At 33.7% G+C, this 132754-nt stretch overlaps 12 protein-coding genes and 5 long non-coding RNA genes across 20 annotated transcripts in view; 10 read left to right on the forward strand and 7 right to left on the reverse strand.

Annotated features, from left to right (window-relative positions):
* Window positions 1-666, forward strand: part of LOC135119900 (uncharacterized) — a 1687-nt gene extending 1021 nt beyond the window's left edge. Inside the window, exons 6-9 of the mRNA XM_064044279.1 lie at window positions 1-123; window positions 175-230; window positions 323-438; window positions 500-666. The exon at window positions 1-123 is cut by the window's left edge and continues 43 nt beyond it. Of these exons, the coding sequence (XP_063900349.1) occupies window positions 1-123; window positions 175-230; window positions 323-420 (277 nt within the window). The 3' untranslated portion in view covers window positions 421-438; window positions 500-666. The remainder of the gene's footprint in view (window positions 124-174; window positions 231-322; window positions 439-499) is intronic.
* On the reverse strand, window positions 487-822 carry LOC135119901 (uncharacterized). Its single transcript, XR_010278422.1, has 3 exons — window positions 777-822; window positions 615-713; window positions 487-542 (listed from the first exon to the last, which is right to left on the reverse strand). It is a non-coding gene; the product is annotated as an uncharacterized LOC135119901 (long non-coding RNA).
* Window positions 823-5962: 5140 nt separating this feature from the next.
* LOC135119903 (SUMO-activating enzyme subunit 1-like) lies at window positions 5963-9095 on the reverse strand. Its single transcript, XM_064044282.1, has 7 exons — window positions 8930-9095; window positions 7126-7250; window positions 6881-7030; window positions 6719-6828; window positions 6502-6644; window positions 6297-6438; window positions 5963-6236 (listed from the first exon to the last, which is right to left on the reverse strand). Exons 1-7 carry the CDS (start codon window positions 9093-9095, stop codon window positions 6059-6061), a joined length of 1014 nt encoding a protein of 337 aa, XP_063900352.1. The 3' UTR covers window positions 5963-6058.
* A 4094-nt stretch (window positions 9096-13189) lies between these two features.
* LOC135119911 (uncharacterized) lies at window positions 13190-15154 on the forward strand. The gene is made up of 9 exons (XM_064044290.1): window positions 13190-13253; window positions 13307-13343; window positions 13453-13539; window positions 13590-13712; window positions 13770-13963; window positions 14027-14189; window positions 14239-14457; window positions 14511-14729; window positions 14791-15154. The coding sequence occupies exons 1-9, from the start codon at window positions 13194-13196 to the stop codon at window positions 15114-15116; spliced, it is 1428 nt and encodes a 475-aa protein (XP_063900360.1). The 5' UTR covers window positions 13190-13193; the 3' UTR covers window positions 15117-15154.
* A 7444-nt stretch (window positions 15155-22598) lies between these two features.
* LOC135119909 (uncharacterized) lies at window positions 22599-29464 on the forward strand. Of its 2 annotated transcripts, XM_064044288.1 has the most exons (44): window positions 22599-22784; window positions 22851-22972; window positions 23039-23226; window positions 23285-23409; window positions 23464-23533; window positions 23596-23643; window positions 23699-23820; window positions 23886-23940; window positions 23992-24104; window positions 24169-24232; window positions 24296-24343; window positions 24400-24521; window positions 24584-24635; window positions 24688-24741; window positions 24806-24927; window positions 24984-25053; window positions 25108-25161; window positions 25215-25336; window positions 25390-25444; window positions 25496-25543; window positions 25597-25718; window positions 25769-25850; window positions 25906-25956; window positions 26023-26144; window positions 26191-26260; window positions 26317-26367; window positions 26423-26541; window positions 26602-26656; window positions 26710-26760; window positions 26816-26937; window positions 26993-27062; window positions 27123-27173; window positions 27232-27347; window positions 27409-27496; window positions 27556-27606; window positions 27661-27785; window positions 27837-27906; window positions 27964-28014; window positions 28067-28188; window positions 28244-28298; window positions 28354-28404; window positions 28459-28580; window positions 28638-28681; window positions 28741-29464. In XM_064044288.1, the coding sequence occupies exons 4-44, from the start codon at window positions 23363-23365 to the stop codon at window positions 29439-29441; spliced, it is 3828 nt and encodes a 1275-aa protein (XP_063900358.1). In that variant the 5' UTR covers window positions 22599-22784; window positions 22851-22972; window positions 23039-23226; window positions 23285-23362; the 3' UTR covers window positions 29442-29464. The 2 variants fall into 2 exon arrangements, with proteins under 2 accessions (XP_063900358.1, XP_063900359.1); XM_064044289.1 differs by lacking the exons at window positions 22599-22784; window positions 22851-22972; window positions 23039-23226; ... (1 more) ...; window positions 23464-23533; window positions 23596-23643 and having other exon boundaries at window positions 23730-23820; window positions 23997-24104.
* Window positions 29465-34974: 5510 nt separating this feature from the next.
* On the forward strand, window positions 34975-35462 carry LOC135119888 (uncharacterized). The gene is made up of 3 exons (XR_010278402.1): window positions 34975-35061; window positions 35127-35330; window positions 35395-35462. It is a non-coding gene; the product is annotated as an uncharacterized LOC135119888 (long non-coding RNA).
* Window positions 35463-43274: 7812 nt separating this feature from the next.
* LOC135119891 (uncharacterized) lies at window positions 43275-43701 on the forward strand. The gene is made up of 3 exons (XR_010278405.1): window positions 43275-43336; window positions 43430-43507; window positions 43592-43701. It is a non-coding gene; the product is annotated as an uncharacterized LOC135119891 (long non-coding RNA).
* A 3877-nt stretch (window positions 43702-47578) lies between these two features.
* Window positions 47579-50942, reverse strand: LOC135119894 (uncharacterized). 3 transcript variants are annotated; one of them, XM_064044269.1, is made up of 24 exons: window positions 50894-50942; window positions 50543-50701; window positions 50387-50479; window positions 50270-50327; window positions 50142-50215; window positions 49999-50086; window positions 49891-49938; window positions 49749-49822; window positions 49632-49694; window positions 49504-49577; window positions 49351-49452; window positions 49234-49297; window positions 49083-49178; window positions 48957-49027; window positions 48838-48898; window positions 48712-48772; window positions 48565-48661; window positions 48421-48509; window positions 48304-48362; window positions 48190-48250; window positions 48061-48132; window positions 47904-48007; window positions 47710-47841; window positions 47579-47651 (listed from the first exon to the last, which is right to left on the reverse strand). In XM_064044269.1, the coding sequence occupies exons 8-24, from the start codon at window positions 49749-49751 to the stop codon at window positions 47589-47591; spliced, it is 1272 nt and encodes a 423-aa protein (XP_063900339.1). In that variant the 5' UTR covers window positions 49752-49822; window positions 49891-49938; window positions 49999-50086; window positions 50142-50215; window positions 50270-50327; window positions 50387-50479; window positions 50543-50701; window positions 50894-50942; the 3' UTR covers window positions 47579-47588. The 3 variants fall into 3 exon arrangements, with proteins under 3 accessions (XP_063900339.1, XP_063900340.1, XP_063900338.1); XM_064044270.1 differs by having other exon boundaries at window positions 48304-48359; window positions 50270-50479; XM_064044268.1 differs by having other exon boundaries at window positions 50270-50479.
* Window positions 50943-51942: 1000 nt separating this feature from the next.
* Window positions 51943-66314, forward strand: LOC135119895 (TNF receptor-associated protein 1 homolog, mitochondrial-like). The gene is made up of 18 exons (XM_064044272.1): window positions 51943-52117; window positions 52176-52257; window positions 52484-52629; window positions 53583-53669; window positions 57707-57798; window positions 60161-60245; window positions 61571-61631; window positions 62482-62586; window positions 64514-64803; window positions 64849-65012; window positions 65061-65166; window positions 65228-65329; window positions 65389-65466; window positions 65521-65613; window positions 65681-65865; window positions 65920-66037; window positions 66094-66183; window positions 66240-66314. Exons 5-18 carry the CDS (start codon window positions 57722-57724, stop codon window positions 66264-66266), a joined length of 1581 nt encoding a protein of 526 aa, XP_063900342.1. The 5' UTR covers window positions 51943-52117; window positions 52176-52257; window positions 52484-52629; window positions 53583-53669; window positions 57707-57721; the 3' UTR covers window positions 66267-66314.
* Window positions 66315-67880: 1566 nt separating this feature from the next.
* LOC135119904 (uncharacterized) lies at window positions 67881-71516 on the reverse strand. Its single transcript, XM_064044283.1, has 20 exons — window positions 71430-71516; window positions 71279-71373; window positions 71109-71208; window positions 70953-70986; window positions 70796-70905; window positions 70604-70739; window positions 70498-70555; window positions 70268-70436; window positions 70084-70214; window positions 69883-70030; window positions 69700-69829; window positions 69527-69632; window positions 69282-69476; window positions 69113-69235; window positions 68884-69053; window positions 68616-68829; window positions 68376-68560; window positions 68186-68314; window positions 68047-68126; window positions 67881-67983 (listed from the first exon to the last, which is right to left on the reverse strand). Exons 6-20 carry the CDS (start codon window positions 70712-70714, stop codon window positions 67881-67883), a joined length of 2052 nt encoding a protein of 683 aa, XP_063900353.1. The 5' UTR covers window positions 70715-70739; window positions 70796-70905; window positions 70953-70986; window positions 71109-71208; window positions 71279-71373; window positions 71430-71516.
* A 1878-nt stretch (window positions 71517-73394) lies between these two features.
* LOC135119890 (uncharacterized) lies at window positions 73395-73660 on the forward strand. The gene is made up of 3 exons (XR_010278404.1): window positions 73395-73434; window positions 73487-73556; window positions 73618-73660. It is a non-coding gene; the product is annotated as an uncharacterized LOC135119890 (long non-coding RNA).
* Window positions 73661-75667: 2007 nt separating this feature from the next.
* Window positions 75668-79775, reverse strand: LOC135119914 (TNF receptor-associated factor 6-like). The gene is made up of 7 exons (XM_064044293.1): window positions 79344-79775; window positions 79074-79194; window positions 78833-79013; window positions 77977-78090; window positions 77704-77763; window positions 76115-76213; window positions 75668-76036 (listed from the first exon to the last, which is right to left on the reverse strand). The coding sequence occupies exons 1-7, from the start codon at window positions 79439-79441 to the stop codon at window positions 75690-75692; spliced, it is 1020 nt and encodes a 339-aa protein (XP_063900363.1). The 5' UTR covers window positions 79442-79775; the 3' UTR covers window positions 75668-75689.
* A 777-nt stretch (window positions 79776-80552) lies between these two features.
* Window positions 80553-82509, forward strand: LOC135119912 (WD repeat-containing protein 18-like). Its single transcript, XM_064044291.1, has 10 exons — window positions 80553-80578; window positions 80633-80738; window positions 80797-80862; window positions 80915-81047; window positions 81102-81235; window positions 81298-81430; window positions 81482-81584; window positions 81632-81770; window positions 81898-82276; window positions 82325-82509. Exons 7-10 carry the CDS (start codon window positions 81482-81484, stop codon window positions 82475-82477), a joined length of 774 nt encoding a protein of 257 aa, XP_063900361.1. The 5' UTR covers window positions 80553-80578; window positions 80633-80738; window positions 80797-80862; window positions 80915-81047; window positions 81102-81235; window positions 81298-81430; the 3' UTR covers window positions 82478-82509.
* Window positions 82510-82547: 38 nt separating this feature from the next.
* Window positions 82548-93445, reverse strand: LOC135119906 (talin-like). The gene is made up of 57 exons (XM_064044285.1): window positions 93337-93445; window positions 93103-93273; window positions 92834-93032; window positions 92650-92784; window positions 92423-92590; window positions 92306-92355; window positions 92054-92248; window positions 91809-91999; window positions 91625-91746; window positions 91426-91557; window positions 91181-91360; window positions 90998-91117; window positions 90793-90932; window positions 90643-90736; window positions 90404-90585; window positions 90219-90347; window positions 90106-90162; window positions 89895-90038; window positions 89749-89839; window positions 89625-89693; window positions 89449-89567; window positions 89095-89387; window positions 88903-89033; window positions 88792-88849; window positions 88649-88741; window positions 88526-88596; window positions 88376-88465; window positions 88231-88313; window positions 88103-88178; window positions 87922-88041; window positions 87738-87868; window positions 87531-87681; window positions 87342-87476; window positions 87146-87283; window positions 86963-87082; window positions 86796-86900; window positions 86598-86735; window positions 86271-86540; window positions 85986-86216; window positions 85778-85923; window positions 85400-85727; window positions 85270-85337; window positions 85123-85216; window positions 84986-85060; window positions 84842-84926; window positions 84703-84781; window positions 84536-84644; window positions 84378-84479; window positions 84242-84322; window positions 84054-84182; window positions 83909-83991; window positions 83649-83849; window positions 83421-83591; window positions 83254-83361; window positions 83023-83197; window positions 82715-82965; window positions 82548-82645 (listed from the first exon to the last, which is right to left on the reverse strand). The coding sequence occupies exons 1-57, from the start codon at window positions 93421-93423 to the stop codon at window positions 82553-82555; spliced, it is 7587 nt and encodes a 2528-aa protein (XP_063900355.1). The 5' UTR covers window positions 93424-93445; the 3' UTR covers window positions 82548-82552.
* Window positions 93446-96625: 3180 nt separating this feature from the next.
* On the forward strand, window positions 96626-98294 carry LOC135119907 (large ribosomal subunit protein uL4-like). Its single transcript, XM_064044286.1, has 10 exons — window positions 96626-96669; window positions 96752-96802; window positions 96881-97037; window positions 97113-97177; window positions 97340-97437; window positions 97508-97599; window positions 97666-97764; window positions 97826-97905; window positions 97965-98073; window positions 98133-98294. The coding sequence occupies exons 2-10, from the start codon at window positions 96755-96757 to the stop codon at window positions 98258-98260; spliced, it is 876 nt and encodes a 291-aa protein (XP_063900356.1). The 5' UTR covers window positions 96626-96669; window positions 96752-96754; the 3' UTR covers window positions 98261-98294.
* Window positions 98291-99405, reverse strand: LOC135119908 (uncharacterized). The gene is made up of 5 exons (XM_064044287.1): window positions 99288-99405; window positions 99095-99227; window positions 98762-98917; window positions 98613-98695; window positions 98291-98550 (listed from the first exon to the last, which is right to left on the reverse strand). The coding sequence occupies exons 1-5, from the start codon at window positions 99336-99338 to the stop codon at window positions 98302-98304; spliced, it is 672 nt and encodes a 223-aa protein (XP_063900357.1). The 5' UTR covers window positions 99339-99405; the 3' UTR covers window positions 98291-98301.
* Window positions 99406-114453: 15048 nt separating this feature from the next.
* On the forward strand, window positions 114454-115127 carry LOC135119913 (uncharacterized). Its single transcript, XR_010278424.1, has 2 exons — window positions 114454-114536; window positions 114652-115127. It is a non-coding gene; the product is annotated as an uncharacterized LOC135119913 (long non-coding RNA).
* Window positions 115128-132754: the final 17627 nt, after the last annotated feature.

The following is a 132754-nucleotide window of genomic DNA, read 5'->3' on the forward strand; positions in this document are numbered from 1 at the left end:
TGAAAACTTAAATCAAACGGATGATCTTAAGATAGTCTGTTTCGATTGGGACGTTTATAAACCGGATAAACGATTTTCAAAGAAAAGGGCAACCTTGCCGGACTTTGTTATAAAAGTTTTTAAGTAAACGTGAGCTTTTATTTTAATCATGCAGCCGAAAAAACTTTTTTCTAGAAGCTCTGACCCCGTTCCTCAATTTTCTGAGTGTTCCTACGAGATGTTTGACACTGGTAACTGCCTCCTGCTAGTTACGAGTGTTTCGAAATATATAAATCAAATACAAATTATATTTACCGTTGCTAACAACACAATACTACTATAGAGCGACCAGAAGAAAAAGTAAAAGTGAAGTATGCCTGCATTGAAGCAGGAGAAGTGGTCTTTTATTCCGTGGCCTATCATACAGAATGTCTGCCATAAGCTTTCTTTTGGAGAGCGGTTTACAACTTTTAAGATAGTTTACTTTGTATATTCCAGATCTTTACTTGTGCCTACAAAGCCTTCCACAAAATAAAATATGCCACGAACAAGGACTGTACCCCCTTGTCGCGATCGTTAATTACCATTGAAGCGCAGTTAGTGTTTACAAAAACATTATTTTTTAAATCTTTTACTTTTCTTCTTTACGACGAACCTCTTCGGGTCTTTCCCGGCATTTTTATTGGTAGAAGTGGTGTCGCGTATTTCCTGGCATCGCATACACAGCCATTTCCCTTGCGAATTTAAGGAGAGAAGGGTATTACAGAAGAGTGCCTTCTGGCTACAAGCTTTTCTACCTTTTGGTTTGCTTTGGAGGCCTACACAAGAAAAATGAAACCATCCGTGGGGCACTATTGAAAAGAGTAAACGAAGGATCCGTCTGAAAAAGCCTATAAACTTGACTACGTACGTCGAAGTTGTCGCAAGCAATCATCTCGCCGTAGCTAACTTGGTGGCATATGCAATAAGTCGGTTCAAAAGGGTCCACGGGCATCTCAAGATCAAACTCAATTCTTGTCTAAAGTAAAGGCGGTGAGTGCTCTTAGATAAGAGTATATATCGTAGTTGTTGTTCCTATTAACAAATACTGTTAGAAGATTTGATTATATACTTTAAGCACAGACACAGTAGTGACGAGTCAAAAATTAATAAACACCCCGTTAATAATGTTTGAAATAACAAGAAAAGACTTAGAATTCCCACAACGTCGAAAAGTAAGCGCCCGCTTAAGAGAGCAGGAAATCCTTAAAAATAAAGGTATCGAGTTCTAACACACTCCCTAACCTTATTAACGACTTTCATGTAAAAATAGTATAGTAGCGTATAAATAAGTTAACGCGAGTAGCTAAAACGAACAGGAGTAGTAGGACTTTTAATTTACTACACTAGAACGTGTACGCCTGCTTTGAGGAGGCAGGAAAACAACTTTAAGTTTGGGAAGCACACGGACTTAGAAATAAAATAGCGTAGGTTTACATAACACTCAAAGATAATATAAAAACTCGTTTCTATTGTTAGAAAATAGTACCGTTGTATTCTCCACTTTTGGTGTTAAATTCAACTCTGATAAAGCAAACTGCTTTCCTATAGAAAAAAAATTACAGTTAAAAGCATTCTGTACAACGAATCAAGATAACCAGGAGAAAGTTTATCCGGGCTACTTTTATTTAATTCGACCTCGAACTTTTTTAAGTCGCTATCAAGGCGCCTAATGTGTTTGTCTATCTGAAAGAATATTTAGTTGTACATTCCCGGGGAAAGTGTTGTTCGTAACCATATCGTATATAGAGCTGGCAATTTCGTACTTCTCTTCACTTAAAGTTAGGCACTTCGTCAAAACTTCCGTATATTCTATAAACATAAAAATTGAAAGTTATAAAAAGTTTGAAGGCTATTGATTCTTTGATGTTTTCTAATAAAAGGGAAAAAACACGAAATGACAGTTTTAAAAATCAAAGCTGCCTTTAGTCTCTTTTTTAAATTCCTCTATGGGAAGAACTTCAAAATGCTTGGTCATGCTATTAAATTCTAATTTAAGGTTGTCCATGGTATCTATATTTATGTAAATAAGCATAATAATTATAAAAAATCTAAATTTAATGCCTTTTATAACTGCGTCTAGTTCCTTTATAAGCGCAAAGTTTCTCTGTAGGTCATTGGGTAGTGTCGAGAGCACTTAAAATATACAATATTATATTAAGAAATATAAATTATGATAATATTACACTCTAAGTAATGTTCTAAGTACGAGGCCGGCATAGCCATATTTCAAATAGATACCAAAGGCTTTTATTTCTTTGAAACTTGGCATTACCCTTACAGGCAACTTAATATTAAGGTAGGGCCCTCCTAGGGGTAAGATGAAGATCCCTGCGTTATTATGTTGCTACAGTTTTAATTTTTCTTGGAACACAAAACGAAATATTCCCGTCTATCTTTTACCTTTTAATTTAGGTATATTATAGAATTACCTAGGTGGACTGATACGCTAACTCTAATGTAGTACATCTAACTTTTTAGGAACTTGTTAATTTCTCGCGAAGTGTATACAATATATGGAATGGTACTAAAATTAACTTAAAACCGTATTATTATAACGTTTGCACATAAGGAAGTGTACCTACTTTATTTTTGCTTATAAATTAAAAAGGTTATAAGGTACCAACAAAATTTTTTGTCTGTTCTGATAAATAATTATTTTTATATGTTATAATAATTTATATTAAGCAGACATAAAAGCTGAGAGTAAATGTTATACCCAACCTTTTAAAGGGAGGTGGGGTAAGTATTACTACGGAAATTCGTTTTTAAATAACCACTTAAAATTAAGAAAAAGCTCTAGCAGTTAAAAAAACTTTTCTCGTTATCATTTTTACTGATTTATTTCTCACAACCTCATAGTGGCTTTTTATTGTTTTTGCAGTTTCATTTACACTTAAAAAGTTGCTGTCATCATTTTTATTAGTAGCCCTCAGCACACGTCACAAATATTTACGTTGGGCGTGTGTGTGTACTTGTTTTAATTGGTAATAAAGCAAAAATTTTGTATTACGCTTGCAGTATGAGTAAGAAACCTTTAGTCAATATCTAGTATCTTTTTCATATAACCTAGCACAAGCCTTGTGTTTTAACAAAAAAGGAAACCAAAACTCACTAATTTAAAAAAATTCGGACACAATCCCATTGGCCGAAAATTTCTTAATGATTCGACTAAGGTTTCTCGAAACTATCCGAACAAATATTAATATTTAGGGCCCGAACCGCTGTTCAAAAAAGCGTAGTTTAAGTTTGCTAAAGATTAGTAAATTTTAACTCGGTTTTCCTGTCATAAATTATATTAACGAGAATTTGAGAGCTGAATTTTCATATATAAATATAGTCCATGCATGCGCTGCTATAACTTTTACTCCTAGAGAGTCTAACATAATCAAATAAATTTCTAGTGCTTTTCTGTTCATTAATTACGTATTTATATTACGTAAAAGCCTACATTTATCTTATTATTATATTATATAACGTATTGTTTCATATTTATTCTCGAGACACCCGGCCAGTAAAAAAATAACATTTTTTATTCTCTTAGTAAAAAAGCTCTAGTAAAATTAAGTAGAGAAGCCTCTGCTATTGTTAATAGACGACGAAAGACAGATAAACGGCTAATTTTTATTTTGAAGGACATTTTAATATTTGATGCAACTGTTTCTCCGCTCAGAATGTACGTACTGAAAAAAATAATTTGAGATTAAAAGGGACGCTAACGCAGTTCCAATTAGTGTTTACGCAAAGTTTTGATTACGCCGTTCGGACCTGTTAACACGTTGGAAATAGACAAATAATCTCACTTATGTTATTATCTTGTTTGGAATGAGATTGACCTTAGGGTCTTTGATAAAGCGGATAATGGAGAAACTTGAATAGGTTATTGGAGCTCACTAACTAAATTAAAATTTATTTCTTGACTATTACGGATTAACCATTTGCCACCAAAAAATTTTGCAAACATATTTAAAAGCTGGCGATAAGCCTACGGCGGTAAAAAGCGGGAGATTAAGTCAGGAGTTCATAGTAGGCGTAACCTTCAGATATGTTTATCTTGGAAATTTGCCAACCTCGAGGGGCTAACTCCATTTCGGGATTCTTTACCTCCTAGAGCGTAATAGAGGTTAGCGATATGAGGTTTCCACTACGACTCTAAAAGGGCATTTGACGTTCTGGTCATAGAAAAAATTGTCGTTCGTCTATTATTTTATATCTAACTTCATAGAAGCGGTAGATGCGTAGATCTTCCCTTTGGCTGATTGAATTACCTTTTGAGAGAGTTTTTCGTTTTAATTCTTAAAGAACGCGCTAAAAGAGCTGAGAATATGGCTCGGTGGTGCAAGTTGTTGGGGTGAGCAAGTATGCACTTCCTAAGTAGCAAGCACATTCGAATGTTGGCAATAGGCACACATAAGTTTCATGGCTGACCCACATTTACACATTTCAAGGTAGAGATATAGAAGGTAGAGTTATAGTAAAAAGCTGACAGAGGGGTCACTACCAATATACAAATAAATAAATTATTCTAGAGTATTCTTAAAGACATTTTTTCAACTGTTTATATATATTATTTGATACAAACTAATTCACTGCATTTAATACACAATTAAATATGTTCTTATATAACAAGAGTTTATTAAATTGCGTCATTTTTCTGTGTCACCTGCTGGATAAAAGTCATTTAGTGATCTTCAAGGGTGTTCGTATTGTAAGCTATTACAACATATTAAACCATAGACCACAAACACGAAAGTATTATCTCTCTTCCTTAGTTCTATAACCGTGTTTACACGAAGGTATTAGAAAAGTTAATATAATAATGGCACAGTATGCAATGGAAGCAAGCATATAAAAGAACAGGTTAAAATTATACAGCTAGCACAATATTATTTTTATAAATATCTGTACAAAAATATAAAAATATTATATATATGTTGCAAGAGGCGTATTATATAAGTATTAATTTTTTTTTAAGATATATTTTCGTTACCAGTTACATTTAATAATCGCCAGTAACCTGAAATAATGCTAAACTTTACCTAAGTAAACAGCGGAAATTCGTTACAATAATGTGTGCCTACAAGAATATAAATAACGCGAAGCAGAGGAAGTAGAGGAGGAGCTAATAAAATGTGTGGAATTAACCTATTGACCAAACTTTTATAAAATTTAAAATAAAATTAGAGTTAATATTTAATGAAATAAGCGGCTTTAGATGCCGCCTCTACGTTTTTAATATTTCTTTTAACAAAAACAGCAACCCCCTAAACTGTCCAGATTTTAACTTTTTAACAATCATAATCTATTCTTATTTATAAAAATTTATTAATAAAAAATTGTTAAACATGTTAAGATTACAACGGGTGAACGTGGGTCAAATTTTTAATGCGATTAGTAAGCAGAGGGCCAGTATATAACCAAACTCCTTGCTAGGAACAAAGACAAGACAAGATGCTAAGCGTCCTGACAGGCTCGTCGTGATTTTATTCGTAACGACGTTTACACCAACACATCCGGCTTGAGGTTCTGAATACCGTTATCAACGCTTGCTATTACTACCTGCGCATTGCTTTTCGCACAATGCACTCCGACCTTTAGCCTACTTAATTAAGTCCTGTTTGAAGCAAGTTTTTTAAAAGAACTAGACGTTTCTTCCGGAACGAGAAGATTATTAAGTTCAATTTTATTTTGTGTTACCTGCAAAGTTTGACAGTCCTAATTTCTATAAAAAACTTATGATGCTTGCTTGAATCTCATAACTTATTTCACGGACTACGTCAAAAAACCTTAATCTAATTTATTTCCTCTTACTATTTTTAAAATACTAAGCTTTAGATAAACTTGCATTAATGTAGTTATTGAAAGGCTAACGAACCTTCAATAAAAAAAATTTGCCGTATATATAAGGTTGTCTATAGTACTTATATTTCTCAAACCATAGTTTTTACTAATAGTACGTCTTATTAACTTAGGTTAATACTCGATCTGTCAATCCTTAGTAAAGAGTTTACTATATTTACGTAATTTCAGAGTTTCTTGATCAAATGATCGCCCCAAACTGCTCCACTGTACCTTCATTTTCAACGCCATCATAAAAAAAAGTATTGTTAAGAGGACAGCCTTGTTGAGTCAGCGACTTAATAATTTCTTGGGCAAGAACGCCCCCTACAATAGAAACTACAGGCCCAAGTTCCAATAGAAAATTGTCCATTATACCGCTATTTAAAAATTGTAATTGATTTGAAAAATTAGAAAAAGAATAAAGTTATAAAAATTACAGCAAAAGAGTATCTGGCACAACAGACGGGTGAAAGCCGTTATTCTTTAAAATGAAGTTTTTTATATCTATAAGAGTCTTTTGGTCAATTTCATCTTGAGGTAAAGGTAACCTTTTATTGATTTCTTCAAAATTAAAGATGGCTAAAGTTAGGTCAAAAATAATAAGTCTCGACTTTAAAATATAAGCATAAGAACAGTAAATACCCCGAAAACATATAAAAAGTCTAAAGCGTTTGTGCTGAGTGAGGGGCGAGGCACTCACAAGCGTGGTGCTTAGCGCCTCCTGTAGCGCCGCATACGCCACTGTCAAAAATTCTGGTTTAAATTCTTTTGGGTCCTGCTGTATCCTTTTAGAGAGTGAGAACATTTTAATAAAAAAAAGATTCAGCCAGGGAAACAGAAAATCAAAAGACACAAAAACCTTGTGTATTTGTGAAGGCCCAAGTCCAAGAAAGCGAAACCATAATAACCTGAAACTCGACCAAAGAAAAATCCTATGTGTAGTTCACGACACAAACTATCGACCTTAATCTACTTAAACGAAGTTGTAAAGTCTGCAAATGGACTGCTATAACAAACTAACGGCCTTCTCTAGACTGCAGGAGGTTACCACAACCAAGTCAAAGCCCCGGAGATTTTCTTTTACAGTTAACCAGTCCACACTTAACTCTTTGTACTGCACTTGAACTCGTGGATTTAATCTTGAAAGTTTGCAATAAGCCGCCTTCCCTTTCTGTGTGCCCAAATACAGAGCATTTAGAAAATTTTTATATAAGGTTAAGCCTTCACGACTTCATGTATATATTTTTTCCTAAATTAAATAATAACATTCAAATCAATGTCTTCGGCAGAAAACAAATAATTTCCGTAGATATCACCAGCGTCAACCAACGTAACATCAAGGAGAGTAAGTTCTCCGATCCCCGCAAGGATTAAGTTCTTACAAACTTCGCCTGCAAGAGCGCTTAAGCCGCTCACGCAAAGTCTTGAATTCTTAATTCTAATAAATAGAAGTTTTACTAGAGAAACAACTATAAAAAAATGCTTACGATTTCTTTGCTACGAAAATTAACAACCAACTGTAGACAATGAGTCTCTACGCGGACTGAAAAGAATTATTTACAGTCTGTAACTGTTTATTCTATGTTCAAAACTTATAGTGCACTAAGTTGAAATTATCGTGGAGCAAAGTTTTTTACTATAAAAACGAACCCGAACGTCAATTAGTATTTTTTTAAACTTTCTTAAATGTCCTAAAAAAAAAAGCCCAAAACACGTCGAATATATTTTTCTTACTCTTCAGAAGCTCATAAACTCATATATCTACTTATACAGTTATCCTTAGACTCACAATTCGCTACTACTTATTTAATTAATTAAAACCGAAAAAAATTCGATTGTAAAGCTAGTTTAAATAAGAAGTTATAAGCATTATAAGAAATAGTATACAACCAATTACCCTTTGTTTATAACTAGTAATACTTTCTTTATTTCTGTGAGAAAACAAGAGCCTCCATTCTACACTTTGAACAAGAATAAAACTTATAGTTAAGTTTAAAAATTATACTATTTTTAGGACAATATTTCTAGTTGCTATAAAAAAGTATTTTTACAATTTAAAAACAAGGAGGTAAAATAAGTTGTTTAACACCCAATTTCAAAAAAAGAGTATAGAGCAAACTTTTTCTGAGCGGGTAAACCCCAAAGACGTAACTGGCGATCATAAACTTCTGCCTCTTCCTTTAAAATAAAGTCTGAATCCATAGCGGTAAACTTAAAAATAAGCTAAAGAAAATGGAAGCCACCATTAATATTCTACCAAGCAGCCCATAAATAAAACCTGCCTAGTCTTGAGTCTTCCACACCATGCTGACAAGAAGAGATCCTTTAATATAATAAATTAAACGAAAAATCAAGCTGCGATACAACAGTAATCTTAACAAACACCCTCCACTTGTTAAGCGCAATTCTTTATGCAACCTACCTAATTTTTTTGTCTTTCTAACAATGCATGTATAGTAGTGATAATTTTGTAATAAACTACAGATATAAAACAAAGGCATCTGTAGTGATACTAAAAGATAGCGAGGTTCTAAAGTCAGAAACGTCTAGTCTACTCAGAGTGAAATAGCTAATATTAATGGTTATAGTAGTAGTAGCATTAACCTAGACTAATAGCTCCCACAACCGCGTCATTTATAATATAACTGTTAGAAACAACAGTAATAGTAAAAATAATATATACAGTAATAAAGATAAAAAATTTAGTAATAATAATAATATTAATAAGTAAAATTTTAATTATAAATATAGTAATAGCTCCAGTACGGGTAACGACAACTTAAAAAGTCATTAGAGCCTCAGAGAAGACCTCAAGAACTTTACAGGACTGGAACATAGGGATTTGCAGCGTCCAACTACTGTCGTAACCCCACTTGTGAACTCGCAAAAAGAGTGTGAAAAACAAAAGTGGCCCCTTTCTGTTCAACTTATGCACACCAATGGCGCAACGATCCCGAGGTCAAGAGATATGTGTCTTGGAACTAAATTATTTCCGGCAACGATGAAGAATACCGCTCTATCACAGTGATAATATGCCATTAAGAATTACAACATATTACCTACTATCTACCTGTAGACAAGTCATTTAAATTTGTTATTCGTGGAATTTCTTGTGAACTCAACATTTCCACCGTCGAGGCGAACATTCGCGCACAAGGCATCACCACTCCGAGTGGTGTGGAATGCACATGGCGGACATTGCTAATGGTGAGTGGAAGAAGAGCGTCCGTTATCATTAGTACTGGTGCATACACCTAGAATCGAACGACGAAAGCTATTAGAACTGAAGACCATTTCCCGTCTTCAAATTAAAGTAGAAGAACCTTAGAAAAGCAAATACGTTGACCAGTGCCACCGCTGCCAGATCTTTGGCAACGCTGCAATCTTTTGTGCTTCCAAACCTCGGGGCATCAAATGTGGAGAAACTCATCGTGGAGTGTACCAATACCCGAGACTCGACTGCTAGAGGTGCGAATTGCGGTGAAGCTCTTATCCCCAACTACCAGGGTGCAGATGTTATAGCGAAGGTCTTTAACAGCCGACCCATCTACCCTATCACGACATCCGATTACCACTCCGGGTGCTCTGGTTCCCTCAGCTATATCTAATGCCTCCCATCTGAGAGCGAGACCGCACCAAGCGCTCCCCGAGTAATCCTACGCGCATCAATAATGCAGATTAATACGAACGGATAATTGGACACGCTCATCTCTCTTTAGCGGAAGAACACACTTACAAGTTGTGGGACGGCGCACCACTCCTAACATGATAGTTGAAAGGTAAGTTGGCGGTTTAAATCGAACTCGAAGGACACATTTAAGATAGAAATTTTACTAGTACTCTAACAGGTTAAGTACGTAAAACCATCATACCGAGACCGAGAGTTGTCGTCGTAGCTCAGCTGTTTACAGCATGGACGCGCATCCAAGGTCGCGGGTTCAATTCCCACAAACGTGGCTCCCTTTACGGTCTTTGAAGGTCTCGTATTCAACGTCGCCCTCATAAATTCTAATAAACGCTGTGGACAATAGCAAACTGTGTGAGAGGTCCTGTATTCGAAGTTCGTAACTCGATCGAGCACCAGGAACGCCAATTATAAATAAATAAGTAAATTAGTTACAATAAGTCCTCACTGACGCCTTTACGATTCGATGGAAGACGGCAATCGTTGTGATGCTGCCATAAAACTTAAACCGGAATCAGCATCTAGTGTGTACCGACCCATCAGCCTACTGTCAGCGGCCGCCAAAGTGGGGGGTGGGGGGCGAAGCCATTTTAGTTCGCCGTCTGAAAGATGGCGTTGACGCTCGGAAACTTTACTGGAAGTTCCAGTTTGAGTTTTCGGCAGTGGCACTCAACGGCCCAGCAGCTCCTCCGCTTAAGTGAATGGGCCACTCGCGCTTTTAGCCATAAGAAAGCAACAGGCACTGTCTTCCTTGACGTTGAGAAGGCAGTTAACCATTTGGCTTGTGAAAGGTCTGCTGCACAAACTGCGCTCGTTATCCGTCCCTCCTGGCCATTATAACGCGCTGAACTCATAGCTGAATGGTCGCGTCTTTAGCGTGCGCGTTGGAGATACCCGGTCGGCGCTTCGAACTCTGACAGCAGGGGCTCCTCAGAGATCACTTCTCTCACTCCTTTTATTTGCAACTTACATGAGCCACGTGCCCTTGCCGTTCGACCCACATACAGGAATTGCCCTCTACGGTAATGGAACAACCGTATATTCCTCTTCGAAGTCTCCCGCCTTGCTGTGGCAAGCATCTACAGTGCTTTCTTGATGCTTTTTGCTGTCTGGTGCCGTGATTGGAAGGTTACTATAAATTGCGATAAAGAGCAAAGCTATATTAATTTCAAAGAAACACGTGCCCTCTGTTGATGCATTTCCCCTTAACCTTTAATGGCGCGAAGATTCCATGGTGTTCTCAAGAGAAATACTTGGGAATATCATCATCGGCAACAGATTTTCCTGGCGGCTTCACGTGGACTATGTAGTGGCGTAGGCCAAGGCACCAACCAAGGCGCTTTATCCTTTACTTTGCGGTAGGGAGTAAGCTTTCTCTGCGAAAGAGACGGCAATTGTATTGGTCTTACATCCAGCCAATAAGGACATACGCATGTACCGCCTGGACCTACAACTCCACGGCGATAGCGTCGGAACTTCAAGTGCGAAAGAACAAATTGCTGCGTGTTCTAACAAAGGCGCCGTAGTTTGTGCGAAATGATGCCATTCACCGGGGCCTTCAGCTGGACCCTTTAAAACATTCTCTTCCAACGCCATGACCTGGTCCTTTACGACAGGCTCACCAGGCACACTACTCGCCTGCTGGTAAGCGAACTTACTTATATGAGCCATGGGAAGGAGCACGTTCTCTCCACCACGTGACGCGCGTAAGCACTAGTTTTTTTATTATTATTTGTTTATGTAAAAAAAATAATATCTAGGACCACTCCTTATTGAAAGCTCGAGTATTTGGAGTAACTCGATCGAGCGCCCGAGCAACTGTCATTAATTAATAAATGAATAAATCTTATTTAGCGCTCACTGCTCTGCTGTAACCTTGCTAACTGATAGCTGGGCGTTATACCACAATTTTTTTCCAAATCAAGGGACATTACAACTAAAATACCAAATCGGCACAAAGACCAACCTAATGTAAAACCCCAAGGGTTCCTGAGGTTCTCTACAGTTATCAAGCACCACAAAAAGCTAATTAAGAGCTCAGAGCTAAGGATAGATATAAATAGAAGAAACAAATAAGTAAAAAATGAGAGCTAAGAACAAGAATGGTGTAGACACAATTGAGTCGGACTATTAACTGGCGACATTAGTTTAACACGGAAGGGCTTAAAAATAGAAATAAACCTTGGAAACCAGAAACAGTAGAAGACAAAGGGAATTTAATTAAGAAACTAAGTACAAGACGATTTATCATAAAGGGGTAACAAATTAAACCTTTAGTTATATCTAATACTTTAAAATCTGTTTGAGAGCTAGCAAAAATATAATTATGGACAACTTACAAGGTAAAAACTTGAAAAAACTTAAAAATTAGATGTATAAAGTTTTAAGCACTAGCTCACTGCGTCGGCCACGCTGTATTTTACTTATTAGAGGGCGTTGTTTTTCTTAGAGAACTTCGCAAGTTAATCTAACTGGCTGTATATAACAACTAGTATGCTTTGCGCTCTTTATTTTTTAAGTCTGTCTTTAGGTGTGAACGGGCCTTGGGCCAAATTATTTAATGAATTGTTAGAGTACCCTTTAGGAGTTAACTATATATTATTTTAGGGATTCATTCTATAATATAGCTTACAAAAAAAAAGGTTAAACTTCAATATTGGAATACAACACTACTAAATTTTATAGTAAAAATATTTGAATTGTATGAAACTTATGGAATCCGTTGACCATAAAAGAACACTAAAAAAAATTAAGTTAAAGTCATCTTTACGTTTGTAAATATACTACTATTTTATTAGTTTATAAATGCTTGTATAACCGCGCCTTCTACCTTATGTTTGTTTCTAAAAACCTCTTCCTGTTTCTTTCCTACTTCCTCATTATTGGCGTAGGCGCTACAGTTATTATAGACTATACTACGCCTAAGAACACCAAAATTTAACACTTGAGGAAATGTTAATTCGATAAAAAAGAATAAATTTATTCATTTGTTTCTGTTTAAAACCAAACTAAACCAGCGCGCACCAGAAAGTTGTAAGGAAAAATTAATGTTAATGTTATTTTAAATTACTCCTGGAGATTGCTGCTTAATTTACTTTCCTTCCATTTACTGAGAGGGGGGTCTACAACCTTCTTTACGAATCACAACGCCAGCAACTAGGACCAACCGCTTTATCATCACGGCTAAATAAATTTTCCCATATATTCTATCTAATAAAGCTGATTTTACCGGGAGTACTTGGTGTGCAACAGTTAATGTTTATTAGAGCAAATAAGCTTTATATACACCAGAAATAAACAATAGATCAAAAGCTAGTTAAGAGCATAAAATGGTTTTAAGCTCTAAGCACATTTTTCATAAATCAAAAAAAAATTTTCGCTAAGGGATCTTTTTTTTCTTGCAAAAGTTTCGTTGCTATTATATTAAAGGTTATATTAGTTTTTAAGTTTTCGGCCTAGGTTCCAGCCAATGACCTATATTGGAACACTTAAACAAAAAGGTAATAAAATTTTACTTTTTTGTTTTATTTTTCTCTTTATGGTATTTACTAAAAGATATTATTAATATCTTATAGCTTTACGGAATCAAAATTCAATACTCACGGGATTGAGTGGGAGTTTTAGCATCTTTTGTGGAGAGATGAAAGTAATGCACTTTCTCAGCCTTTTCGCTCATGCCGTGCTGCTCTCGGTTTGGGCTAGTGCTCAGGTGTAAATAATTACCTGTGGCTTGTACATTACTTTTTATACCTATCTTTTTAGGAAACCGGGGAGGGTACTACTACACCTTCTTTTGAAGGTCAGTGAGAGATTGATGCTCTTGCTTAGTCTGTTTTAGAGAAAAAATCTTATTTTCTAGTGCCGTTATTGCCATATTAACCTATAATAACGTGATTAATTATAAAAAGACCCTTCTAAAAACGACGAATTTGAGAAAAGCATCGATCACATACAACATCCTGTATGTTATTGCGATGACAATGTTTATCTTAATCGTATGTCAAATTTTTTTACCTATTAGCAGTAGGATTAATTTATATAATAGAAAGCTGCTTTGCTGACCTTAAAAGTGCAATAGCTTCCGCGCATCCTGAAAGTGTTATATACTTGAAGGGGACTTTCTACGTTCATGAAAGTTTTAACGTTACCCGCAATCTCAATCTTTATGGTTTCAGCTCGATTTAAATTTTACTTTCAGCAATTTAGCAATCGGTTCCTTCTACAGGCGTCTTTTGCTCTTCGAATTCATCCGTTGTACCAAGGTTTATTAGTTTCTTACGAAGCCAGGAAGATGCCAACAAAACACAGATTACGGAGGAACCTATATTTCGTCTAGCAAGTGACGGCTTTCAGACTGTTCGCTTAAGAAACTTGGAGTTTACAACTGTTGACAACAGTACACTTGGCCCGGCTATCAAGGTAAGTAAGCACAACATTTCCTTATAAATTTCCGGTAGACATGAACTTTTCGGCTCTACACAGGCGGAAAGACTAAACGGAAAAGAGCATTGGACCTCCCTAGATATTCGCAACTGCTCCTTCAGTAATTTTATCAACCGCCTTAATGGGTCCGCGATCTCTTTAGACGTTGCTTATCTCGTGCACATTGATAACCGCACAGTCTTCCAAAACAATAAAGTTGAAGGTTACTTGTATTTATTGCGCATAATTGCTTTTCTTAAGTAAATATGAAGGTTTCTGTGACTGCTACGGCGGAGGCGCCTTGAGTGCCGATTATGTTTCGGACGCGTCTGTGCTTAATATTAGCGCAACATTTATTAATAACGAGGCCAGATTTAAGTACGACTGGGAAAGGAAACTGCTGGGCTCTGAGCATTCCGAAGGCGGTGCAATTTACTTTGCTTACGTTGACGGCCGTGTTAATATCGACGGAAACTTTTATAACAACTCGGGTTACTAACCTTTTCCGTCTTTAGCTGGATCTGTGAAAGTGTGTTATTACTAGGCAACGACGGAGGAGCCATAACCATGACGACAGTCGACCAAGGCTACGTGGTTCTGGAAGGCCACTTTGAAAACAATTCTGCGGTGGATGGGGGAGCTGGTGCTCGCGGAGGAGTAATCCGAATCTTTAATCTTTCTGGAACGCTCGAATTAAAAGGAACTTATATCAATAACACCGCCTTTGGGGCCACTGAAGACGCCGTGAAAACTTCGGCTAGAGGTTCCTTTTTGTGCTATCGATTATTATACTCCCGCAGCTTACTAAAAGTTATACTTTGTAGGCGCCGTTTTCGCTGGAAATTACTTGATGCCCAAGTCCAAGGTGATTGTGAACGGGAATTTTACTGCTAACAAAACGGACAAACTAGGAACGATAGTGAGCATCTTGGGCTCTCGTAAGGATCTGCGCATCAACGGAGAAGTTATAGTTATGGGCTCCTCTCGGTTCAGTAACAATACGGAATTGGATAGCAACGCAAACGCGATCATCTACATTAGGGGAGCCGGAAAAGTAACCGAGCCCGAGTGGAAGGCCAATAAGAAAAAAACAATGAGGTTCAAAAGCTCAGGCTCTACTAAGACGGAAGCAAATATAGCTTATTGCTGATGAGAGCGGCGGGCTTGTGTTGGTCAATAGTTGGTTACTTGTGTCTTTTTGCAGAAGAATTTTAATAAATTTTTTTTTAGTTGCAGTACTCTTTTTCTAGTAAATAGTCGGAGCGACCTGTATTATTAAAACCTTTTAGTGACTCTTTTAGTATATTTCTGTAAACCGTATAGCCCAGCTGTTGTTGCTAGCCTCACTAAAATAAGGGCGCAGTCCTCTTTTTATTCCTTGAGATTCAAAACTTCTTTATATAAAAAAACTTTTATTGAAAAAGAAATCTTTATTTGCTATAATCTGTTAGAGACAGCCCACTAGCGGCATTTTCTCCCTGGCTTTAATAAAATAAATATTTAGCAGAAATAAATTTCATTGTTCACCTTTTTAATTTCAACCTTATAAAGTCCTCAACTCATTAAAACTACCCTAAAAAGATTTTTCATTCAAAATTAAAATATAAGTAGGAGTTCAAAATGACTCAAAGGGCAACATTACTAAATAGCTCTATTGTAATTGCTTAAAAGCAAAAGCCTCTCCTTATTACTAGTATATTTTTATAGTTAGCTTATTTTAAGTAATCCTGTTGAGATACAAAGCTACAGGGTTACTAAGTTAAATTCAGTGTTGTTTAATATTTCGATAATTCAGTGAAGTTAAAGTTTTTTTTATCGTAAACAAGTTTACTTTCATGTTTTTAGTTATAAGTAATTTAATGTTGGTTTTATTTTTAAAATATTATTAGCATGCCATATATTAAGTTGATTAACCAAAACAGTTTTTTTTCATATCCTTTAAACTTGTCATTTTCCACTAAAATTTTATCTTTACTAAAAACCACTTAAAATTGTAGGTCAAGCTATAGAGGGCTAATTAAAGTAATTAGCAGCGGAGAAACCTATGGACGTGAGGCAGTGTTTTTCCCTTACTCCCTCATCTCGCCAGCTCGTTTGTTCACTACCGGTTGGTCCTGCTGTTGTTGCTGGAGTTATAATAATCCCATTAAATTTTATTAGTCAAAATTTACTAGTGTTAACCGTTAGAGCGAGGCTACCATATTAGTCAATATAGAGAAGACCGGCTTTTTGCTGAATCTTAAAAAAAAATTAAACTCTCCTATGTCTAAACTTTAATATATTTACCTTTATGCTTTAAACTGCTCTAAGTAAAATTTAATTTAGAATCTAAGTTTCTTTATTTAAGAATTTTACTTAAAATACAACCTCGAAAGAGATAAAGTACAACCCTATCCCTGTATCTGAATAAATTTATTCCAGCACTTTTTGATTTTGGGCGTAGGCAACTTAGTTTACAGGCCCAGATGTACAGTATTCCCAGTGTTTATTTTGTATAGCAGTTTACATTTTTTAGAAAGCTTTCCGTTTTTGTCCACTATAGTTTTGTATATAGGTAAACTTATTTATACAGAGTTACTATAAACTGTTGTTTTATAGTAAGTTATTAAGTGAATAAAAGTGCTGGAAGCGTACACCATTGTTTTTTGTACTTATAAAACTGTGTGCTGACTATATCGTGCTTAAAAACTATTAGGCTTATATTTAAAAAAATCGTTGGAGAAACCAAAACAAACAAGGGGAATTTTTAGATGTACTGAAGACTTAAAAAAAGCTGTGCTACACTATTTAAATTTTTATTTAATCTAAATTTTTTTAAATTAATAATTTTAATTTCTTTTTACTAAAAAGTTAGATATAAAGTTATCATAGAGGCTGAAAAAATGGTGAATAAACAGTGTCCACAGAGTTTCTTTATTGACTCATGAAAGGTATTGTTTCCATAAGTTTGGGTAATTTCATAATAATAATATTATGTTGGGCCAAAATTAAAGTGATAATAAAAAAGTCAAAACAAAAGTCAAGAGATCAGAATTCAAGTATATAAGAATGATAGAACTACTTTAGGAAGAAACAGAGATAATCTTGGCGGCAGCAGGGCTCCGCTTAAATCAGGCACAGCAATTGTTTAACAAGAGCTCATAGTGTAAGTAACTTGCAAGCGATGCACATAAGAGTTATCTGCCCTATATTTAAAGAAAATAAGCAAACGAAAAGGGAGACAGAGCTCACATAGTTTTTTTTGAGTTCATAAATACTTTTAATTACAAATAAAGTGGGAAGTAGAGCGTCCTTATTATCCAAGTTTTGCCATATTGCCGGTGTGACTACCAGGTTTCCTGGCGTCCTGTTTTAGCTATACAGGTAAATATAGTTTAAATATTAAAAGACCCATAATGTTTTTAAAAGTTTAAAGTTTTTTTAGAAGCCGTGACACTTAGTTGAGAAAACTCATTGCTTTCAATTAAAGAAAATAAGTAATCATAAACATGTTTTATTAACTTTTAGAGGATTTGTCTTGTGTTAAGCCTGAGAAGAAGAATTTAAAAATGTATGTGGATAACGAAGGTCAAAGTAAACAGGATAGTAAACGAAAGGCTAACGACTTTCAATTCTTTTTCAGAATAAAAAGCGATTTGGAATAGAAACCAAAACAAAAGACTTTACGTAGATATGGTTGAAATGTCTGCTTGTATCGGTTGTGTATACTGTTAATTATTTGCGTATTAACAATATGTATTTAATCGAAGAAAATGTTAGTTTCATTGATTAGTTCCTATTTCTAATAGTTAGTCAGGCATATACGCAGTGGCACATAAAAGCCGGGCTATTGTAAAAAAATATATATATTATCAAATCGCAATTTAAAGACTAATACAGATTAAATATATTATGTAAACGCCTCGATTTAAAATATGATTTAAACGTTTGTATGTCCTTTTCTGTTGAGATCATATAAAGTATACTATAAAAAGTTCTAAGCACCTGAAGAGCCATAACGAAGAAAGCAGATACTACTACAGGTTTCCTAGGGGCGGGGGCATTGTGTTAAATTTAAACTTATTATGACATTTTAACTAACAACTTTATTTAAAAACCAAAATTTTTAAAAAACAGGGAACAGTAACCGAAAATACACCCTCCATCTATACATTTAATAGTTAGGTACTTGAATATATTAAATAGTCCATTAGAACTATTTTGGGCGCCAGAGTTTGCATATGTTAGTCTGTGCAAGCCTGTTATTACTTATTTTCTTATAAGTATTGAGTAACAATATTATTGTCTGTTATTATAATAAGTATTATAATTAATGTTATAAACTCTAAAGCGCAGCATTTATGAACTAAAAAATTTATGCAATTTTTACGTTTTGCTCTAATACTTATTAGGTAAATTGCTTTGACAAATAATGCATCGTTTTATTACTAACCCTTAAGATCATTAATTGGGTTCATATTGTTTGTTTGTTTGGTTTTATGGTTCGAGTTTTAATCAATTACTAAGCCCTGAAGACTAATATGAACAACTACAAGGCAGAGAAGCGCAAAATAGGTGAAAAATCCCATAAATCTAACATTAAGGGTACATGTATATATATCTATGGTCCGCTAGTGTAAATCGTACATAATCTAGAACAAATGACAGTTAATTGCCTTTTACAGTCTTTTTAATCCAAAAATTGTATTATAGCAATTTACTATTTTAAGCCTCCAAGATTGGTTACTGAGGGACTTTAAAGATGACGTAAAAAAATTCTACGCCTTTTCTTGCAACCATCTGCGATAAAAAATTTTTAATGCTTAAGAGTAAAAAAGACTTTAAAATTATAAAGGTAGGATTATATAGTTTATAAAACATAGACGATAATCTCTATCAACAGTTAATTTTTTGGAAAAACAACTTTTTAAGTTAAATACGTTAGCTTGAATAGAAGGAAAGATTACGACTACCTAATATAGCAGCTGACAAATTCAGTAAATAGTAAGGTTACGAGTTATTGTTTACTGAAAATAATTCTATTCCTCGTTAGAAAAGTAAAAATGTTTATAAATTTAAAGATAACTTTAAAAATTAATTCAAAAATTGAAGGAAAAAAAATAGCTATCACCAAGCTATTTACGGTATATAAACAATCATAATTGTTTTATTTTAAAGAGTAAATTTTTTTTACATAGTTTGATATAGAAACTATAGTTTATAATGCCGTTAAAATCATCTGCGAAAGTCCAGAGGCTTTGGGGCCTTCTGATGAATATGGGTTGATAATAATTTCAGCTGAAAAAAAGCAAAAGGTTTGGCTTCCAGAAATGAGCACGTTAGAATCTTGCTCTTTGGAAAATAACGTAAACTCTACTAATTAATTTACTATAAAATTTAGATGATATAATTTTAATTATTATTTAATTAATAATTCATATTAAGAGTCATTTACAATTGAAAAAGAAAATCTCTAATATTCGAGTACAAATTTCAGAAAGTTATACCAAGTCTTTTTTAATTGACAAGTCGGCTAGTCTCCTTAACTTTTTGAAGGTGGTGTGCAAGGTAGCGGGGTTTAACGAACCTTCAGAATATGGATTGAAGGCTGAGAGAGTGCAAGAACCTTTTAGTACCGATGGGGAATATAATTATCAGTTAAATGACCAAGGGATTCTGAAGGGGCCAATACCTCAACGAAAAAAAGCTAATACCTGTCTCCGAACGGATACTTTTTGGATAGATTTACACTTGACTTTATCGCAGCAAGGTTTTCTGTAAATGTCATTACTAATTAAACAAGCCAGTTGTTCTGACCCTTTAATGAAAAGATCTTAACTGTAGGACACTGCTATTTTTAAAAAGAAGATATTTCTTTAAATTACACGAGGATTTGCCTGAAGATCCTATAAAGGTTGGAATATACTACTTGCAATGTAGAGATGACATTATAGAGGGGAGACTCGTTTGCACCTTCAATGAAGCTGTACAACTCGCTGGTACGCTTCCTTAAAAGGTTTCCGACTTATATAAAGTGTATTCTTTCCTAAGGCCTGCAGTGTTTCATTGAAGATATACTTTTGAACTGCAAGGAAACTAAAGTAATTTTAATAGGTTACTTAAACTCTATTACCTAGTAGTTTGTTCGTACAAGTAAGTCTGCTTTACTAACTACAAGATAAAATTCGAAAGCACTTTAGTGCCTTACTTCCCATATTGTTAACTAGATTGTGCGAACTTAATAAAATTTAAATCTAGCAAATATGTAATTTATACAGATTAGCACTTAAAACTTTTATATCTTTTATTAAGTCGTTAACTTTAGCGGACTACGCCTAGCTTATTACTTTTAAACAGGTTCATTATAACAATTATTAATATATTACTGAAAGAGTTACTTTAAACAGCCTTTACTAATTTTTGGGCTGTGTTCGTAAGTTTAAATAAAACACTGGAGCACTGTGCTAAATAAGGGTGCTTAATCTGCTTTACCTTAAATCTAACATCTATATTTTACACGATTCACTCAACTACTTTATTTAACATATGTGGCCCTTAAATTTGTTTCCTTCTATATATATTATTTTATACAATAACAATTTCATGGAACGAATGTAATTTTTTTAATTTTTTTACATTTTAATATGAGGGGCCCTCTGATCTAAACACAGTACTTCCTGAGGAGTATCTAAAACAGCGTTTAGTAAAGAAACTAATAATTGAAGAATATGAAAAGTGTTCAGGTTCAATAGAAGAAGCTAAAAAAAGATATGTGCAAATATGTAAATCTCTTAAGCACTACGGAATTACTTTCTTTATGGTTTTGGCAATTTTTGAAGAGGTTATACTTTTATGTTTTGAGTTTCTGTTTATAAGAACGCTATAAATGTTTTAAGGTAAAAAAAAAATTCGTTCCAGCGCTCCTTGGGGTATCGAGAGACCAAGTAACAGTATTGGATAGAAACTCAAAGGATCTATTGTGTTCGTGGAAGTTGACTTCTATTTCCCGTTGGATTGTGGGCCCAAATCGTTTAAGTTTAGATTTTGCAGGGGACGCCCCCCGGTTCAAAGTCTTAAGCGACAAAAGGTATGGCGTAAGCCAGATTAGTTGAGTCGTATAAAGCCTTCAATAAGTTACTGTACACTCTTATAAAACTTACTTGATCCGATTATTTTCTGTGCCTCTATAAGAGTTATAAGGCACATGATAAATTCTGCGTACTAAACTGATCTCCATCTTATTATCAGTTCGGAAATAGCGGATACGCTTTCTGGTTATACCGCACTACACTTAAAGGAAAAGAACTTTGAACAACTAATAAAGGAAAGCCCCGTCAATTTTAACTACGTCTACACAGTAAAAGGTTAACGAAATGGCCCTTCCTTATATAAAGAGTTTGAGTAGCTATCTAAGTTTTTATGTCAATTATATTCAATATTTTGAAGATTCGAAGTGCCAAGAGTTATTGTAAAATTTATGCGTATAAACCATTATAATATCTTCCAGCTTAAGTCTTGCACAACAGACTGTCAGTATAAATAACTATATATTTTTGATTTTTTGTGCAATTTTATTCATATCTTTATATATTATATTTTTACTCGTTTTAGGACTCAAAGCTCAGTTTTTATACAAACGGCCACCTCTTAAATACTTTAGTTCTTTAACCGCGACTTCCATGAGGAGCCAGTCTGGCAGTTTACCGGTTTGTCAAGATATTTCCTCAACTTTTGAATTGTAGCCAATAATGAACTTGTTAGTATTGGGATTCGCTAGATCTTAGCCACTGGTGCGCAAAACAAAACCAGGAGCTGAAAGCTTTTTCTCACTTCGTGGTCGAAAGAAACATTAGAGGAAGCGATATTTTCTATTTAAACGAAGAAGAACTGGTAACTTTACTAAAGTCTCGCGGAGTACCCACAAGCCTCATGTTATAATGCCTACTATACCGTTCCTTAATTTTTTTACACGCTCTCGCACAGAGAAAAAGTCTGCGAACCGCTGACTAGCATAGGACTTGCCCAGCTCCCTTATCAGGTGGCCTAACAAAGCCAAATGTTTATGCATCTCACTAAAAAACGCTTTGCAGTACTGTTCACCTGAGCAGTTTGCCAGGAAATTATTCTTCGTTTTTCCGGAGGTAAATTGAAAATACTATAAAATTTTTCTTTTAACATTTTTTTAGTTTTTAAACTGTTTTAATATCTCCTCTTCTTGGTAAGTTTGAGGAACTGAAGACTGTATTTAAAGAGCCTAAAATAAGTGGCATCCAATTGGTGAACACTACTCACCAAAAGTTTGACGCACTTTTAATTAGCTCTGGATTAAACAGTGAACTCGCGAGGTAGTAACGCATTTGCCTGTAGTTTTACATGCTCTGACGCCCTTTTATAAAGACATAAAATTTGTGAGGAAGTTTTGAAACAGGACCTCACTATTATATATGACAGGAGCACAATTCCTGTAACATATTACTATGATAATATGCATAATCTCGTTAACAATAGAAGATGCTGAATCAGAATTAGCTCATTGGCTGTAGTGTTTACTCCAGTGTTATATATTACAAGAACAAATAAAATTGTCTTTTTTATCTCATTAAAACCGATAGCCAGTGGGAATGTTGTACAAACAGCATTGGGTCTTCCTAGAATAGTTGATAGCCTGCGAAGGAGGAACTACACCCTTACGCCTTCATTAATACTAACTTTTACTACCAATGATCATTTCTAACAAAAATATATAGTAAAATATGCTGAATGATTGTATTAACATCCACGCTAACAGTATTGGTCTCCCAACCTTTTTGCTCAATGGTGCTCAGAACAAAGCGAAGAGGTGTTTACATAGTCAGTAAAAAATCTTTTACGTCACTTTTACCATGAATTAATATTTAAAAAACAGATTAAAAAACTTTCTATGTTTTTTATGGAAGAGCAAATTCACGGCCATCAGTTGTACTTATTAAACAACGAAGAAATGGACAATTTCTTTCAAGACCGGGGTATAGTGGCGCATTCCGTTCGGTGCCCATATTTTTTCTCGCCGTTGGTGATAATCATATGAAGCCGTATTAAAAAAAACGGCTTCAGGACGGAACTCTGTGGGAGACTGCGAGACGTTCTGAGAACTTTTTTCCGTAGTCAGTCGCCAAAGCGCTGCATTCCGATTCGAGTTTATAAACCACCCTTGAGACTTCATAACCAAACGTTTAATTCGTTTGCGTTAGTACTGGACTACACAGCAACTGTTGGTGTGGGCTCAGTCACAAGATGAGAGAGTTTATTTTATTCTTCTTTAAGACCAACTGTCTCTTTATTGCCTGCTTTCTTTGTTAGATAAAAAGTGTTTTTTCGACGGCGATAGTGCAACACAGTATCAATGGTTCCCATTTGCATTCGTTGGACAAACAAGAAATGGTTGAGTTGTTTCAGGCGGTTGGAATTCCTGCGGGCCCTGAAAGGTATCCGTTCTTGGTTAGTTTGCTATAATACTTCATACCTTCGCTGAAAAACAGCGACCACTTGTGCACAGAGCTTCAAAAACTCCAGCTTTCTAGTGGGCAGCAAGAGGGTTATACTCTTCCGGTGATTAGTTGAATAGTTGAGTGCCCTTAATAAGACAAATAAAATTTTATACACCTGCTAAGCACTGGGATCAAGAAACACTTGCTGAATGGTGCCTTCTGGATCCTGAGGTTTGTCGGTGCGCTCGCATTGAAAGTGCTGCTTGCTATAACTTAAATTTTTTAGACGAAAGAGTTTGCACCGCTCGTAACCCAAAAAAAGATATGCGGGAAGCAAATATACTCGTTGAGCCAACATCAGCTAAATGCCTATTTGTTAAAGGCTGGAGTCGAAGACGCTGCAACAAGGTAAAGTTTGCACTTGTTACTGGTATCTCAAGTCTAGTGAGCTAACTACACTGGCTGTGCTACAGAGAGAAAATGGCAGAAAAGTTAATGACCCTTATTACCGTTGATGGACCAGGAAAGGTATATTCCACTTGCTGACTTTTTGGCTGTTAGACTACGCTTCTGCTGTAGTTTAGAGCTGCCCATGAAGTTGTGAAACATGTTGGAAACTCTGTGAATATAATGAACAAAAATGAAGTTTTCAATTATCTACGCTCCGTTGGGATCACGAACGAGGGCTCCAGGTCGGCAAATATCACGTGCTCTTTTTTATACCACTTCAGTGCGGTTAAATATATGCAATGTTAGAGAAAAGCTATATACACAACTGCTGGAAATCAAGACTAACAAAAAACAACCTTTGAGCTTCCCTGTAACACTCCAACACCCACCCCCCCCCTCAATACTTTCCTTCGTTTACTTGCTTGTTATGTAGTATTGGACGGCGACAGACCTTGCAAATTGGTGTTCTCAGAAGGAAACGGTCGCCAAGCGTTCGCTGCTTTACCTTCTTGTCATCTTATGCCGTTCACATTACAGATTTTGCAGCTCTCCAACTTCATTCTTGAGAAAAACATTTGCGGGAAGGATTTGTATGATTTGAAGGACAACGAAGTGAGCAAGTACCTTAAAGAGGCTGGAGTAGACGACGAGAGTTTAAGGTACGCTCTTCGATGTATATTTTCTTCTTTGGAACTCGCCATTTCATTTTTTTATTAAACAGAACCCGCTTCTGTGAACATGTGCAATTGCTTAAACTAGAGGCTGTCCCGCTTCAGGAAACATTTCTTCGCCTTTAAAAAAGAACTTTAGAATAAAGTACATCTACAGAACTGGCAGCCCGAATACGTCGCTCGCTGGTGCAAATATAACGTCTACGGAGTAACGCTCTGTTTACTTTTTATTGATAATATCCTACTGAAAATCATTTGCTTTATGTTTTAAGATCGATGCGCTGGACGTAAGCATCATTAGAAACGCTCTGGACGGGTGGCTTGTGGCGTTTCTAGACGAAAAGGAACTTCAGCAGATCTTAGAAAGCGCTGGCATTGTTGATTCGGCTTTGAGGCATTTTCTGCGTTACCTTTTCATTATTTACACATGCATTATCTTATCTTTTAAAGAGATGAGATCTGCAAGAAGTTAGAGGAATTAAGAAGTACGCGTTCGTATCGAAGCAAAGCGCCACTTCCCGTACTACCAGTTCATACGCACGTGCACTTTTCATTGTGCCCCTCATCGTTGTAGTACTGGTCTTCCGAGGATCTTTCACAGTGGTGCAAAGCCAATGCGGCTGAAAAGGTAGGTTTGCACCTCTTTCTTAAGTACTCTCACATGTATCAATATCTACTTAGTTTGCCCCTATTGCAACACTATTGGTGGAAAAGAACGTGCAAGGCTACCAAGTATGCTTCTTGGAGAAACAGGAGCTGAACGCCTTTTTTAAGAGGCTGGAAATTCTGGAGCCTTCGTTGAGGTCTAAAAACACTCGAAAAGTGGTGTAGATCATCACTAACGCGTGTCGAGCAGAGAGGGCCTCGTGGCTTTGTTTCGAAAACTGCAAATGAGCGAAATGCCGCTGCGAGTACTGGCAACGTTGTGTGTTGTGTACTGAACCAATAACCTCCAATTATAGGCCTGGAGTAATCACCTTTTTCTTGATTGGTTGACTGCTCAGCCTCGAGTAAGCCATTTGCTACTGCATCGCCAGTATAGTTCATCTATTATGAATTAAAGTTGAGTCTTCTGGCTGAATTGCAGTCTTTTGAGAACATCAAGGGGAGCGACCTGTACTGCATGAGCGAATCTGATATGCATTTATACTTTGAAGAAAAAGGAGTTCTTAATAAGGAAATGAGGCACTTCCACTGTGCCTGTGGCGTGTGCCCCTCTTACACTCTTTTCATAGGGACCATCTTGTATGGAAGATTCTAAATCTGAAGTTCATGCACATCAGAGACGACTCGGAGACGAACAACCTTTTTTTCCCGGTACTGGGTAGTATTACTCTTTAATAAAAAAAAAAGCTATTTTTTTGTGGCTTAGTACTGGACTTCGGAACACTTGGCACTCTGGTGCAAAGCGCAGGGAGGCAGCGTAAGGAGAAGACTTGTTTTCCTGGCTTCTTCATACTCTTATGCACATCACATTACTACCGCGTAGATCCAACAGTTTGCTGCCCTCATTGTAAAGGAAAACATCAACGGGCCGCAGCTCTTCGATAAAAATGAGGCAGAACTCCACGTGTTCTTCAAACAAAAGGGAGTCAACGAGTCGAGTGTGCGGTAGTACCATGCTAGTCGAGGAGTTGGCTTTTTCACTTTCTCGTAGGACTCAGTTGGTGGAGTTGTTGGTGGCCACGCTTCTGCGGCATTCGCCTCATGATGCTGTGTTCCTTCCGGTATGTTTTATTAACTATTTTTCACTTTAAGGCGTTGTGATCTCTATACGTAAAAGTACTGGTCGTCGGAGATGCTGATGGATTGGCTGAAGTCCCAACTGCCAATGGTTTCTTTCTATTCTTTCTTTAAGCGTCGTTGGTAGTGTTTATCAAATGTCTTAGATCCCGAACGTAGCACGGCTAGCCGGAGAGGGCATTAGTGGCCGTCACATATTTTGCATGAAAGAAGATGTGCTGGAAAGGCTTATTGAAGAAGTTCCCTTTCTTCCACCGCTGTCTCGGTTAACTTTTTCGTGGTGCAGCGGTAATGGTCCCCTCGAATTTACTGCCGATCCTAACAGAAAGTCTATTTTCAACAAGTTTAAACTTCTAAAGTTGAAGTACACGCCCCTTCAGGTACTTTTCCTCGTTCCTTTACGCATCAACCAATCGTACAGTGACCTAAATAGTTATGGACCTCTGAGAATCTGGGCGACTACGTGGCTGCCCTTCATAACAAGGTGCCCTGTTCAACTTTCCTTCTCCTTTGAACGGTGATTGCTCATCTTTTGCAAGTTTCGCGATTTCCGGGCTTGCTTTGTGAGCAACAATCTCTCTGGCAAGTCCATATGGCAGCTGAACGCTTACCAGCTTTCAGAAACCCTCCAGAGTATCGGCATTACCAGTGCACACGACAGGTTGCGTGCTAGCGTGCGTTATCGAGTTGACAAACTCATGGCGCTGGTGGGGTAGGTCCGTCATCTGCGCCCATCTTCAAGGAAAGCTGATGTTCAACTTGCCTGAGAGAGAATTTCCTATGGCTGTATCACTATCTTACACTTTCCTTGTTTCCAGACAATATGACTTTAATACTCTTAAAAAGTTTTGGAGACCTTCATTCTTAGCGGGTTGGTGCCAGCGCCACGGCTTAGACGTAACTTTATAGAGTACACCTTTACGGGAAAGAGAGTGATTTAGTGGTGTGCTACTAGGAGCTCTCTTCGTTTATGACTAGCAATAGGATCGGAGGTCACAAGCTTTACCTTCTCGACGAGCAAAAAACAAACTTGTTCTTCGAAAAAATGGGGTTGACTGATCGACACCTGAGGTCCTACTTGTAGCTCTTTTTCCTGCCGGAAGTGTTGTATTACTCGTGATGCCCATTGCAGGGCACGACTTTCTCTGGAACTTCAACGCTCAAAGTCCTTCTACTCTGTGGACTATTTTATGGGCCCCTCCGAGGAACTGCCACTTCCTGTCGTCCATTGTTAACAAACGCTATGTATTGTAGGCTAAAAAAACAGTTCTCTTTTTAGTACTGGACCTCGAAACTTCTATCGCAGTGGTGCGGGAGTCAACCAGAAGAGGTAAACAGTCATATTGCAACACAGAGGGCAATCCTTAACGTAGGAGAAGCGTAGGCTTTACGGGCGCTTTTCTTCTTCTTTACAGAAAAGAATATTACGGGAAAGGATCTTTATTTGCTAAGCATAACAGAAATGCACAACTTTTTCAAAAACAAGGGAATTGCTAGGGAAGCCACAAGGTGAGACTTTAAAGAAAGGAATAGGGTTTAAGTTATAAGTATGGTCTTCAGACGACTGCTTTGCGAAAAGTTGCTGAAGTTAAAGGCGAGACACTGTGATGAGGACGTCACTTCGTACCCCGTAAGTCTGTGGCTCGTCCGCGTACTACATGTAGTAAAAAGAATAATCTGCCTGCAGTACTGGACTTGCCACGAGGTGGTTGCTTGGAGTATGAACCACCCCGAACTGGTCCAATATTAGACTATCTGTGTTTATTATTGCTGACGTCGCGAATGTCTAGGCTACTACGAACTGCCCAATAGCCCTGAAGGAACACCATATTGATGGGACAAAGTTGTTCTCGATGAACAAAGAGGAGTGGATGTTGTTGTCCGAAAAAATGGATCTCACCTCAAACGAGAGGTTGGCGAAATCGCCTCTTTGCCCCGTTCTTCACGTGGTTAACTCTTAGTAATAGACAATCTCTGTGTCGAAACATTGAACTCCTAAAAATAGCGTGTCTTCCGTTGGAGGTTTTCTTGTGAAGTTTTCAGGTAAGTGCTTCCCCTTAACCTATTTTTATGGCAGAGCTGGTCCAGCACGACCATGAGCGAGTGGCTTTCTCAGAAAAACCTTCAGGTGCTTTCTTATGCCGTATGATACTGGGCACGTAGTCATAGCGTATTTCTGGAGAGCACTGCTCTTACCGAGGCAATTGCCAAGTTCCATATCACTGGCGCAAAGGTGGCTGCTTTAGAGCCTTCAGAGCTTTACAAATTTTTTAACAACTTTGGAGTGAATGACACGGAAAAGTGGTTAGTACGCCTCTCAATTATACTAAACTTTCTTACTTTTTTTTTAATCGTATGAAGCATTCAGCTAGTTGACGAAGTTAAGAAAGTCAAACTCGCCGATTGTAAGCCTACTATATGTGTGAATAAGTGAGTGTTCTCTTACTATAATTCTCTGTGGCAGCCTGTAGTTTCAGGCAGCTAAAAAAGCTTCGTTGCTCTGCTGAGAAGCAGCGAGTCTCTGCGATTACCACTCATTTTGCAGAATTTCTTGACGAAGCCTCAATAAAACGAATAACGTCTCTTCTGAAAATTAAAAAAAGCTTAGAAACGGAGCTTGAGCTCCTTAAGACTAGAAGGCTGACCCAAAAAGATGCTAACCAACTCTCAGTGGCCGCTCAAGAAAGAAAAAGATTAAATAAAGAAGAAAACCAGCGTAAACTTGACCTGTTGAGAAGGGAAAATGTTGAGCTTCAGAAACTAATCAGGTCGCTTCAGCGGAACGGTAGCTTCGAAAAAAAAGAAGAACAAGAGGAGTTTAACGAGGAAGAGTTCCAGATGCTGAAGAAGCGTTACGAGGTGATAGCGAACGAAAGAAAACGGCGTCAGGAACTTATAGAGAAACTGCGGGTTCGTAATCAAGAACTCCGCCTCCAATTGGAAAGCACGAAACTGCAGAAGCTTTCTGAGAGAAAACTTGCCATTTTTGAGAAGGAAAACGCACAGCTGCTGGAAAAACTGCGCAACCTGGAACTACTTGAAGCAATGCCCGCCTACACTAATAGCTCTTTTTTCAGTTCTGCAAAGGGTAAGATGGAGAAACTTGAGAAGAAACTTTGCTCACAGCGCCTCAAGCTTAAACTTCTAACCGAACAACAAACATAATAATAATAAACATTTGAGCGATACTTTTTCTATTTTGCTTCGTTTTATTAAAAAAAAGTTGTAGCGCCTTTCCTATATAATTTACAAGGATCAGCTAGAGTAAGTCCTCTTAATTTGCTTCGCGTTGCGATCGAGAGGCTTTCACTCTTGCGAACCTGTTTATTATTTATGGCAAAATTCTCAGATGTCAAAAGTGGCAAAGGCTTTTCCGGTTTTTATGTATCTTTTATTATTTAGCTACTTGATACCTGCAAATAATTCTTGAGGTCTAAAAAAATTTCATTTTTACTAACATTAGTAAAAAGGAAAATTTCCGCATTATTTACTACAGTTAGCACACGGGCTAAAGACTTTTTCTTAAAAATAATTATTTGTTTCTTGTTTCATTCGATTGAAACTACCTGCCTTTATAGTATATTGGCTATAATCAATTCTTGCGTAAGTTTTCCTCAAGGTTAGGTTTTCTGTATCATCCATTTGAAGTGTAATACATTTATATCTAAAGTTGCTACCAGTCCAGCCGTTACATTTACTCATTAACATACAAACTTTTTAAAGGCTCACTATTTGACTTTAAAGAAATTTTATATTTTTTCAATATTTGGTATCCTACTATAGCTCGTAAAAGTTTTAAAAAACCCTATCTTTATTAAGCTTGTGCGGGCTCATATAAATGAATTCAACTCTTCAAAATTTATATTGATTGTCTCTTTTGTAAATTTTATTGGTAATCTTAATAAATAATTCGCTTAACAAAACGCATAAACATACAAAAGTTGGTCGCCCTTTTCCATCCTTTGTACTAAGTAAATTTCTTGATTAATTATGAAAGCATGGCTAACATAGAAGGACTTTTACATGATTTTTGTCACCTCCAGTCCATCTAGTTTTGTACAAAGTTAATTAAATATCAACTAGAATTCAGTTATAAATATAGACCCATAAAGTTTAAAGTTGCTTTTTATTAGTACCATTAGAATTATAGCCTTTTTTCTTATCCTTTTACCCAAAGTCCTTATTGGGATATATACATGTTTTTATCAAATGTTACATCTGGAGAAGAATAAGTCTGTGATTTGCTCCGGTCTACGAAAAAATCTGGAGGCAAGGTAATTTTTTTTTGATTTTTGCTGGCGAAGTAGTATAAACCTGCGCCAGAAATAATAAAAAATACAGCAGCCCCACCAAGTAAACCTCCGACTAGAGGTAAAGACTTATTAACTTCATCTTTCTGCTCTTGAGAGTCCAGGATAATTGATTGAGTTTCTATTTGGACTACTGGCGGTGTTTCTTCCTCAAATGACGAGTTTACGCAACTTCGCATACGTTCTCTTTTGTTTGTAAGTTTTTTATTAAAGGATTCGTTTGTCCAATCACTCCATGTTGACCACACCCCACCTTGGCATTCTGAACTTTCCTTGGGACTTTGTTCTTCGATAACACTTCCAATGCAATATTTACAATGATTGCGTGTCTCAAAATAATAGCATTGTCTTTCTCTTATATATTTATAAGTACCATTGAACACATTATATTTTAATAGCCACTCTGACCATATCGAAAAGAAGCATGACTTAAGACTGCTGCTACAATCGACTTGACTTCTAGAAACACAGCTTTCCCCGTTGAAAATAGTTTCACCTTGGCATGTGTACGTGCTCTGACCCATATCAGGGTCGCATGTAAGAAACAGCTTGCAATCATTAGGGTGCGGATTTCTTCTTTCTTTGCATGTAATTTGTGATGAGTTACTCGTAAGAAAGTACGTTGTGCCCGAATAGTCTATGCATTCACACATTCTCTTTGTCGTGTTATAAGTGAACCATTTATCGAGGGGTTTAAGGCCAGCATCTATGTTATGCTCCTTAAAATGTTGAATAAATTCAGGATAAGTTAAAGTCTTCACGAGGTAGGCTTGAGGGCTGATGTCCCTGCTATTTCCATGGCAGAGCGAAAGGGTTTCCGGGCCAAGCCAAACAGCCATTGTTTCGTTATAGCGCAAGTACATGCTTTGACATTTAATCACTAATGGGTCATAAAATCCTTGCCTCACCTTTTCTGGGACGTTTTCTCCCCACATTACAGGGTTTCCCCATACATAATTATAGTTTTCGGGGATAACATCTTCCTTCGAATATATATATAAGTTTACCAGGCATAATAAAAATAATTTTAAATTTTTAATTTTCATTTAATTTTTTTGGCCTAAATTGTACTCTTAATACTAGGGTCTTTAACATAAAAACCGTTAGACGAAAAATTCTAAGGAAAATTAATAAGTTGGCAGGCCCCTAACAATAGAGTTTTGCGTGTACATACTTAACGAAAGCAAATAATAAAAGCAAACTGTTTTATTTAAAGCTCATTGGAATAGAGCTTTTTTCTCGTTTTCTATTTAAGGAATTTAAAGTTTTATAAATTACTTTAAAACTTGTATGTGGTCTGAATTTTATTTTTATTGCCAAACTTTCTATATTTTTTTAAAATTATACCTATCTTTACAACATATATCGTTTAATTATTTTTTCATGTATATTTTTAATTCAAAGGTGTCCCATATTAATGTTGAGTTTTTGCATTACTTTGTTAAGGGAAATCTGACACTATTCACGGGACATCAAGGAATCTTTTAAATTTATATATGTACTTTGGCATGTATATTTTAGTTTTATTTGTAAGTGCACCCAAAATTCCAAAATGTTTGTAATCTTTTGTAAATAGTGCTTAAGCAAGAGACTATAACTTACTATAAAGGCTCCTCTAGCAATTTTTAATATTTTTGTGTGGGTTATAGTATAATATAGCTAGTTTTTTTATGCACATTGAAGTCTACGTTTGAGTATATCCGCTAGCAACTCTTTAAATAAACAAGCTGTTCTCCTGTTTTTAACCTTTGCTATATCAAGTTTGGAACAATAACTTATAGTAATACTACATAAGAAGGACTCCAACTAAACCCTATTCAGTTGACCGCCGGGATTTAGTTTCGGTGAATATCGTACTGTCAACGCCATTTTAAAAGCAGGGGAGAATTGAAAAATACTGTCACTTAACATAATTATAAACAACTGTTAAAATATACAACTTGAAATTAACTCAGGAGCTATAATTGCGTTTACCTACTCCTATGCGTATATAAAAGCACACTTCGATATACTTAAAAATAAAAAGATATTCCAAATTAGTAATAACAGATTAACTAATAGTAACTTTAAAATTATAAAGATAGTTTATATGTTAATTAAGGGCGGTAATAATCGAAAAAATTCCTAAATCAAAAGTTCGCCAACAATTCGTGGCTTTAGAAACTACTAAAATAAGTATTCTACTAGATAAATATTTACAATATCGAAGTCTCTAGCGTGTTTACACATTACAGAATAACATTTCATAAATTCTTTTTTTTAGATTAAAAATAATCCATTGTTATACTTATCGGCTTTCATCTGAGAAAGAGCTTAAAGTAGCCATAGAGGATCGTTTGGTGAAATAAAGGTAAAAATCGTCAAAAAATTCCTAAAAAAAGAAGTTTTTGAGGGTTTTCCTCCACTAAACAATTGTGATATAATAAATTAAAATAAAGCACACCACTCTTAGTTTTAGTAAATTTAGCTAAAAGTAAAATTAACGTCACGTAGTATGAAAACTAGGTCAACTACGTTTCTTTTAACGTAAAGCACGCCGATAAGTTCTGTACTCCTCATTACTCTAACTGCAATAAAAACGGTATTTATTGCAACTAAAAAAACTGCCAAAGATTTTTTTACTGTTCCAAGAATTTTACTCACTAAAACCGGAAAAAATAGTAAAAAATTCTATCAAGGCAATTATATTGTAATTTCTTTTCAACTAAAATCTAGAATTTAAAAAATCATGTCCAATAATTATTTCTTGCTTTAAAATAATATTTATAAGAATAAATCTATAAAATAATAAAAATAGAAAAAGGAAGATTTCATACTATCATATGTTGTTGGAGCAGCAGGCTGGTTTACAAAACATCCCTACTTTTTTGTGAAATTACTTGCAAAAGAGAATGTTTCACATATTCTTCCAAGTTTTTATAACTCTCTGAAGCCAAGTTGAAACTGCTATTTGAACCTCGCTTTACAAACAATGGGATAAAAAGCAAAAAAGGCATGGAACTCTAACACATAATGCACAAGTGTTGGGAAAACACTAAAGTTCCTCTCTACAAATTCAATGTTCAACGCCTCTTGGCTGCATATAAAGCTCATAGTTGCAAGATAAGCTAAAAAGTTTATTTCTTAAACTCTCATGCCGACTATTTTCCCCAAAAACTTGGGAGCCCATACTGAAGAGCAGGGCGAACGATTCCTACAGGCTGTTTTTCGAAAGACGCTACCCAGGAGGATGGAATGCGAGCATGCGAGCTGACTGAAACGGAAAATGGAAACCAAAAGCATTTTCGGAGGGGCATCAACGAGAAGAAGAAAGGGTTTCCAAACAAAAAGAGTGAACGGATAATGATAAATATACCATGAAGGAATTATTTGCGCTTAGTTCAATGCAATAAAATTAGTGTTTTTTTTTCATCGCTGTTATAAAATTTTGTTGTAACCCCCTTTATTTTGCAAAAAATGTACGTGATAGGGGAGAAATGGAGGTCTTTTGGGTTTGTCATCCTAGATAACATAAATATAAACTTTACCAAAAATATTTAATGCAGCTGAAAAAAAATTATATTTGCAGACCTCTGTTATTAATCTAAGTCGTGTCCGCGGAAAAGGGGGAAAGTTAACTAAAATGAACGGCGCCTTATCTTTACAAATGATAGTTCGTGGCAATTCCCTAAATGCTAACTTACTTTCCTCATGTTATTCTATTTATAAATTTCGTAAATGAGTACCTATCGAGTTTCTCTGTTCAGTGGAAAGTAGACCTTTTCCTTCATAAAGTTCATAATAATAGGTTTTTGTTAAATTTAATCAAAAATAAATCATATCTTTATCACCATGTACCCCGGAGTAACAAATGTACGTAAGTTTTAAGAGTTTCAAAATGCATTGTGTATAAGGAACCAATTGACTGTAATATTTGGTGTATACAGTAAAATTATATTTATAGTTTGAAATATACAGAATTTCAGTGTAGGGTTTTAAAATAGCGCCTTAAAACTAGTGAGGGCTGTAATAAGCAAAAGGAAAAGTAGAAAAAACGAAAGAGGGTAGGGGGAAAAGGGAAGCAGCTACACACGTGTCTACTTTATATACTCTTTGTCATACTGTCGGGAAAGATTTTTTGGTTCCCTTTCTTAATAATAATAAACAAAGTAAATACCCACAACCATTTAATTTACTTTGATAGCAACCGTGGCCTAACTTTTAACCATGACCTTTGAATAGCTTGGGCCGCTGTAGTTCCAGTTCGAGTCTAGGACGCTCGCTCAAGACAAGCCGTTTAAGAAGCTAAAAAGATAGAAGGCGCTCCTACATGGGCATGCCTCGACAGAGAAAACAAGTTACCGTTCTCTTTACGTGCTTTTTGCGGTTTAATTATATATAATGTCCCTCTGGAGGGTAAAAATAGTAGCATTACCCAGAGCAAACCCAAAGCAAAAATAGTACTTTTAGCCTTGTGGACGAGGCTCGATAGAAAAGTATCGCTGATTCTTTTAGATCATTGAAAGCAATACTTGTTTTAATGCATTTTTTTGGTGTTTAGGTTATTGCTCCTTTAGCCTTCTTTGAGAATAGAATAACTTTTTTTTTGAAAAATTTATACCTTGCAGTGTATGTACAAATGTTAATTTGTAGTTTACTATGTAAAAATGCCGTTATCTCCACTGCATGGTCGGGAAACTTCGTGATTTGGCTGAAGCTAAGAAAAGTCTTAATACTCGGAAATAGGATGTATTAAAAGTCTACGGTAACTAAGCTGGGTTTTTATTATTTGTCGGTGTTAATATGTAGCTTTAATTATTTTATTCTAGAAAAACTATTTTCAGTTATTATTTCAAAATCATACTCTAGTAGTGAAGTGAGTTTGTTTATAGCCGATGAATATATTTAAATATTTACTCTTGATTGCTTCACTTCTTAATATGTTGTAAGTTTCATGAGTTAAAAAAGCGTTCATAATTATAGGTACTTAAATAGTGTGTTGGTATTACTTTCGGAGGGCCTTTTGATTGCATTGTCCTGTTATTTGTTTGAAAAGCATTCCATATCTTGGTATTTTTTCTTGCTTTCAGGCATTCTATTCCTAATATTTAAAGCAGATATATTCTGCTTTTGTTTCTTTATCTTTTCCAAGATATTAACTTTGTTCGACCTTTTCTTATGAGGTTTTTATTAGGTAATACTACAGGTAAAAGACTTTTTGGTTTGTCATTTAGCGGCTTCGGGTCGTTTTTTTCTGTGCTTAACGAAGGTTAATTTATTTAAACGATGTTTTCTAAGTTGTTCTCAACTTCCTCAAAATTGTTTGCCTTACTATGTGTAAACTTATCTAAGTAAATTCTTGGGTTTTTTATTAATACGGGATTTTTTTGATTCATTAGTTCTAAAAAGATTTACGTGTAGATTAAATTTATGTTATTATTGAAATGTATTAACTCGTCTTAAAAACAACTTAATTTTTTGGTGTGTTGATTCCGAGTCTATCATATTCGTCTGTGCAAGCTGTTGGTTTAGAAAGAAGAACACCTCTGAAGGCACTCTAGCGTTTTTTTTAAAGTTCGGAATATATATGTATAAGACTTTGCAGTCTGATGGTTTTAATGAATCAAGGCCGGAGCTAAAATCAAAAAGTTGGTAAGGCGTGAGTTGTTCGCCCTTCTTTAGGATGACATCTAGAATTGAGGCTTGAGACTGCATAACGGACAGCCTCTCTCCATTGTATTTTGAAAGACTTTGATTGTTTATCTCAGGTCATGTTAGATAAGTTCTGAACCTCTTTACAGTTTTAATCCCCTCCTTTTGAAAAGTCTTAATTGAAACTATAGTTAATAAATTCGCTACCTTTATCGGTTTTTTTTATTTCTCCATAATAGCTGTTGTGGTAATTCATAAATTTTTTTAACGTATTTATTGTGGCGTTGAATCCCTTAATTTAAAAGGTTAAATGTCTTATTTACTTTAGCAATTAGTATTCTATATGTTTAGATTTTGCGTCATTACCAACAACACTAATTCTCGCATTTAAAGCATCTTTATAAAAAAATTGCAAATTTAAAATTGCATTGGACTTAATTAAACTCGTTTATCTTTTTCTTCATTCTTTATATCAAGCATATTTTAGTCTTCCCTTCTAAGATAAGGAATGTTCGGACAAATCTTTTTTAAGTAAGGACTTCCGTGACCAAACCTATAGTTTTTAATAAAACACGGGTTCGCGCTAAAATATTTTTTGATTATTCCATAAAGACAAACTCCTTACAATGAATACAACTATTTAGTTAAGCTTACTTGCTGGAATAAAGTTGTGTTTTCAGTGATAAAGACCCATATAAGCAGATATTCTAGTAAGCTTTGAATGACTGTTTACTATGTAATAACGTTTATGAAAGCCCAATAAAGGGTATTTCCTTGGTAGGAATCGATTTCACTAACTTAAATATGTGCACTATGCTTTTAATTGCTGAGCTATCACGACTACTCCAGATCCCGGGGTTACGGTTTTACGTATTTAACCTGTTAGTATTGGTAGGCGCCCGTGTCCACATTGTTTCATGGTTGAATCTTTATTGGTGTTTGAGCATGTAGGCTGCATTAATGTGCACAATATTTCCATAAGGATTGCATATCTCTAATAAAAGAACCATATTTTGACCACGACAGTCTTACAAGGAAGTTGGTGTTATAATTTGCTCTTGGGGTTTTAATTATTGATATTCTAAAAGAAAAAAAAATTTCTTCAGCTTTTTTGTCTCACTTGAAGCGAAGAGACTATTGCCGATGAGCCGAAGTCCCAGTCATGATCGGTAGGATGCACAACAAGTAAAGCGACGTTTGTCGTGCAGTAAGAGTTTGCTTCGGGCAAAAAGTAAAGGGTAAAGGATTCAAACCGCCACATTGATCTTCGCAATGATATAGTCTAAGGGTGGTTGCCTCAAGAGCTTACCTTAAATTATGACTCCCCTATATCGCCTGAGGACACCAAGGAGTACCTTGCTTCTAAAGGTCAGCGGCGGTAATGGTGTAGTGCGCTTCTATATAATAAAAAGGGCTTTGCTCTTCTCCACAGTAATAATTTTCCAACGACGACAACAGTTGGCAAGCGTCACTAGGTAGTATTGCAGACGTTAGCGCAGGTGACTTCTTTAACAAGGAGTAAATCGCCGTGTCATTCTAGAAAAAAGGCAGTCCGTGTGTGTGAGGAAGGGGGGGTGGGGGGGGGGGGGGGGGGCCTCAGGCTGTAACACGTCTTATACACAAAGTACAAAGAGTAAGGACGATCGGGCATCGCCCACGCCCACACGTATATTAAATCGCTGTTTTAAAGGTAAGATTTAAGCACGTTAAAATGGATAATAGGAAGAGCTATGTCGCGCAATTTGTGAAGCAAGTCCCTATGGCAAAGCCGGTCAAACGCTTTTTCGACGGCAAGAAAGACAGCGCCTGTTGTCTTCTTTTAATTAAAGGCACGGGGCGTCCACTCTGTAAAGCGAAGGAATTCTTGGGGCGTGGAGTGTCCTTGTCGAAATCTAAATTGGATCTCAGGCAGGGCGTGGCTTGCGTCAACAAATTCTTTTAAACGGCATAATAAGGCCGCCTCAGCTATTTTGCCAACAGCTGACAAGAGGCTGATAAACCTGTATTTGCTTGGCGTAGATGCTGGTCGTGGCGTCTTCGGGGTCATCACAACAGTTGCTGTCTTCCAGTGCAATGGGAAGGTGCAGAGAGACTTCGTAGAGTTGATGAGAGCGTAGGCGCTCTACCGCCATCATTGGTAATTGCTTAACAATAGTTGATGATGCCCTCGGGGTCAGGCGACTTTCGTCTTTGTAAAGCGTTAACAATCTCTATGATTTTGACTATGATGATTGGCTCAAGTTGTTCCTCTGCATCAGCAAGGAAGTTTGATTTACAAGCACTTTATCAGCAACTAAATAAGCAAGTGGTACACACAGAGTGGCATCAGTATGTAAAAAGTGTCGCTTTGTCAGCATCATTTCTCGCTACATTATTGCCGTCACCCATGGCAGGTAATGGTTAACGCGCTCCCTATATTTCCTAATAAACTTCCAGAAAGATACGCGACCGTTGGTGTTATCATCCGATATATTAATTAACGTTGTCTCCCACAATCGGTTGTAAAGAGCCAAAAGCTTTTTTCAAATGCGGCATTGTACTCTATTAAGCGCTAATTTATTTTCGGGGTGTTCAGGTACCGTGGTCACTAGAAAAAGGCGTCGCCACTCGCAGATGAGGGCCTTCAATTCATCAGGCAAGCTGTTAGGGCAAAACAACTTCACGTGTTGTCGTGGCGGTGTGGTAAGATTTGGTCAAAGCGCCCTCGAATTTAATAACAGAAACGTTAATAGAGCGGGCGGCCTGAGTATGACGGAAGATGTTGAAAAAAGTTTATAGAGCCTCGGGGAATTGAGCCCAGCTCATAAAAGTTCCGGTTTATGTCCTCAGCAACTCCTTATCGTCACTTAAACCAGGAAGAACTGGCAGATGGATACGTCTGATGCCTTCGCCATTTGCGTGCTTACTGTGGTTCTAAGACTCGCAGTTCACGCTCGTCGGTGTAAGATCGGGGTACAGCCTTTAAAGTAATCGACATGGCTCATGCACGAGGGATGCTTCCACTTACTACATCTAAAGAAATTTCTAAAAATGGCAGAGATCTGTAGTAATAAGTGACCTACTGGGGACTTGTAAGCTGCGATAACCGACATGGGCTCCTGGCTAATTAAGTAAAGGCAAACTCCAACCGTGTCAATGCTTTGCAGAACTAGCAAAGATATCACAATGTGTAGGTCTCGTCTGACCAAAGTAACTGCGCTCTCCACCGCTTTATCAAGGCTTAACGGTACGTCAAAAATTGCAGAGATTGAATGGAACGTTGGGAAGAGTATGAGTCTCACTAATAACAAACAAGTCAATTCTTTCGCGTGGCATCAATTCCTGTAACCCTTGTTTCCTATGTAGAGGGCAATCAGCCTTCCAAAAGAGAAGACGGGATATAATGAAGTGCTTGTTGCCTAAAAACCATTGTAAACAGAAATTAGGCAGTTCACCATCCCACCCATTGTTCACAGGTTGGTCGTCAAACTTGAAAGCAATTTTTGAAGCCACAGTTGCGGTTGTTGGGGGTTGGTCTGAAGAGTTGTCTTTAAGGCCAAGCGAGCGGTATAAGGAAATGACGAGGTCTGTTTTTAAAGTGTTGGTAGAGCAGTTTATTTAAATGGTGTAGGTTTTTGCGGATAATGTTTGCAGTCACCATAATTGGCAATGTGCGTCATACATTTAGAAAAACTGGGAGACTTTCCGCGCTTTCGTGCACTGTGCAGCCAAGTGGCTCTCACCACACTTATTCAACGGGGGCTGCAGGGTAGAAACTTGCGCTGTGTCCAAATGCATTACAGCAGTGGCACCGTCCGACCTGAGTACTCTTTCGGAGTTCTTCCACCCTAACTTGAAGAGAGAAAACCTTCTTGAAATCCAACAGCTTTTGTAGATTACTCCTCGTTATATTCACTAGCATCATTTGTAAAGATCGATTTCTCTGTATCCCATCGATAGTGTCTTCCGCGTGCATCCTTGTCACGTGGGGGGGGGGAAGATGTCTTGCGTGCATGTCTCAATCGACGGTTCGGACGGTCGAGGTGGCAATAGGTTCTGCAATGAGCAGACTTTAAAGGCTTGCCCTCTGAAGTTGGTAGATGAAAAGAGGTAGCGCTGCATAACGCATTGGCATAATGGTGGCTCGATACTCGTCCATTATGGCTGGGAATATTATAATACCTAGACGCGTATTCTTAGACTTCGGAATATTATTGGTGCGTTGATTGGCAGGTTTTTAAAAATGATTCTAATGTTTTTCGCAAGGGTCACAGGCGAGCTCTTATTATATCTCCTGGGAGGTGCAGGAGCGGAAAGCGCCCCGGAGTAGCGGGAGGTATTTCGGGCATAAATTTGTTGTTCATTCTCCAAGTCAAGGGTATCTTCGTAACAATTATAAGAAATATTTTTAGTGATATATCTAATAATTTATCTATCAAGGTTATTTGCAAAAGTATTATTACTAAAATTTATTATTCTTTTTGTTTTTACTGTTATTAATGTGGTTGTTAATAGTATTGTTATAATTTATTTCAATGCCCTTTTTTATAAAATTATTTCCTTCACTTCTCTTTTAAGACTTCTTCTTTTCAAGGCTCGTTAAGTATTTAGAGAGCAGAGTAAGGTTTAGCATTAGTAATTCTAATTGAACAATATTCCATCGGTTCTTTTAGTCTTTTTGTCGCGTTTTTTATAGAAGACGTTTTTTCAGGGTCCTGTAACATCAATTTCGCAGCCGTCAGCTTTACAAAGCTCCTCAATAGTATCTAATAAATTAGCATTCGTGATTCGGCTTCCAGAAGGGAGGAGCCCATTTCATTAATTAACCAACAAACAAACACAAAAAAAAGAGAAACCTGCGGAGCAAGAAGTGACTCAATTCTTTTATTTGCATTGATCATAGATATAAAAATAGATAAATTGCGTATTCACTTCAAATTGGTCTTAAATCTGAAAAGTGCGCTAACAATTTGCTCGCGTTTTGTGCCTTTATAAGTGGCTACCGTAGGAATTTCTTAATAGTTTCGAAAAGTAAATAGGATTTTTTAGAATATTATATATAAATTAAAGAAATGAACAAAAATAATTAATTATCTGATAAATACAAGATCTAGAGTTAAGTAATCTTCTTAAGTCAAAATAAATACGTGATTATAACGTAATAGAAAAAAAGAAAGGAAAAGGGGAGAAGAAGGGGCAGCGTCCACAAAATTTTCATTTGTTTTAAACAATTTTCTCCTAATATAAATAAATCTAAAATCAAATTATCTGAGGAATCTATGATTTTTAACATATGCATGCAACTAGATTTACTTTTTGAATTCAAGGACACTCTTATACTCGCTTTTAATTGATTGTAATTTACACAAACCCCCTTACCAACTACGACTTCGCGCGCACCTTTAATAGATAAAAAACGCTGAATTTCTCCGACAACTCTGTGACTTTCATTGGGTCTTTAAGTTTGCCACGAAGACTCGCGTATACGTTAGACTCCTTGGTCCGTGTTTCAAGACGAGTTAGTTTAAGCTCTTCGTGCTAATAATTAACTACGAAGATAGCTTTAACGTAAATTCTTGAAAGGTCATCCTTTTTTTTAAAAATCTTATACAAACGACGTAAGGCGTTATTATTAAGCATGTAGAAACGCGATAAGTGCATAAAAGAGCAATTATCCCAGATTACACCAGTGCAGCTCCGTTTCGTTATAATAAGCTTTAACTAGCGAACTAGCTAAAAAGCATGGGCCCTTTTGAAATCTCTAATCTATTGTTAAGATTTTTTGTATATTATATTTTAAAGTTAATTGGGTTTTACTCATATTTATATTAATACGACACAAGCCGTATTTGAATTAATGCTGTTAACAATACGGCATGATAACTAAATAACTAATACACTTTGCAAGTGCCAATGTTAGTACGACTCGTGCACCAGGTTCTATGTTCAAGATTTTATAATATTTATATAGATTATAAAATACTGTAATTTTTTATAGGTTTCGATTTACCTATATTAAATTTTTATGCATTCTGCAATGTATTTTTATTTATTTTATATTTATAATACTCAAGTTCACAAAAAATATTTCGTTGAAAGAATTAAGTTAAAATTTTCTTTCATTAGGCAAAATTTTTTGCTTTAAAAAACTTTAAAGTTTGAGGCTTGGCAATACGAAACTATAAAGTTTATTAATTTTATTTCTAATAATTTACGTCCCAACAAGTTTTAAGGTTGGTGGTGTAGCATATATGCGCAATAAGTTAGTTAATAACTTTTTTTATACACATTAACTACTACTAAACGAGATATCAAGTAACGATTATAAACCTACTTTATTGTTTAAAAGGATAAAATAGCATCTAATATTTTAATGGGAAACAAGGTGTATATTGGCTTATTTAAAATTCATCGGTTACTTTAAACGCTATAACTTCCTTTAAGTAACTTGCAAAGAAACGACTACTTTCTTATATGCAAAATAAAAGAAATAAACTCCTTTTAACAAAATCTTCTCCTTCACACCATACTAACTCTAGATGCTTTAAATTTTCAAAGCACTTTCACAAAATTTAAGTAAGGACAATATCTTTTAAAAGGTCTTTTCATACTCAAGTTAACCTTCACAACATCCTCTTAAAAATGTAAATAATTTTTAAAAAAATAATTCTAACATACTAAGTAAAAATCTTTTAAAAGTTTTATCAACTATTATACAATATCCTTACTAGTTATTTTTTTATAAAGCTCATAACAGAAACGTATAATCCAAACATAACAGAGGTAATGTCGTTCACTGCCATGGGTGTGACAAAACTGGTGTGTATACCGTTATCCGCCAAGACAGCATCCTCTATTCTATATACTACTGATGAATTTACAAATTCTTGACCTAATTGAACGCAGACTGCTTAGTTTTATGAATAAATAGTATTGTGCGTAGTTACAATTAAATTTTCGCGGGTTTTCTCATCATAAATTAATATATTTACAAAGAAGAACGTACCGCGAAACAGTAGAAAGCGTGGCTATGTAAGTTGATGAGCTCACTAGCGGTACAAATGTCTGTAGAAACGGCAGCAGTTCCATTTCGAACAAAGTTTTTAAGCCGGACAAACTAGGGCGGCGCCGGTCATTAAGGTTGTAGGCGTTAGTTAGCTTGCTTACAATTAAAAAAAAAGTCACTTGTTGGTTTATGGTTGCTTTTTAATAATATGCTTTTCTCTTTATTAGTATTTACCTTTCCTTATGATTGTTATGGAGAAGGTAGCGTTGGTTAAGGCGACAGTTATTGCTAACGATGAAAACAAGGTATATTTTTTAATAATTTCTACTTGTTACAATATCGTTATAAAACTTTTAGTCTTTTTTATATAACCTATTCTTTTTTTGCAGGAGTTCGAATTTAAGTATAGTCCCTTGGACAAAAATTCCTTAGAAAGTATGTATCTTGCAGTAAAAGATTTAAAAAAGAAACTTAATTTAAACTTAACTAATTTAATGCTTGAAATTAAAGAAATTAAAAAAGAGAAAGAGGGGGGGAGGGGTGGGGAGGGGGATTGATGACTTATTATATAAAGGAGAAGTAACTCTTTTTTTTAATAGTTTATAATATTTTTATTAATATAATCTATTCTAACTTTTGGTTACCTGAACATAATTTATCTAGTGTTTATAACTTATAGTATATGAAGCATCTTATAAATTTTATTGTAGTCACAGTAAAACTTGTGTAGTGAAATTGGGTTTATTAATATTTAAGTAAAGATAAAAATAAAGTTACAGTACTTTTTGTTGCAGCGATTAGACTTTTTATGAGTTCATGATATTAATACGGACCAAATTTCGAGTTTAATATTAATATTAAGTCTGCTTTAAGGTCTTTATTAGTGTGAGCGCCTCATTCTAAGTTTTATAATCAGTTTATTTAAACACACACTTTACATCAAGCGCGCTAAAGTTGGTAATATTCTTAAATGGCACAGTAGTACCAGTTCTTTTCTTTATTGATCGCAACTCTGTAGACTAAAGTGGCTTGCAACAGTGAAATGTTTTTTTTTTAATCTTGAAGGAGAAAAGCTCTTAGGTTTATTAAAGAAAGACTTTAATAATTTGTGATAACTAAAAGTTAAACTTTTAAATTAATTTTAATAGCTAATTTTAAGTCTTTGTTACTTAAAAAATATATATTTTTTTACTTTCGCAAAAGTCTGTCGTTATTAACTATTAAACATGTAATTTCAGTTTCGATTTCTTGCTTACGTAAGATTTTTATTAAACCAAATTTTAAATAAGGACTTTTTTTACAACTAACATTTTTGCTTTGTAAAATGTCGCTCCTGCTATTTGGTTTCACTGAACATTAGGCACAACTATAACTTAGGTCTATTTACCGAAGAACGATCACGGATACGATGGTCTGTTTTAAATGCTTCTGCGTTAGAAAGGTTAAAGTTAAAGCACAATAAAAATTATGTAAAGCAAATCTGATTTGTTAGATTAGCCCAGTAAGAAAATTCTAATAGATTCAGCTTTTAGTGGGTTATGCAGTTAGCAATGATTATTGAAAGGTCAATAAATATATAGAAAAGGGAGATGGGCATACGTCAGCTAAAGGCTTCAGGTCTTTGGTGTTTGATGCAAGCTATTCTAGTAAAATATTTCGTTTTTCCCTATTCGTGACAAGTTAGAGGAACTACATTCCGCTTGTAGAGCACTACGCTTTTAAAAGCTAGAAATAACACTATAAAACTTTATATATATGCCGTTTGATTTTAGCGAGGGCGTAGCCCGGTTTACTCAGTAAGATAAATCGTTTCCTGTGATCTTTACTCAATTTCTTCGCTTTTTATTTTTTAATAAAGTTTGTAAATTTATAATTTTTAACCTCCTTTCATATTGGCGATTTCAAAGAGGGAGCAAACGAAACATTTTAAACCTTTAGGTGAAAAAAAGGTTATATAAAATTCCTTGAGCGTTATTGAATGGCATTGCTTGTTTGTAAGTCGTCTATAATTCAGTATATAATTTTCGAGTGGTCTGGTAGAAGTTTATTAAGAAAAATCAAAGTAAGGCTGTAAATATTATTTTTATTAACGCACAGAAATCTTTATTATACAAAAAAATATCTGATTGAAATTCGTTTAAAATTTTTATGTCAAATGTTGATAAAATGGTAGCATATTAACAAATTTGTTGTAAGTCGTTGGCTATATAAGGGACATACCTCAAATTCCCCCTTTAAGCCTATAAAAGTGAAAAGATTATTTTTCTCTATATTTACAATAGTAAATGTATTAAACTTCTATATTGTGGCTACTACAGTATTTCAGGCAAGCTAAGGCCTCCTTCGCTATATCTTTTATAATAAAATTAAGTCTGGTCTTTTAATAACTGGTGCGCTCGCTGCTAGCTTAGATTTTTAAAAGGAAAGTTTTATCCTTTAGTTGGGTTTTAACTCAGCCTAACTTATCGCATACTTAAAGTCAGGGCTACAAAACGATTTATTAATTTTTTATATGAAACAGACTGTCATGATGCATTGTTTAACCTTTATTAGTTTAAATATGATAACTGCAGCCACACCACAGATCATACATATGTAAGCAACCTTACACATATAAATTTCATTCTGCCAACCTTTAATTGTGCTTCACAGTTTTTTGTTTGGTCACTTGTTTGGTTTTCTTTCTAGCCTAACAGGGTAATTTTAACAAAGAACAAGAAAAACCATGTTTAATGAAGTAGTAATCTAAAAAGTTGCTGGAGCTAGCTAAAATCAGTATTACAAGCCACACGACTTTTGCAAAAGGCAAATCAGTAACACTGCCTTCTCATGTCCCTAATTACTGAACAACCGTTAACTAATATTGCAATACAAATCTATTTTTTAAAACGAAGCTGCGTCTGTATAAATAGTTTATTTGTTAAAGCTTAGGGACACTTCAGTACTTCCCTGGTAGCACTATATTGTATGTAAGTTTTGGGAGCTATGTATAAAATTAACTAAAACACAATGAATGTTCAGCCGGTGTACCTCCTCACTCTGTTGCGTTAGCTCCTTTTTGTGCGATTAAGTTTTACAATAGTATTTTACCTTCTTAAAGTATAGCGCTCTCTTTAGAGTCTTTAAATTGCACGGATTCTTTAATAAAATGAAAAACTAGAAACCTATAATGTTTTGTTATCGATTTCTTTTAATTAAAGCCTGTTCCAATTATTAAACTTGGCCATGACTCTTAAGATATTCACGTGAAAAAAACAATTAAAAAAATTGAAGTGATTGAAGTTCTTTCTTAGACAGCTTAAAGAAACCTTTTCTTTTTATATTTTAATATTTTTAAATTAAATAAGGGTACGTGAAAAAAGGCATGGTCCCACTCTGTAATTTTTGCTAATTGTATTATTTAAAGTAGTCTTTAGAATAAAGTAAAGTAATAAGTAAAACTTTACTCGAACCTCAAGAGTTCGTAATATAATATCTCATTTATGATACTAAGTTGTTAAAAATTCTAATTTTTACATAATATTTTTTGATTGGTTTTGTTCAAATAATTTTATAGTGGTCTTTTATTCACACTTTTGCTTATAAATCATATATTTCATAAGCCTTATCATAAAAAGTTTAAAACAATGGATTTCCTGCCTATAATGAGGCAAAATATCTCAAATTATAAAATGAGTAATATTGTTTTCTTTATTTGATGAATGTGCAGCTTAACGCAGTTTCTACAAATAGAATCTACTTAATAAAAGTTTAACTTTCACTTAAAGTTTTGCATATTAAATATTTTGTTGCATCCGCGATGTTAACCAGTAATTATTCAAAATATCAACTATCAAAAACGAGAGCAGTGCCTTTTATTTATAAACTTAAACGACCAGTTTAAAATTTTGCTTCGTCAAATCTTCGAAGAGTCTTTTTAAAAATAAAAAACTTGTTTTATTAATAGATATTAACAAATAATTGCAATTAACTTATTACTACAATTTCAATATTGTTATACACAAATCAGAAGCTCTACTTAATTCTTTTCTGCGAAAGTTATTAGGTTGGTAAGAAGTTAGAATCTCGGGTCTACTGCTTTGTGTTATGCTTTAACTTTTTTTCTTACAAAAAGTGCTTAGTTTCAGTAGCCGTATTCCAAGTGGAAACTAGCTACCAAGAATGTTCACAGTTCAACAATCTTATTAAAAACTCTTTAGTATTTTAAAAAAAAATGAATTAAGAAGTAGAAAATATAGTTAACTTAGACACTTGCCAGCAAACTAATAAAATTTTCGAATACATCCTACAAAGAGAAATAGCACGTATTATTTTATTAAAATATGGATATGCTGAGCTAAAAATATGTGAACGAGTTTTATTTTAATTATAGTAAAAGAGCGTCCATTAAAATTGCAGTAGTAAACGGAGTTTCGTCCTAACTAGCTGATACTTAATATTTCCGTTAACCTCGAAGCAAAATAATTTAAGCAGTGCAGTGCAAAGGGGCGTATGGCAAGCAGCAAACTTTGTAGGACTGGATGCACAAATCCAAAAAGTACTCTCCACTCAACGCCAACGCCAATATACCAGCCAAACCGTGGACTTTACTTTCATCGTCGTAGAGATTTTCAGGGCATAATCCGTTTAAAAATTCGACCTGCGTCGGCGAGCTTTATTATAAACTAGTGAGGGGAGGACGATAGATAGACAAGAATGCACCGCGTGGTTTTTAGCAACAATGATGTCGATTTCTCCCGTCCCATCGGTGACTTGCAGGACAAAGAAATACTCATAAACAATACGGTCGTTATTCTCACGAAAGCCTATTTAATTAGTAGCATCATCACTAAAGATTTAGCAAAAAGAAGAGCAGTACACTTTAAACAGGCTCCTTGTTGGCGCGATACGACACCGTCCTCGCAGGCAGTACACTTGGCGAAAGTAAATGCTATTAATAGACATAGTCCGCAAGAGCACACAACGGTACGAGCGAAGACACGCGTACCAGTCAGAGTGCGCGGAAAAAACGCAACGACACGTGCTCTGCACCGAAACGTATTGGGCGCCTAAAGAGCGTGACGCCATAGGGAGAATCCTTTCAACAAGCAGCAATAGGAACCTCGTGTTCTTGCAATATCTGGGAAAGCGGGGAAATCTTCCTGTTCGGGTGGCTGACTACTGAAAAAATACGTGACCACGCGCAGCCCATGTGGAAGGAGAGAAGGAGCGATGCTACCGGAGCACAAGGAGGTCACGTCATTGGGAGTAGCCGCCATGTCGATTCTACGCTGGCACACGAATGGCCATCCCTGGCGGCATAATCCGCTCCGATAGCGTAGTGAGGAGAAAAAACCAAAGTGCAAGGAACAAGTAGCGGTACTCCAGGCGTTCTTGAACGTCCTCGTCGTCGTCTGAGAGGAGGCAGAAAGCATGGGGAGACGCCTTCAGACCGACCCTGCACTCGCCGCCTTCACTTTCTGCTGAGGATAACAGGAGCCGAAGAGCAGTAGAGAGCAAAGCGACCCACCCGGTAAGGAAAACAGGCCGGAAAAAAGGACCCATTTGTGAAGCAGAGCAGCTATTTGCTCCTTTTTTAATAAAGTATAACATATAAATAAGAGCTCCGACAGTTATCCGCCTGACAGTATCATGCCTTGGTGGATCCGGGAGCGCGCACAAGGACACGTCCGGGGGCAACTTGGCTCTTCGATATGCTGAACAAAAAAATATATTATAGAAAGGAGGTGTCAAGAAAAATAGAGGAGGAACTACTGAGGAGGAACGGATCCGTCCATGATCTCGAGAACGCACGAGTCCTTTTCCTCGCTAGAAACGTTGCAAAGCTGTATTAAGCTTAAGGAAGTGCATCCACAAGCTTATGTGAACGCAGCGCGCCACCTGCGCAACAACAGTAACACTTGCGAAGGGCGGCAGCAGGTCCTTCAGCTTGACCAGGTAGGGTCGGGGGGAGGTAAGCTCGATTCCGAGCTCCAGCTGTACGGGCCGATCTTTTAAAATGCAGCTCGAAGAAAAAAAGAAAGGATAAAACCTTCTGAGATGCAAACTTCCGCAATTCAGCAAGACGCTTGAAATCGTAGTCCGACACAGCAACCCTTGAGACGAACGGAACCGCCAGACAAAATCCGGATGAACGCTAACTACATACCTTGTGGCTGAGGAGAAGCGAATTTGCTGGCGGCACTTCGGGTGGTGGATCTCCAGTACACCACCCCACGCAAGCTTTCTGAGTATCTCGACGCGAAGTCGTCTATAGAGACTTTAGAACGATCTCGATAGAAAAACAAATTATAAAACTTGCTTTGAATTGAAGGCTAAAAAACGGAAGTCGTCTTTTTTCAGGCTTAATTGCAGTTTTCCCTGATAGAATTTAGTCTGGCACAAAACAAGATGAACCCAACTGTAAAATTTAGGAAAAACACGAGTCACCGTCGCCTTCTGGATTCGTACAACGTCTCCAAGAACTAACCGGGGCAACGCCGCCTCGTCTTTCTAATTTATAATTGCTAAGAAATTATTCCTTTTAACTGTTAAAAAAACAATAACCATAAAGATTGTTATTTGTACACCGTGCTCGGATCCCCAAGACTCATCTCCAATAGAAATTAATACGTAAAACTCTAGGGAAAATCAGTAATTCGCAAACACTACTCTGCATTCCCACGCAAACGGAAGAAAGTTGGTGAACCTTTACTCTTTGAAGTTTCCGGTTTTCCTTTTATAAAGCAAACAACTCCTTTAATAGTATATATGTAATAAAAATAAATATGACTGAGCAAAAAGCGCGTCGTGCAACCATAAACATTGACTTCTGATTTATCCGGTAACGATGTAAGTTCGTTAAGCGGAGTATACGAATAGTCTGGACTGCTCTCAACCTCCAGCTTTGTTAATTTTAAATCAAAACTGAAACTATACAAAAATTCAAAGTAGTAGTACGTTTAACTTTTCCAAACAGGAAATTTTAAATGCACGCTTTATTCCCGGTTTGGTGCAAATTTTTCTTTTTCTCTCTATAAATTTTAAAAATTGAGTAAAGAAGAACTTTTAAAAAACTTATAACCTACGAATAGTGTCTCGGTTTACTATAGAAAAGTACGATCTTTCAGCTCGAGGAGAGTAAGCCTAATTAAAAAGGCCAGCATGCAGCTGATAAAACTTTAAAGGTTATAGAATGCATAAACATATAACGCCGTGCAGTTGATGTTCAAATCTAGAAGAATTTTTAATATTCCCGGATACTCTTCCACTACCTCCCCCTGCACGGCCACTTCGTCCTGGTCAGAGATAAAACGTGATTTTAGAAGAGCTTCGTAAGGCGAAAGTTAATAAAAAGGTACTCCGGCTTTTAGAAAACTGCAAGCCGTCTTCAGAGTTTCCCCACAAACTTCAACTTGTACAGAAACAATGGATTCTTTTATAGATGGAGCTAAATAAAAAATTAAAGAATCCTCTTTTACTTCTACACTTCCTACCACTTTTCCCTAAGATTATATAGTCTTTTTTAAATAAAATAAAAAATGGTAGGGAAACGAGCCTTTAAGCAAGCTTCTTCCAAAAAGAGGCCTTTAACTAATGAGCTTAAAGGAACCTGAGGGAGGTGTTGTATTTTTTGCTCCAGCATAAATGAATAACTTACTCAAATAAGCCAGGTCACAATAATAACAAACGCAATGCATAACAAACTCAACTTGAATACCAGAAGGCTTAAAGAGGCGCCTTAAAACATTGCTTGACCTAAGTACGTGGAGTTGCTTATCAGCACAAAGTTTTTAAGAGGTTGCTGTAAACTTTTATTCCGCACGCATTATTGTTTTAGTCGTCTTAAAAAAATTTTATACAATAATTTTTTTTGTTTATTGAATTATCATCTGCTTCATGTGTTAAACCCAGGTATACTAAATTTTGATCAGTTGAAGACTTGCCAACCTCTAAAAACTTGAAAAATAAAAGGTCAACTTACATATGCAATATGAGAGATATTGTCTTTGGAAAATTAAATTTTTTTTTTGGCTGCCTACTATTTTTCTCAAGTAAATTTATCATACCAGCACAGTTCCTTGAATAAAAGTGTAAATCCTGACTAGTTTATGTTTGGTATTTTTATTATAAAAAAACCAAAGAAAGAAAAAAAAGATAACTGATAACAATTAAAAACTGATAGAAACAAAATAAATTATTATATCTTAAAAAACTTATTCAAACCGATAATTAAAAGTTATAAATTGCGCAGCTTTTCGCGGTTTATATTGCTTTTACGTAAAAGTATAACGCTTGGGTACATAAAACAGTCTCATTACTACCACTTAACCAAAAAACTTTCTTTTACTAAATAGATAATAACACCAGAACAAAAGTTCGTAAAAATACCTTTTTATTAAGATGTAGGAGGAGGTAGGACACCAGCAAGCAAAAAACATAATATATAAACTTTAAAGCCTTCAATGAAACTCCACTTTATAATAACCTTTATTCTTAAGTGCTCTAATCCTATAAAAATCTTGATCATCCTAAACCCATTGCATGGAAAAGAACAGATAAAAGTGAGTAAGCGGTTTATTAGTAAAAAAAGAGATGTGGCATCGTAATTTTAAAATAAAATTACTATTTATTAATCGAAAAACTGTTCTACTTAATAGCACGTGACCTAACACGTGATAAGTCAGCTTAAAGTTTTTCTTTAGTGCTATGATGTTTGTGATTTCAAACGTTTTACTTATTACTTCCTTGCAATGTCTAACTCGTTGCTTCGCGTAAGAAGGGCAGTTCCGTTGTACTTTCGCTTTTGTATTTCACAAAAGTCTTCTTTGAAGTTTATTAGAAATTATGAAAAGTTATCGGTTGCGGCTTTTAATAAAGTTAAGGCTTCGGGTTATCACAGCAGTTCTATTGCAAATTTTCGGGCGGGTATCAAGGTTTGTTATTTTTTTTATCATCCCGTAAAAATTTTATTATGATAACTTATGCATTCAGCTTAACGAAACCATTCCTGAAGCTCAAGTTGTTGAAGAGATAAAGAAAAATGACAGTGCTTCTAAAGAAAAAATTATAAAAGGTAATTTTTTTTAGTCTACCTTAGTATATTCTTGTTTTACATTATTTAGAATTTTCTTTAAGGCTTTATTTTTTAAAAATAAATTATACCTTACATATAAATTAAAATTTTGAACGTTAAGTTTTTAGTAAGATTTACGAATATTTATATAACGTCTAAAATTTCACTTTAGTTATTATCTATTTTTTTCAGCTATTCCTTATATTTATTAATGAAAATTTAAAAGGAAACGCTGAAAATCTCCAGTTTCAAGCAGAAACGCAACAATTACTTCATATTGTTGCGACTTCTCTTTATTCCGATCGAGAAGTATTCATTCGTGAGTTGATTTCAAACGCTTCTGATGCCCTTGAAAAATTACGTTTCTATAAAGTATTAAAATTTTATTTATAATTTTATTAATTTTTTTTACTTTTTTATTGAATTTTGTTTTTTTAATTATTTTATGTGGTAAATTTTATTTGTTATTTTTTTTTTACTTTTAGTTAATCAGATTAAGAAAAAGTTTGATCAACTTTTTTTTAGTGTCTGTTTTTGTTTTGGAATTTTCATATTCAAATTTTACTTTTACTTTATTATTATTATTGATTTGTGAAAACTACTTATGAATTTTTTTACAAATTTTGAAACACTATAAATTGTTAAATTTTACTTTTGACTATATATATAATTTATTATAAAATCTTTTCGCTTCTTTTTTTGAATTTAATTTGACGAAAAGTGTTTATTTTTTCTTTTATATTGCTTCGTTTACTTTTTTATTCAAATTAATTTTTGTTAACTTTTTAGTTATTTTTTAATTTTTGAAATAATATTTTTATTACATTAAATTTAATTTTTTCAGTTTTTTTTTTCAAAATTATTAATTTTTTATATTTTTAAATTATTTTTTGAATTCTCCTAATCAAAATTTGGTTAGCTTTTTTTTAAAATATTTTTTGTTTATTTAATTTATTTTTGTCAGTTTTTTTTTTAGGTTTCGTTATTTTATTAATTAAATTTCTTTTAAATCTATCTTGTTAGTTCCTTCTAACTTGAGTTTACTTATGATTATATCGTAATGAATATTTGTTTCTCTAAATTTTTTATTCTTTTATTTATCACCATTATAAACTTATTATTATTCTAATATTTAATTTAATAATACATTAATCTTTTTTTAAATATAATAAAATCTTTGAATTTATGAATAATAAAAGTATTTTTTCTTTATATTTATGCTATAATTTATGAATATTAATATTTTTTAGATTTATTTTTTTATTATTCTATTTTATTATATATACTTTTTATGTTCTTGGTACTATTTTTATTATATATAAAAGTTGACTGATGAAGCTGCTAAGGATTGCAGCGATTCACTTTCGATCAGCATTCGCGTTGAACCAGAGAAGAAGATTTTTGAAATTCAGGTTTTTATAAATATTACTTGTGTTTATTATTCTTTAGTTTTATTTATGTATAAATTTTAACATTTATTATAAATTTATTTTAAAATCTGTTTTTTTGTGAGTTTATCATGAATTTAAAACGAAATTAATAAATTTTTATATAAATAAATATAATAAAAAGTAATTTTAAATTATTTTTTTTTAATTTTGTTTTCCAGTTTGTGTTTTGTGTATTAAATATTAATTTTTTAAAATTATGTAAAAACTTTATAATTAATTTAAAACGAAATTAATAACTTTTTTATCAAATTTAAAAACTATAATATTATTTTTTTAATTTTATTCTTGAATTTTTATTTGTGTATTGGAAATTGTATTTTTTTTAATTACATAAAAAAATTATAAATACGTAAAATAAATTTATTAAATATTCATATAAGTAGATTTAAAAAATGGAATCTCAAGTAATTATTTTTTTAATCACTAAATTTTTTATTTGTTTATATCCAAAATAATATATACTACTCCAAATGAAACTAATAAATTATTATATTAATAAATATAAAATGTATTTCAGATTACTATTTTAATTTTATTACTCAATTTATATAATTTATTCTAATTCTATTTTTTTTTAAAAATTAATAAATGCTTTATAACGAACTAAATAGATTTTTATAAAATCTACTGAAATAAAAGTAAATTCAAAATATTATTTAAAAATTTATTACTGAAATTTCTAATGTTTATTTTTGTATTTTTAATTTTCTTGAATTCTAAAAATTATTAATAAAATTTCGGAACTATAATTCTTAATAATTTATTAATTATATAAAGTTTTTATAAATAATTAATATGTAATTTTTTATAAAGAAAATTTTATTTCAATGAATTATTATAATATTCTCTTGTAATTTGTGTGTATAAAATATTTATAATAATATTAATTTTACTAACTTGTTACTCGAAATTCATAAATTTATAATTTTATTAACTTTTGGTATGTTTTAAAATTAATTTATTTAAAAAAATCAACAGAATGTTTTTATAAAACGTTATTATTTAATTTTAATAATTCTTCAACGTTTTTTCTAATATTTGTAGACTTTCATAATGAAAAATACTTCTTTGGAATATATAATTTTATAATTTTCTTCTATTTTGCTTTATAATTTTTTCAAAAATAACTTTTTAACAAATTTCTACATTCTTTTTACATAATACATTCTTAATAAAAGTTTTTAATTAATATTTTATATTTTAATCTTTTTTTATAGTGTTATTAAATTTTTGTAGACTTTTATAATAAGTTATACTTCATTAGAAATTATTATTTAAATTTTTTTCAAAATTTCATATAATTAAAATAGTTGAAAAGACTTTATATATAAAACGTAAGAAACCATCTTTATAATTTTTTATAATTATTTTTATTATTTTATTTTTTTTTAAAGTTATTTTTTAATTTTGCGAACTTGTACTATAAAAATTACTTCATTAGAAATATTATTATGAACTCTATTTACTTTTGGTTCTTTCTAAATTACTACAGACTTTTTATTAAAACATAATTTATAATAATTATTTTTAGTTTTTCTAATTTTATGAACTTTATTATAAAAAACACTTTATAAGGACTAATAAATATAATTCTTTATAAAAATTATTCAATTAAAAATTTGATACAGACCTTTTCTTAAATAGTAATGCGACATAATTATGTATAATTTTTACTAATTAATTAGTGTTATATTGAATTTTTAAAGTTTTTTTTTCTAATTTTTGCAGACTTTAATATAAAATTTATTACAGACTTTTATATAAAAACGTAGTGAATAATAATTTTTTTTTTTACTTCGAGTATTTATTATAGTTATTTTGCTTTTTTTGAAGTAATTTTTCTAATTTTTCTGACTTTGTTATGAAAAGTACTTTATTTGAGTTTATATATTATTATTATATTATGGAATAAAGTTGTACAAATTTGTAAATTTAAAAGAAAATTTTATTTTCCATCAGAATTTATTTTATTTTTTTATTTTTCTTAATATTGTAATGATTTTACTTTTCCATGAAGATAATAATTTTTTCAACTTTTAGATTTTATTATGAAAAGTAATTAATATTAACTATTAAATTTACTTTTATTTTATTATTTTAAAGAAATGTTTATTTTGAGATTTGCAAAGTGTACTATAGAAAGAAAATAATTATAAGTTTTCCGATTTATTATTTTATTTTTTCCTTTGTAAGTTAGTATGTAATTATTTAAATAAAAAAGTTATGTATAAAATTTCTCTTATTTTTAAATTTATTTTTTTATAGTAATTATATTTACTTTTATTTAATTAATAATTTTCTTATTATTATTGCGCAAAGATAATTTTTATATTTTTAGTTAATAAGAAATCGCAGTCTTCATGAAAAATAAAGTTATATATTTAAATTAATTAAATTTTTTTAGTTTCCTATTACTTTCTATTACCTTAAATTAATTTTTTGAGGCTTTTTTTTTTTGTAAAAATGCATTTACTTTGTTGTTCATTTTGATCCGAAAACTATTATAGCATATAAATATAAATTAGTAATCTATAAATTTAAATTAAAAAACTAAAAATTATTTTAGCAAATGGATAATTTTTTTATTATCAACTAAAAAAAAATTTGGATTTTTTTTTTTAGTTCTACATTTTGACTATTTTTAGTTCTATATTTTCCTTTTTAGAACTTTTTATATTTTTTTGTAATAATTTTGATTTAAAGAAATTATTCATTATAATTTGAAATATATTTAATGTAGAAAATTTTGGAAAATAATTCTTTCTTTTGTATATAAATAAATACTTTTTTATATGATGTTTACAGAATCTATTTAGATTTATAAAATTACGTACATTTTTAAGTGAATTAAAAATTGTTAGTTACTAATTGTATTAAATATTTTTCCAAATACAATTTTATATAATTATTTTAATTGATTTTTGTTTATAGAAATTACGTTTTAATAATTAAAGTAATTTTCTTGTTTATAAATTTATTACTGATAAAATAATTTTTGAATTTTCTTATAATCAACATTTTTTATAATTTTTTATAGATATATATTATGGAAAGTACGTTTTAATAATTTTTTTATATTATTACTAATGATTTATTAATAAATTTGACTGAATTTATATCACTTTTACGTTTATTTTCATTATTAGTAGCAAACTGTTTTTGTTAATATTGTAGGAAAATAATAATTTTTTTTTGAATTAATTTTTTTATGGGATTAAATGTTATAATTAATTTAATTTTTATTTTAATAATATATAATATTTAATCTTTTACTGAAAAATTTAATTATAAACTTTATTATAAAAATTCCAACTTTAAATAAAATCATCATCTTTATGAAAAAAGGGAAAAATATTTTATTTTATTCAAATTATCAATTAAAAATTTATTTTTTCTTATGACGTATAGTTTTTCCTGTTAAATAAAATATAAAAAGTTTTTATTTTAGTTAAAAAGAAAAAAAATATTTTAATTTTATTTTGTATTATTAATTTTTCTTCACTTTGTTATATTTTTTTTGAAAAAGAGAAGTTTTATAGTAAACCATATTTTTTATTTTCTGAATTATTTTAATTATTTTTACATAAAAAAAATTTCCTTTTTTATTTTATAGAGAAGAAGAATTTTATAATGAAATATTTATTTTGTCTTTTTTACTTTTCTTAATATTTTATAGATTATTTATATTAGTTTGTTTTTTTAAGAACTGAACGCTTTTTATTACTAATATCGATTATAATTTTACTTTACTTTTTTTGCTTTATAATAAAATATAAATGTTTTAGTTTTGCTTTCTTTTTTGAACTTTTATTTATAAATTATTATAATTACTAAAATTTTTTAACTGCTGAACTTTGTTTACTGCATTTTATAAATTTTCATTATTTATATTTATTTTATTAGAAAATTTTAACTTTTAATATTTATTTTTTTACTTTATAAGATTTTATTTATTTTCAAACTATCGAGTATAAATTATATTTATATTTTTTATTCAGGATAACGGTGTTGGGATGACGCGCGAGGAACTTATTCAGAATTTGGGCACTATTGCTCATTCTGGCAGCAAAGCATTCTTGAATAAATTAAAAGGGACCTTTATAAAATTAAATTGACTTTTTGTTGTTAAAATTAATTTTTATACGAAATTATTTATCGGTTTGATAAATTATTTATTATTTTTTTCGAGAAAATGTAAAAAGTTGTGTGGATTATTGACGTGTTTATTAAAAGAAATCAATTTATAGTTTTTTTTTGGGAAACCACTTTTTTATAAGACGTTTTATATTATTTCGGAAGGAATTAAAATATATTAATCTGAATAAAAAGTCAATAGAAATTTTATACGAATCTATTAATTTTAGTATATCTGAGTGACAAAAACTTGATATTTTTTATAAATTTTACTGTTTGATATTAATTTTTATATGAATTTGTAGAAAATTTAAAATTTTTTATTTTATTTTTAAAAAAGTTATATTTTATGCGAGTCATTATTCATTTCCTCTTTTTTTTGAGTATTATTTTTTATGGAATAGTAAATAATATAATATTATAACGAATTAAACAAAATAGTTTATGAGAAAATCTAATTATTATACGTTATGATTAGTGAAATCATAAATATGATAGGAATTCTTATTAAATTTTTGTATATATTTTCTAACTTAAATATAATTTTTTTATGAAATGATAAATTATTTTAAGAATAATGAATAGTTTACTAAATTTTTAAAAAAATAATTAAGTTATTATTTGGAAGAAGTAAAATTTCTTTTAAAAATATAATGAAAATGTATACGATTCTACTAATTTATTAAAAAAATTAATTATTATTTATTTTAAATTTGGTTTATTACAATAATATATGTTTATTTTATTTTTATCTTGAATATCATTATAACGAGCTTTTAAAGTTTTATAAACTTTTTGTCTAGTAATAAATTTTTTTATGATTATATAACTTTTTAAATAGTTATAAATTGCATATTTAATATTTTATTCAACGGAACTTGATATTGAGTTTTACTTTAAAATTTAATTTTATGTAGTTTTGAAATTTATTATGCAGTTTTGTTTACTAAAATGAATGAAGTTTATTTTTTTAATATAATTTTTTTGTAAGCCTATAAACTTTAATATATAAAAATTTGTGTTTAATACTAGAAGATAAAAGTTTTATATCAAATTTTTTCTACTTTATTTAAGGCTTAATTATTAATATTTTTTATTAATATATTTTATTATTATAAATTGATTACATCAAATTTATAAAACACTTTTTTTCTTGTACGTAATAAGTCAATGATTTTTATTTTATTTTTAAATTATATTTTCTTCTATCGAATTTGCTTACAATTTTTATTTCCAGAAAATTTTTTTTTATTGCAATGAAATTTTTATATTTTTTTTTATATTAATGAATTTTTAATTTTTATGCAAATGCATCCTTTTTATAAAATTTTTTTGACAACAATTTTTTATATTTAAAATTTTTGAAGTTTTTTCTTTTATTTGATAATAACAAAAATTTTAAAGTTTTATATATATTCCTAAAGATGTACTATTTTTTATAATTGGCTTGTATAAAAATATTTCTATTTATTTTATTGAATTTGTTAAAACTTTTTTATTAGCAATTTTGTAATTTTTTATTATTCCATAACAATTTTATATCTATTATTTATTTATTTATTTATTAATAAAAATTTATTTTAAATATTTTTTAATTGCATTAATTTTTTTTAGTATATTTTTATAATTATTATTTAAATTATCATTATTATAAATTAATTTTTAGTAACAACTTTATATAATTGTCTTTTTCTATACAATTTTTTTATAGCAATCTATCTCTATTTTAATTTTTTTATTATATAATTGTTTATTAATATCTCTTTATAAATTTTTTTTAATCGAATTATATTAACTATTTTACTGGTAACAATTTTCCAATTTTTTTTTTTTTAATGTTCATGATTTTGAATTTATTATTAAATTATTTATCTTATCATTATATTATTACTGTTTATAATTTTCTTATTAATAACAAGAATATGAATTTTTATTCTATTATTATATATTTTTACTAATTTTTTAATTTTTTATTTAATTCAATTTTATTATACATCCAGATTTAATAGCGCTGCAATAAAATTTTATAATTTTTACTATTAAGTTTATGATAAATTTTTATTTATATTTATTATTAATGTTACTCAATTGTATTGTTTGTAAATACATTTTTAATAGTAATTTTATAAAATTTCTTTATTTTTTAATTTTTTATTATAAATTTAGATTCTTTTTTTTAATATTTTAAAATTTATTATCGAGAATTTTATAGTTTTTTTAATATAAATTTACATAAAAAATTTATTTATAATATTTTTTATGTAATATAATCTTTTTTTTGAGTTTATTGTTGGGCAGTTTCATAATTTTCTTTGAATAGAATCTGGAAAATCCAGCGAGGGCATTATTGGGCAGTTTGGCGTCGGATTCTACTCCACCTTTATGGTGGGAAATTCCGTAACGGTGCGTTTACTAGAATTATTATATAGATTTATACGAATTGTATTATTTCTATATTTTTTCTTATTTTATAAAATCTTTTATATTTTATTATAAATTTATATATATTTTTTAATATTTATTCTAACATAAACTTTATCATAATTATTATTAATAACTTTATAAATCCAATTTATCTATATTCTTTATGTTATTATCAATATAAAACTTTAGATAATTATTTTTATTTTCAACTTTTTATATTTATATATAAAATTTTATTTTGATAATTTATTTTTTAAAAAAAAACTGTAAACTGTTAAATTATTAATATTTTTATTTATAACAATTTTAATTTTTTTTATTTTATATTAAAAATTTTTATTAAAATATTTATTTTTATTAAAATTTCAGTTTTATATTTTTTTTCTTTTTATAATTTATTAAACAATTTTACATTTTTATTATTATTATAGTATAACGGAAATTTTTATATTCAAAATAATTTTAATATATTTTTTTGTTGTTATTGTTATAATGAAGCTTAAGAGGATAATTTTTATTTATAATATAATTTTTTTTAATATAAAATAAATAAAAAATTTTAAAATTATTATCATTTTTAATTTTATTTATTTTTTTTTATATAATTAATTTGTATATCTTCATAAAAATTTACATTTTATTATGAAGTTTTCTTTATTATAAATTTTATTTATGAATTATTATAATATTAAATAATCTATTTTCTTTTAATTTCTAAAGTTGACTTGAAAATTCGACTTATAATTTAATATAAACTTATTATATTATATTTGTTATATATTTATTTTTTATTGTTATATTTTTTTAATTATGATTTTCAATGTAAAGTTTTATATGTTATTGTTATTATTTTATCTTTAAGGATTTTTTTTATATTTTTATGATTTTATTTGAAATATTTTTTTAAGTTTCTTTAGTAAATCATATATTTTATAAAAACGATTTAGTTTTATAACAATTGTATTTTTTATAAGTAAAAATATAATGTGTTTTGTATTATTTATCATTAAAAACATATTTTATAAAAATTTTTTAATTTTTTATTATAAATTCTTAATTTAAACTTTTTTATTATGACTTTTTGGTAACTAGCATTTTTTGTATAATATTATTTTTTTTTAATATATTTTTATGTATTATCAATGTTTTATATATTTCTATTTTCTAAGACCTTCATTTTTTTTATATTATTTTTTCATATAAAATAATGTATAATTATTTAAAATTTCTAATAATTTTATTAATAGAAAAGTTTTATATATCATATTGGATGATCTTTTTATATAAATACTATTTTTTTTAAGGTTTATACAAAATCTTCTTTGCCGAATAGTACAGGATATTGTTGGAAATCAGATGGAACTGGTCTACTTTTATAATAAACTTATATTAATAAAAAAAATATAATTAATGAGTAAATCTAGTCGAAAAGTTTTTATATTTTAATATTATCTTTTGTTTATAATAAAATTTATAAAATTTTTTATAATGAAAAGTTATATAAAAAAATTGGTGTAATTTTTATTTTTTTATGAAACTTTAGAGAAATATTAAAAAATATTATTTAGATGGGATTACTATTATTATAATTATTAGTTTATTAGTACTTTTTATATATTTTTATTAATCTTAAAAGGAAATGTAGAAAATATTATCTGTCGGGATAATAATTTTTTATATATATTTTTTATTTTTCCCATAAACTATATAGGAAATTAAATTAAAGATTATTTTCATGGAAATTATTATTATAATAAGTAGAATTTTATTAGTAATTTTTTTTATAATTATAACAAACTCCAAAGGAGTTTTAAAATATTATTTTATGGGTTTATTATGATAATAATTATATATTTTTTATATTTTATATATATATATATATATATTAAATCTATAAACTTTTTTTTGTATAAATTTTGTAAACTTTTATAAAATACAAAAAATAAAATTTATATTAAGTTATTAATATTACATTTTTTGTTTTTTTTTTAACGTTTTTTTATATATTTTTATTAAAGCTAAAAAAAATTAAATAATATGTTATTTGTATGGAATTATTAATTTTTAATTTTTTTTATTATAATATTTTTTTTATCTATATTGAAAACTTTTAAGGAAATTATAATAATTAGAATAAGTATTATTTATATAAGAATTTTCTTTTATAATTTTTTTTTCATTTTTTATAAAGTTTATATTTACTCTGTCTTGTTAGGAACTTATTCGATTTCCGAAGCTGAAAATGTTGATGAAGGCACCACAATTATAATTCATTTAAGAGACGATTGTCTTGATTTTGCTAAGGAAAGCAAAATTATTGGTAACTACACTAACCTGATATGAATATATATGTATAATTATAATAATATTGATAATAGTGAATAAATAAGTATAGGATAGTATTAAAAGTTTATACTTTGAAGTAAAAAAGCTTTGGTTATGACTATTATATAAAAGGAATAATTATTTTTTATCCGATTTATACCAAATCCGCTGATTTTTTTTATTTACTATTCATATGAATATATTATTTATAAAAATATTTTTGTTACTAATTTTTCTATCAGTGACTATTTTTTTTTTAAAGTTTCTTATTAAAATATAGAACGTATACATAACAATTATAATTATACTTTATGAAAAGATATATATTATTTTTAAACTTTTCATGGTCTTAATTTGTTATTTCAATAGTTATATATTTGTGGATTTTACTTTTTATTACTTTTTATAAATTTAAATATTAATACTGGAATAACCATTTTTATATATTTTTCTTATATGAACAATCTATATTTTTATTCTTATTAATACAACTTTATTAATAATAATATTATGTTTTTTAAAAGAGTTTTGTAATTTGCTTATATTTTTTTTATTGTTGATAAGTAAAAACTTTTTTAATTATTTTAAACACAAATTTTATATATAAAAATAAAGTTTTTTATATAAGACTTTAAATATAATTATATCTCCTTTCAATATTATTTATAATTCCTATAACGTTTTAACTTTTTTTTTTATAAAACAAATTTTATTTATAAAGTAAAAAAATTAAAATAATAATTATACTTTTTATTATTTGAAAATTGCTGATTTTTAAATTTTACTTATAATACTTTAAAGTTTTTATTTTTTCTCTTTAATATTTTTTCTACCTTAAAAATATTTTTTATATTTATTTGATTTTTCTATTGAATTTATTATTCTAATTATTTTCTATTTTCTACTACTAAAAAATTGTTTTTATTATCGTATAATTTATATATTTTTATTGAATATTTTAAATAATTTTTTACTTTTATTTTTTTATTTTTAATTTTTTTTTACTTTAAAGTTTTTTTTATTTGTTTTTCTTTTAAAAATTATTGTTTTCTCTACTATTCAACAAAATTATATTTAATTAATATATTGAATTATGCCTTATTTTTAGTACTTTTTTGGGTTTCTTATATTTTTTTTATTTACATGTAATTTTATTATTATAACACTATAGTTTTTATATATAACTTTAAAGAATGGAAAATATAATAATAATATTTTATATGAATTGGGCAACTGTTGATTTGTTTTTAGTATATTTATAGTAGTTTGAAATTTTTTATAATTTATTGTTAAATAAATTCTGTTATTTATTAAAAAAAAAAAAAAGTTTTAGTTACATCTAATAAAATAATAGTATTTTTTTATAAATATTGGAATACGCTGATCTCTATATTAATATATATAATAATAGTTACGATATTATAGTATGTTGGAGTCTGACACGTGCTTGTACCACGTGGGGGATCTGTCATTATATCACGTTTCCAAACCACGTGAACAATGTCATTAATAATAATATGAATTTGAATTGCCGTTCTTTTTATTAATTTACTTATAAATATATAGTAAACTTTTCTGAATACTATTTTTTATATAAACAAAGTTTCTATGCTTTTTATTATATATTGATATTTTTTAATATTTTGTATAATTTTATAGCAGCTATAATAATTAGTAAAGATCATACTTGTTTTGAAGTGGATTATAAATTTTATTATAAAATTTAGAAATTTAACAAGTTTTTAGATATAAGAAATTTAGGGATTTTCTTGTTAAATCAATAATTTTAATGATACTAAAAGTGGATAGTAAAATTTATTCTAAAATTTATAAAATTTCAAATTTTTAGATGTTAAAAAGTTGAGAATTTATTTCTTAAAGCATTAATTTTAACGATATTCAAATTTTCTTATGAAATTTAGATCTTGTCAAAAACATGAGCAACTTTGTGGGGTTCCCCGTGACTGTGAATGGAGCAAAAGTGAATACAGTCGAGCCGCTTTGGACCCTCGACCCGAAAAAAGTGACGACCGAGCAACACAACGAGTTCTACCGGTTTATCTCTGCCATGTGGGACACCCCTACATACCACGTGTTGTTTCGCACTGACGCACCAATTGACATTAATGCCCTCCTTTATTTCCCCTCGTCCAATTCCGAGCGCTTCGGCATGGGTCAGATGGACTTTGGCGTTTCCCATTACTCTAAGAAGGTTTATTATTATTATTACTTTTTTTCTAATTTTATTATTATGCAGGTTCTCATCCAAAAGAAACCCGAGAAGCTTCTCCCCACGTGGCTGCGGTTTGTGAAAGGCATCGTGGATAGCGCTGACTTGCCGTTAAACTTGAGTCGGGAACTGCTGCAGGACAGTCGCCTGATTGGGCGCATCAAGAGCGTTCTGTCCAATAAGATTATCAGGTTGATTTTATTCTTTGTGTTCTTGTCCTCTTTTTTAATGACCTTTAGATTTCTTGAGGAGCGTCTCAAATCCGACCCAAAGATGTACGACACGTGGTTTGCTGAGTTCGGCAATTTCATTCGTGAGGGCGTCTGCACCGACTCGGAAAATAGCGTTATTATCATTATTTTATTATTTTTATATATTATTCTTATAATTTCACTATTTATTATAGGCGAACATTGCAAAATTGCTACGCTTTGAGTCTTCCACCAGGCAGGAAGGTGAACTTATGTCTCTCCAAGAGTACGTTAATGCCATGCCGGACAGCCAGAAGGTTACTCTGCTCCTCTCATTGCTGCTCTGCCGCCTGAGTTGTTCCTTATCCGCGAATAGGAAATTTATTACATCTCAGCTTCCGATCGGAAAACTGCTGAGTCCTCTCCGTATTTGGAAGCCTTTAAGGACCATACGGTTTCCCTACTGACTGTTTATATTTTTATTATCATATCATCGACCTGTTTGCAGGTCTTGTTTTCGTATGAGCCGTTGGATGAGATCGTCATGACAAACCTTCAAAAGTTTGCTGGAAAACCGCTCAAATCCGTGGAGTCTTCCGATGTTCGTTTTTTGCTTGCTTTGATCATTATTGCTACTACTATTATTATTTACATTACAACTTGTGAAGGGGCTAAGCAGCGAGCAACTTCCGGAAAAGCAGGACCACGTGGATGAGGCGTGCCGCTGGTTTCAGGACGCCTTGGGGCCACAGGTCACAAGTGTGAAGCCCTCGCGCCGGCTCTCGTCCTCTCCTGCGCTGGTGGTCGACCACGAATCACCCGCCATGCGTCGTATTCTCCGCCAGATTGATTCGTTCTGTTTTTACCTTGACTCGGTTTTTATTTGATACTCACGTGCTCCAATCAGGAAGCGGACACGTGCTATAAAAGTGAATTTCGAGATTAATTTGAATCACGATCTTATCAAGAATATATTAGAACTCAGAAATAAAGATGAAGCGCTCGCTCGTCATCTTGCCTTACAAGTCTTTTTATATTCTTTTGTTTTTTTATATAAAGTTTAATATATTATTAATAAAAGGTGTTTAATAACGCGTTGATCTCGGCTGGATTAGTAGATGATCCCCGTTCTTTACTTCCTTCCATCAACTCTTTATTGGAAGCTATCACTGTATTTTTTTTTCTCATTAATATTATAAGGAATAATTGATTTTTTTATAATCCCAGAAATTAACTGAAGTAAAGAAAAACTAATTGGAATTGAAAATTCTTAGATTTTTGAGACATTAAAAAATTTTTCCCACAACCTTTTTATACCTTTCTACTGAAGTTTAGTTGTTTGCCTGAATTTTGTTTATAAACCAAAAATGCGTTTCCTTTATCATAAGTTGTTGTTTTGTAACGAAATGTACATATTTAGGCTGGTAAACATTTGATTTAGTTAGCAAAAAGTATACATGTTTTTTTTATAACTTAGTATTAATAAAAGCCTTCCGCGGAGGACTGGGCGGAGGTTCAAATTCTTTAACTCTTACTTTGCGCCAAAAGCAACTCCCCTTGCACTACAATAGACGCTTGGAGCCGTTATTATTCGGTCAACCATGACATACGCGTCTCTTTCTAGGCTCGACTTACTAGCAATGGTCTCGTTTTTTCATACTACTATGTCTGCTAACGGTTGAATCGTGGTCTGTTAGAATTATGGCTAACATTTTAAGACTTCCGGTAGAGCCCCCTGATTACCGTTTTTCCACGCAATGCTTATAAAACTTGTGCACGGTTTAATGAGCACACTAGTTGAATTACTAGTAGTAGATTAGCTCGACTACGACACAGGGGATGGCGCACGCTATTGCCAACAGCGGGATCAGGGCTAGGATCAAAAGGCAAAATATTTATGAGACTGCTTTAACACGGGCTCAAGCCTAACTTGCCCGATGTTACTCTGTTGAGAGCTTTTGAATTCAGTGTTTTCTTTTTGACTTCAATGAGCCTCAGGAGAGACCGTTCGTAATAATAAAAGTTATTTTGTGAAGGTAAAAACATAACTGATCTTATTTAATAAAAGTAGGTTCCTTATTCTTGTTTTTATTTCTCTAATGTTAGCGTTGTTAGAGTTCGGTGCTACTGCTATCAAAAATACTAGGGCTATACTGTTCTTTCTTCTGTACTAGTTTGTATCACTGACTCTGAGTGTGTCAGAATCAACTTGGAGTTTTGAATAATATAAAAACTTTATAATTCGAATTCGTTGAATATCAAACAAAACAACTAAGAATTCATCTTTTATCTCTTTGGTGAACGCTGAGTACTTCGCTGATTTCTACGGTGTGAAGGCAAGAGTATGACGCCGGTAAGCGGGTAATGCCGAATATATTACACATATTACACATAAGAGTAACAAATGTTTAACTCCTCACACAAAAACTATTCAATAAGCTACCATTATTCTCGTGCTAAAAGAGCGTATCAACATGGATAAAAATAAACCCACTACAGGATTTAACTACTACTTAGTTTTTATTAAGCAGTTCTTTCAGGTCAAACCAGAATAGTTAATATTATATTTTTTTTAAGTTCAAATTTTTTTTTAAAAAAAAATTACAAGAATCTTACCGCACAATTGACTTAATGAAAAATATTGTAGTCTTGCAAAATAAATATATAATTTAAAGCTTAGAATCTTCTGAGCGACCTTCTTAGCCTTTTTAGGTTTATGTTAATTTTAGTTTAAGTAATAAATAGATGCTTTCAAGCTTCAAACCTAAACTTTAAAAAAAAAAGGGAGAAAAAATGAAACACGATGCAAAAGCTCAAGACTTTCAAATAAATACCCAAAAGCTAAAAAGAAAAAAAAGTATCTATCTTTTATTTAATTAAATTGGAATTTAAGGTCTCTAGTGTAGAAGCCTCTTTATAAAAACTGCTCAGAGTTTTAATATATTCCATTGCGTAATTATTACTATCGCACCTGTAAAAAAATTAGTACAAAAAAAATAAAAATAAAATGTAAAATTATTTTTATAATAGTTACAAACGATAAAGGGACTCTTTATACTGTATAATACTTCTCTGGAGTAGGCGAAGTATACTCATATGGTTCAAATCATTATCCTAATGAAAATCGCCAGGCAATTTGAATAGAAAAGAGAACTCAAAGCAAAACTTCTTGCCTTTATATATCTACCGTGGCAGTTGAATATGTGGAAACACCACGTCAAGTAAAACTCTAGATGGACAGTGGAGTCGAGAGCCTCGCTGGTATAGGCCAGAAGTTTGACTACGTAAGAAGGATGCAGGGCCTTCAAAATTTAGAAATTTTATTTTACGGGTAGAGCAGCTAACGGGTGGTGGCTAGCTAACCTGAACAGTGGGCAGTATGTTTTCCAACGGGATGGACTCAACCACGTGCTTTATAAAAGGCTTTTCATTCAAGCGAAACGCCATGCTGAGTGACTTGTGGTACTCCTGGTCTTGGAGTAAAGATAGAACACGCGCAGGAGTGACGTCCGGGTCGAGATCGAATGGATCAAACGTGGCCCGCTCATCTACCCACAAAAAATCATTAGAAAGGCGCGAAATCATTGAAAGGGAGGGGCATACCAAGTGAGTATATAAGCAGCCCTTCAGTGGTGCAGGCTGCCCAGCTGCAACCGGTGGGCGAGAACCGAACGCTTTTGACCTGAATTTCCGGCCTTGTCCGCCTGGAGCTCAAGTCCCCCTTGGCCACGCCGGGCAGGTAGAGATCGTAGCGACCTTCCTCCTCGCTATCCTCGGCGTGGTCAATGGTCTGCAGGGGGCCGGCCTCAGTCATAAACTGCATGAATAACAAAGTAAAAGAGTGAATAGCACAATCAAGCTGACAACTCGCCTTGCTATTGAGCTTTTCGCTTATACCATCCAGGCTCTGATTTTTGGAAACTCTGAACTTCTTCAATAGAACTTTCTGGGAGAGCTCGTAAATGCAGACATATCTGGATTTCCCGCCAGCCACAAGACAGCGCCCGTCTGCACTGTAACAAAGACCAGTGAAACATTTGCCTGACCGCAAAAAAAAATTGCCATGACCAGCCATCGGGTAATAACGTGGTTTCTTATACCAGAAGGGTTATTATTAGAAGAAACGAGATCGCTTTGCTTTCGACCGGTGCCTATATCGCGTCGGCAGTTCAGCGATCCTGACTGTCGGTTATCGCTCAAATCCCAGATGGTAAGATCGCCATCTAATAATTTTATAATCAATAATAATGACATTAATAATAATTTTACCCAAAGAAGACACGCAAAGTTCGCCGCCGTCGGGTCGTAAAGCAAGGGCTCTTACGTCGGACTTATGCACCAAAACTTCGGGGGTTCCTTTGCGCTCAAAAACGTCCCAAACACGCACAGAATGATCCCACGAGCCGCTGTATAGAACCGGCACGGATGGGCTGAACTCGAGACACGTCACCGGGCCCTCGTGGCCTAACCTCACACATTATTAAAATTGCGACCAACAAATAACAGCAACGAACCAGTAAGAAGTTCCACAAGGTGACCTGTGCGAACAGACCAAACAAATATCTCAAAGGTATCGAGGGAGCCCGCACAGACGATGTCCCCGCTGACATCTATAGCGAGCTTATAATAATAATAAAATATAAAATAGTCCAAAGGAGCGCCGAAAAATGTATAACCCACGCGATACCGATAAAAACTGAACAGGCGACGGGCTTGTAAAAGTTCTAAAGTTCCTGTAGCGCATAAGATCAAAGGCGCGGACCGTGCCGTCCAACGAGGAAGAAAAAATAACTTTGTCTCTCGGACTAAACCGAACACTACAGGCCAAGTCGTCAGATAATAATATTGTAATATAATAGTAATGCAAAACCCAGTAACAGCCGCTGAATGCTCTTTAAAAGTAACGAAACAAAATCCGGACCGAGTGTTCCATACTTTCACTTTAGAATCATCGCCGCCAGTCACGATATACTGACCGTTCGAAGAGAAGTCCAGCACATTCATATCATAAAAATGACCTGCGCGCAAGTAGTGAGGAGTAGGAAACAACCAGAAAGCAAAAAAAAGATGCCTTGTTGCTTCAGTATAAAAGTCTCGCTCTTCCATTCCCAAACAAGGAGTTGGCCAATCCGAGAGCAGCCAAATGCAAGCCAGTCGCCGCTCGCGTTGATAGCCACCGAACTGACACGCCTCTGAGAAATGCTATCCGATAGCATCTCAGCAATACCAGACACGTATAGAAAGTATGGCTTAACCTCAGAAAGTGGATCCCATTGGGTACAGGAAGTTCGTAAATGCCAAACAAACCGGAACTAAAGCCGACGACCAGGAGCTGAAGGGTTGGATGAAAAGCAGACGAGGTGACCTGCGCGTGCTTTTCAAAGTAAAACTTTTTCTCCAGCGACCACTTCAAAGTCGAAATGCCTTGTAAAAATTAAGTTTTGATAAAAAATAATAGTAAAAAAAATTAAATGCTAAAGAAAACCATCAGAGGACAAATTTTTCCATGTAAACAGAGCCCCATCCTTACTGATGGTGTAAACCTAATAATAATTATAATTATGATAATAATAAAATGAATATGAGAGTACGTATTCCATGGAGACCGCAAAAAAAACATTGACCACCGAATTTCTATGACCTGTTAACGTTATAGGAGTGAAATCCTCGACCGGATGCGCAGTGTATATGCGCGCCGTCATATCTTTGGAACCAGTAATCAATAGCCTTAAAAAAATTTTTATTATACTTTTACTATAATTATTAACAATATTATATTTAACTTGCTATCCCCCGACCAGTTGACGGAAGTGAGAGCATCATGATGGCCAGTGTATTTTCGATGAAGTATGAATGGAGCGAATTCCTTGCAGAGAGAAGGAGATCTCCAAACCTATTTTACTAAGTTTGTAAACTCTCCTCAGCGCTATAACTAATTACCTGTAGTTGTTTCCCAATAGCAACAGCAAAGAATCTATCAAAAAAGTAAAGATTATCAAACAAAAATTTACTACAAGTTTTTAAAAAAAATAGAAAGTAAGTAAATAAAAGATTATAATATTTAAAAATAATTAAAAAAATTTTTAATAACTGAACCTGCCATCTGGGCTAAATTTAATATCGGAAACTTTGTTTTTAAAGTTAAAGTCACTTAAGACAACCCCTTTACAGTAGTTTACTAATAGAGCTCTTCCATCTAAAGAAATTTAATCGTAAATAGGATTTACTTCGAGATATATAAATAAAATAAAAATTTAAAAAAAAACCAAGGTCAATGGAAATGAGTAGACTTCCGTTAGGAGACAAAGCTATACGATAAATATCTTTATTGTTTTCACAAGGGAGGGTAACTACTTTATTGCTGAATAATGGTATTAGTGGACAAGAATTAATAATTATAATAATAATAAAACATACTTTACAAGATCAAATATGGAAAGGCGATTTCCCACCGGACTAATAACTTGATTTCCATCAGAAGTGAATAGAAGGTTTCCGCCTTTATAAACTGTTCCGCATAAGTTTAAAAACTAAACGTCATACATATTAGTGTACTAAAAATAATAAGACAAGTATATTTGTATTACTTATAAATAAAAACAAAAGCAACGTAAGACAAATTTAACCTGAAACCCAAACTTCATTCCCTAATTGAAGTTATTGGAGAACTTCGACCAAAAACTGATAATTAAAACTAAGGTTTCTGCACGTGGCAACCACCATGTGCTTTTTCCATATAGTTGTAATTTAAATTATATCTCTTGTTTTGTAATCTTCTCAGTAATGACAGTTTATTGATAGTTTATATTAATTATAGTTAAATTTAGCTCCTGTATAAATTAAAAGATTTTTAGCCACATTAGAATGGATATTAAAATAAACCTTCTCAGCGAGCTAAAAGCTGAAATATTAATACCACCTCCCATTTATGTGAATGGTCTACACGTTACCCAAACTACTACAGTGCCCAATAAATTTTAATAATTGAGTAAATTAACCTTCAAGTAGTTTTCCCTTCTCATAAGGAGGTTAAGACACAAAACTTCCACTAGTGTGTGTTCTACCGAAAAGCTAAAAAACTATGAAAAAATAACTCACCCTTTCGGTATTTGACCTGGTGCGATGGGAAACAACTAAATACAAAATAACTTTGAACGGGACAAACAGGGATAGGTTATATCTCTCTTTGTCTTCAAAAAAGTGACCATTAAACTATATACATATGTTATGCGATCAATGTTCAGATAAATCGTTGAAAAAATTATCACCCGTAGACTACATCTCTCATTTTGGCCGAGGCGAATGAGAGGTGAGGGTGAGTTGAACGGGAAGTACCCAAAGGGTTTATCAGATCTAGTTAATACGCCTCTTTGTTTAAGGTCAAGTGGAAGTGGAGTCCTCCTTGTTAAGCTTAGCTGCCATTATTTCTCGCGCCCCTCTAATCATCCTCAGGAGAACCTGAACAGGTTAAATACATCTGATTCCCACGCGCGCCACTTATAAATTATAATAAAACCAGTGCAGTCATGAGACAGTACCAAATGATAGCTAGGAAAAAGGGGGCCCTTCACTTAGACCTGGTGAGTTTTTGGGGAAACGATGTTCCCCCTATTCAGTGCTGACAAAGTAAAATGAGTTATTCACTTAACTTTATGTTTACCAATTGATAAGTTTTAAAACAAGCGTAGGCCAAGTAATCTGTATGTAATGGGTTTTGCGCAAAGATGAACTGCGACTAACGTACACGTTTTTATTAAAACTGGACTAAACCTGTTGAAGGGATAATTCCAAAAAGTAAGGTGTAACTTCAGCTCTTACAAAAACCTGATATTTTTATTAGAAAGGCTTCTGTTTCCAAAACTTTAATCTCTGCTATAAAAATTTTCTTCCCAAATAGCTTGTTTATGACAGGAGCAATTTATGGAGCCCAATTTTAATTTAGTAGAAGTTTGGGCCACGTGTTAAAGCGAATTTCACCGTGGTAATTAAAGTATTGAGTACAAACTAAAAAAACTTACTATTAGGCACCCTTTATTATAATGCGCTGTGAGAATTTGTGTCGATCGAATAAATATATTAAAAATGAGACCAAAAGCGAATAGTAAGAAGGTTTTTCATCCCGATTCACGGGAGGCTAAACGACGTGCTAAAAAGTTGTGTAGGACTGAAAGAATACAGAAAAAAAAAGTTTTTAAATCGAATTTACTATCTTCTAAAAGTATATTTTTGTTTAAAGTTTTTCTTTACAAACTAATTTTAATCAGTTAACAGACTAAATTGGTTTAAAGATAATATAGATCCAAATAAGGAGTTTTATACAGAGGAAGAAGTAGTAAATTTGATTTCTTTATACATTAGAAGGCATGACGAAGAATTAAATAAAATTTTAACTTCCCGGCGCAAAGGACAAAAGTTAAAGAAAGTAATTTACAATTTTTTTTAATTACCTCCCCTAGATAATTATTTATCTGAAGACGCAAAAGGAAGAAATAGTTAATCTTAAAAAATCTTCAGAACTCTACCAGTTAAATATTTCTGGTTTTAGTAAGTTCCGACAACAACTGTACTTTTTAAAGTTTTATTAAATTTTCATTTTGTCACTAAGGAATCCCAGATTTGACCGATAAGGCCATTCTTTCGGCTTTTAAGTAAATTTTCAAGCTATTATTTTTTATTATAGCAGGAATTTACTAACTTTATTATATAGAACTTGGAACGGGGACTATAATAATATATCTACTTTGAAATTTAAAGAATTTGTTCGACGAGCCATTTAGTTTATTTAAAAATATTTTTTGATTGAAGTTCGTTGTTAGCCTTTATTAATTTTATGGTTGCGGTTTTGCTTATAAAGCTTCTAGGCTGCCCATCGCTAATTGTTACTAAAGGTATTAACTTTTGGGTTGTAAGAATTATTAAATAAAAATAAAGTATATAAGAAATAAATAAAAATATAAATTATTTTTCCTTACCTTAAGCTGCCAGAAAATTTTTTATTATTTATTAAAAAGTTAGCAATTATTTAATTTTTTTCGTTGCATATTTATTCATTCAACTTATACCAAAATTCAATGATATCACTCTTAAATTTTAACTTTTAGGCAAATTTGTTTTTTGATGCCAGGATTGCTTCCCATAATGTTAATAAAAAAATTTAAGAATAATTTTATTCAATAGTTCAGAGAATATTTCTTCAAAAAAATTTAATTTGGGATTAGTACTATGTTTGCCGCTTTTGCTTATTTCATAAACATTAAAAAATATATTATAAAGGTTGTTTTGGTACCGTTGCACATATTTATTATGAGGATTTAAAAAAATTGTTTTATACTTTTTGTGTACTGGAAGTCTTTAAAAAAAAATTAATTTCAGATTTTTTTTTAAAAAATATTTTGTATCGCCATCTTTAACTGGAAGTAGTTAACTTTATTCCTTTTAAGTTTACTAGTTATTAATAAGATTTTTTGGGACAGCGAAAATATTTAAAAATAATTTATTTAATTGCTTTTAAAGCAAAACAATAAAACTTTTGTTATCGCCTTGAAAATTTTGAGTAGCAATTAAAAAAATTTAAGTGAGGAGCCTATTAACTTAGAATTTTATGAGTAAAAAAGATATTTATCAATTTGAGAAATTAATACTTTGCAGCTTCGTTTACAGGCATAGACTGACCGGGTAGTAAAAGTTAACGGTAGAGCCTATGCTACATTTTATTAAATTTCTTGTTTATTAATGGCGTAACTGTTTAGTAACAAACAAGTGGAAAAAGTAAGTAACTCTATTTATGAGAGTAGATTTAAGAAGTCCATCGTGTTAAGCAATCTTGCTGCCTACCATCCTTTTAATTTAACAAAAATGTTAAATTTATTTTTACGTAGCCTTACTATTATTTTATATTTAGTTATAAATGATGTCCAGGCACATAAGCGTTGGTAATTGGAAACTTAGGGGTAATAATACATATTAAAGTGAGTTGACATTGGGTTCTCCGCCTTGAGGAACTATTTTAACAAAAATAAATTCTCTGCAAGCTCGCAGCTCTGAAATAACAATATGTTTTTGTTATTTATAAAATTTCCTTTTTATAGTTTATAAATTCTAAAGCTTTGCCATTTTGCTGTCATGCTAGAAATTTCTAATAACAAGTACCTTTTTTGGTAAATCCTACTTTTTAACTTTTGCACTGTACCGAAGTTTGCTTGGATGCCAACGCCTTAAGTAGTGTAGTGCTAGAAAATAACCCCTACCTGTTTGGATTAGGTCGCTGTAAAACTGTATTATAAAATTTGTAATTTTTTAAGCCTAACAGTACGCTAAGAATTTTTAAACTAATTTTTTTTGATTACACAAGAATTTTTATTTTTATTTTTATTTTTTTAATTTTATATAATCTCTATGTTAATTTTATAACTTTAAAGTTTACCCGAAAGCTTATTAAATTTTAACTCTTATTTTCAAGTTTTTCTTATATAAAATAAGTTCTATAATTTTTCTTTGTGAATTTCATGTTTATTTTTTTTTAGTTTTACATTTTCTTTATAACTTCGACATAATTCTTTAAATTTTTATACTCTATTACTTTATAGCCTTTAAATTTTATCACAATGCCTTTATATAAATAAAAATCTTTGTTTTTTCTGTTTAAATCTTTTTTTTACTTTGATACTTATAAAAAAATTACATCTCAGGAAATACTTCATAGCAATGATCGAAGTTTTTTCCAGTTTCATAAATCCCACAGGATTCTTCAAGGTTCCCATCACTATAACAATCGCTCGAATCGGTCAATAAATTTCTTTCGTGCTTGCTCGCTGAAGAATCGGTATTTTTATTTATATTTTGAAAATTAATATTTGAATCTGAGTCATCATAATTTCTTATAAAACTTTCATATTTCAATTTTCTTAAATTATTTTCAAAAGTGGCTTCATTTTGATTAAGCCGAATTATTTTTTTTAAATCAGGCAGTAATTTTAAAATCTCTTTTTTAAATTTTCTTAACTCGAGAACTTCATTACAAAGCCCTAAAAGAAAAGTATTTTTATCCAATCTTAAAAGGAAAGATTATTTAATTTTATTTAAATATTTTTGGAATTATTTACCTTCAACTTTATTATAATAACAAGATTCCTTCAAGTGATGACTGATGAACTTTCGCGGCCCAAAAAAAGTGCAGCCGCAATAAACAAACCGACAAGTCACTAATTTTTTAAATAAATTTAAACTAGAAAAAATATTTATATTTTTTTTAAGTATACATAGAAAAAATTACTTTTCTAATTATTAATGTAATAATGTTTTAAAAGTAAAAAAAAGTTGCTCAAAAAGTAAATATAAAATTTAATACAAAAATTTATTTAATAAAAATTTAGTATTAAAGTTAATTTAAGTCAATTTTATAACGTCACGAAATTGCTTAATCCAAAAAAATTTAATTATTAACTTAAAAATATACTTTACTTTTTTAATATTAGACTTTTTGGTTGGCTAATTAATTTTACAAAGCTTTTGATTCGTTCAATTTTAGTAAAAAAGTTATATTATCTTCGAATTATTGTTTTTATAGTAAATATAAAATCAATACTAGCAAAATTTAATGTAAAGGTTAAAAAAATAGTTATAAAACTATTAATAACTTATTCGTTAATTTTTTTTAAATAAAAATCATCACTTTTTGCCTCCAATCAAAGTAGGTTACATTTATTATCATACTTTGCCCAATCATGTTTATAACCAATCGTGTTTATAAAAATTCTAAAAAATTTTTTGCACTAATCACTGTTGTTTATTATAATACATTGACCAATCATATTTATAATAAGATAGTCTTTAATTAATAGGGTTTATAAAAAATTTTAATAAAATTTGCACCAATCACTTAGATATATTTGTACATGCCCCAGTAATTGTTAAACTAAAAAAGTTTCAAACCAGTCGTGTTATAAAAATATTTTATATTTTTTTGAACCAACAACGGCTAAATAAAAATAGTTTGAACCACCGATACCTTTTAAGCCATTATGTTTATTAAAAAACTTGATAATCTTTTTTACATTAACTTTTTTTAAGACAATACATTCGCACCGACCCCTTTTATTAATATTTTATATGTAGGTTTTCACCAATCAAATTATTATATTTTATTATTTGTAAAATTTAGTAATTTTAAGCGAATTATAAAACTACTGATAATAGCTTAAAAGTTATAAAAATTTTATTAAGGCGAATCAAGTTTTACTTTTGCTATCAATAATACAAACGTGTAACTCTTAATTATTAAAATTTGACAAGAATGTAGTATAATTACATAATTGTAATAAATATATGAAGAAGTTTTGTTAATGTGTACAAGAAATTTACAAGTATTCAAAGGCGTATTGTTATTATAAATGGATGCCAATTTGTTAAAATTACCAGTTTACATTCAGATGTTTTCAACTCCCCGTGGAAAAGTAATGAATTTTTTTTAAAATTTAATAATTTTTCTATTTTTTTAACGTTTTTTTTTATAAATGAAATATCATATATTCCTAAGAAAACTTTATAAATATTTTTTATATATCACAAAAAAACTGTTAAAAAGAATATGAATATAAACAAAACAATAAGCTAAACATAAACTTTTAATGAATTTAACTTAAATTTGAAAAATTATTATTTTAAAAAAATAATTTGGCGCAAAAGTTGTAACCTCGATATTCAGGGCACGTGGTTGAATGGGACGGCTCGTCGATTCGTTGAACTAAAACCCCTATAAATATTATTTATTATTTACTAAAATTATTACTACTACTTTTACCTTGAATGCTTATTTTTTTAAGAATTATGATTTTTTTTTAAAGAAAAGTTAACTATTATTATTAATCTTTTTTAATATGAATCACTTTATAAATTTTCTTTTTGCTAAAAAATGTATAATCTTTTTATTTACTCCCTAATATTATATATAAATACATTATTATACCGCAATAAGAGCACTTCACTTTTAACGAAGGACACTGACGCTCGCGATGAACTGAATAATCCTGAAAGGAAACCATTTCAGAGCATTCACACTGGATGCGCCTATTGGAACAAACTGGTGCAGTATATTATCTCAATGGTAATATTTTAGCTTATAAAAGCGCAAATTATTATACACTTCGCGGTCTAAAAAACCAAGAGCGCTAGTAAGTAGATTATTTGCAACAAAATTTTACACAAGTATTTTTTAGTTTTAATTGTTGCAAAATAAAAATTAGTAAAAAATTACGACTTGTGCAATTTAAGAGTACCACCAAAATAAATATAAATTTGCAAACCTTAAAAAAATTTTCTATAAACTTAATTTTACATATAAAAGTTGTTTAAACTATTGACTTTAATACAAAATCAAAATAAAAAAAGTATTTAAATAAAAAATTTTAATACTAATATTTTTTTAAGGTAAATTAAAATTCTAACTTCAAACAAAAAAATGTCATTAAATTTTTATGTTTAACTAAATAATTTAAGTACTTACTATATTATGAAATTCCTACAAAAATATGAAAGTTAATAGTAGATAGACTTTTATAAGAATGCAACAAAACTTAATAATTTAATTGGATCATTTGTTTTAAAAAGGTGATTTTTTAATAATTTTACACAAATATAATTTTTATAAAAAAAAGGTTAAAAATTTAAATCAGGATGTAAGAATAACAGAAAAAGAAAGCATATAAACAGATTAGATCATTTACACTCTATAAAAAATAAGGCGTACAAGTAATTTAAACGAAGACAGGAAAAAGTCTTCTTAATAAATTTCTGAATTGAATAGAGTTAGACCAAGCAATTACTCTGAATATGAGAATTAATAAAAGGCCTAGTCATGGTAGCTTTACAGCCATCGTTTTCAAAAGGACAACGAAATTCAGTAAATGAGCACTCATTGAGGTAGTGCGAATGGATAAGTTGTCGTTGATCTTGAAAAGTACATCCTTTTGACTTGTTAAAACAATAAACTTTAAATTTGTTTGCCTAAAAAATTGTATCGAAAATTTAGTTAATTTGAAATAGAGGGGAAAAAAATTTAAAGACTTGGTTGCGAATGATTCGGTTGGTTGGCAAAAGGTTTAAATCAAGCAAAACTTTGTTATCTTGAGGGCATTTACGGCTGACTTCCAACCAATGAGTAATACATTTCTTACAAAAGGTGTGCCTACAAAGTAGAAGATGCAGAGTAGTAAGCTAATGCAGACTTAAAAAGTCTAAAACTTATACTTGAATTAAACAGAAATCATACAGGTTATAATGAGAAGAGCTAAATTAAATAATAACTAGATTAAAAATAAAATTATACATAAATACCCACAACTAGTATCAACAGGATCTAAAAATGGTTCTGCACAAATAGAGCAAATAAATTCTTTAAATTCATCTGATAAGTCCGTGTAATCATAAGCCATTTCATCTAAAGTGACAACTGGCTTAAGGTGTCTATATAACTCCTGAAGTCCCCCTTTAGAAAAATCTCTTGAGACTTTTGAATCACTTTTATAATCTTCGTGAAGTCTTAAATTATTTTCTAAAAAAGAATTATTTTGACGAAAAAGAGTTTTTGAAGGAGTTCTTTCACGGGAGTACTGTACAAAGTCGAGAGTTGTTGTAAATTCCCGGTTGAAACTGTTAGTACAATTCAACTGGTGTTCTCCGTTCAATTTCAGACTAGTGGAAGAGTTTTCTGTGTGTAAAGAGTTTTTTAAATTACGTAGAGGTGTTTTTATATTAGTTTCTAAGGAATTAGCCAAATTTAATGGAGAATTTAAGAATTTCCTTGTGGAGTCTAGGCAACTGCAATCATAATAGGTAGAATTTGGGTCATAAATAACTTCCATTTTAATTACTATACAAACAGCGGTAAGCTAAAGCAAGGTAGTTTCACAAAATAACGAAAAGGTAAATTATAGCTAAAAAACTAAATAATAACGCAAACACACAGCCAATAGGGCCCCCCTACTACGCTAGTGGTGGGCTTCTGTTTAGATAGAAATTTTTAAGTATAAATTTTAAGTTTGCCGTTAAAGTGGTTTTTGCTTGTTAAGGGCAATTATTAAGATTAAAAAACTGTTTAAATAAATTATTTAAGTTCTTGAAAGCTTAAAAAAAACACTATATCAGATATTGTTATTATTTTCTATATACCCCTTTATTTCGCTGTCTAGTTATTAACTCTTAACCTTTAAAACCTTGGAGAATAAAACTAAAACCGATAATAAAAATATGAGTGCAAGAATTTCCGTGTGCACCTTTACAGTACACCTCGAACTGTTCATAAACTTCACTAAAGAGGATAAAAAACAAAAAAGTTTGGTTTATAGTGGTTTCAGTTAAGTTCTCAAGTGAGTAATTAGAGATTGGTTAGAAGATAAAATAATTAGAGCTTCGATGTGTGATGGGCACCACTCCAACTCTGGCGTGAGTGCCAATTTTCCGTCCACATGCAATGCTAACTTAATACTTTTTGAGGTTTAAAGATTTTGTGTAGGCTTATCTTTGAAACAATGAGTATAATAGATGTACTTACAAATCTGCGAACTACTGCTGTACTAATAAAAATATTAGTCGACTTATTTTTTTAATATTTACTATGCCTATAGCTGAGGTTGCTCTTTCTTCTTCTGAAACTGATGAAACTGTCTTTCTATGGGATATCAAGACAAATGCCGTGCTTGCTACCTATAAGCAAAGTGGTGGAACTTCAAAGTCATGCAGTTTTTATTAAAACAAGCGAAGTTTTATCCACCATCTTATTATAACTTAGACATGGACTATCTCTCCTCGGTAAATCCTACTTTGTGTGCTCGCAGAAGACTAAAAATAATATCAGGTAGTTTTCTAGTAAAACAAAAAAATGTGCTTTTTTTTATAAAAGTTTATAGACATTATACCTGGCTAAATGATACTCCACGCGAAAAAAGCACAACTGTGGAAAATTGTTCTGTTATTGTCGGTACTAAAGATGGTTCTCTTTTTCTGGGCGGGTCAACTTCAGGAAAGATTTACGTTTGGGAAGTAGGATTTTTTTTATTACGCGATTTGCTTTTATCTAAAGTTTATACTAAAAAGACCTCTACCGGGAACCTACTAAATGTTCTTACTGCACATTACAGCAAGATTTCTTGCTTGAAGTTTAGCGATGACAGATCTTTTTTAATATCTTGCGGAGAGGATGGCATCGTTAGCGTTTGGAATTTATCCAGGCATAAATCTATCAAGCATTGATCTTTTATAACTATAATATTTTTAAATTTTACTCTCAAAGACTAATTTCTCAAGAAAATGCTAAAGCCATACATACTTTTTCGGGCCATGCTTTACCGATTACAGATATCTACGTGGGCTATGGACTTGAACAAGCCCGAATTACTACCGTTTCTCTCGATCGGAGCTGCAAAGTATTTCAAAAATTTATTTCCTTCAAGATTGTTATAAAATTATTTTTTGAGATGTGGGAGCTAACTACAGAAAGTCTTCTCTTTTCTCTTATATATCCCTGCGCTCTCTGTGCGGTAGTTCTGGATCCTGCAGAATCTCTTCTTTTTGTCGGCGGTAGTTTTTTTAAATATCAATTAAATTTAAATTAACTTTTTTTAAAGGCACTGATGGGAAAATTTTCCAATCCATCCTCTACTCGGACTTGTTTGTTACTCGCACTCGTTCCTACGAAAGTGGGCTCCCCACGGAAGATAAGATCGAGGAGTTGGTCTATCACGGACACAGCCAAGCAGTAACATGGTTTTTTCTTTAAATCTCTCACGTTATTACCTTTTACTTTAAATTATTTTCATAATTGTTGTGTGCCTTAAAATCTTTCAAGTCCGTCTTTTTATTTTAATTTTAATTTAATTTGTTTATGGTAAAGTTTATCTCTTTCCCTGGACGCTTCTCTGCTAGTTTCCGCCTCGGAAGACGGAACGTTGATCGTGTGGGACGTGCAATGCAGGCAACAACTGAGAACTTTCAACAAACACGGAGGCTTTTTTTTTAATACAATTTTTTTTTTCTTTGCTAAAACTTTTTTCCTGGCAGGCCCCGTCACAAATCTACTACTTCTCACTAAACCAACAACTTTATTCACAGAGAAGTTTGACTACTGCGTGCCGCCAATTTCCCCATTGAACCGCTATAAAAGTGCTATGGCGGCGTCCGTGCCTGTCGTAATTCCCCCCTTCAGATCTTCTTTCTACGTTGACGACGGCGCTAATAAGGGTCTACTTCCGGCCATCCGACCTTCCTTTCTGGTTATGCTTTTTTTTTAATAAATTTCGTAATGTCTAAGCTGCTTTTAGGACGACTCGGACGAGACAAAGAGGAATCTCCAGGAAAAAATACTCTCACTTTCCGCCAAAACCGACTCTCTTGAGACCGAACTAGCACGTGTCAAGTCGTTGAACTCTGAGCTGTTTGCAAGGCTCCTCAGATCTGGCGGATGTCCGATCTGAGAGCCGTGAAGACACTCTATTTGTTTTTCTCCGCAAACTCGAGAATAATAAACAGAAATTTAACCACTTTATTAATTACTTTTGATATTTCATTTTTCTGTAACGCTCGAGCTCACGGCGGGCTGTCTCGACTTCCTTCTCGCGTTGAAGTATTTTGATTTGCAGGCTCTGCAAAAAAAACCCCCCAATGTTATTTGAAAAAAGAAAATAATTTTCCAGCGTAAAGTGGTTGATTACCATTTCCAGGCCCAGTTTGTCCTTAATGGCGCCAGTGTCCATCAGCGGAGCAGCCTCGCCTGCCATGGATTCCTGAGCAGATTTCACGAGGGCATTCGTAGCCTTCACTACCGCCGCTCCCGCGTTATCAAGATTGTGCATCTCCTTACTGCCGCACTCGGCCCGCGCTCGGCATGCATGCAGTAATCTCTGCGTTGAAGCGCTTACAGCCTTGGCCGCAGCGATCATCCGCAGGTCAGAATCAGGAACGCCTGGTGACCGCGGATTGACCTCGAGTAGTAAGACACGTAGGGGCTAAAAAAGGCAACCTTGGACGCACGAGTTGGCGGCATCGCAGAGCATTGAGGTTGCCACTCCCACTTCCTTGGCGGCAGAGACAAGACCTTCTGACCACGCGGCATCCTCGTGGTAGCGCGCTTCGCCAATTTTAGTGGCCAAGCGACCTTTCTTCTTCAGTTCTGCTTGGGCAGACTGAGCAGCTGACTGTTTAGCAAATGGCGTCATTACAAAAGGCCCGGTGTAATCTAGAGAACTGCAACGATAAGTGATGACGCTGCGGCAGTGATTTGCTGGGCGGCGTTCACGATCAGGTCCTCAAACTTCATCTCCTGAGTGAACGTGATGGTTTCCTTTGGCCTCATAGCCGCCTGCATGGAATAAAAAGATCAGAGGTTCGGGCACTCCAGACGGGCACAAGCCAGTCCACCAGCTTCTTAGCAGCTTCCTCAATCATAATGGCGGCCACCGTAAGCTCCTTCTCTGCTATCGCTTGGGGATCGTTCGGGTCTACAAAGTCGGCGCCCTTCAACCCCCGCGCAGCAGCAGTCAAAGCCGCTACCGCCTCAGCAATACTCTGTGAGTGACCTGCAAGGGATTTCTAGTAACAATGAGGAACGTTAAACGCCGTTGCCGCCCCACGAGAAGAGGAGTTTGCCTTGCTTTCCTCCGTTGGGGCATGCAGATGCTTGAGGGCACCGGTTTCGAGCATATCCAGCACAGCCTTCGCGACCAGTTTCGAGCTGTTAATAGCAATCTCTGTGTCGTTGGGGTCAAGGTCTTCGGTAACGCTGGCGCCCTTCGTGTGGCGGAGAAGGTCTATTACGGCCTTCCGCGTATTATTGGCTGACTCTGTGGTCTGCGAAGCGATAAGACGGTACAAAACGCTAAAGGAAAAAAGATATGTCTAGAACAAACCTGTTGCTGGTTTTGAGAAAGAACGGCAGATATCAAAGAGGCAGTGACTTGTATTACTTCGCTGGAAGTACTTAAAATCTTTTCTGAAGGCCATGTGTACTATTTGCCACCATGAAATGGCAGATGACAGGGGAAAAAATTAAACCAGGAGGCGAAGGAGCGGGCGGTTTATAAGCGTCGATGTTTTCTAGTTCAAGCTTCAAGGCATTGCGGGCGGCTTCAGAGGCTCGAATGCCACGAGCCAGCTCGTCTTGTAGGGACTTGGACGTGTTTCCTAATGGCAACCACAGCAGGATCGAAGTGGATTTAAAAAAATATAAAAAAAACCCGCACCAAAGGAGATTATAGCATCCTTAAAGCCCTTCTGATAGTACTCTGTAAGCTTTTTTACTTCCGGGCTATTCTCTATTCTTCCTGCAGAGACACGATAAAAAAAGGCCGGAGAGAGACACAGTCGTGTAGAGCCTACCAACGGCACTAGCAGTTATTCTCAAAGTCTCGCGAAGGGCAACCACGAGGTCTTTGGCAGCGTTGATTAGCAGCACTTGCGAACTGCTATCGTTAGCGAGCGCTACAATTAAAAGAGGTTGACGTCGGCTTGCAGGAAAATTATTTAAAAAAAAAAACCGGCCGCGTTTTCCTTAACGGCTTTAACAAGAAGCCCGCTTTCCTTTACTGTATCGTTCACGTTGCTGACAATAACCTCTTGGGTGGCGTCAAGAGAATGCACCAATGTCTACGCCGGGGTCACGAGTCAAATTAGCCGGAAGGCCAATAAGACGGGGAACAAAAACCTTGACGGAATTGGCTACTTTCATCATCTCGTTGACAAGTTTTTTTGCATCGCAAGTTTTATTAGCTTCTCCAAAGGAACTATAAAAAAAGTGAATTCAATGATCCAATGAGCACGTGCTTGGGGGCGAGAATAGTAACCCCGCAGAAGCAAAGATCGAGGTTGTAGCAAGGTCGTTGATTAGATAATCGTAGCTATTAACAGCATTGTGGCAGGCATGGACCCCTGTAGTAAAAAGGAAAGTATAGCGTCTATGGGTACGCTCCACCGAGTGAGCGTGGGACCTTTGGCGCTGTGGTGGAGGGCATTCTTAACAGTCGTGATTTCAGTTAAAGACGACCGCACGGACTGCATGAGCGCTGCAGAGGAATAGCAGAAGGGAAATATGGAAAGAAGAACAGGGCGAAGGGGCGGCAACTACCTTTCTTAGCATCGTAGTCGCCAGGATTCTGCTGGAAATTCTTGGCAGCTTGCAGCGTGTTAATCAGAGTGGCGCCCAATGAGGTAAGGCCCGCCTGGCATACTCTCACATGAGGAATAAATACGGCTAGTAATGAGCAAAAACAACTCTGAGCTCCGTTCGGGCCTCCTCACTATCGGCCTTGGCAATGGCCGTCCGCCCCGCCAGACACATGGCTGCATTGAACAAATAAATGAGACCAGCAGAACCCCAGAGCAAAACAAAACACGAAGGGGACCATTAAAACTATCGACAATCTTCAGATCCTGAATGGTAGAAAGCAACCTATCACCAGAGACCTGAGACAGCATTGGCAGGTTTTCGTTCAGAGTACTGACTGTCGATTGGATCGCGTCAAGGCTGGCCATGAATGGCGTGTCGGGGTCCTCAGGTGGGACGGATAGTGATGTGAGCGCCCGTTCAAATTGGGAAACAATAGTCGTAAGAGCGCCGGACTCTCCTACCGCGCCCACAAGACCACGGGTTAAATCTTGGGCGTCTAAGTTGAATTCGTTGAGGGCGACATCGAGCTCGTGGTGGGCTTCATCGCGCTCGCAGCTGTACACCTGCTGACAATTACGTGGTACAAAGCAAGAGTAGTCAGCACAAGTTGAACCTTTGCAGAGCTCTGCACTAATTTTCTGGCACTCTCAGTTAACTTTTTAGTGCGTACGATCAACGTTTTCTTCGTCTCCCGGTCGCTAATTTTAGAAGCAGCGCCGAGACACGAAGCAGTGAGCGGCAGAAAATTGTTGGCAAAGTCTTCATTAAAAAACCAGTCACTACTACAACAGCAGCGCTGCAAAAGTGTACAGGACGCCTACTTATTACGGCCTTTCCAAGATTCTGCTGCTGGCTTAAAGAGGAGAGGCGGATCTCCTCTGCGGCCGCCTCGATCTCCTGAGCCGAGGACAGCATGTTTTCCTGGAAACCTTCAACCGTGTTATCGCCGCGTGTAGGGAGAATATTGGACGCTTCCACGATGACCAAAGCGCCGTCGAGGTCGATTTCGCTCTCCTGGAGGACAGCAACCGCCGCTGCGCACTCCTTCAGACCTACACGTAATGCGCATGAGAGGACCAATGGAAATTGAGAGAAGAATAAACGACCTGGCGCGTTGTCACTAAGACCTCTTATGAGGTTGCTGCAGGCAGAGTTGAGGTTTGAGGCCAGCTGCATGAAAAGATTGCCCTCGTGTACATCTCCAGGATTGGCGGCTAGTGTCTTGGCGGATAGAAGCGCGCTCGACGTTGCGTTGATGAGCGACTTCATAACTTGAGAAACTTGCTGCTGTTTCTCAATGGACTCGGAAGGGAGAACAGCCGCCACGGCAGCAAACTGGGGAGAGCCGGACAAATCGCTGAGGTCTCTGATGCTTGCTATAAATGTGGGTTTGATATGCTTCATATAATTTTATCATAAGAGAATGACTGCACCCAAAAGTTGGTCACAGGCTTCATGGCACGCTTTTCTAGCGGCGGGGTCGGCCGGATAGGAGGCGTAGGTTTTGATCTTCGAAAAAAGCTCATTGTCTTTCACGGCAGACGCAATGGCCTTCCGCGCGCTGATAAAGCCTTGGCCAATAAACGAGTTGCCGTCGTGTAAGCAAGCAGTCAATAAGAAAAAGCACGTACTCTCTTTGACGGCCGCGCTTTGTGCGCTGGCAGCAGCGGTGTTGCACAACGAGCAAAGGTCCTGCGAGGCCGTCTTGAGCTCGGTGGCAGCTGCAAACATAACGCCTAAATAGTTAACAAATAAAAACCAGCGAAGCCTCTGCGGAGTCCACAAAGTAACCACGTACTGGGTTGATTGGTGTTCATCAGCGAATCAACAGCAGCAGTGGCGCTGTTCAGATAATCGGCGACTTTGGTAGCATCAATAATACCCACTTTGGCAGGAGTGGAGTTTGGGTCAGCCACGCCTGTAGGCACAAGTCAATCAGATAGGGATAAATGAAGTTATCAGGGGCGGTACAGAAGGAGACCAATCAAATAGACGGCTTGCGAGGCGGCTTGAATAGCCTCACTCAGTAGTTCAGCGGTGATAGTGGCACTGCTGCTTATGGCATCCACGTTGCCCGCCTTAGAAGCCTTAGTGATTTCTGCCATGCAACCGGACACCCCTGCAAAATAGAGCCAATCAAGTAACAGTAGCTGGAAACGAAACGGAGAAGTAGTGACCTTGAGCATTCGCCCTTACGATGTTCAAGCACTCAAAAAAAGTTCGATCGCTCTGCGGAAAATCACCGCTGCCAATCAAATTGACGAGCCCAGCCACTTGTCTGGCGCTAGCATCGCACTCGCGCACTCCGGGAGCTACAGACAGAATGAGACGCTCGAGTCACTACAAAAGGGGGCAAGACACCCAACCGGAGTTGGAGCACGTGTCCGATAACTTGCCGATGCAGATCTGGAAGTCACGTGTAGCCTCGGCCAGACTGGCCTTAGCCTCTGCGTTGTGTGGCTCAGTCGAGAGTATCTGGAGAGCGTTCAACATCTTCATAGAGCAGTGGCAGAGATCCTTTGTCCCCGTCCACATGGGTATAACGTCATTAGCTAACAAAGCACGTGGAAGACCTTCGAAAGTGCAATGAGCTCCGCCTGTCCGTCTTTCGGAGTCACTTTCATGAGAAGATCGACGGCAGTCATTGCTTCTTTGAACGCCTCGTCAAAATTCCGTGTTGCCTCTGCCAATTGGCTCGAGGTACCTGAGAAGAAATAAGCCAATCAGCAAGAAGCAGAGGGAGCAGTGAGACGCCACCTCTCGACGCAACAGCCAATTGAGCGATAGCATCTAGACAGGCGGAGGAGATCCTGCCGCAATGATTGGCAACTTTAGTTCGCTCGATAGGATCAACGGGGGTCGCGAGTTCCACAACCGCTTTATAAGGGCGCGAAAACTAAGTAACTATTAAAAGAAGCAGACGGGTCAGACACGAAACCTTTATTATAAAGCCTCTGATTGGCCGTGCGTATATTCAAGAGGGCGTCTTCGATATTGCGTTGTCCCGGCAGATGCTAGTGGCTTATTAGCGTCAAAAACATCCACCAATAGCAGCCTGCGTAATACGTGCACAAGGGTCTGCAGCGAGTCTTTGGCTGTTTTGGCAAGTTCCTGCAAGCTTTTTTGCTTCTCTTCGTGACCCGGGTCCGCTGGGAAGGAGAAACGTCAGTGGATTTCTTTAAACCTCCTTAAACCAATAGCAAATACAGACCCGTCAGGGCTTTTGAGGCCTCCACGAGGTGCCAGGACGAATTCAAGACGGCCAGAGAAGCCTCTAGCAACTCCACTTGTCTCTGCTCACCTGTAGGGAAGTAAGTCATTGGATGGAACTTAGAAATGGCGGGCAGGTCATTGAAATTACTAAGCGCTGCAATGCCTTGAACAGATTGGACCATAAGAGTAGAGGACTGTGCAATGTCACGTGCCGAAGAACTATTAGAGATCAGTGTCCACGAGCGCATTCTAAAGAGCACGCGGAAACTACCTGACGTAATTTTCATTTCCCTTCAGGGCGGAACCGCAGAGCTGCGCCATGGAGGACCCCAATGATTTCACTATGGACCCCACTTCCGCTGAGCTGTGCGTCACGTGTTATTAAGTGTACGGAGGAGCATAAAAGCAGAAGACCATGTGTCGACGTCGTCTTGGCCCGGTAGGGGACGCAGGGAGTCGTTGTCCAGAGCGCCTGCACGAAATATTAGCTAAAAGTGAGCCCAAGCCTCGCTAGAAAGTTCATACTCTTCATAGCGGCAACTTTCAGTTCGAGTTCCTTCAAATCGAGCACTGCCGTGTCGAGCTCCAATCGACTGCAAGACTCACCTGCCGCCTCCACCGCCTGCTTTAGCTCTTTGAGCGCCATGGCGGACGCTCTGAATAGAAAAAATACACTCAAGAGTTGAAGGTAACCCAAAAGCATGCGTTAAGCGGTACCGCGAGAAGTTGTCCATTTGCTTGGCCACCGCTTTGTCACCCACCGATGTCGATGCCACTTTGGTAGTGGCCACAAACTTGGCACCAGGCTCAAGGAGGTTCTTTGATTCGTTGATGAAAGTCAATTGACGCTGCGGGTTGTGGGGGTCGTCCGAGTAAGACTTGATAACGGGGGCAAAAAGGCTGATGGCCTCCCGCATGGCATGTGAGTGTTCCGCCATCTGTTTCTTACTGGCATTATTTCTATTGGACGATTGAGCGTTATTGGCGGCGGACACCAACTGTGTTAAGACCTGCGACATATGCATGCATAGTGAACGATCAACATTACCAGTACATGTAACCACGCGGTACCATTGTAGCCTTCTTCACCGCCACTTCCAGCTCTTTAAGGCACTTGCGCTTGTGCGCTTCCATAAGCATGACAACGGCCACGTCGTTTACTTCTTTTTGCGAGACCGGCTCGTGAATGGCTGGAGACAAATATAAGTGATTCACCGAAATACATGCAAAAACACCCAAAACCCTACACTCTGCAGCCTTTTTCATCTGCTGGACAAGCTGGATCAGGCCTTCTCTAGAAGGGTCGTCAGCAAACGCTAGTCATACGCCGGGTAAGGCTAAGTCAGCGCAGAGATAAGCGTAGAGGGCGACCTTGGTCGGTGGAGAGCACGCGGAGGAGATCTTCGATTTTGGACTCCAAAGCCTTCGAGGCGGACGGATCGTTGATGTCCATAATTTCGAGCTGTAATACTCCCTTAGAAGATTTATTTCCAGCGGTGTGACAGTTACCAACGCACTTTATTCTTTACTTCCTTCACCAAGTTTTCGAGTTCAACCTCTTTGTTAGCGTCGATGCCAACGCCAGCATTCTTGGAGCGGCTAACGACGGCGGCTATAGCAAGTTTTACTTTCTGGGCCTCCTTTTCGATAGCCTCATTTGCCTAAGACCACCGGATTTGGGTCTGTCACTGCCCGGCGCTTGCATGGAAGAGCAAAGAAAGAGACAACCTTCTCGTCCAGCACGCTTGTGGCACACAGCGCCACCAGTGACGACACTGTGCCAATCTGGATGCAGAGATAAAAGGGAAAGGCCCCTGGGGAAGAGAAAATCAGTATCAGACCTGCAGCTGAGCGCAGGAATAGAGCGCCTCCTGGCACTGTAGGTTGTTGATAGTGGGAGCCAGCACCGACGTGGCCTTCCCAAAGCTGACCGCCGCGGCTGTCATCTGGTCCGCCTCCATACGAATGGCCTGAAAAAAAGTCAAAGCACTCTTCGAACAGCATGTCAAACCCGGAAGAGAAAGACCTGCTGAGCCTCGCCGTTCTCCACCATGACAGCGCCGGCAATCACTGCCTTGAACAAGCCCTTGGAGGCCTCCACCACCACGCGGGCCAGGTCTTGAAGGGCTTTGACAGTTTGCTCATCGACCTCTACCTCCTTGGGCAAATGAGAGAGGAGCTCGACAACAGCGTGATGCGCCTGATCGGCTTTGTTCGAGGCGGCGGTAGAGTTTCAAGGCTGGTACAAGAAAAAAAAAAAGTTACCCGTTTTATAAAAATCCACCGAAGGGATGCCCGTCTGCTCCTGCTCGCAAAACTGGAAAAGTTTCTGAGCCACTTCAGTGAGATCGCGGGTGGCCTAGAAGGAAGCCAGGGATGAGCTACAAGCCGTAGGCAGCAACGCCTGTATCGTACACTGAGGAGGGCCTCTGAGTCGTTCACATCATCGGTGAGCGCAGCTAGGCGCCTCACATCCTTTGATAGGTTCACCAGACTGCCACTCATAGCGACTACAGAAGACCCCTTTCCTAGCGTGGCTTGTGTATTCTGCTTGCCTACCCGTATTGGCTTTTTAGCGCAAGAAAGAGAGGGGTCGTTGATGAATAGAGTGAGAGTCAACCTGATTGCAACATGAGTATGTTGGCCGTATTGGCCGAGAGCGCTGCAATCTGTGAAGCCACGTTGGCTGCTTTAATGTCCTGATTTTTTTTCTTCCACTGCAGCGCTGCTGGATCATCAGCTAAAAAAAAAGCCAACACCGTCAGCGAAGCGAGCAAAAGCAAAAAGTAAAAAAGGAGCTAACCGAGCATAGGAAGGTCTTCAGGAGAATTCAGCTCGGCTTGAATAGAGTTGATGGAGGCAATTCCGGATTGCACAATACCAGTAAGCTTTCGCGAGGAGTCGAACTGTTCCTGTTCGGCCTCGGACATCTGGCCGTACGGAGCATAACCATAGGCAGGAGTAAGCGCAGAGGAGGATGCAACTGGTCGCATGGGCACATATTGAGCCAATGAAACGTCATGGCAGTGCCAAGAGTTAAAATAATACCAGCACCCCCAGGCAACGCGAGGCGCTTGATAGTACTGCTCGAGGCAACTCCTTGAAGCTGAGGATACTGGAACCCCCTCTGCATTTGGCGGGCTCCCTGCGGTACTTTTTGCAGGTAAGACGGTGTCTGACCTGGCGGGGTGGACATGTGCAGCGGGAATGGGTTAAGGGCTAGATAAGGGCGAGGGCAGTTAGTGACCTTCTACCGACTCGATGCTGGTGAAGCTAACAGCCGTGTCTTCGGGCAAGGCATAGGTCTCCTCGAACTTTTTGCCCACGTGGAATTGGACGTACCCGTAAAGCAACTGCGAGATAGACTCTCTAAGGGACGACTGTGCGGTGAGATGGCCACCCTGCCAGCGCCCGCGAGGAAAGTGCCATACCCTTCGGTGGTCTGCACGGTGTAACGTGGCCGGTCGTCGCCAAAATCCAGCGTGAAATGGTTCGGGCCAGAAGCCCAACGTAGAACCTGCGGAAGTTTCCACGTGACTAAAATGCGCTTAGTTTCCTGGTCCGCTTTCATTATGCTGTCACGGTTGACTCCTAGTAAAACTGGAACAAGTTTTTGTTTTCCCTGCAGGTCGGGAGAAGGAGCATCGCGTAGAGCAACAAATATAATAATAACTACTTTCATGTATTCCTTAACCAAAAAGAATGTCGTTCCGTAAGTTTTTAGTGCTCTGCAGAGCTGTACATAACGATACTTCGCATTGTGGGCCGTAAGCGGGATATTTTTGCGATGCTCATTAAAAATCTTTTTTTCAACGGACTTGTCTTTGGCGTACTCTTGCGGGAGAAACTTTTCCAGGTCCAAAAATCCTGGCTATAAAAAATTAATTAGAGTAAAATTTTGCTCAATAGCAAGATTATTTATATAAACCTTATGAATCTCTGGCTGATGAGGCCCACACTCTACCTGGACTTGCAAGCCTTTTGACAAAAATGAAATCAATTAATGCTAAACTGTATAATAAATAAAGACTTTAACAACGCTGACCAGCAAACTGAATGGCTTCTTCCAGGGAGCATGGATGCTTCCCGCTAAGTATGTCGTCCCTCGCTTGGACATAAATCAGATTAATTAATACTAGGTTGCTAGGATCGAGCTGTTGATCGTGGAAGTAGTATTTCTTTCTAAGAACAACTTTATCATTGGGGTCAACGCCTGAAGCAAGTAAAAATAAGATGTAAAAGTAATTCTACAAAGTGAACTAAAGCTTCTGCCTTGCTCGCGCAGAGTTTTTTGTGGGTCAAGCCAGTTTATCTCATTTTCGGCTTGAATTTTTTTGGCCAACTTTTCTAGTCGAGCCTCTTCTCGTTCTTTTTCCTTTTTTTCTTTTTTAGATTTTTCATAAATTCCTAAAACAAAAAAATTAATAAGCCACTTTGAGCAACAACTAAAGCCAACCCTGAAATTCATCCGTGCACTTAGACATTTGCTCAACCGTAAATCCAAACTCTGAAGGATTTGTTAGGCCTACTTTCTCGCAAACAGTTCTTAATATTTGAACAACTTTTTCAGATTCATCTATCAAAATAACTTTCTCTGATTCGTCCATCAGCCTTACTCGTAGCATACGCGTCTTTTTCTTAAACTCGAGCACATCCTATATAAAAAGTATATTCATTTATATATTTATAGATTCTATAATTCACTGTATTAACAAACTGACTTACTCCACTTTTAAGGTCGTACGACCCAAGTGTACGACCTTCATTAAGCCAAACACTTAAGGAATCGTTTTCTGGGCATAATCTAAAGAGTCCGTGATCCCTCCCAGCCTCTATATTTGCTAAGCCTTTTTTAATATGATTGATGGCATCATAGACCACCATATTATTGTCAAACTTCATAAAGTTAATTGTTAATTAGCAGTCAAAGTTAGTAATCAAAATAAAAGTTACTGCAACCTTTAGGGTTCTTGTCACTGTAGTGATTTCCTCGGAATCAAGTTCGAGCTTCCGCTCTTTAACAACAATTTTTAAAGGAAGAACCATAGTAGTAATAGTATTTCGTATAATTTAAATATTTAAAGAAGCCGGTTACTCTAGCAAAACCTGAAATAATAAGCAAAAGTATTTCGGTGGTTAAGGAAAGATAAATATGCCTTCTAATTGGATAAGTAAAAGATAAAAACGTGATTCGTTGTATGCTAGACATTTTCAACCAAATTAGATTTAAAACTTTGTGGAAAGGCCAAATCAAGTAACCCCTTTGAAACGAAACTGTTGATTATGTATGAAAGGGTATATGCCATGTTACTCAATTTGTAGGGGAAAAAAGGGCTTTTTCTTTAACTATTCATATACTCACAGCCTAATATATATTTTTGTAAAAGATAATTTATTTGCTTCTTCGTCACTACTCAGACGCTAAGCATACCCTATTTTGAGGACTTTCTAATTTTTAGTTGAAAGTTAAAAGATGGAAGTGAAAATAGAAATATATATTGCCCGAGCAATAAACAAAAGTTGATTATAGGCCTATTATTTAAAAAAAGATGATTTGAAAATCAAAATTAATTTTATTAAAGCTTTATTAAATATTATTTTTGCATCTAAATATTGTGCTCCTCTCAAATTTACAAATAAAATCATTAATTTAAGTAGAAGTTTTTGTAAAAAAAAAATTTCATTAAAAAGACAGGCTTGCGCGAAATTTCATTACATGGCAAACAGTAACCTCTGTCTTTTAGTAGGAAGTCTCATCCGCTCCTCTATTAATGGTATCTTAGATACCCGAAAATGGTAATATAACTTTTTAATGCACCCAAAAGTGACAATGGTTAATCATTAAAAACAGTTCAATTATCTGCTCATTTAGTGGCCCCTCTGGTTTTTACCCGTCTATGCACGTGGTTTCCTTTTCATATTATATTTAACCCATACAGTAACATCGGGGGGACTCACAGATCTGGAAATTATTTTGTTTTCTAATTTTTAAATCAGCTAGAAGTTTAAGTTTAGTGTATCCCAATATCTCAGTAAACAATGTGTTCAAAATTTTACGGTATTTTTTAATTAATATGAAAGTAAAAAATTTAAAACTCAAGAAGTCTGAGAGACCTACTGCCACTACTGTCTATATATGAGAATGCGGCTGCCGTAGAGTTAATCAAAGCTTATACATATATATCGCTTTTCTCCTTTTACTTGGGACCCCGCTAGCCTTTATCTTAGTTGTTGCTATTCATAATATTGACATGTATATAAAAGGTAACTAATGTTTTCAATTTGAAGCAAGAGCAAATGTATAGTGGGAATGAGTCTTAATAATATTTTCATTAAGGCCTTAAAAATTCAAATATATATTTTAGTTCTTTAGTTTTTTTGATTTGACAGACTAAAAGAGTTACATTAGTATATGACAAGAAGGTAAACATATTATAGGTAAGTCGAAGAAGTAAAGCAAAAATGTTAGTCTACGACAATTTTAACATTAGAGCACTGATAACACACTCCAGTCTACAAAAAAATAAGTTTATGCATGTGTTCACAGTCGCTATGTAAAGAGATTTTTGATTTATACTTTGTTAATTAAATATAATTAATATTTTTTTAAGCTGATAATCAAAGTTTGTATAGTTCTCCTAACGGTTTTATGCGATAAACTAATAGTATACTTTTCTTTTTTTTTTATGACGTAGAAACAAGTTTATTATAAATAGTTTCCAAGTTTTCAACTGTACTTGAAGAGCTTATATGCAATATGTTTTTTCTTTCTCATTGTTGTAAGAAAATTTTTTTAATGTTTTAAGATCCATGAGTAGTTTTATTTCCGTGAGGGTAGCGAGTAGTTGGTTAGTGCTCCTCAGTATATTTGTGTGGCAAGCAGCGCAATAAATCTGACCCCTTTCAAGAGGAGAAGAAATTAGATTAAGCAGATTTAAGTGCTTTCTAGCACTGACCGTAAAAAATGTTGGTGTTAAAAAAAAATAATACTAGTGATAATTTATTTTTGGGAGGGGAGCAGACTCTCGAATTTAGTGCTTGGGGCCGCCTTTCCTGGTAGTGGTTTTTAGATAATTTTGCACGGACTGGACACTTTCGCTGTTTCAGTCTCTCAAGGCGGTCGTTACACTTTTTAAATTTTTATAAAATAATAAAGTAGCTAGTGCCAAAAATAAGATCTCTATAAAAATCAAATAATTATTACCCTTCGTTATCTACCCTTGGCACTATACTTTTAAACTAGAAAGAGCTTTTTAAAAATTTTACATGTATACTGCACCATAGTGGTTATACTTAAAAGGAGTCCTCCTCTTCATTGACCAACTATATTCATAGCTGACAGTAAAAATTTCCCTTTAAAAAAGATAAGCTTTATATAATGGAATAGCTCTAGAAGGTAGTGTTATTAGGAGAAGAGAAAAGAGAGGGGGGGAAAGGCTTGAAGGTTAACAGGTTATAGTTGATAACTGACAAGTATAAATTAATTTTACAAAGACTTACGTTAATTTATCAATCATATATATTATGCCACAATAGCTCAAATCGTTGAAGCACGAAAGCATTCACAACTAAATGTCAATGATTACAGTGTACATCCTTCCCAAAACAAGTTAGATAATATAAATTGTTTAAGTCTCCAGACTTAGTAAATCTTTAAATTAAATCTTGTGCACTTTTTCTTTAAGAAAAAAAAAGAACAGGATATTTTAAATTCGGCTTTACAAGTACTCATATTGGGGCCTGAAAATAGAAATTGAATCAAAAATATTTACTAAAGATTTTGTACGTACAGTTTTGATAAAATTTTATAACAGATAGCTTGGTGACTTAAACTGAGTTGAGTAGTACACTTAGTAACTATAGATATAGGAAATAAACATATTATAAAGGCTATAACAGGTTTAAATTAAAAAAATTAAATTCTAAATGAAATAGATGTTTTTCAGTAAAGATTAATCTGTTTTTAATGGTAATATGAGAGTTAAAAAACAGTGGAGTAAATATCTAGGCCAAAGTATTGGTTTTTTAACTTTTCATGGCTTCCAAATTTATTATATCATACTAAATTGTATATAAAATATATTAGAAACCAAAGTGGCGCTTATTAAACAAGCTTGGTTAATAACCTAAACTCATTAAGTTAATGTATAATAATTCAAGAATTTACATTCCTTGTAGCAAAACTTAATAGCTTAAATTGTTGTATAAAATCTAAGAGGGCTCACTTAAAAAAAAAAGGTCCAAACTTACCACAGTGCGGTAAACAAAAAGAGGCAAGTTCGGAGGGGCCAGGTTTGTAGCAGTCCAACTAGCAACTTTGCTTTAACTTCGTATTAATAAGAGTTTGAGTTTCTTTTATGTATTATATGAATAGAGAATGTCTTTTTTGCCTCTTTTGCGCCTTCGTTTTCAGCCTAGTAGACCAGTTCATTTTATTCTAAGTTTTTTTTATTTCAGCTATACTCTTTCTTGGTGGTAGGCAGTTAACTTATTTATATTTTAGATTTTATCTTCAGCAAGAATACTTTATAAAAAAATTCCCAACTCAACTACTACTTCTTTGGCAGTACAAGGAAATGCACAGTCGAGAACTGAAGAACAATATAAAGCCTTAGAAAAGTGGAGCAAAACTTATGCTCCAGTTCGCCCTTTACAACCTGGTAGTGGCAATCTACTTTATAATAAAATTGTAGTTTTCTAATTTTAGATTAAATGTATGTATTATCTCCTCTTAGATAGGGAGGCCTGGGTTACTGATTTGCGAGGAAACAATATAGGCATAACTATGCTCCCAGGAAGTGTAATTATATGCTTCATTTTTAATTTTCATTGCACTTAAAACTTTTAGTTGTGTTTCCTACCCAGTTAACCTTCTGTAGTGGCGTACTTTATATAAATTTAGTGTTAGCTTGGCCTCTTTGCAACTTTTTTTATTGCTCGTATTTAATACTTTACCTAAAAGGTATTTTCAGAACCCCCTCGATTATACGTCGTGCAACAAGTTTTAAAATGGCAACTTGCTAATAGAAGAAAGGGGAATGCTTGGACAAAAACGAAAGCGTAATTATATAAAGTGTAGTTTTTTAAAAAATCCCGAGCACTACTGCATCTTGGCGTGCGGCATCTCTAGTGAAGTCAGGGGGACTAATCGAAAGCCCTTTCCTCAGAAAGGAAGGGGAGCGGCCCGACATGGTAGTTTGCGCAATCCGCAGTTTCGTGGAGGTAGGCATCTTTTTTCCCTCCTAAAATTAACGTTGTGTAGGAGTTTGCTTACTCGCATATATGTAGGCGGTGTCGCGCACGGACCGAGAGGAACCAACTGGCACTATACATTATCTAGGAAAGTGCGAGCACTTGGCTACCGAATTGTTCTGAGCGTCAAGATGGGTTTTGTTTACTTAGCCTTTTTTTGAGTTTTTTTTTAACTTCATGGCATAAATTGCTAAAGCACAAGGGAACTTGAGCATCATCGACAAGATCCCTGACTGCGAAGGGAAAACCGGCATGTTCCACTTTCATCTCACGCAGGTGCTCTATATTCCTAAGTTGCTGGTTTTCTGCTTTCTAAATAGTCCGTCGTGACCAAGCGGGGTTGCGGCCCAAAAAGGAGCATCCTTCTCGTAGGAAAAACCGTTACTTCCCTGGCGGAACGGGGCCTCTTCACTCTGCCGTACTGCAAGTTGCTTGCCCTCGAGGGTTGGCCCAACCACGGTTTTCGCTCTATGGAAGTGTCATTCTTGCTTTTTTTACAATAGATTTAAACATGCATGATATACTAAAGTACAAGGAGATTGCAATTGAGCGAGACGCCATAGAATTGCTGGCTAACTATCTTAGTAACGACGGAAAGCGCATAAGAACTTTTTTAAACGATAAAACATAGAGCTTATTTATACTAAGCAAGTCTGTCACCTTTTACAAGCATTAAATACCGTTGTCTTTTTTTTGAAGTTTCTCTCTAACTCTTTCTGCGAGTAGCCCAATGGAGTCGTCCACTTGCTTTAAAAATACTTGCGTGTCCGCTGACAAAAAGCTGCTCTTATTTATTATTTGAGCCGGCTGGGTTGCCGCGTGGGTGCTTGCTGAAATCCAGGTGTAGCCGCTTCTTGGGGAATACTTTTTATTCTGTGCAAGGTTGTCTAAACCCTTCTGGAGAAATGTGGTGATACTCATCTAAATAGAAAACTAAAGGATAAAAACCCTTATAAGGTGGTTAAGGGGTACAAGTAAATTACCAGTCGAGAGGCGGCTACAGAGGCCAAGTCAGGCACACGGTAAATCACCGAATTTTCAATATAGTATAAGGCTTCTGTTATTACTAAGCATAAAATTAAGTTCACTGCCTTCTACGAGAAAAACAAAAAGATTGTGCGTATCAAAGTACATTCGTTCCTCTGCTTACAGTTGTACTGGTATATTACAAAAGCACTGTCACTTCCTGGGCATTGAACAACATCATATTGCACTTTGTCGTCCTCGAACTCAGTAAAGTAACTTCTTAATTCGTCATAAATCACTTCGTTCTTTTTTAAGCTGTAGTCTTTATAATAATGCTTATTAATTTAGCTACTGCTTGAAACTGATAAACTTATTTAATATGAAAAGAAATTAAGTAGTTAAAAAACTATTCTTTGAAAAGCAATTTAAAAAAAAATTCCGAGTTACGCGTAATTAAAAAAAAAGAAAGGGCCTAACAACCACTAAAATAAAAACGTACAACCCACATCGGAGGAAGGAAATGGAATCGTAGTCAAGTTAAAACGAACAGCAATTTCCTCGTTTTTACAATCTTTATCATAAAATTGTGAACCCGAGAAGTATTCCAAAACATTGTAAATATTAAGAGGTTTCTGTAGCACATAAAAAAAATTGCTAAGGAGCTTTAAAGTACATAAGAATTGAAAAATAACCGAGAAAAGTGGATCTACGTAGCACTCTGTTAAAGGCCCCTCATAACTCATTTACTCTTTTTACAAAACTAGAAAAGGCTATGTGCTAGTAGGCCTAATAAATAACTTATTAATACATGGCCAAACAGACCCTAAAAAGTTTAGTTTCGAGTTATATTTTTTAATTGTTAACAAGGTAAAGGTGATGCTCTCTTTATGCTTCAGCCGGCAGTTTGAATGAACTGTTTACTAAATGTGTCATCAAAGAATTTCTTTACCCTCGAGGTTTCAACAATCCATATCTTATTTAGTTTCCAGGTTTTTATTTTTTAAAAGACCGATATAAATAAAGTATAGATAAAAACTAAGAGTATCTGTACAAAAAGCGCGACAAGAATATACCTTACATTGTGTTTATTAGAATAATTGTTAATTTTTGTATTTCTACAATAGACATCTTTACTAAAAATTGAATTAAAAATTTTCACAGAATAACATAAAAAGTTAATGGGCTAAAAGACTTGATAAAAGAACTATATGTTGCTCTTAACTTTTTTCCTGAAGGATAATTTATGTCTGCTGTTGTCTAGAATTTTCTCTCCAGTTATTTAGGTTCTTAAAGAATGCTCGCCCTCTAGGTTTAGGTTTATAACAAACTCTCCTATAGACACATTGATAACACTTTGTTCGGCTTAATAGACCTTAACACTATATTATACTTGCTCTTTTTACAATAAGGCAAAAACTTTTTTTCAGCCCTGGTGACGCCACAAAACAAAAGAACAAAATCTTATTTTATTTATTTTTTTAAATTTTGGCACTGACAGACATACTACGGCCGGTTTTCGTGAAAGACAACCGCTTAATCTGATCCACCTATTCCGTTGGGGTTGGGGCACGAGCGCCCACCAGTGTAGGCTCTTTATAGAGCTATAATAACTGTCCCAAGGGACTGGAAAAGTGGGGGGTATTCGCACAAACTCCTACTCATCTGGCCTAGTGTGCTGGAATACCGCTAAAAACAGTCCCCGGCAGAGGCAGCCTTAGGCACAAGACCCAAGGAGACACCGGCCAGTCAGGTTTCTCTTATTAAAAGGTCTCAAATTCTGCTTAATCTAATTATGTTGCGGTTTACATTGTATGACAGGGGTTTAGTCAGGTAAATTAGATGGTCACTGGAACACGGAGGCAACCAAGTTAATCTTAAGGCCTCCTTTAATACTTGTAGAACTTGTATCGGTAGTTACTTCTTTAATAAACAGCGATTAGAATGAGCTAAAAAGTTTTCTTAATACTCTTTGGCTGCATGTTAAAATAATTGCGGTAGGGTTTCAATACTTAAGTCTCAATAAAGGTTATAGCTTGGAACAACTGATAGAGTAATTAAAGTAGGTTTCAGTATATATTATTGTATAACTTGGAGTGGCCGAAAATGGGCAGGGGAAAATATTACCACGCCACAGAGGCGTAAAAGGGAATTACTTCCGGTAATTTATGCTTTCACGTAAAACCATGGAAGGAATGTTTATTTTTAAGGATGGTGTGTTACTAGTGTTGTCGCTGGTGGTGGCTTTACCGTTATTTTTAATTATCAATATTTTTGTTACTGCTTTTAGTAATAGAGGTATAACTATTAATATTATTACTATGATACTCGCCACTATGGTAAATAGTATTATACTTATTACTACTTTTCTGTTACTATATTTGTTATTGCAGTCACTATTTTTATAATAGTTAATACAATACTATTAGTAGTGATATCATACCTATTATCGATGATGGCAACTTCGACTTTATCTAGGGGCATGCGCGCTGAAAACCCTTTAGAATTAGGATTTTCTAAAGCTAAAGAACCTCCGTTTCGCTTTTTCAAAGCATTAAACCGGATTTGTTTATTTTACTTTCAAGTTTGGATATATTTCTGTTTGCAAAATCTAATTTTGTTAATTCTATAACTTATTATCTCGAGGAGAGGGGTTGCTTGGGGCGGTATAAATCTGTAATGTGCTATTCCCAATTATTAGGTTAAAATGAATATATATACCCTGATTTAAAAAAAAATTTTTTTAAAGAATAAATCAACTGGGTAAAATTAATTTAAACGCAAACGCAGACCCTTGGTTGAATGGATTCTATCTTATTTAACTACACACTGCAAGTGAATTATACCATCAATAAGAAAAATTGCCGAGCCAAGTAAAGTTACGATTAAAGACTAACATCAATCTTAAAAATGTGTAGTTTCTTTATTATAGTCAAATTGTAGGTTTTCTTTTAATATTAATTATAATAAACAACCTTACTAACAATTATTCCAACAAAGAACGCCCTCGCCCCTAATTTTTTGGTGGAATACTTAAAACTTTACCTGCAGGTACTTAAACCTTTAAATCCTCCATAAGTTTACAGGGATACACGAAGTACACATCTAAGGACTTAAGCAAAAAGCGCAGACAAAAATATACGCGACTTGCTCTATTGTAAAAGAAATTACTTTGATATACATATATAAGCGGAACAAGAATTTAATTTATAAACATAAATATATTCAAATTATTGCAAGTTGCGTAAATAACTGTGAGCTGGGTTTTTTCTAAACATTTTCATCGACGGAAATTTATGTTATTACCGGCCATACTATTTAAGTACCACAAGAAAAGTGAAGTTTGAAATGAAAAAAGGGAATGTAAAAAAAAACTGTACTATTAAAAAAGATAATATCACGTGTTAGTTTTACATAAATTTGTAAACTAACATTACGGTTGACCGCACCAATGAATGTGTTATAGTCATAAAAAGTCTACCCCTTGTACCTAATTTGGCACACGAGCAATTTTGTTTCTCGGATAAATATCTAGCAGGCCTCCATTCTCGTGGGAGGATTTTAGGTTTTGTTATACCCTTTATAATAAGGCACTTTATTACTTTGGTTCTTAACTGATCTGCTTCTGTTCTCTTTAACTCTCGGTTGTTTCCTATTTGTTCTTATAGTTTTAATTTAATATAATCGCTGTTTTCATATTTTCTGGTTATTATTATAAGTTTTAGATATTTTATCATGTTAACAATTCTTTGAATCCCTATTACTTTAATCGGCTGTTACTTTCAGGCTTTATCTCCGTAGAAGTTATAATCTTTACTTTGGTTGTAACAGAATGTTTCATACAAAAACTGGGTTTAGTAATAACAATGTTTGCTAGGGAAAGAACCATAAAATACTTCCGTCTTATAAATTATAAAAAATAAACATTTAACTTTTATTATTTTAGTTTGTGGATTTAAGGGAGAAACCTATGACAAACTTCTTACTTCAAAACAAGATCGTTTATAATCTTTGAGGTATTTCTGTTATTAGTTTTTTTCACAGGTGACAAAGTGATTAGCCCACTGCGGTTTTACTTTTCGATTCTATTGTTACTTTCAAAGTAATTTACTGTATACACACAGCTTCTCTTAAAAAAAAGATAATGCTAGATTTCGAAGATTTAGTGACTAGGTTTTTTGTAATAATTTATTTGAATCTGATAAATAAAAATTTGAGGTGGTACAAAAAACAAACTAAACCACAAAAATCAAAAATTGCCTAATATAAAAGAAATAACAAGCCAGAATATTAACTGAGAAAAACAATTTCTCAAACCCAAAAGTTTCCTAAATAATTACAAAAACATCATTGACTGAGATCTCGAAGTTCATTGGTCGGGGCAGTACTGTGAATCTAGTATTCTAGAGAGTAACCAACTAACCTTTCTTAGCATTCTTTTCATATAGTTCTGTTAGATTCTCAAAGTTGCCAATTACAGACTTTCAGTGACTGGCTTTACACTACTTATACCTTTACCGAAGAATTTCTATTATAAGAAGTATAAACTTTTTTTTTTCATTATTCTAAAGTAATTAATCTTTGAAAATAAAAGTCTGTTTGTATAAAAAATGCGATAATTTAATTTACAATTAAATACTAATAAAAGCAACCTTTAAGCTATGCAGAAGATGGAGTTTATTAAAAGTTTTAATACACAAAGTAAGCATACGTTACGAAGTGGGTGTTTAATAAGTAGAAGACTATCTTAACATTAACCAAATAATTTTTATTATCTATTTCTTTTTAATGATTTATAGTATAATAACAAAATAAAATAAATTGAATTATAATTTTCTTAGTATCAGGAAAATATACTATTATATATTGGTGTTTTAAGTTATTAACATTCGCAAATAATTTCGTTCTAATTTTTTTTAATTAATGCCTTATCTCTTTCAATATAGCGGTCTATTAAACGAAAAGCTATAGTTTTTATAATCCAAAAATAATCAGGATTTACTATAAATCCTAATTCACAATAGTCCTATTATATGTTAACAATTAAAAATAAAAAGGTTTTATACACAACTTAACAGTTTATAGTATAAACGCACGTTACCAATTATATGATTTAATTTTTTGGGTAAAGCCTATTATAAATTCTTGTAAATTAACTTACTATAGGCGCAGAACATTGCTTCTAAATAAAATTAAAGTATGCAAGTAAACTTGAAGTGACAAGATCATAAAAGTGGTTGCTCACCTCTAGTGAGTGTTAAGTAATATATAAATAAGTGATTTATATAGAATACACAAAAATACATATAACTTTGGTGCTTGTCTTTTATGATGTCCTCGACTCCTTATAGAGTCTCGCGTCCTTCGCAAGATCTAAGAAAACAGTTGTGATAATAGTTTATAGTCTTGTCAAGATTAAAAAGGTGTTAAACGGAGGTACATGAGTTTTCAATCATTATAGAATACTTAACGCAACTATCCTTTACGAAATTAGGATATAATGGTTTGTGTTTAACCTAAAAAACATTAAAACGTTTTATAATTTTAGATAAGATAATTAGAAGTCTAAAAGGCCTTATATAAGATGCAAACACAGATTCTATAATACTGAACCCATGTTCTTTTCCAAAACCTTTATCCAGATTATATCAAAGTGTATATGAGATTGATGACGGAAAAAAAAAATACTAGTAAGCCATAATAGCATGACCAAATCTTATTTTGAATTAATATCCTAGTAATAATGATATTATGGATAACATTAATCCTAAACACTTAAGGTAATTCTATAATAATATTTAAAAATTTTTTTTAGCGTTGTTAAATATAGGATAATTAAAAAAGTAATAATTATGACTGTCTCCATATTTTCAGTATTATCTCCCGATTACAAAAATGAGAAGAAAAAATGTTTTATTGATTTTTAGGCTTCTCACAGTAGGGAAAGGAAACAAAGAATATGAGCAAACTATCTTTTAAGATACATTAAAAAGATATAGCAGATTGATTAAAGACAGAATTCTACCGCGTGGCGTGAAGTTTTTCGAATAGAGCGTATTCGCTATGTGTTGGCTTCACAGTCTCTAAGTCCTCGGGAACTTGTATAGTGTAGACAGGAAGTAATATGATATAGATATAAAGTATATTATAGAAAAATCAAGTAATGTAGTACAAGTCGAAGTACTAAAAAGCACTATAATATTATTTTATTATAGACTCCAGACGCAGCAAACCCAACCGCACAACGAACAAAGAAAAGACAAAAAACTGCCGCGGAGGAGTGCGCAAAACTTATATATCACATGTGTACTCCTCTTGAACTCTACCCTCATACCATAAATACCCTTCCCCCCTCCCAACAACTACTGTATCAAAGATTATAGTGGAAATGCATTCACCTTGTACTTGTACATCTGATCGCTATAGGCGAGGTTAACCAAGAATTTACAAGCGACCAATGTACTAGATTTCTTAGGTTTAATTTTTCGGTGATCCTCCAATAACATCTAGTGTTCTGACAATTCCTTATCTCTGGGCAGCTCAAACAGATTTAACCCTTAGGATCATCTCTAGCGAACCCATTCATCTATTGTAGCAGGTATTCTGCCAACCATAACCGTCCATGCTTACTATTAACGTTTAAAACATTTTCCTTTCCACAGATCGCAATATTAGGACTATGAAATAATTCCCTTACGTACATTTTGTTACCTAACTCCCATAAATTCATAATGTTGGGCTTAAATAATTGCCCGTAAATCCCTTTATTCGATCACGATGCTCGCCAGTAGGTCTTTCCATTATAATTAAACCCACCCACCAGTATCTGAAACCTTTAAAATGACAGCTGGCCCTAGTCAATTCTCGCCCCAAACTTGGGATTATTTTAAAAATAAATTACATCACCTAGGCTGATAAGTGGCACAGACTTCACATATTTATTATAGTTTTCTTTCATTTTCTTTTCGCAGATGTCCTGACTACTTCCAAGTGGACATACTTAGTCCTCAATTTCATCACAATACAGTAATTTATAAGGTTCTCGGAATCCACACTTTCAGTGATATATTCCATCACCTCGCCATCATTGAAGAAGCTAGAGCAATTGGTTGGTGTTTTAAAAAGTATATATATAGGGGACGCACTTAAAACATTGGGTAACCTATTGTGACAATTATACTCATCGATTATTTCATCCCATTCAATGTTTTCTTCGAAGCATCTTTTAACTATCAGTGTGTTTCCACTCATTTGATTTATTAGCGCACCAGACTACCGCTAATGCTTCCCGATCAGTGGAGCTGTAATTCTTCTGCGCGTTATTAAATTTCTAACTAACGAAGGTCACATAATGTATCCCTTTACCGTAACGCTGTTACAGGTTCTTCCCCATTCCATCATCGCTTGCGGGTCTGCAATATTAACTCATGATGCACTCTGATTTGTTCCACGCAAAGTCTGCTCTCCAATACCTTATAATATCTTCATCCATGCCAATAGCTGTTTATTATCCCATTGAAATTTCATATTCTTTTTTAAGTCTGCTGAGGGGCACTAAGATAATGACATTATTAGGAATATACATGCTCCTGTAGTTTAACATCTGCAGAAGGCTACTCCATTCTTTCTTATTCTCTGGAGGCTTCAAGTCTTTAAAATGCCTGAAATTTCTCTGTGCTCATTCCTGAACTTTTCTCGCTAAGTTTTTTCCCCCCCAGTCTCTTCGCTGAAGACTTTACAAGTTTTCACTTTTCTAATCCAATTTACATCACATTTCTCATATCTAGTCACCAGGCTACATAGAGAGTTGTTGTGATCCAATTTATTCTCACAACATATTAGGCAGTCATCTACTTAAGTATATGTAACATGCAGACCGTAGTTTGAATGACCATCTCGTTCTGAGTATTCGAACGAAGCATTTATATATCCAAATGGTAAGAAAATCCGTTGCACTCTGCGACCAATTGGCAAGGTAAAGGCAAAGAACCTTCTGCTTTCTTCAGCTAATACTCTTTGGTAGAATCCCTTAACATTATCCAAAGTGGTGACTAATCTTAGCCTTCACACTAATTAATTTCTCATTAGGAACGTTATACTTAGTTAAGCCCCTCAAGTCGTCACACATCCTCATGTAGCTTTCGGAATCTCTCTGTAAATCTTCCTCAAAAGCATATTCTAAGCCAAGCTCAACCACTGCAATTTGCCCATGATTTCAGTTGTAGTTGTTGGCTGGTTTTGAGAACTCCGCAATTAATGATTTTTCACATTCTCGTTGAATAACCCGGCTCTTCAACTTATCTTTTACTACGTACGTGTTCCAAACAAAAGTAATCCTTCTCTTAACTCTACTTTCAGTGGCTTCAGTTTCATAACAGAAAGTATGTTCGGATCCCACTTAAGCGCTTAGATGCGCCGGGCTAAGTTTGTGATCCTCAAGATCAACCTCCTCACATTTTAAGCCATACAGTTGGCGTTCAATCGCACTCCTTCCTTTCTACAACATTGATTCCTTCAAGTAACAACTCATCTCTTTTTTTCAATGAATTTAAGTTCTACCTTTTCACGTTCACCGGCTTCTGAAACTTCTAGAACACCTCATAAGTAGGTCACCTATTTTACAGTCGTCTATATTACCGACACTTTCCTCTTCCGAAACCTACAGCAACAAAAACTTAATGGAGTGCCTCATAGTCACTTCTTCCCAAAAGGACGTCCATTCCGCGTGGTAGTTCGTGCCTTCCTAAGTTCATCCATATTTTGGTCGTGCAGTATGTGCTACTAATAGCTTTTTAATGATATTGACCAATTGCCCTATTCAAATTCTTTTCGGGAATAGTATTTAAAAACTACTTTCCTGAATTTTTGTAACAAATGTAACTCTCAAGAGATAAAGAATCAAGCCCAAAAACACTAGCTCTATTATTCAACTCCCCAGACACTAACACTTTACTATTAACGTCTGTTTTAAATTGCTACTTACACAAAAACACCATTAATACTCTTCTTCTTAAGAGAATGATTACTGAGACAAAACCTGCTATAATCATGATTACTTACTCTAATTTTTATCCTCAAACATATTCTCTAACTAATTATTTCTTTTCCTTAACCTACTAATTACTCAAGGGTACACTCCTTTAAATCATTTTCACATTTTCCTTTCAACTTTGTGATTTCTTTATCTAGATAATATTACAAAAAAAATTAACTGACTATCCGTAATCATGTTTGGAACGCTTGTGGAAAAGTTTTAAATCAAATTGTTGATTTCACAGGCTGTAAGTCTCCGAGATCTTGCATATTGTAGACAGCAAAGTAATAAAATATAGACATATGTGTTCCCACCTTTAACCTTTATTATAGCTTTGTTCATATCTCCTTAAGCTAACAATTTTATTGATTTAGTAGACCTTAGTTGTGTAAGTGTGCTCTTTATGTCAATAACCAGTAAAGGTATATCCTCATTTTATACTCGATAATAAAGCTCTTACCTGATTAACAGAGGGAGATTAGCCAATATTGTCAACAATGTACTGGAAAATAAAGTAATATAGTATAAGAAAGTCGAATTACAAGAAAGCACTATAAACTTAATTGTTTATTAGAGACCCCCAGACGCACCAGACCCAAACGCACAATAAATACAAAAGAAAAAATACCGCGGATGCGCGAATTAAACTCATATTGTCACATGTGCACTTCCCTTGAACCGCTGCCCTCACACTATGAACATTAAGACAAAAACGGAAAACCCCGTTTTCTTTTCCCAGTTTTTGAATTTATAACCTACGCTGTGAGGTTCCTTAATAGAGAAAAATGTTTGACACATATTCTTAGTTAGCTAGTCATTTTTTAAGGCCATGTATCTTTAAACATAAAAACTTTTAATGCGGAGAAAAGTACCACTTTATATTGTGCTTGTCGTGTTTTTAAGATGGGGATCACCTAGCAAACTCTAAAAGCTATATATTTTATCGAATAAACACTCTTTTAATAAAAATAATTAAATAAAAAATAGGGGAGTAGCCCATATACCTAAGAACTGGGGAAAATTCGATTTAAACATAACAACTTTGGATAAAACAAAAGATATTTACTGAATCATTTTCTCACCTTACTCTCAAGTGCTATAAAAGTATTATCCGCATTTCTGAAGTGAAAAAATGAACTTTGGATCAACTAAGTCGACCCATCCACATTTGATTAAGGATATAATACAGTTTTTTTTACTGTTAACTAGTTAATTGTTATAAAACCAGAAAATACTAGATTCATCCTTTCTAAAATTATTATAAAAAAAAATAAGAAACTTCCGCTGACAAATTATCACAAGTTGACAAAAAAGTTTTTTTTAGTTATAGAAGACAAAAATTGTAGTTGCTAAATTCCTTAGAAGGGGCACGCTTCTGCACTATAATGTTCAGAAAAAACTAGCCTCTTTTTATTACCATACATAGGAGAGATAAAAAACAGAGTGTTTTTAATAAATAATAACTTTATATGGCAGTTGTTTGAAACCCAAAAATAAAATTCTTTCAGGTGCACAATCAATCCTTATACACATTATTTTTTATAAAAAAAAAACAATTTATTGACAGGCTATGAAAATTGAGGGGATGTTCTTTTTTACCTTTAGGTTTCATAGAATTATGGGCACTACTATGTTATGAGCATCTATGAGATTGTTAATGTCGATATTAACTCTGATAACCACGTGCCGTGAAACTCTGATAACACAGAATTAACTACGATAAAGCCATTGCTTAAGTAACTAAAGCTAAATATTTTAGCTTAACTATACGTAACTATAAATGGGTAGCCCTTCCAAATTCCTCTATTAAATAACAAATCAGGCATCAAAAAATACCTAGCCATCCATTACTGTACACAGAAGTTAAAAATAAACCTTATTTAAAAGTCAATATTTAAGGCAACAACGATATGCTATAAAATACTGGTTACTTATCAATTACAAAACAGCTAATAAGAAAAAATTTAATATAGTCTTTTATGAATTTTTAGAGAGAGAGGTGTTTTATTCTAAAAAACTTGAGCAAAAGCTGTATTTTAATTGGCTAAAAAGAAAAGGGAGAAAATGGCATTATTACAAGACTATTACTAATAAGGCATTAATGAAAGACTAACGTCAAAATATTATTACCTAATTTAACAGGAATATCTGTTTTAGAAACTGATCTCCTTGTTAGCTTTTGTCTACCAAACTAAATAGATTTTTAAACAAAAATAATTAAATTTTTATATATCTTAGGCTTTTATTATTAAAAGGGTCATCTTTTGTAGGTTTCAACATATATCAGCTTAATGTGATATTTACCTAAATAAAGTGGCTGGTATACATAATTTTAAGTTACCAAGTCTGGAAGGTCAACCAAAAGTTTCTTAACATATTTGCTTAAAAAATTAGGCAACTACTGTACATTGTAATAAAATACTATATATTCCACTAACATATCTCAATATTTAACTCTTTCGAAATTAAGAAATGATTCATATTTTAGTATTTTACATTAACTTACTGCTGGTTTCAACAGAAACTTGCGAGTACGATTGGGGAAATCCAGATTTTTGGGGACCTGAAATACCTTCGACATTAAAGAACACATTGAACAACAAAAACGTAACTGCCTGCATGCCAGAAGACTGGAAATTAAATAAAGATACTGGAAACTATTGTGGCCCTAAGATTATGTCAATATGTCATGGCAATGAGTTTTGGAATGGTCGTCAGGCATACATAGTTAAACCCTTAACTTATGCCGAATTTTTGGACCATTTTAAAGCTCCACATAATTTATATGAGAGAGAAAAACCTGAAGATAAATGGTTAGAAGTTGTGGAGCCTGGAGGAGGATGTGGATGCATAGACGTAAGCGATAAATCTTATGAGCCTGAGACCTCAAGTAAATGGGAAGTGTGTCCTGACGGTGTGCACCCGTATCCTCTTGAATGTAGCCAATATTATTCATGTTCAAATGGTAAGTCTACCCTTCAAGATTGTGGCTCTTCTTTATATTTTAATGGACTTGTGTGCGATTATCCTTACTTGGTGGATTGCCGCCCAATTCCTAACCCTATTGACGGCGGTTGGTCTGAGTGGACAGATTGGACAGCTTGTACCGAACTCTGCGGAGGGGGAACTCGTAATCGTACTAGGGAATGCAATAACCCATTACCAGCTTATGGAGGAAAAGATTGTGAAGGAAGCAATATTGATCAGGAAGCGTGCAACGAGAGCCCATGTCCTATTAATGGCGGTTGGTCTGAGTGGACAGATTGGACAGCTTGTACAGAACTCTGCGGAGGGGGAACTCGTAATCGTACTAGGGAATGCAATAACCCATTACCAGCTTATGGAGGAAAAGATTGTGAAGGAAGCAATATTGATCAGGAAGCGTGCAACGAGGGCCCATGCCCTATTAATGGCGGTTGGTCTGAGTGGACAGATTGGACAGCTTGTACCGAACTCTGCGGAGGGGGAACTCGTAATCGTACTAGGGAATGCAATAACCCACTACCAGCTTATGAAGGAAAAGTTTGTGAAGGAAGCAATATTGATCAGGAAGCGTGCAACGAGGACCCATGTCCTATTAATGGCGGTTGGTCTGAGTGGACAGATTGGACAGCTTGTACCGAACTCTGCGGAGGGGGAACTCGTAATCGTACTAGGGAATGCAATAACCCACTACCAGCTTATGAAGGAAAAGATTGTGAAGGAAGCAATATTGCTCAGGAAGCGTGCAACGAGGGCCCATGTCCTATTAATGGCGGTTGGTCTGATTGGTCAGCGTGGTCGGCTTGTTCTAAAACTTGTGGAGGGGGAGTCCAATATTCTAGACGGACTTGCAGCAATCCTAAAGCGGATATCGGTGGCGAACCTTGTACAGGGCCTGATGAGAAATCTCAAGTATGCAACCAACAGGAATGCGCGTCAAAAAATAACCCTAGTTCTGGCATAATTGGCGGAGCAGTCGGAGGAGTAGTAGGCCTGGCTGCTTTGGGTGCTGGAGCGTATGTGCTTAGAAGAAAGTTTATGAAACCCAAAGGCTTAGAAACTTCTGAACAAGAAAACCTCGGAAGCTATTATTCTAACCCTCTAGGCGATGAGAAAAAGTTTGAATTTTCTAATTACTTGGAGGAGTAATGAAGTTCTGCAATTAATAAATTTTTTTTGTTAAATTTATAGTTTTCGTTAGCAAAAAATTAACTCTTAGTACTCACCTTTTTTAAATCATTGTTAAGTGTTATTATATTAAAGGAGTTACACAACACCTTAATAGGCCATAAATAGTAAATGTTATTATGTAACTATATTTTTATATTACCTACAATATGATAATTAAGTTTACACTATACTGCATACAACCAGCTACCATTTTATGTTAATATACTTGTCTTTTCTCAATTTATAATGCAATTTTTAGGAGCCATTCTTTAGTAATTTATAATTAAAAACTGCTTGGTTTGTCAACTAATAAAAAGTTATTCTGACCTTTTCTTTTTCTACTTAGCTTAATATTTAGAAGTGGTTTACAGTTAGGCGGTTTTTTTTTCTTCTTTCCTTTTTGCTTATTAGTTTTTTATACACATTTAGATATATTTATGTATATGGTTATAAAGTTACCTCCGCGCTCCCCCTACTATTTGGCTTTAAATCTTCAATTGGCAGTTGATAGGGCGGGGTATTTAGGATAGTATCTTTTTCTGCAGTGCCAGCGAAAATTATACTTATCTCAGTTGTATAAAACTTGTTTTTAACGCGAAGAATTGAAATCAAAAATTTTATTTTGCCGCGCACTCGCTAATAATAGATGCTTCAACGGATTAACACCCAACCACAGCTTTTTTTTTTTGCAATTGTATTCTTTTCTTGAAATTATCTTCTTTCTCAATCATTAACAATGCCAAGATGCTTAACACAAGCTTGCTCTTAAGGCTCTTATGCCCATTGACTTAAGCAAAGAAAAAACTACGTAAAAAAAGTGGGGGGGGTATGCTTAATTCTCTTCGGTACCTTTTGCAGTTGCAATGACTTCGTAATTCGTTTTTCTTTTGTGTTGAGGGAAAAGCTTGTGGTTGCTATGCAAAGCCCACATACTCATTTTTTCAACCTTGATACCAGTTAATTGCCCGTCTTTTTATATTTATTATTAAAAAACCTTAACTGTATTAGTCAACTTCAAACGACAAAACTGACCCACAGTCGCCAAGGCAATACAATCAGATTCCAAAATATTTTTAGGTTATTTAAAAAAAAGGAATCTTTTAATCCGTACTTAACTTTTTTTTATTAGCTAAAACTACCTTATTAAATTCACGCTAATTGTTATCAGTTTTAATATAGAATATTATTTAGTAGTGTTTTCACAGGGTCTTCTTTTAATAAAGAAGTTGGGTTTTAAATCTTTAATCAAACCCAGGAATAAAATCATTTACTTTAAGTAGCAAAAAAATACGCTTAAAATCTAGTCTTTATAGCAACTTTATACAGGGGGTTTTCTTTAAAATCAGGTATTCGCTCATATAATAACTGATCTTACCAGAAGATAATATTAATTTAATTCTTCTCGTAGGCCTAGTGCACTCAAAGTTCGTTGAAAACCAGCGTTTACTCAAGCTAAAAGTTATTTTTAACTATTTTCAGGAGGTCAGCGCGCAGTCGACACTTAATGCTGGTCTAACGCTTAGAAGATAAAAAAATAGCCAAAACGTTGCAAGAGTTACGTTAAAAAACATTTTGCATGAATCAATATAGATAATGGCTTATGAGACTTTTTTGTATTAATTATAAATTTTAGATAAAAAAATTCTTTTTAAAGTACTTTTAAAAGAATATATTGTCAGTTATCGTGTCGAGTTAACTTAAAACTGTTAGTAAATACGTTTTATTTTAAAGTAGTTATAGACTTATGAAGGACATATATATTATACTGTGATAAGTTATAGTTTTAAAAATACAGAGACTGCTGTAATTTCACATTCTAAGTAAATTCTTGGGCATTAATTAAATCAAATTTGGGAGAATAATTCATAATTTTCATTTATTTCGGGTGGACTTTAGCTAAAAGCACTACAAAATAGTTAGTATGTTTATATATTATAAGATGATTTAAATGGCAAATTTAAAAGCCATGAAATTCTTAAATAGCTCAAAATTTCAATTTAAAAAAAAAAATCTTTATGAATACGTTTATACCTTATAAACACAGCAATTACTTATATAGTCGTTAACAACTATGTGCTACCTTTAGTAACAACTAAAAAGTGAGTGATCCATCTATTTCACTCTCACTTTCTATTTATTTTAAAAATTTACATGCTCGGAAGTTAACTTTTTAAATTTTTTTTTAAAAAGGTATAAAGAAATTGAGTAAAAAAAATCTATTTGACACAACTTATTTCTGGTTAAAAATTCTCACAGTTTTTAAAGGACTTACTGAGTCTCAAAACTACAGGTTTAAAGGAAGTCAATATTACTTTGTTCTTCGAATAATTATTAATTATGTAAATTTATTTATAAAAATTAGGTTATTAAATTTATTCAGAACAAGTGAAAAGCACTAGTTAAGCAATTTTATTATATTCAAAGCTGCAGCCCTTAAAACATGCCTTTACTCCTGCATTTGAAGGCGCTAGTAGTTTTGATAATACTTGGCCTAATGAAAAACAGTTTTCATGGTGTTACACTGTAGTATTCAGGAATATACCCTCCTTGCCAAAATTTAAAGGAAACTCACATTTTTAACATGTGGATATCTCCTTTTGGTAATCAATTAAGTTTTGTAAGGTCAATATAAAACCTATTTTAAAACTAATTTTTTAGACCTCCACAATTTATGCCTATAAATAGCATTCAAGGGGCACCGAGTGGTTTTACCACTTTTTGCTTCCGGTTTCCCTCTTGCTTCTTGCGCTCTTCTTAGGTTGTCTTTGTTTATATGTATGTTTGCTAGCGGTTCGGTGCAAAAATTTTATTTATAAATACCTTACACATGTTTTAATACCGACTTTGTAATAATATTTTTATCTTTAATGTAGCTTAATAAAATGGCTTCAGGCATCCCTATCAGCGACGAAAGTTATAATGCTTATGAACGCGTGAAGAACAGAAATCTTCGAGGCGCTATTTTAAAAATTGAAAATAACGAGATTGTAGTCGAAGAATTGTTCGATAATAGTTCTTCCTCAGAATCCACTTGGGAAAATTTATGTAGCAGACTTAAATCTAAGGAATGTCGCTATATTCTCTACGATTTTGAGTTTACGGTTGCATCTAGTAAGAGGAGCAAAGTTTCACTAGCGTTGTGGGCTCCTGATACTGCCAGTGTGAAGGATAAAATGTTATCAGCATCTTCTGCTGAAGCGTTAAAGAACAAATTTGGTTTATCTGTCGTTACTCAAGTTAACTGTCCCAGTGCTCTTGGATACTCAGAAATAGTCCAGGAAGTAGGAAAAAGATCCAGCTAAAATTGGTTTACTTCCCTCAGAGTACTATTAAAAATTTAATGAAACTATTTTCTAAGTACGAGAGCCTACATTTTCTTTTAAAATCTTTTTGTTTACTTTTTTTTTTTTATGTTAATGTCTACTACTTAAAGTAATACTTGTTGTCTCTTTTTACTTAATCAGAGAAAGTTATGAGTGTGACAATTTACGTTAAAAATTTTTTAAGCGCACTTGTGTAATAATACTCTATTATACAGTTAAAAATCTTACTGAACTCACCTTCCTGACCTTTTAAATAATTCTTAATTTCATATAAAATAGGTTTCTTAATAGTTCCTCCATTTACTTGTGCGGAAGCTATATCTACTATTAGTTTTGCATACCGGTAAAGATTTAAGTCGTACAGATTTTGGCGTATAGCGGTTTAGTTGTTCTGATACAAACAGTTATTAGTAAACTTATAAACTTTGTTTAAGTAATAGAGAATCAAAATGTTTAAAAAATTTAGTTAATGGTTTAATATCTTTTAGGTGATTTACTACTCTACTTATAAACATACTACTTAAAGTGCACTTGTTTGTAGCTTACCTACGTTAAATATAGCCTTAAATAGCTCGGAAATATATTTTTCCACCCAAAAGAATGGGTTCTAACTTTTAACTAAGTTTTATTTAGATTAAATTTGAGAGAATGTTATAAAATCTATTGTATAATTGTTTCTTTCCTAATATGATTAATTTGGTAACAGTATATTTGCAGTCCTGACGTGGTTCTTCATAACTAAAATTTTACCGAGTTATATTTGAACCATAAGGTTGCCTTAACAAAAAAAATACTGTAAAGTATAATAACAACTTCATTGCTAAAACCTTTTCATAAGATCATAGTTATGATTATGTTATTAAAAATAGACAGCGGTTGCATTCTACCAATACAAAAATAATGCAAAAAAATATTAGGTTAATTTTGAAGGCGAAGTGTTTGTGAAGAGAAAGTTTTTATCATAAAAGCAATATGCTATAATACAATAACAATTACATAACTTTGTTAAAAACCATATTAAGTAGCTTTACTCGTCCAGTGTTTAGCTTGTAGAGTAATTTTAAAATAATGAGAAAGTCAAGGCGAAACCACAAAGTTGCAGAACTGAAATTATAACTACAAAAGTAAATGCATATTTCGGAGGGCGTTATTAGTCCTTTGTCGTTCACTGAACTTATAACTATAAGACGGAAGTACAGGAAGAAGGAAGAACTGCTCAGTAAAAATGCGTTAGCTTAGATACAGCTCAACAAATTCAACTGGGATGAATCGACTTTTATGCTTCTTTAATTAACGGTTTATAACTTAAAAATAGCATTGTTAGTAATTACTAGCAGAGCACCACCACTTCACTTGTTACAGCTTTTTCCCTATATTTCCATATCTCCCCTTAGTTATGCAATTTAAAACCACCTTTTGTAAAAGCCTGATAAAATTGTAGTTGTTCTATAATTGAAATTAAATTTTACTTAACTAGGCTTTCTTTAATTTAAGTTCAAACACCTAGCAATACTTATAGTTGAATATTTTATAACTGTTTTAAGCAAAATTATTGTCGTTACCACCTTTAATATAGCTGTCGGATTTTATCTTGAAGACTGAGTCGGAAAAACGTTAAATAGAAAATATTTGCAATATGTGATGCAAATGAAAACTCTCTAAGTACTTGCAAACACTTGAAAACTTGAAACTTCACTTATTAAAAGTGGAGGAAAAATAAGGAAAGTAAATAAATAGCAATGCTCTTTTCATTAAATAATACATCGAAAAGAATTTATCTTTTTCTCTATAACGATCATAATTTATAAATGTTAATAGTAGCATATGTAGAAATTCATCAATATAGTTTAAAAGTCGGTTTTATGCTAAAAAAAACGATATGAATATGTAAGAGAAAATTTAAATTTATTAACTTAAGGATAAATCAACGTTTCCTTTATAGAGTATGGGCGTGTAAAGGGATGCTTTGGGATCAATAGGTGAGTAATGCACGCTTAAAAACCGCACGGAACGAGTAAAAGTATCGTATGTCCGCTTTTCCTCTAGAATAACCTTGCTTCATGAAGTATTCGGGGGTAAAGATCCTTAAGGGTTTCCTTCTTGATACTCTACCTTAAACACTCTTGAATTGGCTTGATATAAATTAATAGGAGATAACCTAATTTACAAAGAAAAGGTCCAGGCACATTATCAGAATGTTTTAGGGCCATAACTTAGGAAAGGGTATCTCTACTGGATCTTATGGGCCGCTTCAAATTTAGTATTCGTCTGACTAAGTTTATTTGTTAATAAGTTTATGAATCTTTTCTAGAATGAACTCTTAAAATTTTTTAATTACAACTCTATTCCTATAAACTAAGGCAACATCGGCGCTCAGTCGAATTTAAACGGCCGGTTTGTGAACAGCTAAAGATCTCTAGACTAAGCCTACACTCATTTTAACCCACTTAGCCAAAGTGACCTCAAGCTTAGTAGAATAATAAACCAATAGGCCCTATAGACCGAAATCCCTAGCGCACAAGCGAAGAATCCTAAGGAGTGCAAGCAGAATAAAGATGCTTCTGTATTTACTATATTAATAAATATTTTTATACCAAAAAATTACAAAATTTTGGAAAATTCGGCAACTGAAAATTTAATAATCTGTAGCGGAGCAAAGATAAAATTTCATCTTGAAGAAGAGACCATATAGTTAACTACTCTTCGTGCTGTGAAAAAATTCTAATTATAATATTTAGTTTTTAAAACTTCTGCTTAAAGTTTTTCGGAGATAGCTTATTTAACCTTACTGGCACAATTTTTTAAATTGACCGTAATATCACATATTAACAGGATAAATTTGACTTTTCGAACAACAGGTATTTTATTAAGCATATAGTTTAATCAATTAATTAGTAGCTTATAAGAATAGCTAGGCAACCAAAAATGTCGTCGACCAATTAATCTTTTTCATGAAAATTTATAGCTTTGAGGGCTGCTCTACTAAGGTATAAGTCCTTTCTCCGGTTAACCTGATACACAGGTTGGTAAAAAGAAAAGAAAATCCGTTCTGAAGACTCTTCGTAATGCGTACAATAATAACCTGTGGTCAACTTGCTTTTAAATTAATCTTTTTATGTTTTAAATTTAAAAGTATTTTTGCTCTGAGTTGTAAAATTCTTTAGAGTTGCTCACCTTCGTCTATAATCACCCTTACAGTAAATATTTTTTAACCAAAAAAACCTTTAAACATTCTAGTAACTACAAAACCGATGTAGTTATTAAATTTTTAAAATTTTTAAGTTACTCTTTCTTGAATCTTAAGTGGTAATACTCCATATAAACCAAGATTAAGGAGCAAGCTTTTTTAAGTGGTGTAGGGCCACTTTGCTAAAAATTTAATATAATCGGGCGTGTAACCTGATGACCTAGTATACCTGCTATATATTTGGCATTGCTATGAAAACTAGCGGTGTTATATAGATAGGTTACTTAAATTAGTTTTGTGCTTTAAAAGCAGGGAAAAACAAACAAATATCAGTCTGTATAATGACATTGTTATATGTTAATAGTAATTAAAATAATAGATTTGTTTAAGAATGGCAAAAAAAACTATCATAGATATTCTATCTACGACAGGCTAAAGTAAAAAATACTTTTTCTTTCTATTTAAGTTTATATCTAATGGAAAGCTTTCCGCAAAATTTGTCGGTAACCTTATTCAAAAGCATGTCCTAATGAAGGTTAAGTGTTAAAGGAGAAAGCCTAAGACCAGAAAAATGCTAATAAGTAAAAATGCGGATATAAATTTTTTACATAGGTTAAATTTTGTAATCTATTAATAAATTATTTGTTTTCTTATATACCAGGTTTTTAAGTCCATTTCTTCTCATAACGACAAATTTTAAAATTTAATATTTAGAAAGTTAGATGGTCGTGGTTTTTTTTTAAAGTTATGTTATTACAAAGATTAGACTGGAGATAATGTACAATTAGCAGTTTAACTTTATATTTATATATTTGCATTAGTCCGTTACGTAAAAGAGTTGCTGAGATTATAATATACAATCATAAATTCACATTAATATCTTGGTTTAACCCTCATGTTATATACCTTAATATGTTTCAGCTTATTTACTGAAAATGTAGTAATATAACCTTCATGTATTATATAATTAAAGCCTTAGTTTATTTACGTTCTTAACTCTCTCATATATATAAGTAAATTTTTTTTGACGTTGAGTTAAATAATGGGCTTTATAGAGACATAAAATCATGCAACCTTCACTTTTAAGTGTAAAGCTTCAATGTCTATACAAGGGTAGGTCCTGGCATTATCCATTTAAAGTGACTAATTTTTGTACACCTTTTTTGAACAAAAAAAAAAACCTCTTAGTTATTAAATAATTATCTCGTAGAACAGTGGACCTTACTCATTTACTATAATAACATACATTCCTGCTTCTACTTACAAGGAGTGCTGGCTAATTTTTAATTAATCTGTTCCTCCTTGCTCTTTATACCCTTGAAGCTTTATATATTATTTTAGTAAAGTTTTAGAGCTTTTATATGCCAACACACAGTCCTCTAGTATTCAAAGGAAGTTACCATAATCATGGTTAAAGGTTGTTCATTACCATGATCATTAGAGAGCTGCAATAGCCTAAGATCTTAAGTAAACCTTGTCAACAGTAGAGGTCAACATGACCAAAGGGAAGAAGACTTGCATCTAACTTGTATTTTCCCTGTATTTCCCCTGCGGATGACATCCTTTTTTTCAGCCTTCGATATTTCTACCTACATGAAGATGCGAGGGATGACTGCAGAGCCAGACACGTATATATAGGTCAGATTTTGTTCGGCCGCTTAACTTTAGTAACCTAGGGGTGAAAAGCTATCCTCGCTCTACTAAAGAATGTTGTTGACTACTACGGGGCTCGCAAAATATGAGCTCACAGTACTAAGATTGGACTCAGCGCCTACACCGCTGAAAAATTTTTATCTTTAAAGGATCGCCGACGCGTACCTCGCTGCGGTCGCGGCGATAACCAAGGTTGCCTAAACACAAGACCCTAAAAAGAGAGGAAGAAGGAGCCCCCGCGCAGGCAACGAGAAAGGAAGAATTTCCGTTTCTCTTATACAGCATTTCACGTGCCCTTCCCTACCCATATCTTTATCATTCTCTCAAAGGATCAAAAGGCTAGCACTGACTTCAGGTTTCTTAATAATAGTTCTTTCGAACCGAGCGTAAAGCATTTATCACTCATGAGTAGAGCTCAACCTTAACCTAGGGCTTAGCTAAGGAGAGTACATAATTCCTACCCACCCCCTAAAAAACCCATCAATTCTATTAAAGAACCAATTTAAGCTAGTCCTAAAGAGTCTTGAAATCGATACGAGTAGCATTTTTACAAAAAAGCCCTAAATTCAACCATGATGGTTTTAACCAAATTCCGATAAATTATCATTCGGCTCTAAACCACTCGAATGGCACGGGAATGAGCAAGGTAGTATTAAGGTGTTAGTTAAAATAGTAGATCATTATATGATTATATTAGACCCTTAAGGAAATAATAAAATTTATAATTATCCAGCACTTCGATACAAGGTTGAGCAATTATTCCCCTGAGTAGAACGAGGGAAATGTTGCCGTGACGGCTTGCCGACCAACTTAAAGCCAAGTTCTCCCATTGGGAGCCCTGTTTCCCAATGGAATCAAACTACATATGTTACTGCGACGGAGTAATGTTTTACCTCTTAACTACAGAAGCAGTTCCTTCAAGAAGAAATTTAGCCTCAAATCATTTTGTTATGAACAAAAGGTACTACCATTATACAAATGAAGGGCTAACTAACCCTCTATAAAGGTTAATTAGCTTGTTGTGTGGGCTTAGAATCGTGCATACTGCCATTATAAAAACAATTAGGAGTAAAAGACTCAAATTTTTTTAAATACCTTCAAAAAACTGATGCTTAATCCCTAGACTAACTCCTATAAAAGCTAAGATACTTAACAAGCGACATAGAACTTGCACCAAGGTCGAAACTGGGAGAGTTTTACAGTTAAACTGATTACTTTTAACCCGAGGGAGGCGAATCAAGTAACTGAGAGTTGAACTCCACTATGTTAGTTTGGGGTTGTTTCTCTTTTGCCGGTTTCGGAGAGATTTGGTCCAAATTGTTGGGATCAAGAGTGAAGAAAATTATCTTTATAACTTGAAAACCAATGCGGTACGCACGTGAGCGCGATTATTCGGTAATAATTTTACTTATATGCAGAACAATAATCTTAAACACTCCTATCGGGTGTTCAAAACGTTCCTGACCGACAAAGAAGAGGAAACCACCCTCAAAATCATGGCGTGGCCTCTCCTAAAGATTGAATTTGAATAATTCGAGTAAGATAAATTCGATAAGACAGCCAGGAAAGAATGTATAACACCAAAGGAAAACCTGTGGAGCGTTCTTCAAAGCAAGTGGAACAATACTTGGCAGAACGTTGAAAAAATTAGTGGCAAGGTTGCTGAGAGTAGTGTTTGCGGTAATTGCTTTAGAAAAGAATTTTTACATTGACTTGTAAATAAACCCTTGTCCGTTTATCAGAGAATTTGCAACAAGTAATATTTTATCTGGTTTGATTAAATTGCACCAATTATTTTATCATTTACCAACTTTTACCCGTTGCCCATTCTCTCGTGTGGGGTAGTGTATATGGAAATAATTTTAAATTTTCTTCAAGGGTATAATACAGATGGCAGCCGGCCAGTAAAGGCTTTCCTTGCGAGGCATTCATCTCTAGCTGTTTTTGTATTTTTTTTAATAAATTCGCTATTTTCTATACAAACTAATATAGTGTGCCGGTGTTTATGAAAAAAATAATAATAGAAAATATGAGGATCCTAGGGCCGAGTATTGAATACGTTAGGGAATGCAGTTTTAGCTTTTCAAAGTAGTTTAAACCTTCTTGCTGCTCTATGTTATGGTCTTAGAAGATAAAAAACTTATAGACTTATTAATAAATTGAGGTTCCTAACTTCTTTCTTTTCCTGGGGGCACATCAAGAAGGTAACGCTCTTAATCTCAACAGTATACAAGGCTTCTTAATTTTATTAAAGTTTATTAATGGAATAAGACTAGCTAGTTAGGTATCTGAAAAGGCATTCCTATCTATATATAAAACTCAAAAAATATTTTGTAAGCGGTGAACACTTCTGTCGTTTAGCTTTAGTAGGAGGTATAGTTTCAACATGCAATGCTGATATATCTGTTCATGATAATTTTATACCCTGAGATTTGTAACTTTATGAAGTATAAATTTTTGTTCTGTGTATATCTAACTTACAAGTTATTCTTAGCCCCGTAGTTGTATTCTTCCGTTAATACCACTTAGTTTACGTTTTTGCAAACTTTAAGGAGAGAGAGGGCAAGTATTACTATTAAAGTGAAGATAAGCTATGGTTGCATGACCTTTCTCAAAGTATTAAGCTGTATTCTACAGCATTTATGACCTGTTTTACTAAATTCTTTTTTCAAGAAAGCGTGTTTAAAGTTAAGTTAAATCTAATAAGGTCGCTCCTTGCAGAATTTAAGCGGAAGTCTCCTCTCTCTCTCTCTCTCTTTTTTTAATATCCATTCTAACCTTTAACTACCTTTACTATAATCGCAGTAACACTTTTATCTTTTGCAGATGGGATAGTGTACAGCCATCTATGAATCGTCACAAACCTACTTAAGACATCGCTTTAAAATTAAGATCAATAATTCCAAAAAACTTTTAAATTTTTTAATATTTATTTTACCCTTTTGAAACTATGAATCAGTGAAGCAAACAAGTTAAACATTGGGGGTTTATATATTTATTTATGCTAACTGTGTTAACACTAATTTACAGGAAAAAATTTTTTATACCGAAATCATAATAGCCTTATTTACATCTTAAAGAATTATTGTTTAAAGTAAATAATCTCTTCAGTTTTCTCAAACAACTCAAACGGCTACAAGGTGGCCACTGGCTGATTTAAGCGTAAACTATAAACAATTTAGATAATTAAAATAAGATCAGAAGTATTATACTACTAAAAATAACAAATAGCCATAAAATGGTCATAATATCGTTAAGTTATTTATTAACCTTAAAGAACTAGAGAATCCTAAACTGGGCCAAGTAGGAGCTTAACTACTTTATAAAATAAATCTTGTACTTGAGAAATAAAGGTGTATAATAGGATATATACTCAACCTGATTTTATTAATTTTTAATTGAAAATTGTGTATTGTATACCCCCACAAATAACTTAAAATTTAGAATTAGGTGCACTTTAGCTTTTGGACTTTTCCTCATCTTTTAGACTTTTTTATTCTGTAACTAAAAACTGGAAACAAGTGAGATCTAAATCCTCTTTGACATAAATTAAAATTTGCGTTAATAACTGTACTACAAGTAAAATACTTTTTTAATATATCAAGTTTTAAATAAACACACTATAATTTTTAAAAACCTTTTAATAGAGGTTAGAAAAGTGTAACGTGAAGTCTTAACCACTTATTTTTTTTAAAAGTAATTGATAGTTAAACGAAACATTAAAGTCTTTGTAACTTATAAAGTTGCTAAGTTCTTTTTTTAAGTTTTACTAGTAAATTATATTATAGTTGTAAGTAAACATAATTGCAAAGGGAAGGCAATAAAAATTTTTCTTATTACAATATACACTTTAGTTTACCACTTTGCAGCAGTTCAATTTTTTATTTTCATGAGCCAATAAATCCTTATATACTTTTGGAAGAGTTATCAAGTGATATAAGCTATAAAGGAATAAAAAAACTTAAAAAATGGTAACTTTGCATTGTCTGTTTAATACGAGTGCGAATAATAATACTTAACTGTTAGGTACGCAGTAAAAATTAATATAAATTCATTTCTAGTTAACTAAAATTCTATGCACAATTAAAATTTAATAGGACTACGGATTGGTCATCCAAAATTTTATCAGTTTTTCCACTTTAAGAATTGCACAAATCCTACAAAATAATTTTTTTTCATCATTTAAAAATTTATATTTAAAAAATTATACAGAAAAGTTACTGTTGCACAAATTAAATTCACTATTTTTTTTATTTTGACAGATGGGGGACAGAGACTTTGCTAATACTCAGATCCATATTGTTTTAACCACCAAGGAGCTTAACGCACTGACTTATATGTAAAATATTAGTAATAATAAGATTTATTATTGTGAATAGTTACTCTGTGTTTGACTTTTTTAAAAGTTGATGCTAATGCAATAGAGATCTGCGGGTTAATAATACTAGAGCAATTGGACATGATACTTTTAATGAATCTTTGAAGCAGATGTAAGCAGAGTTGCCTGATAAAATTTAGATTTACTTAAAGAGTTTTATTATTATAGTAAAGTTACGCTCGATCATACTGTTCATTGTTGCTCGCGTATGCATTATTAAAATAAACTTTTATTTTACAACGACTGATGTACTTATAAGAAAAAACTCTTGTTGGTGATAAACTTTTAATGCTCTATGCACTAACCGACTACGAGAAGAATAAAAATTGACAATTCATAAACAGCTCCCTTTATATTTAATCAGTACAAGCTTTCTTATTTAATATAATTTATATCTTTTTAAGTATGAATATAGAAATAACCTTTTTATAAGCTTTATTATCGACCACATAGGTACAACTTATAAAATATTAGTAAGTTGTCCCACGTTTAATTCTAATACGGTACTAAATGAAAATCTTATTTTTAATTAATCTTATTCTAGTTGGTCGGCAAAACATCGTTATATTAATCTTCTTTCCAGGCATCACTAATTATATGTCCCCGAGCTTACTTCAAATTTTACGAATACGCTGGTCATGACTTTAAAGGGTAGTACAAAAGTCACAAGTTGCAATGTTAATAAGCAAATAACTTTTTCGAAGCGGTGTAAGGTGGCCATTTTAGTAATTAAAGAGCGGGTTCATATTTTACCATGTGCTAGGTCAAGGGTTATGTTTTGAATTAATAAACATATAAAAAACCGAACAACATAATCCTTATTCAACAAAAGGTCCACGGACCCCTAACGACATGACCTTTGAAGAATGTTTTATCTTTTTTTTAACACTGGCATACTACTGTCAAAATTTAGAAACACTTTAAAACATACGATTAAGAAAACCTGCCCCTAAAGAATAGGAGTTTATGCTCCCTGATCCCAATTTTTTAGGCTTAACCTGAAACATAACCTATACTCTGCGTAAAAGTTTTAGTTGCCAGTTATATCTTCTTTTTTTCTACCGGTGAGTTGTAGTAGTTTTAATAGGTGCTGATGCACCTGGATAACAAGACCTTGTTTTTATTATTTGCGTTCTGCCCATGCGCAATTATTATGTTCCAGTTCCATATATAGTTACGTTATGTTTTGTCATGTAAATTAGTTGTAATTGGGTTGTTATTTTTATAATGCTCGCAATATTCAAAGGGTCCTATATGAATCATCTACAACTAATTGTAAAGCGAAGCCTTCCAAGCATTAGTTTAGCAAGATTGTTATGTAATGATTTAAGGCCTTAGGTTGATAAAACGCAGGTTCACCGAAACTAATAAATCTTATTGGTACATCCCAATTCTTTTTCCTATTAAACATTTTCAAAGGCGTGAACATTTTTGAAACTCTCATTTTGGAGGTCGCTGAACACCATCACTATTGTAATTTCGAGATAACAAGTACGATATAGACACCTTGTAATTACATATGGGTCATGAATAGCGCTATTAAGGCAAGATCTAGCAAGGGGCCTTACTCTTTCACCGAATTCCGGTGTTAGTTCTTCTCTATGTCGAGATGATCCTCTTTTCAGTGCGCAGAATAGAATAGATCAATACCGGCGCTTTTTTGGGATTGCCAGCTTCCTCAAAAGCCTTCTTAGACTCAATGTTATTTTTTTTGGCTAAATAATTATGTTCCTGCCCGATTATATGCCTGTATTATTAATGATCAGCTCGGTTTATGCATAGTTTTTGGGACCCTAGATCATAGGGCTTCAGGAGCCATAAAGTTCAAATAACATGCTGGGTCTTTAGAGCTAAAGCTGTAAGGTGTTAATAAATATATTTACACTCTATACGAGGCCTTGAAAAGTTTCTTGCCAGATTTTACAAAATTTTTTAAAGAATATAATATTTCATGTATTTCACATCTTTCACTCAAAACTTAAACTTGCTGTTTGCATTGAAACTTATTATTTTTTTTATCTCCATCATAGAATTATTCCACACGCTGTAGGTTCGCTGACTCAGTCACTTTTGTATACAGGTTTATAGTTTAGGTGCATAATTTATCATATAAATTTTAATTCAGTCTCCAATTAGCAAAGAGTTCGTCGATAATTGTTATATCCTTTGTAGGTTAGCGAGTCCCTTGTTTTTAATTTTGGGTACCTTACTCTTAATTTTAATATTACTTTGTTAAAATTATTAATTCTATTTGTTTTTATACTTTTATATATCTTTTGGTTTAATGTTTTTGTAGCCTTGACACGCTTTTTTATCATCAAAGAGCAATATTTGTTAAGTAACTGAACAATATTACTTTCTATTACTTGTAGATGACATTATATAAACCTTTTCCTTTAATATGCTAGTTGTCCCAGTGGAGAGTTAAAAGCTTTACCCGGAAGTGCATATAATATTTTGGCTTATGCCCTATTTTATATTACCGGATCTTTCACAGTTTTAATACCTTATGTTTTCCGGTAATTTACCTGCTATTAACTAATACATCAAATCTAAACTAATTTTTTTTCTTATTTAAAAATTTATTTTAACAAAGTTGTGCATAAATACACATTTGTCAAAACTCCAAATTCTTCTAGTCGATATACATTAATAAAATGCCTAGCTTATATTTCTAGTAAGTAAATTGACTCTAGAAGCGGGTGTATTTTTTACTTGATAGCGCTTTGAATCATGAGGGTTATTTAAGTAAGCGTGATCTCATGACCCCCAAACTATAAGTAAAGACGATAAGTTCGCCAATAACATATTTTCTTGGCCGCCGCCCTTTAATGTAAACGCTGTAGCGGTGTAAGAGACAATTCAGTACTATGAATTACTATTTACATACCAAAGAAATTTATATACTTCTTATCAATTTGTGCACTGTTTATATGCTACTTTTAGCCACTGCCTATGATAGTACCGCCTAAGGAATAGCAGCAGTCTCCTAAGGGTTGTATTAAAACCTCTCTCCAGTTAATTTGGAATTATTGTTTTCAATGTATATTACCTTGAAGGATAAACGTGGCTCACTTAATAGCGTTTCATATACTCACTGATCTTGTCGAGCTATCAGCGTGGGGCATCTAACTGGCGGTAAATAACTTACCACAGCACACTTTAATTAATAAAAAAATATTAGAAGCAAAAAAGACTTGTAAAGGGTATTTTATGGGTCAACATACCATCACTTATGGTCTTTTGAGGGAGTAGATTTATTATTTAAGTTTACAAAAATGACTTCGGTCTCTACTTTTTCCACTTGCTACATTAGTCATAGTAAGTGACCCTTAGAATACGCTTTAATGAAATTATTTGGTAATAGCTGCATGACTGGCTTAATTGTTAGCCTGTAGAGTGATATGAAGAGAATTACATATAAAGAAAGATTTTTTAATGCTTAATGGAGTTTACAAGCTTTGAATCTCCTATAGAGGATATATAAATGTTTTAACAACTTTAAAGGTTGTGCAATTTTTTTTTAATGGAGCTGAGAGTACGCTTCAATTTGTTCAAGCTATTTTCACATGCTTAGTTGCTTTAGTTAAATTAGTAGCCGAGTATAATTTTTGTACACCATATTTTTAAGCGTCTCACTTAAATAACATACTTCAATTCTATTAAGGTAATAGACGCAAGCAAGAGCTGTGTGTAACTAATTGACAATAATCCTTAAGAAAGATAGAAAACATTACTAATAATTACCATAAAAAAACATCCGTTTTTACTGAAAAGTGCCTGGGTACCTTGGAATGAAATAGCTTGAGTGGGCGCAATTCTAGTAAAGCTAAATTTGAAAATTAAATAGTATTTAGTAAGTAAAGAGCTTTAAGCAGTTGATATGTAAAAGAAACATGTGAAAGTTATAGGGTGAAAAACAAACCATAACTTTTTGCCTATTTATGTTAAGCTCTAGTAAATACAACTTGAATTTTTAGGACTTTTTAGCGTGCTAAGCTTTCCATTTGGGAAGAGGACTGACTCTTGTATAGAGCGCGGATGGCAGTGATGAGAGAAGACAGCCTTTCGGCTTAAGATAGCGAGGCGACGACAGTGCAGCGCCTACTCTCCCGTCGAAAACCCGACAGTTTAGGTACGACCTGAGAACCTCTCGAAAGTTACCCTGTATCTTCAGAGCATGTGATTTGCTTAACAGGCCACCCTGCCATACTCGGTCAAAAGGCTTCTCAACGTCGAGCAAGGCAGTGCCGGTGGATTTTTTAGAATTAAGGGTTGTGCTCGTCCACTTGGTTAGGCGAAAAAGTTACTAGCTCGTTGAGTGCCTCTTGTGAAATCCAAACTGAAACTCTGGTATATTTTACGAGAGTTCACAACCGCCTTCAATTAAGTATCACTGCTTCAGTTATCTTACTAATTGCTTACAAATTATGGGTCGATAGTTGCCATTTGCGATGTCTCAGGTAGCATTACTACTACCGCCATTTTCCTTAGCCCTAGAAAATAGTTGAAGTTCCACGTTGGGTTGGGAGGCTGCATATACGATTCATAGAAGCTCTAGCAGCTGTTTCAGCATCAGGTTAATAGTAATTTGACAATTGATTTGATCTCATCTATGGTAGACAGCTTCAGAAAATCCGTTAAAATGTTAGGCACAACGGGGCGTTATCGACGGTAAAGAGAGAAGGACGGCGAAAACTGGGCAGCTAGTTAATTAGCAAAAAGTTTCTCTTTGCCTACATCGCTTTTGGCTACGGAATCACCGTTGAAAACTGGTGGCCGAGTCGAATGCCCGAGATTTCTTACTCGTCTGACAAATTTTTAAAATAGGCGTGACTTAGCTCACTAGCTTCCGAAATTTCTTTTATTTTGTTATCCCAATGGCAGTTTATATGCGCAAGCTTTTTCCTAATGTGCCAGTGAAGGCGTTTTAGCACTAGTTTGTCTTCTACGCGTTGAAAGACCTTGACTACTCGGATGAGTCGCCCACTCTCGTATATTAATGTCTTCAGTTCCTCAGGAAGGCGTTTAGGGTGGTACACAACCTCACATCTCGTAGATGCTTTGTTGTGAACTTCAGTCACCGCGCGCTCAAATTCGACAGTAGCACTGTTTAGTTTGGCAGGAGTTTCGAGTAGTGTCGTAAACGTGGGAATCGCCCTTAGGAAATTCGCTCACTTAGTTCCAATTTGTGTAAGATCGCCGAGGACAATTCTTTCAGCGCCACAATAGCCTCTGGAAGTCATATATCTCTTAGAACGGCTATATCCAGATTGGCTACTGTATTAAATATTGTTTATAAGGAAGTTGCACACGTAACCACCAAACCAGCAAAAATGCCAGTTGGCACCGACAAAAATTGAACCAGCGACCTTGAGATTGCGCGACAAAACTCAAACCACTGCTGCAGTGGCAAACATTTTCGATCGCTAAATTATGCATACGACCTTTGTTAACATGTCCCGTCTTCCTCGCCTTGTGTGTTGTCAACTGTGCCCTGCGTTCCTCAGAATAAGCCTCAAGGATGTAGCAGTTCCGGTTTGCAACCCGGTTTTTTTACGCAGGATGTTTACAGTTAAACTCCCACATAGAAAGGCTGGAATGTCATACAGTAAAGGGCCTTTGTTTAGCCAGGTTAAGGGTAATATCAACTGCTTCGAGTCCTTGCAGAGCTAATAATATTAATTGATTATGTTAGATGCTTCGTTTTGGTCAGCAGCTACCCCTTACCACTAGTGTAAATTCTGGAGAGGCCTCGCAAAGTTATATATGTTAAATGGTACTTCTATAGAGAACTGTATTCGCTAACGAGTTAGATATCTATTCTTTTGCGTTGCAGAAACTTCTGCAACTTGTGTTTTTTATTTTGGACTTCCTCCAAACTCCAAAGAAGTAATCATATGTGATCAAGCGTTTATAATTTATAAGATAGTTCACGGGTCTGGGGCCCGGGTCAAGATATTCTTCGTCAAAATAGCAGACATGTGTCGTTAAATCGGTTGCGAGTGCTGTTCTTGTTTTTGACTATAATTGTGAGTAGTTTATTCGCAGGGGCGATTGGTGGTGCCTTGCTCAGCTGGGAAGCGTAGGGTATAGTTGGAGTATTAGAAGCCCCCTTGCAAAAATTATGTATAACAGAACTGTTGCAGGGTGTGTTGTGTTAAGGGGGCCTTAATTTTTTATTTCAAATTGCACTATATATATACCCTCTTATACACCGCTATAATGTTAGACCATTATAAAAATTCTGTACTACTATTAGTTGATTAGCCCCTAATTTTAAACAAATGCTCGTGAGAATGTTTTATAATATATTTTTTGTTGCTATTAACATAAAGGAAGTTGCACTATCTAGCTAAACATATTTACGCAGTTTCCAGATTAATTATTAAATGAAACGGTAAACAAACTTTTTATTTACTTCTATAAATCCCACCTAAATTTTTACATGACAATAGCTTTTAAGGATTCTGATATTTAAGGTTATTGTTATTTTTTTCCATCAAAAAATTTTTTAAGTTGTTATTTTTTAGACTAGCCTAAGGAGACTGGAAGACTTGGGTTCGCTAAATTTTTCCTGAACTTCTTAAAAGTGATAGTTCAAGTACTGCATCCTTCATCTCTGGTTTATACATAAACTTTTTTAAACCTCTTCGCCTTCCTTAGGGGATTTTTTTAGTAATTTTCAATTCAAGTTTTTCTAAATTCTTCTTTCTGAAGCACATTATTTTTTTACGCAAATAAAATTTCGTTCTTCTACTCTTAAAAATATAAGTTGACTATTTAACGTAATCTTATTTATATTTTTCTTGTAAAAAGTTTTGTAATAGTAATTCGTAGGACAAGATTTCAGTAAATAGACACTTTCGAATCCAAATCTCTTCATAATACATAATGTTGGTCTCGTGACATTTCTTTATGTATAAAATGCTTATTTTATAGAGTAACAGAAAATCGAGTTTTATTTCTCTTCTGTTTTTTTCGGCTTTGAACCAGAAGCTTGAAGTTTAAAAAAGAATCGAACAATATATATTAATTTTTTTTTAGATTAAAATATAATAATAATGCTATTAAGCTTAAGAGGAAAATTTTTAACAACACCCACTTTAAGACACCATTGGGGCTGTGATATTCAAAATAAAATGGACAGTCTTGAACCACCGATAATATTGTAGACCTTTTTATAGACCTTCCTAGACTCTGTGTTGCATCCTAAAGTCAAGTTCCATATTTTTTTAAAGTCATGAACTTTAACGTAAGTGGCTGTCTTATCCCAAGTTAAGAGCAAGCAAATTTATTACTAATTTTATTACCCCGTCATCCCTCCCACCTCTTTACAATTGCCCACCGCTTTAATGACACGCACGAAAATGGGTGAAGGGGTTAGACGAGAGTTTAAGTTTTGTTTATTCTCCACACTTGAGTGTTATATTTTTCACCTTTCTTGCGTTCTTTTGACTATTTATTTATTTTTTTTCATAATCATTAAGTTTTCTCCTACCACATATAATATATAATATTATATTTATTAAATCTATTAATACTCTTTTTTAATTTAAAAGAGGAACGTTTCTATTTCGGTGCGTTACACTTATTAATTATCGTTAACTAAAAGCATTCTGTAGTCCAACAAAAAGCAATAACTTGGTCAATTACTATTTTATGTTAAGGGATGTATAACGCAACCTGTAATATTACAATCTTTATGATTATGCAAATGCAAATAATGTAAAAAAAAAAATAGTATAAATATTATGAATACATAGAAAAATAACCTCTGATTTCAAAGAGGGTTAGGTTACGAAATTATTGCTCCCCACTTGTGGAACGGGGGTTAAGATTATAATTACTTGCATTAATCAAAAACTGATCATGATGGTCTATATCAGCTGCAGGTTAAAGGTCTCGTGACGTAAGCTAAAATTTACAATTTAAATGATTATTTAATTAACATACAAATCTTGTACGTACGAGATAGTGCTAAAAATTTCGTCTCGGCTTAAGCCAGAAGGGGTTCGTTTTATAATTTTTATCACTTAGAAGAAGTAAATTACATTTGAACTTAAAATGAGGTCTTTCTAGCTAAACTGTGAAATTACCAGCCAATCAACCCCCCTCTTGGAATTTTAGCAAAATTCTCTCAATAAGTTTCATGCATTTATGGAAAAATAACTTCAGGAGCTTTTTTGTAAGTTAAAACTGTAAAATTTAAGTTTATAATCGACATAAGAATAAGTGGAATTTGACTAAGAGATATATTTTCTCTTAAATCAAAACTATGTTTTAGGCTGGCGCTCATGTAAACAACGCTTCCTAAGAACTATCATAATAAATTTCTCAATGCAATTTTTATTAGCTGGTTTATTAAAGGAATCAATTAGTGAACCAGAAGCTAATTTAAAAATGTGTTTAAAAAATTAATGATATTAAAAAAA

This window comes from Zophobas morio, unplaced genomic scaffold (genome assembly GCF_036711695.1).
Source record: "Zophobas morio isolate AGI-343-1 ecotype UQ-CSIRO unplaced genomic scaffold, CSIRO_AGI_Zmor_V1 ptg000314l, whole genome shotgun sequence".
Taxonomy (NCBI): domain Eukaryota; kingdom Metazoa; phylum Arthropoda; class Insecta; order Coleoptera; family Tenebrionidae; genus Zophobas; species Zophobas morio.

What these genes read in the sequence shown, in the direction of transcription:
- LOC135119903 (XM_064044282.1), bottom strand. Translation starts at nt 9,095, where the DNA reads ATGATAACGGACGCTCTTCTTCCACTCACCATTAGCAATGTCCGCCAT. An exon ending in CCTGCAGTCTAGAGAAGGCC is followed by an intron (nt 6,829 to 6,880) that starts GTTAGTTTGTTA and finishes TCGTTTAAGTAG; the next exon opens with ATTAAGGTCGATAGTTTGTG. An exon ending in ACTTTTTATATGTTTTCGGG is followed by an intron (nt 6,439 to 6,501) that starts GTATTTACTGTT and finishes ACCTAACTTTAG; the next exon opens with CCATCTTTAATTTTGAAGAA.
- LOC135119911 (XM_064044290.1), top strand. Translation starts at nt 13,194, where the DNA reads ATGCACTTTCTCAGCCTTTTCGCTCATGCCGTGCTGCTCTCGGTTTGG. An exon ending in CGGTTTGGGCTAGTGCTCAG is followed by an intron (nt 13,254 to 13,306) that starts GTGTAAATAATT and finishes CTATCTTTTTAG; the next exon opens with GAAACCGGGGAGGGTACTAC. An exon ending in CCAAAACAATAAAGTTGAAG is followed by an intron (nt 14,190 to 14,238) that starts GTTACTTGTATT and finishes GTAAATATGAAG; the next exon opens with GTTTCTGTGACTGCTACGGC.
- LOC135119909 (XM_064044288.1), top strand. Translation starts at nt 23,363, where the DNA reads ATGGTTGAGTTGTTTCAGGCGGTTGGAATTCCTGCGGGCCCTGAAAG. An exon ending in ATGATGCTGTGTTCCTTCCG is followed by an intron (nt 26,261 to 26,316) that starts GTATGTTTTATT and finishes TATACGTAAAAG; the next exon opens with TACTGGTCGTCGGAGATGCT. An exon ending in AGGACGTCACTTCGTACCCC is followed by an intron (nt 27,907 to 27,963) that starts GTAAGTCTGTGG and finishes ATCTGCCTGCAG; the next exon opens with TACTGGACTTGCCACGAGGT.
- LOC135119894 (XM_064044269.1), bottom strand. An exon ending in GCGCTCCCGGATCCACCAAG is followed by an intron (nt 48,773 to 48,837) that starts GCATGATACTGT and finishes TTATTAAAAAAG; the next exon opens with GAGCAAATAGCTGCTCTGCT. An exon ending in GACGTTCAAGAACGCCTGGA is followed by an intron (nt 48,510 to 48,564) that starts GTACCGCTACTT and finishes ACGCTATCGGAG; the next exon opens with CGGATTATGCCGCCAGGGAT.
- LOC135119895 (XM_064044272.1), top strand. Translation starts at nt 57,722, where the DNA reads ATGACGCGCGAGGAACTTATTCAGAATTTGGGCACTATTGCTCATTCT. An exon ending in TTGGAAATCAGATGGAACTG is followed by an intron (nt 61,632 to 62,481) that starts GTCTACTTTTAT and finishes CTGTCTTGTTAG; the next exon opens with GAACTTATTCGATTTCCGAA. An exon ending in TAAGGAAAGCAAAATTATTG is followed by an intron (nt 62,587 to 64,513) that starts GTAACTACACTA and finishes TATGAAATTTAG; the next exon opens with ATCTTGTCAAAAACATGAGC.
- LOC135119904 (XM_064044283.1), bottom strand. Translation starts at nt 70,714, where the DNA reads ATGACGGCGCGCATATACACTGCGCATCCGGTCGAGGATTTCACTCCT. An exon ending in AATGGGATCCACTTTCTGAG is followed by an intron (nt 70,215 to 70,267) that starts GTTAAGCCATAC and finishes GCTATCGGATAG; the next exon opens with CATTTCTCAGAGGCGTGTCA. An exon ending in TTCTAATAATAACCCTTCTG is followed by an intron (nt 69,054 to 69,112) that starts GTATAAGAAACC and finishes TTTTGCGGTCAG; the next exon opens with GCAAATGTTTCACTGGTCTT.
- LOC135119914 (XM_064044293.1), bottom strand. Translation starts at nt 79,441, where the DNA reads ATGGCTTATGATTACACGGACTTATCAGATGAATTTAAAGAATTTATT. An exon ending in CCTGTTGATACTAGTTGTGG is followed by an intron (nt 79,195 to 79,343) that starts GTATTTATGTAT and finishes TCTACTTTGTAG; the next exon opens with GCACACCTTTTGTAAGAAAT. An exon ending in CACGTGCCCTGAATATCGAG is followed by an intron (nt 76,214 to 77,703) that starts GTTACAACTTTT and finishes TTAAAAAATTAG; the next exon opens with TGACTTGTCGGTTTGTTTAT.
- LOC135119912 (XM_064044291.1), top strand. Translation starts at nt 81,482, where the DNA reads ATGTGGGAGCTAACTACAGAAAGTCTTCTCTTTTCTCTTATATATCCC. An exon ending in CACAGCCAAGCAGTAACATG is followed by an intron (nt 81,771 to 81,897) that starts GTTTTTTCTTTA and finishes TTTATGGTAAAG; the next exon opens with TTTATCTCTTTCCCTGGACG. An exon ending in CCATCCGACCTTCCTTTCTG is followed by an intron (nt 82,277 to 82,324) that starts GTTATGCTTTTT and finishes AGCTGCTTTTAG; the next exon opens with GACGACTCGGACGAGACAAA.
- LOC135119906 (XM_064044285.1), bottom strand. Translation starts at nt 93,423, where the DNA reads ATGGTTCTTCCTTTAAAAATTGTTGTTAAAGAGCGGAAGCTCGAACTT. An exon ending in ACCGTGCAGACCACCGAAGG is followed by an intron (nt 91,747 to 91,808) that starts GTATGGCACTTT and finishes GTCGTCCCTTAG; the next exon opens with AGAGTCTATCTCGCAGTTGC. An exon ending in AAGTAGCCAATTCCGTCAAG is followed by an intron (nt 84,645 to 84,702) that starts GTTTTTGTTCCC and finishes ACCCCGGCGTAG; the next exon opens with ACATTGGTGCATTCTCTTGA.
- LOC135119907 (XM_064044286.1), top strand. Translation starts at nt 96,755, where the DNA reads ATGTCTTTTTTGCCTCTTTTGCGCCTTCGTTTTCAGCCTAGTAGACCA. An exon ending in GTTTTCAGCCTAGTAGACCA is followed by an intron (nt 96,803 to 96,880) that starts GTTCATTTTATT and finishes TTTATATTTTAG; the next exon opens with ATTTTATCTTCAGCAAGAAT. An exon ending in CAAGTTGCTTGCCCTCGAGG is followed by an intron (nt 98,074 to 98,132) that starts GTTGGCCCAACC and finishes TTTTTACAATAG; the next exon opens with ATTTAAACATGCATGATATA.
- LOC135119908 (XM_064044287.1), bottom strand. Translation starts at nt 99,338, where the DNA reads ATGAGTTATGAGGGGCCTTTAACAGAGTGCTACGTAGATCCACTTTTC. An exon ending in CTGTAAGCAGAGGAACGAAT is followed by an intron (nt 98,696 to 98,761) that starts GTACTTTGATAC and finishes TTTTATGCTTAG; the next exon opens with TAATAACAGAAGCCTTATAC. An exon ending in CTGTAGCCGCCTCTCGACTG is followed by an intron (nt 98,551 to 98,612) that starts GTAATTTACTTG and finishes TTTTCTATTTAG; the next exon opens with ATGAGTATCACCACATTTCT.